Genomic DNA, 121,896 nt, shown 5'->3' on the forward strand with positions numbered 1-121,896 from the left:
AATATTTGGCCTCACGTTAAACACAAACTTGATCGGCAATGTTGTTCAGCTGTTTGAAGTTGTCAGTGGATCAATACTGACTCTTTTTTCTATAAAAGACTGTCTGCAAATTTACACACAAAACCTCAACATTTAAAGAAATCAGAGCAAAAATCTCTCCTACATTAAGTTACTATTTTTAATATTAATATTTTGCCATTCTGGGCCCATTTTTTGCCCAGAAGAGTAGACCTAATAATTCACAGTTGGTACTGAATAATTCATATTGGTTACTGAGTAACTCATAGTAGTTACTGAATAATTCATAGTAGATACTGAATTTTTTATAGTGCTTCCATAGTGGATTAAATGAGCACAGCTGTGAAGTCGACCTGTGAACAAAAGTGATTTGGAGCACAGCCAGAACGAGTTAAATCATCTCTGTCTGTAGCACAGCCACAGTGAGTTGAAGTGAAGGTTGTTCTGTGAATGTGACTGTAATGAGTTAAATTAAGGGGCCTGAGTTAAAAAAAAAATGAAGGCAGCTTTATGAACAGAAGCAATTTGGAACACAGCCATGAGCTCCTAATGAGTTTGACAAGAACACTTGAGCAATTTGAGACGCAACCATGATGATTTAAAGTGAAGGTGCTCTGAATACAAGGGATTTGGGCCACAGCCAAAATACATCTGAAAATGTAAGGTATTTGGAACACAGCCGTAATAAATTAAATGAAGCCTGCCTTCGTAGCATGAGTGATTTGGAACAGAGCCGTTATGAGTCTCTCCTCCTGCCCCTAGCAGAAGCGGTCAGAGATCACGTGGGTGGAGAAGGACTTCTCCAGCATTATCAGACAGGTAAGAGCACACCTGGAGCGCACAGCTTAGCGCTTGGACTGAACTCTGGCTCCCTTCTACTGCAAGCTGCTGTAAATGAACTGGCCTGCTTTGCTGAATTCATACCTAGGTCTAAAGTCCTGCAGTGAAGTCACATCTGTGATATTTTCTCACTTGAGGAGCATGTGGGTGCCCCCTGGTGGCCAGACTTGTGTGTGCTTGCTGTAAGACTCTGTGCTTCTGCTGCTGGTCTGTGCAGTGCATTGTGAGTGTATTTATATATATTTTTTTTTAGATATACTTGAGTGAACACTTGTACACTGGACACAGACTAAGAGGGGAAGTAGGGAAGGAGAAGGGAGCAAAGATTTATGGGAGAGGTGGTGGATTCTACAGACAAACACAATTTGGGACACAGCCATAATGAGTTTAAAATGAATGAGCCTTTATAAACAGAAGCAGTTTGGAGCAGAGGCATGATGAGTTTAATTATGAAGGCGACTATGTAAACAGAAGCTGTTCAGAACACAGCCATGATGAGTTTAATGAGGAACGTGACTTTATAAACAGAAGTGATTTGCAACATAGCCATAATGAGTTTAAAAAATGAAGGCAGCTTTAGGGTCACAAGCGATTTGGAACACAGCCATAATGAGTTTAAAAGTGAAGCCAGCTTTATTGTCATAAGTGATTTGGAACACAGCCATAATGAGTTTTTAAAAACAAAGGCGACTTTGGACACAGCCATAACGAGTTTAACGAGGAAGGTGACTTTAAAAACGGGTGATTTGGAACGCAGCCATGATGAGTTTAATGAGGAAAGTGACTTTAAAAACAGAAGTGATTTGGAACACATCCATAATGAGTTAACGAAGGCGGCTTTAGGAAAAGAAGCGGTTTGGAACACAGCCATATTGAGTTCAATGAGGAAGGTGACTAAAACAGAAGCACAGCCATCTAATGAGTTAGAAACGTAGATGTCTTAATGAACAAAAGCAATTTGGAACACAGGCTTAGTGAGTGAAACAACTGAGGTGACTTTATGAATAGCAGTGATTTGGAACACTTATACTTAAAATGATCATTCATCTTGAAATACACTAAAAGATTACATATGCATAAAAAGTAATAAGAAAATAGTTTTGAGAATGAGGAAAAAACTGTGGGACCGTATATGAGCCTGTAGAGTTTAAGGGGTTCAAAACAAAGGCGGCTTTATGAACAGAAGTGATTTGGAACACAGCCATAATGAGTTAAAAGCGAAGGCGGCTTTATGAACAGACACGATTTGGAACACAGCCATAATGAGTCAAAAACGAAGGCAGGTTTATGAACAGAAGCGATTTGGAACACAGCCATGATGAGTCAAAGGAAAAGGCACCTATATGAACAGAATCGATTTGGAACACAGCCATAATGGGTTAACCTCTTGAACCATATACCTAAAATGATAAAAGATTAGATATGAATAAAAAAGTAGTTTTAAAATTTTATCAGTCAGTGTTTTCTATACATAATTCAATAATAACTATAAAACATTATTTATGTCGTTTTGAACATGAGAGAAAAAGTGTGGGTCCATATTTGAGCCTTTAGGATTTAAGGGGTCAAAAATGAAGGTGGCTTAATGAACAGCGATTTGGAACACAGCCATAATGAGTCAAAAACGAAGGCAGGTTTATGAACAGAAGCGATTTGGAACACAGCCATGATGAGTCTAAGGAAAAGGCACCTATATGAACAGAATCGATTTGGAACACAGCCATAATGGGTTAACCTCTTGAACCATATACCTAAAATGATAAAAGATTAGATATGAATAAAAAAGTAGTTTTAAAATTTTATCAGTCAATGTTTTCTATACATAATTCAATAATAACTATAAAACATTATTTATGTCGTTTTGAGTATGAGAGAAAAAGTGTGGGTCCATATTTGAGCCTTTAGGATTTAAGGGGTCAAAAATGAAGGTGGCTTAATGAACAGCGATTTGGAACACAGCCATATAATGAGTTAAAAACAAAGGCGGCATTATGAACAGAAGCGATTTGGAACACAGCCATAATGAGTTAAAAATAAAGGCAGCTTTATGAACAGAAATTATTTGGAACACAGCCATAGTGAGTTAACCCATTGAACCATATGCTTAAAATAATCATTCATCTTAAAATATGATAAAACATTAGAATGAATAAAAAAACAGTAGTAAAAATTTATTAGCTAATATTTTCTATACATTATTCAATAACAGCTATAAAACATAATTTATGCCATTTTAAGTATGAGGGGAAATAAGTGTGGGACCATATTTGAGCCTTTAGGGTTTAAGGGGTCAAAAATGAATGTGGCTTTATGAATAGAAGCGATTTGGAACACAGCCATAATGAGTGAAACAACAAAGGTGACCTTATAAACATAAGCAATTTGGAACACAGCCATAATGAAATACGAAAGCACCGTATCAGTCCTTATGTTTCTTTATCACTCTCTCTTTCTCCTCTTTGTTTATTTTGTCTTTCTTTCTTTCTTTCTTTCTCAGTCTCTTCCTTATCTTTCACTTCGCTCATTTTCTGTCTCTCACTCTTTCTTTCTCTCTCCCTTTTCTCTTGTTTATCACTCTGTCTCTCCTTTACTATCTCTGTTCATCTCTGTTTCTCTTTCTGTTTATTTCTCTTTATTTTCTTCCTCTCTCTCTCTCTCTCTCTCTCTCTCTCTTTCTCTCTCAGCCTCTTCCTTCCTGTCTCAGTTCAGAGTAAGCACACCCTCTCTCTCTCTCTCTCTCTCTCTCTCTCTCTCTCTCTCTCTCTCTCTCTCTCTCTCTCTCCCTCTCTCTCACTCTCAGGTCTGACTCTCATTGTGGTAGTTTTGAGTTGTAAATTTAAGAAGCAGTTTCTTCTCACTCGTTCCTTTTTACGCATAACAGAACATGCAGAACTCGGTCAGTTCAGCCTCGGCTCAGGACAGATAGAGGAGGAGATGATGATGGTGGGATGCCCAGACTAGCGGAGAGATGGAGGGAGAGAAGGAGAGAAGGAAGTTTAAAGTGAGGCAGCTGTTAACTCTCTATTCTCTGTTTCGACGACCTCACAATAAAGCTTTAGCTAACAGCGCTAATGCCGCTAATGTTCATCCACGAGCGGAAACCAACAGTACTAAGAACTCTACAGCCTCCAGCACAGCTTCAGCAGCAGAACCAGAGCCGTGGACGGTCAGTACATACACACACACACACATACACACACATACACACACACAGACTCAGGCTTTGCTCTGTGGAAGAGATATATATATTTATAAATCTAAATATATAATTACATAATTTACTAAAAACTTTACTAATTAACACGCAGAGCTGCACAGCTTGAGCTTCCTGGCTAAGACGTTGCTAGATGGTTTTCAGGGTGTTGCTAGTTGAATTCTATGGATTCTTGTTGGTTGCCATGGGTGTTTTGGTGGGTGGTTGGTATGGGATCTCAGGAGTGTTGCTAGATGGTTGGTATAGTGACCCAGGTGGTTGCTAGACAGTTGCTTTAGTTTGCTATATGACCAGAAGTGTCTATATGAGTATCTGTATATCAGCTGACCATCACATCTATATGAGCTTGCTGGACATTCCAATCTAAAACTATAGGCATTAATATGGAGTTGGTCCCCATTTGCAGCTATAACAGCCTCTACTCTTCTGGGAAGCTTTCTACAAGATTTTAGAGTGTGTCTGTGGGAATTTGTGTCCATTCAGTCAAAAGCATTTGTGAGGTCAGACACTGATGTTCTGGCTCACAATCGACATTCCAGTTCATCCCAAAGGTGTTCAGTGGGGTTGAGGTCAGGGCTCTGTGCAGGCCACTGGAGCTCCTCCGCCATGGAAACCCATTTCATGAAACTTCTGATGCACCTTTCTTGTGCCGATGTTGCTTCCTGAGGCAGTTTGGAGCTCAGGAGTGAGTGATGCAGCAGAGGATAGGCGAATTTTGGAGGTTGGTTGGCTGGCAGTTGATGTAGTGTCGCAAAGTGGTGTATACAGTTTCTGTATAATAACTTAAATATGGCATGTTTGTGCAAATTTTAGTGCAATATGTGAGCACAGATTTGAGTGTGCGGATGCTTTTTCACCTTTAGATTTTATTTTTTAACTTCAGCACCTCAGCCAAGTCTGATACCGGAGGAATGATGTGTTTTTCTCCTTGATTTGTGAATTTTAGTGCACAATTTCTGTTTATCTGCTGAAAATAAGTGAAGACATTTAATGTGCTATAACTTTAGCTCAGGCCGCATTTCCGCAGTATGCTGAATTCTGCAAAAAAGTAATAACTGTATATTAAAATTGTGTTAAAATGTGCAGAAGTGTGTCTCTGTAGAAGATGTGTTCACATATTTACTCCCAGAAAATCACAACAATGTGGAATTTGACCAGTGGCGCCCAAAATTTGCATGTGACTGTACGTTATTTCCTGGTGCCGATGCAGCAGAAAAAGAAAGCGTAACTGCCACTATCCAGCCGTGGGAACCATCTGGAGGTTGATGAGGTCGACAGCATCTGTGAACTGTAGAAGATGCTTAATGTGAGCATTGGATGTGTTTTAATCTCAGAGGATTGTGTTTATTTGGCCTTTTCCTAGACCTGCTAGAAATCTGACACGTATCATTGTGAAACCCGTCATCAGATGAACTGTAATGCAACAGAGTAGTGGACTGGAGCTGGTCAGCAGTGTTGGTGGAGTTTCAGTTCTGGGTAATGAGGTTGGGGGAGAAGTGCAATCTGAAGATGTGAAGATGCTTGTGGGTGTTTACTGTCTTTAAAAGGTGTTGAACTTTGCGCTGATCTTCACTGAGTATGAAAGGTTTTCTTTGAAAAGTTGAGTAGGTTGTTATGAGTAGTGTCAGCAGTGACAGTGTGTCATTAATATTCCTGCATTATTTGTTGAGTTTTTGCTTTTAAACAAACAGGAGTGCTGTTTTTATTAATGCTTTTACTGATGGCTTTGCTTACACTTTTAATTATGGCCTTGTTAACACTATACTTTATGCTTTTAATCGCCTGGAGTTTTTATCTCTATCTTTATTTTTGTCGGTGGATATACTTTTATTTTGTAGTTTATACTTTTGTTTATAATTTATGCCTTTGTTTACAAATTTATTTATACTTTGTGTCTTTTGTGTATGCCTTGAGCTTCTATGTATGCTTGTTTATACGTTTGATAATAGTTTATGCCTTTTATATACTTTTATTCATACTTGTTTTTATACTTATACTTTATAGTTTATGCCTTTATTTCTGCTTTATGCCTTTTCTGTACCGTTATACTTTTATTCTTTATACTTTTGTTTGTGTTTTTCACTTATGCCTCTGTAATGGAGAACTTCTGAACTGGATGTGTGAAGTTGTTGGGCTTTGTTTTGACTCTTTCAGAGCGTGTGGTTTTAAAGTGATATCAGTGTCAGCGATACGAGTGAAAGAGAAACAATATGGTCAGCTTCTCAAGTCTGTCAACTTTGTGCTTTACTGACCCAAAAACACACGCTGTCCCACTGTGACGGTCACTTATGGGCTTCCACACAAAGTCCAGCTTTACAGATTTCCAGTGGGTCGCCGTTTTTAGGAGCAGTCATCGACCAGTCCACACGCTGGAGGAAGTGGGTGATGTTGGAGCTCAGATGCAGATGCTTTGTAAAGCAGCAACACTTTATCAGCTGTATGTGCTGCCCACAACCCTAAACCCTCACACTAACTCAGTACTCAGAACTCATCGAAACTCATGACTGCTGGCTGATACTGATAAATTCATTAACATTGATTTCCATATGTATGATGTATGACGTCCTGCTGCTCTCTGCTTAAAGACGCTTGATCTGATTGTACTCTTCTGTTGTCCTTCTCTTAACCCTGCTAGAAAAACAGCAAAACCAGTGTATGCTGTCTTTCAGATGCTGGTATGCTTGTCAACCAATATAGACTAGCTTAGGCCAGCAAAGACTAGCTTAGACCAGCGTAAACCAGTATAGACTAGGTTAGACTAGCATAAATCGGTATAGACTAGGTTAGACCAGCATAAACCAGTGAAGACTAGTTTAGACCTGCATAAACCAGTATAGACTAGGTTAGACCAGCATAAACCTGTGAAGACTAGCTTAGACCAGAATAAACCAGTATAGACTAGACCTGCATAAACCAGTATAGACTAGCTTAGACCAGAATAAACCAGTATAGACTAGACCTGCATAAACTGGTATAGACTAGCTTAGACCAGAATAAACCAGTAAAGACTAGACCTGCATAAACTGGTATAGACTAGGTTAGACCAGAATAACCAGTATAGACTAGCTTAGACCAGAATAAACCAGTATAGACTAGACCTGCATAAACCGGTATAGACTGGCTTAGACCAGAATAACCAGTATAGACTAGACCAGCATAAACCGGTATAGACTGGCTTAGACCAGAATAAACCAGTATAGACTAGACCAGCATAAACCGGTATAGACTGGCATAAACCAGCATAAACCAGTATTAACTATCTTAGACCAGAATAAACCAGTATAGACTAGCTTAGACCAGCAGAAACCAGTAAAGACTAGCTTAGACCAGCAAAGACTAGTTTAGGCCAGAATTAACCTTTTCTTGTAGTGAGAAGAGCTGGTAGCGTAGTAGCTAAGCTAATGCTAACCAGCTAGTCTCTTGTAGTTAGTAGCGTTGTTAAATATTTAGCCGTTGTTGCTTGGTTGGTGTGACCGCTGTGATGAGAATGGACCACCACGCACATAATATCTGGACAGCAGCAGCCCTGTGGTCAGAAACTGGTCTAAAATAGTGTGGAGCAGTAGACGCTGCTGGTGGGAATGCATATGTAAATGCCCCTCTGCAGTGTGGTGTATTTTGAGCTGCGAGTTGACGCTGTGGTTTTAAAAGCGGGTGAAGTGGGTGTGTTTCCCGTAACCGTGCTGTGAGGTGGAGTTCCTCTGCCGGTTCCTGTATGCGAGTGTGATGGTTTTACATGTTAATTCTGTATGTTTTACTGATAAACAGGCTGATAGATTAAGCATTTCTATATTGGAATCGCAGTTGTAAAGCCCACCCATGAGCTGTGTAGGGGAGTCACAATCTAACGTTTTAATGTAGTTACGCAGGCGCCAGTAGAACATGCTTTTAGTCATGTTCTCCCGTTCCCATAGCAACATCATCTGTGTATTTTGACAGCAGTCAAACAGATATTTCTCCAGATTGATTCTCAAGACTGTTTTTATACCATTAAAGTCATTTTTTCCGTCATATATGTTTATGATTAGTGAGTTAGAGGCAGTGGTGGACAGTAACTAAGTAAATGTAATTCGTTACTGTACTTCAGCAATTTTCATGTATCTGAACTGAAGTATTTCCATTTGGGGTGACATTTTACTTTGACTCCACTACATTTCAAAGTCAAATATCTCACTTTTTACTCCACTACATTATGCAAAATCTGTTGTTCCTTTTGGCTTATGTGTGTATAAAAATGAAACATGTCAAAACAAAAGAAGCGTGAAGCAAGAACACCAATCAGGGCACAGCACGCACTTTGTTTTGAGCTTGTTTTGAAGTGTTGGACATACCGACCCAGTGCAAGCATACGGTTCAACATCAGTGCAGCAGAGTAAAATTTTGGGAGTGTCTATTCCAACATAAACGATGGAACTAACCTAACTTTGTGTAAATAGATCACAATATAGAAATATGTACTCATATGCAGTTGTGACTGATGTGTCTTTTTTCTGAATTTATACAAACACATTTCATTTTATAGTAAATTTGTTTTGGCTAGTTTATGTTATGAACAGAGACCTACAGATGTAATATAGTAAAGGAAACTCATTTGTGAATCTGAGTTTAAAGTTTTTATTAAAGTTTTTATAACTAAGTTGCAAATAAATCTTAAACTGAAACGTTGCTTGTTTGCGAAAAGTTATTTCAGAGCCACTCAGTTCTACCTGATGGAAACTGTTTGCCTTCAGTGTTTTGTGCTTATGATCATTTTAATAGACATCAGTGACAGAATAATTAATGACATTCTGTTAAAAGATTGGTTTACCAAGAGTGACACTGGAGTATTTTCACCTAAAATGAGTTAATGAAGCAAGAATCTTGTTACAAAAAATATAATAGCACAATTAAGTTCATAATTAATCTGTTAGTACTTTTACTTTCAATTCTTCAGTACATTTGAAGGCAAATACTTTTGTACTTTTACTCAAGTGGAGGTCTAAAGGGAGGAACTTCTACTTTTACTGGAGTAATGTTTTACCTTGGGTATCTCTACTTTAACTCAAGTACATGATTTGCGTACTTCGTCCACCACTGGTTAGAGGTTGCCAAAATGGCAAAAATATAATATTGTGATACTTCAAGAAAGTTTCACCATACACAGTATGTCGCAGTTTTTACTTTTTCAGACATCTGATCTGAGAAAAAAGAACCAGGAGTGCTACATAAAAAAAACTGTCAAAAACTGAGAATGCAATGATCTTTATTCAGTATTGGGCACTAAATCAGTTAAATGTGACCAATTTTACTGATGATATACACAATATGTTCAGAAAAGCATACTGTACTGTATTGTGACATAATTTATCACAATAATGTTGTCATATTGTCCAGCCCTATAATGAATTGACAGATTTCGCTCTTATATTATTATTATTTTATCAATTAATATTATTATTTTATTATATAATATTATTTTAATCTCTCCTCATGTCTGTAATATTGCCGTGTTTAAAAGCAGATAAACAGCTTGCAGTGAGAACTGGTCAGGCTAAAGTACAGCCTCCACACAGGGGTTAGTTTAACACACTGTTACAACTAAGATTCCCAAAGTAAACAATCAGAGATTTCTTCATAAAATATCCCCAATGTACCTTGAAAATAGTTCATTTTTGAATGTTTTTATGCTCAGATTCATCAAAACGTACCACAGATTTACAGAGGTAATATATTTACACATATAAATATATATACTGTGTAATAGACTGTGTTTATATCACAATACCTACATTTAGTCAGTTATTCATTTGACCTAATGAGAAACTGTAGAACAGACTCAGTTTATAACACAATACGTGTATATGTTCTGGATAGCACTAAAAAGGGTTCTGGTATTGTTATGATGTCAGATTGTAACAATAGAAGAACCTTTTTTGGTGCTATGTAGAATCATATACAGCATATTTCTCATCAAACTAAAGAACCACTCACCATGCAAAGAACCATCTAAGCATTAAATGGTTCTGTATAGCTTTCATGGTTCTAAATAGAACCTAAATAGAACCATTGCCTTTACTAAAATACCCTTGAAGAACTGTCCTTTTTTTTAGTGTGTAGGTATTGTGATATAAACTTTGTCTGTTCTACAGTTTCTCAGTAGGTTTAGCATTCATCAGCTCCTCCTGCCTGCATTCTGTAGCAGCGCTACAGCGTTATCTCAAAAACCACTTAATGAAAAGGTTTTCCAGGTTGATACGATGTACAGATTTAAGGGGATTTAAGGCAGGTAACACTAATAAGTTGACGGAAAGGATATTGTGTTTCTGTGGAAATGCTGTGGGACCGTATAAATGTTTTGGTTAGCTATGAATGAGCGTGAGAATGTTATTATGCTATTAAAGCTGCAAAAGAGAGCAAAGATCTAGTGTTAGATGTGATGAAGTGTTCATAGTGGTAATGAACGGACTCTCCTTTTACAGAGAGTTTTGGCCACATGTTGAAGAGCTCACACGTGTCCTGTTTGATGGGGTGTTCTCTCTCCTTTGTGTTTCCTGATGCAGGACGATGATGTCATCAAGGAGATCAACATCACGAATGTGGTTAAGGAGGGGGCGGAGAAAGCAGACCCGTCCCAGTTCGAGCTGCTCAAGGTTCTGGGCCAGGGATCTTTCGGCAAGGTGAGCACACGCGAAGTAATCGCGATCAAAAAACAGGTATAAACAGTAAAGAGCAGCAGTGAAATCTGGACAAATTGACGCTTTATGAGGGCTATAAAAATGGTGCAAATTAATAAAGAGTGAAAACGGTACAGTGCACCAACAATGTGAGCTGTTAATTTGGAGTAATGGAACGTGTTAGATGCAGCTTTGGTCGTTTTTGAATTGCTGCGTGTAACTTAAGTCGCACAGAAATGATGTTGCAGGCAACTTGCAACATGCAACCATGCAAAGCTGGCCTTACACTGCTGCGCACTGAGCTGACGTCATTCAGTGCTTATGCAAGCATCATTCCGCAGGTCAGCTAGCAGCATTCAACTAGTTAGCTAACAACATTACACACATTAGCTACCAGCATTCCACAGGTTAGCTAACATAAAGCCGCTGGTTAGCTAGCATCCTTCGCTGTCTGTCTGTCCTCCTGCTGTGGTTTATAATTGGAGTCCATGATAGTTTAATTTTCACAGATGGATTCAGCTCATTGCACATAAACTCGCTACAGACAGACGTGCTGTCACACACTTGCATGCACAGTTAACACGTTTTGAAACATGCAGCCTGTTGCATTTGACAGTAATCATCTGTTCCAGTCAAGCACAAACTCTGATTAAACTGAATGTGGACTTAGTTAAAGTTTTCATTTTAGACATTATTGTTATTTCATTATTTTTAATTCATTGCTTTAAAAATGAAAATTTTATTGTATGTGTGTGTCGTTATGCAGGTTTTTCTGGTGAGGAAGGTCACACCCCCCGACAGTAACCAGCTCTATGCCATGAAGGTGCTCAGGAAGGCCACACTGAAAGGTACACACACACACACACACACACACACACACACACACTCTCTCTCACACACACACACTCTCACACGGAGTGTACAGTGTATCACTGCACTGATCTGTAAGTGATGATGCAGCTGCATTGATTTGGATTGTTATGATTATTTTTAATCTTTTTAGCAATATCCAATAGTCAGGGTCAAGCCGTAACAGAGAATGATAGTGGGCTCTCTGGCTGGTCTGGACAGGTGCTCCGTCCAGGTCAAGCCAGAGGGGAAAGAGCCCTAAACACCTCTCAAGATGGTGGCTCGGCGACCTCTTATACCTCAGCGCGCCCCCGTGTGGCCAATCACAGACATGCACATCATAGAAAAAAAAGGGAAAACACAGAAAATGTCCACAGAAAGACAGAGAAAAGTAACCGACCGGGGGTTGTAACAGTGTGTGCTCGTTATGTGATACATGTACACTGACACACACACACACCCCTTCACCCACATATACTGAAACAGATTTTGTCAGTTATTCCGTTCAGCATTTTCCGACATGAGTCAGACAGTAAATCCAATGTCTGCTTTACAGCCAGCCAATAAACTCACAGAACAAGACGTGATCTAAACGCAACGTAAAACTCAAACTTCATGTTGCAGCTTTTTTTAAACATTGAGTCACTTTACAGGAAAATATGAACTTACATCATCTAGAAGATGAAGAATATTTAAATTCTTTATTTCGTCAAGTATGTAGTCGGTTTCACCGTCACTCCAAATGTGCTGTGCTGCGTCTTGTGGGTGCCGCATTAAACGCTGTGTTAAACGCTGCTCACTGTTTCCAGGACAGCACTGAGCCCATTACTGAGCTCAAATCCAGCCTCTTTATCAGATTTCTTTCAGATTTCTAGACCTTAATCTGATGTATGAAATCAGAGTGTGCTGTTTACACGGCCACTTAATAGTCAGATAACGGCAGAAATATGATAATAATCAGGTTATTACCATACTGACACACACACACACACACACAGATGCAGACACACATATGTACTAAAACAGGTTTTTTCAACCTGAGGGCAACAGACCACCAGTGTGCCATGAAGCACCCACTAGTGGTCCGCAGGCCTGTACTCAGGGGGAGGCAGTAGTTCATAGTGGGCTGGTAATGGCACTTCAAGTCCTAAAACATAAATAGAAAAAAGATTACTGAGGCCTAATGATTAAAAATCCAAGAATCAAATGTTTCCAGTTATAATCAAAATAATAATTAACAGAAACGTACAAATAAAAATATCTCGGTCGCTAATGAAACATTATTAGGTTCTTTCTTCTTTCTTTAGTTTGCTCCATTTTGACATGAGTGAGCACTCCACCCGTATTTAGGTCTTCATCAAACAGCATAGCAGGCTTTTCCAGCTAATCCAGAAGTTCACTGAGTGGAGTGAGGTTTATTTCAAATGAGGGGCTAAAACCCTCAAAACTAAAGAGGCTCCAGACCAAACAGTGACTCCTGTAACACAAGAGTATTTACATCAAAGACGTGATGGACTGAAGCACCAAATCACACTCCAATTCAGGGGCTGAATCCCTCGGCTCTCTGGCGGATTTCCGATTTGCGTCACACCACTGCTGTTCCCGCCCTTACTGTTACATCACTAAACGCTGCTCCTGTCAAGTTCTTTTAAAGTTCTTTGATGGAGCCAGAAACTTTGATTTTAGTTTATTTTTTCATTTATTAGAGCTGGAGATGCTTCACAGCCGGCACCAGCACGTTGGCGTAAGTTCAGCTTCAGACCACACTGGCTTAACATTTGTATCGTTAGCTATTCGACTCGGTTTAAATCCAATGCTTACATTTTAAAGTGTCTCTTCAGCCGCCGTTCGCTCCTCTGCTGACACTGCCATGTTCTCGAATCCTCGCCGACACGCAATGAACCTCAGGATATGTTGGCTGGTGAAGGATCCACTCGTTGAATCCTTCGTTGCCATGGAAAAGAAGGACACATTTCTCTGCTGTATATGAAGGAGCCTTCGAAAGGGGACAGTCTAGTCGCCACTGTGACGCAATTGGCCTTCAAATGCAGCCTCTGAAGGATGCAGCCCCATGAATTGGGACACAGCTCACATCTACATCTACCTTCCCCCTTTTTGACATCTCTGCAAACATATGGTTTTTAACACGTTATGTTTTTAATTTTACAGATGTTCAGTGTGAGCAATTAAGAAAACTATTTTAAATAGAGTTGATGTTGTTTTTCTGTGGGCTGCTGTGCTTTACAGTTATAAACAGGTGGGCCTCAGGGTGGGAAAGGTTGAGAAACATTGTACTAAAACACACACACATACACTTTCAGTCTCTCCCGTGCTCAAACACTCAAAACCCACCCATACACACATCCTTACACACCCACACCCACCCACACACTCTCACTTGCACACTGTTTCCCACGCTCACATAAACACACACACACACACACCGTGTTTTTCTCTCTCTCTCTTTTTCTTATTTCTCTCTCTCTCTCTGTTGTTGTGGTCTGATTTATTTTTTTGGCTTCTTTTGTTTCTCTCTCTCTCTCTCTCTCTCTCTCTCTCACTCTCTATTTTTCTCTCTTTCCTTTATCTTTCTGTCTTCTCTCTCTCTCTCTCTTTCTCTGTTTTTCTGTCTTTTTCTCTCTCTCTCTCTCTCTCTCTCTCTCTCTCTCTCTCTCTCTCTCTCTCTCTGTCTCTCCCCCTCCCCCCTGCATCTCTCTACCTCTCTCTTTCTCTGTCTTTCTCTCTTGTGCTCTCTCTTTCTCTCTCCCCTGTGCACTCTCTCTCTCGCTCTCTCTCTCTCTCTCTCTCTCTCTCTCTCTCTCTCTCTCTCTCTCTCCTGCAGGTTGTTTACTCAAATGGCACTAGTGAGCGGTTACACAGCTGTGTGTCTGTGCGGTTTCAGTCTCTTCAGTTGTCGTTTAGTTTCCTTCACAGAAACTTGTTTGTGGTTTTTAGCAGCAGCTTCATCTCCTTCATCTTTGCTCTTCTATCTGTACTACTTTTGTTCTTTGCACATTTAGATGGTTTGTTTTGAGTTTCGCTCAAATCGTGGACCTCAGAATGGACTGACGTCTGTTGGCTGGACTGAAGCCAAAACGCGTGTTTGTTTTGATGAATGCTGAAACTAATTCCACATCCACCACCAAGTTTCACTGCACACAGTCGGAATTAAATGCACAAAAAATTCAGCCACTGAAACGTTTTGGCACAAAATTTTTAAAAATGCACTTCTAAGTGGAAAAGTTTAGACAAAAAAAAAAACCCAAAGGATGAAATATGACAACAATGTATTCAACAAAGTCAACATCTAACACATAATAAAGTGTCTGAAAGCTGATTTCATTTATAATACAGTATACTTTCTTTATTAACTTGTAGGTTTTTCAAGCTTAGTACATTTATTCAACATCGTAAATGAAAACATAATATAAAGGCATAAATAAAGTGGCAAATAAATAAAATAAATGCTTTCTTTTGGTTTTCGGTCAGGAGTGGCTTGAATACCAGACAGCCTGTAACACTCCATAAGATCTGAGCCAGTTCATTTTTCTGTGTTGTATGGATCTATTACAAATAAAACTGACCAATCAGAGCTACTCAAGGAATTAATTTCTTCTTCCTATGCTATCAGGATGTAAAAAAAAAAAAGATGCATTGGACACAATGTTAAGGTTCCACTGCGTTAAATATCACAGTATACAGTCACTGCTGGAGCAAAACCTCTTATCTCTTTAAAAGTAGCTTTTTAGGAGATGGTCTTTAATGTAAATTAATGTGACAAGGTTTTATTCCATGGTCATTTTAAACAATTTCTACTGGTCGATTCATCATGAAATGTTCACATAGACCAGGGATCGGCAACCCAAATGTTAAGAGGAGCCATTTTGTCCTTTCAACAAAAATCAAACCACCTTGGGAGCCACAAAATTTTATGTCCATTAACCATCTTAGCTGCAAAAATGTCTCAATATGTGCTAATGTACTAGTACAGACTAAAAAATATAACATGAACAAAAGCACTGACTCTGCTTTAAGCTTTAGCTCAGCTATAGCCGCTTTTCTCGCATCTCCAGCAGGAAACATTTCCACAAAAGTAGAACGGTTTCTTGTAAAATGTCTCTTAATGTTCATTTTTTTTGAGGCTGAAGTCGCTTCTCATTCGCCTGCTTCTCATTCAAATTTTCCTGTTTCACCGTAAATAATGCCTGAGGCGCAGAGTGTAACTGCTGCACCATTTAAGGTGGAACGGAAAAATTCGAACAAGAAGCTGGCAAATGAGAAACTGACTTCAGCTTCAGAACTTTGTAGTGTTCGACAGTTTCTCATTGCAGATTAAACGTATCAGGAAACGAGCTGAAGTGATTATAAATGCAAATAAGTCCATTTGTCTCTGAATTATTGATGTTCATCTTAAATCTCTCTCTTTGCCTTTTCGTTAGCTACTAGCTAGACGAGATTGTTGTCTGCGCTGCTATAGTGACCAGCAGTCTGCACGCCAACCTTTAGGGTTAAAGGGTGAATTAGCAGTTATACACTGACTCCAGCGTTTAAGACCATTCATTGTTAAAACTGTGTTAGAATGAGCAGCAGAGCTGTATTTTACTGCAAAGGAGGATTATTTTGTTTTTACCTACAAATCTAATTCTGCTGTGGAGCCGAAGCTGCATGTAGCCGAATCCTGACATAGAGCAAAGGGCTAACAAAATTGGTCTAAAATTACATGGGGGGAAAAAATCTTATTTCACCAAAAGTAAAGAAAGTTTTTGCCGTTTTTTTTTTTTGTTTTGTTTTCATACAGCAACAATAAAATCTCTGCTACATATGAGCACCAAAGTAATATGGATTGACAATTTAGAATCTGCACTTTCCACACAATTTCTCCGCTTGTGTGGGAAATAATTGATCATAAATTCTAAGCAAGAAGAACCGTCTGATGATGTGCACAACAGGGAATAGGAGAGTTAACCTTTTCTAGATCACTTTACTGATCTTTATGCATCAAATCTTGCAGCAATACGTTGATGCAATACACCCTTAGAAAACTTGAAATCTCAGGGTTCGACTCCCACAAACCATTTTATCATCCGTCATTAACAGCAGTTACGATCGTCTCATTTGCAACATGAGAACTGAATAAGCAAACGCTATCGAATCGTGTCCCCCAACCTTCAAAGCCAAAATAAACTCCTCCGTTCTTGACTCTGCTACTCTGTGTCACTAATTCATACAGTTATTCTGACGTTGAGAGTGTTTCCTTTCAAATGAGACCGATCATGACTGTAGCCCAAAGCATGTGTGAACAGCGCCCCCTTTTGCTTTGGTATTCTGAAGAAATGGGGCTACAGTTAAAAGGTTAACAGATTTTTGTTCATCCGCTTTTTGATTTTTTGCTTATTTTGCTGTTTCTGTCTCCCATTAGTGAGAGATCGCGTCCGAACCAAGATGGAGCGGGACATTCTGGCAGAGGTCAACCACCCGTTTGTGGTCAAACTCCACTACGGTCAGTAAGAGTGCTGCTTTCTCCTCTCTTTCCTTATCATTTTATCTTCTCAGTGGTGTTTACACACAGAACGCTTGATAAAAACAAGAGAAAAGGATGCATTAGTGCACTTAGCAGCTGATATAGTGGGAGAGAGCAGGGAGCAGTGTAATGTGTGGTCCACTGTAAAAGCTTTGTAGATGCGTTAAGTTGCTTTAAGTGCAGATCTTTATGTAAGATTCAAATAAATATCTATTAAATGCAACTGAACTTGAAGTCGAGTTAGAAGATTCTGTCAAATCTGTATCCTCAAGGCAAAACCTACACCTACTCCTAAACCTAACCCTAACCCTAATAATATTGTTGATAATCAACTGAACATCACCAGAAATTTTGTTAATGATTTAAGTATCTGTAGGTCAGGGGTCGACAACCTAAACATTAAGAAGAGCCATTTTGTCCTTTCAACAAAAAATCGAACCACCTTGGGAGACAACACAACATTTTATGTCCATTTTACAATCTTGGCTGTAAATGTGTCTCAGTATGTGCTAATGTGCTATTATAGGCTAAAGAATATAATGTAAATGAAAACACAGACTTACTTTGCTCTGCTTTAAGCTTTAGCTCAGCTGTAGCTGCTTTTCTCCCATCTCTGGCAGGAAACTTTTCCTCAAAAGTTGAACAGTTTCTCATAAAATGTCTCTCAACATTCGATTTGTTCGAGGCTGAAGTCGCTTCTCATTCCCCAGCTTCTTGTTCTGATTTTCCCGTTCCACCTTAAATGATGCCTGAGACGCCAGAATGTAACTGCTGCACTATTTAAAGTGGAACAGGAGAATTCAAACGAGAAGCTGGTGAATGAGAAAACAGCTTAGTCACTTTTTAGAGTTTGATAGTTTCTCTGTGCAAATTAAACGTATCAGGAAACCAGCTGAGAGCTTATAAACACAAACAGGTCCATTAGTTTCCAAATGATCAATGTTCGTCTTAAATCTTTCTCTTTGCCTTTTCTTTAGCTACTAGCTAGGCGAGATTGTTGTTGTTGCTATGGTGACCAGCAGTCTGCGTGCTGATCTTCAAGCTTAAAGTTTGGTAATTTAGCAGATATAGGCTTCATTAACTTAAGTGTTTAAGACCATTTATTCCTAAAACTGTGTTAGAGCGATCAGCAGAGCTTTATTTTACTACAAAAGAGGATCCTGCTGCGGAGCCGCGACAGGGAAGCAGAGGAGCCGCATGTTGCCGATCCCTGCTGTAGATCATCTATAGGGGACCATACAAATAAAGTGTGACCTCGTTTTTCTGTATGTGCAACCTACATGTCTCTGCTGTAAAATTAAAATGCAAGCTTTGTTTCCAGCATCTAAAGTTTCCAAACGATTCAGATAAAAGTAAATAAGTGCAAATGTCACATCTCCACTGTAACAGACTGAGGGGCGAGTTGAAACAGCCTCTATGATGTCTGATACAATTATATTATAGTTCTGTGTTGTTTGTACCAGATGTAGGAATACAGTCAGTGACAAGAGGCTGTAAAACACTAATTTATTTTTTAAACGACAAAGGAAAATATCAGCAATAAAACTGAAATATATCTATAGTACATTTCTGATGAATTTGTGAATAAAAAGTAGAAGTTTAAAAGTAGAAACGGAAATATCAGAGCAAAAACGTAATTTATATTTTTATACATTTTGCGTTAATAAGTTACTGACCTGTTTTGTATGCATATTAGGGGAGATAGAGTTCTCTCATTGTTTGCTTTGGGGGTCTTAAACAGGGGGTCGTAACAGTGTGTTAAACTAACCCCCCCCACCTCCGTGTGCAGGCTGTACTTGCTGACTAGCTCTCACTGCGAGCTGTTTATCTGCTTCTAAATGCGGCAATATTACAGACACCAAGAGGAAGATTAAAATAAATTGTGTGTTTGTGATCAGCCTTTCAGACGGAGGGTAAACTGTATCTGATTTTGGACTTCCTGCGTGGAGGAGATCTCTTCACTAGGCTTTCAAAAGAGGTACTGCACCAAAACAACAGAGTGAAACCAGAGATGGGAACTGAAGGCTGCCAGAATATATACTCAACAGCGATAATACTATATACTGTATTATACTTGTATCATATACTAATATACACTACGTTACATACTAATGCACAGTATATACACAGCACTTTACTAATACGTAGTATATCAGCTAAACTGTATACTAACATACAGTGCATACTCAAAATTTGGCTAATATTTACTATATAATATATTGTTGTACTGCATTATAGTATATACTAAAATATAATCAATACTGGACTATTATATACACTGTCATACACTAAGATATGATGTATGCTTCTGAAAATAACTCGCAGCTTCTGTGTGTGCGCGTGTGTGTGTGCGTGTGTGTGTGTGTGCGCGTGTGTGTGTGTGCGTGTGTGTGTGTGTGTGTGTGCGTGTGTGTTGTCAGGTGATGTTTACGGAGGAGGATGTGAAGTTTTACCTGGCTGAGTTAGCTCTGGGTCTGGATCACCTGCACAGCCTGGGCATCATCTACAGAGACCTCAAACCTGAGAAGTACTGAACTCGTTCGTTTATTCATTCATTCATTTTTTCATTCCTTCACTCACTTGTTCAGTCGCTCACTTGTTCACTCTCTTACTCACTCCCTCCCTCACTCACTCAATCGTGCACTTGCTCATTCATTTATTCACTCACTCACTCACTTTTCCACTCTCTTACTCACTCACTGAATTACACACCTATTCACTCTTTCACTCAGTCATTCTCTCTCCCTCTTTGTCTGACATTTTTGACTAAATGGGGGGAAAAATCTGTTCAGTTAAGTGAAGGTTAATTTGATGTGAGCAAATTGACTTACAGAATTACGAAAGCATCACTGAAACGATAAGAATGAGCATGCAGTGTATGTTTTGTATGTAAAAAATTGTATATATAAACAATAAAATGCAGTTGGAGTGAAACAACTGCATGAAGCTGTTTTACAAACATTGCAGTAAATTTCCTGTGGATAACAGTAGCTCACTGCTCTGTTTCAGTATACTGCTGGACGAAGAAGGACACATCAAACTCACAGGTAACCCACACACACCTGACTCTTAAAGTCAGGCCTCCAGTTCAGGCCTCTAGTGTCGAAACCTGATCAAACTAGAACAAAAAACAACTTTTTTGTTGCCCCTCTGGGAGTTTCTGATAAAGTCACTGCTAACGCTGGTTTACACTAACATTTTTTTGACCATTCTAGATTAAACACAGATATTTGAAGCTTGTATAGGACATTCAGTATGTTTTGTTTGAAGCTTGCATGTATCTGAGCTTGCATGTATCAGTTTTACAATGACTCAGTAAAGAACTGTAGTTCTGGCATAGATCTGCCGCCCCTGTTTTACATTCCTAACAACTAACCGGAACCTGCACAGACGATAGCTCATATTCACAGTCAGTGATGTGACAAGAACTTCCAGAAGGACCAGAGTGACTTTTTTTCTCTCTAAATTGGTCCCAAATCATGATTGGCTGATTCCTCTGTGAGTTCCTAATTATGTTGGTAGTTAATCTAACATGTAAGGCCTTCAGTCTAGCTCCTGAAGTTCTAACCAATGGGAGAGCTCGCTTGGCTGTATCTGCCTAGATATCACAGAGGGAACAATCCTGATTGGATAATTTTCTGTTTGGTGTTTTAAGATTTTAACCCTTTTGCTTCAGTATTACTACAATATTTACAGAGTTTAAATACTGTAAGCATGATGATTCACACACACACACACACACACACACACACACACACACACATTTTTTAAGCTGCTTATCCTTCTGGGTCATAGGGGGGAGCTGGAGCCTATCCCAGCAGTCATTGGGTGGAAGGCAGGATACACCCTGGAGAGGTCATGATGATTCAGTAAAATAAAAATGAATTAAAAAATAACAGAGGTGTCTGTGCTTTTTTTGTAGATTTCGGTCTGTGTAAGGAGGCCATAGATCACGAGAAGAAGGCATATTCGTTCTGTGGTACGGTGGAGTACATGGCCCCGGAGGTGGTCAACAGGCAGGGGCACATCCACAGCGCCGACTGGTGGTCATTCGGGGTACTGATGGTACGGAAGACTCTCTCTAGTTACACCGCTGGTCAAATTTTAGGGACACCTTTCCTGTTTTCATCTGACCTTTTCAAAATGCTGTACTTTGTGTGCTATGCACTGTTTGTGTTTGTTTTGTCAGTTTGAGATGCTGACGGGGTCTCTGCCGTTCCAAGGAAAGGACCGAAAGGAGACCATGAACCTGATCCTGAAGTAAGCACTGCACATTTGAAAGGACTGATTTTCCTGCATAAGATGTAAACAGTGTTGTTCAGAGTGGTTTGGTGTGAAACGCTCTGTTCTACAGAAACGTACGGAGTCAGAATTGTTCACAGTGGTGGTGATAGGAACCAGACGTCCACCTCTAAAAGCTCCCTCACAGAAAGTTACTACATGAAATGGTTATGAATTCACTGCTTGATGTCTGAGACACTGTTTTTCCACTATTTTCCATCATCAACATTCCATATAAAACTCAGAAGACATGTGTAGGTTCACTGGTGGTTTTGGACAGTAAATAAAATATCTATGTTTGTGTTGTAGTCATGGCGACCCCTGGTTCCTATCACCACCACTGTAAGCACTAAATTATGCAGAATTTTTTTTACCCACAAATCAAACTGAAAAATTAGGAAAAGTAATGTTGATAATTTGGAAGGTCAGATAATTACAATCCTAATGAGTGAAGAATTTATAAATCAATTAAAAATAACTAAATTATAAACATTTCAAGGACTGTAAATGAATGGGCTCTTATTATTCTATATGTTGCTTTACTTAATGTTTGTTTATCTTTTATTTGTTTATTTAGCTAATTTCTTATTTATTCTCCCTCTCTCTGTTTCTCTCTCTCTCTCTCTCTCTCTCTCTCTCTCTCTCTCTCTCTCTGGTAGAGCGAGGTTGGGTATGCCTCAGTTTCTCAGTGCTGAAGCTCAGAGTCTGCTGAGGGCACTATTTAAGAGAAATCCTATAAACAGACTCGGTAATTTAGCATCTGCACAGCACAACAGTTTGTACAGTACAAAGTTAACCTGTTACCAGAAATATGAATTTACTTTCTGAGGGTTTGTTTGTTTGTTTGTTGGTGTGCAGGTTCTGGGACAGATGGTGCTGAGGAGATCAAACGCCACGCCTTCTTCTCCACCATCGACTGGAATGTAAGATTGTACAGCTGTTCTCATCACCTCGTGATCCTGATTCAAAAATGACTAATAATAATAAATCCCTGTTTTAATCCAGTATGAATCTGGATTGTCTGTAGTTTTAACAAGTCGACTAAGTAATACTTTCAGAGTGAATAATCTCCTATAATTCATCAAACTCTGAGCACCTTCAGTAATAGTACACAGTTATGTTCAATTCTATTGTTAAAAGCTTGACGTCACCACAGTAACAGAACCCTTTTTGGTTTGCTATACAGAACCATGATGCATTCGCCACCAATCTAAAGAACGATGCATGAAGTAGTTCTATACAGAACTCATGGCTCTAAATAAAAACATTCCCTTTACTAAAGAACCCTTGAAGAACCATCTTTTTGAAGTGTGAAGTCCTGGACAAATAGACCTTACAGTAATGTAAAAACAAATCCTGGTATTCATCAGCACCAGTGTTTTTCTGATTTGGAGATGGGGCTAACCGCTAAAACGAAGCTCGACTCGACACAGTTCCTTTAGATCCTCAGATTCAACACAAGACAGCTGTAATCTACAACAGTCCTGCTGACGATCTAATTAGGAGGGACATTAATTATCTTAGAAGCTGCTCTTACAGAGCAGTGCCATTTTTGTCTAATTGGGCGACATTTGTTTGAGATTTACCCAGCTGTCGGCTTTCCCAAAATGCATTCGAGCCAGTTTAGAGTCCAATTTTTGCCTCATTTATTTTAGAACTGGAGCTGCGAGGCTAACGTTGCCAACAAACGCTAGAACGCAACAGTCACCAAAATGGCCCAAATCATTTCTGTAAAAATACATCATCAAAACTTCCCTGAACTCGCTTAAACCGCATCCTGGTCTTTATTAAAGTGTGCAGACAAGTCGATGTGGTTGGTATGACTCATTGTGAGCTACAGAGATGAATAGGTTGATGGGAGTTTTGGTGACGTGCTTTCACAGGAACGATTTGGGCTGTTTGGGTGACTATTGAGTTCTAGTGTTTGTTAGCAGGCCTCACTGTTTCAGTTCTAAACAAAGTTTGGACTTCAAACTCCAAACTTTGACTGATTGATGACGTTTAGGCGAGGCTACGTTCACACAGCAGGTAAAAGTGGCAAATGAACAATGCTTCACGTTGCTTCATGTGGCTCATCCAGAGGTAAACGATTATGACTGCCAACGAACGCCAGTCGCTCCCGGAGGGTTCAGCTTCATCTTCACAGCCTCGTTCTCCTACAGCCGCGTTTGGCCATTTCTTTTCGAAATCTCTTTGTACACAGAGCAGTTTTGGATTAGTCTCTTCTAAAGTTTTGTACAGAAACATCAGCCTAAATGTTTATGAGGTCTCAGCAGCAGGAAATTTTGATCACCGTTGAGTTGGATTGATAAGAGTCGCATGAATTCCGATCTAGCTGTTCAGACTGAGTGCCACTACTGCATATTGGATACGTATCAGATTTCAGTACCACCTATGAAAGGCTTTGTTCACACAGCAGGTAAAAGTGGCCCAAATCTTTTTCTTCATATGTGACACAGATGTGTTATCTGTGTGTCATTATGAACAGCAAAAAACACAGTGAATCTGACATTTTTAATTCAGATTTGAGACGCTTTCATATGTGATACTGAAATCCTATATGTATCTGATATGCAGCAATGCCACTCAGTTTGAACAGCCAGATTGGAATCCATACGACTTTTACGCCAGTCCAGCTCCACATTCGTCATAATTTCGTGCTGCTAAGATCTCATAAACATTTGAGCTGATGTTTCTGTATGAAAAATTGTACTGTGTTTAGCGTGAAGCAGCGTAGAGCGGTTTTTGTGCATGCAGGTCAGTTTAAGAGCTGATCTGTTCAGACTGATGTTGCATACAGATCACATTTAAAAGATATTGTGAACAGCCAAACACAAAAATCGGATTTGGGGAGAAAATCAGATTTGGGGCCTCTTTTACCTGCTGTGTAAATGCAGCCAAAGTGTCCGAAATCAGAATTAAAAATGTCAGATTTTGTGTGTTTGTTGCTGTTCATACTGATCTGTGTCACATATGAAGAGAAAGATCAGATTTGGGCCACTTTCACCTGCTGTGTGAACACAGCTTTAGTTGTCTAGAAGTTTTTCTTTTTCTCTGCTGAAGTGTAATCTTAATGGTGATGACCTGACCAATTACAGATGTTTAAAGAGCTTAAGTCATCTATTAAAAATCGGACAGGTTAAGAGGCAGCTGTAGACGTCTGAGAGAATATTCACCTCATTCTATTGTGTTTCAGAAACTGTTCCGTAGGGAGATTAAGCCTCCATTCAGGCCGGCCGTGGCTCGACCCGATGACACGTTCTACTTCGACTCTGAGTTCACCTCCCGCACGCCTAAAGGTGAGAGAACCCGACAAAACAATCATGAACAGAGGTTCTATTATAGAAACTCTCTTTTCTTCCTCACTGAAGATCTGACAGTCATGGTCAGGGCTTACGTTTAGGATAAAGTTTTTCACAAAGTTGTGTTGCAGAAGTAAAGCTTAACCACCTGGAGTCCACGAACTCACCCACATGTCAAATTCTCTGTCTCTATTTCTGTTTCTGTATCTGTGTGATGATCCAGTGCAGAAATACAGTTCAAACCCTTCCTGAATCTGTAGAGTCGCTCTTTTCATTCCATCTGATCGTGAGATCATACGTGACTCACATTCGGAGTTATGAGGCTATAAAGAGACACACGTCATCTGCCTCTCACTGTGTGGAACTGGTGGATTTGTGTGTCCGTCTACATTCTGTGTGACACTGACCGATGGACACTTAGGAAATCACTAAGGACTGACCCATCACACCGGAAACCCTTCATTCTTCATTCAGTGTGAAATGGCGTGCAGAGAGTTTACAGCTGCTGAAGTTGCTGCAGTGGTTTTGGAAAGTAGTGATGAAGATAACGGAGCATTTTGATGTGAAACATGAGTATCATGTTATACGAAGAGCCTTTAAAGGAGAGTTTAAGAAGATATGAACAAATCAGGAAAATACCCTCAGACCCCAGAGGGGTAATATAGGAATTATATCTTATCTTACTGGATCTTAGTTGTTAAAAAGTTAGGAAATCCTAAACTACTCAGTCGAGGTTGATCATCAGAACAGACTAAATAAAGCTAAAGTGCAATGAACTGGAGGTTGGAAGTCTGAAAAAGTTGAGAAGAGTGTGTGCTGTTTGAAAGGGCGGTGGTCACTGTTCCCCAGTTTCAGTTTCCATTAACTATTTAAACCCAAGACACTAATAGAGATAGTAATAAGCTAAATATAACAGAATCATCATTTATAGAGTGCTTTCTATTGGGAGGACTCTGTTTGCTTGTCATGTACCGGCTGCGTTTTTGAGCTCAAAATGAGCTAAAATTGTCACCACCGAAACAGTCACTAGTGAAACAGTTGGTAAAGTTTGGGTAGAGTTATGACAAAATGGAATTTTAGGTTTAATAAAGTTTAGTTTTAATAAAGTAAACATAATTAAGGTAGAGAGTCACTCAAAGCAAAAGGATTTTGAGTCCAAGATCAGTTGAAAGTCTCAAATGTGTTTCAGCTCTGACTTTAAACCAGTTCAGTAGAATGTATTCCATGTATGAATAAGTACTCTTATTTTTTTCTTCTTTAATTTTGATTAATGTTTGTTCTTTTAAATTGTGATATTAATTACCGTACTGTGTTGTTAGACTCCCCCGGTGTTCCCCCGAGTGCTGGCGCTCATCAGCTGTTCCGTGGCTTTAGTTTCGTCGCCCCGGCGATGCTGGAGGAGGAGGGAGCTGAGGAGACGGTCCAGGCACCCCCCCACCCTGTGGTGCAGGTCAGTGGACAGTGGCCTGTCAATCATCAACTCCGCCCCTGTACTCATTTGGCTGCTTTTTGAGTTTTAGGTTGAAGTGATAGTTCTGCGAAAAATCAAATATGCTGTACTGTACAAATACGTACAGTAATATTCCCCTCGATCCCCAAATGTAATCAATCAGCTAAGACATGTTTGGAGTTTTGAGTTGAGGATGCTTATCCAGAGCGACTTACAATTTGATCGTTTTAGGCCAAGGTAGTGTTAGGAGTCTTGCCCAAGGACTCTTATTGGTATAGCGTAGGGTGCTTACCCAGATGGAGATTGAACCCCAGTTTACAGCGTAGAAGGCAGAGGTGTTACCCACTACGCTATACCAACCAACCAAAACTTCATGCAGATTACCTGAGCGACGACCAATCAGGCTGTCGATGTGTGGCGTGGTAACTGATTGTGTCGCCTGCTATCACACAGTGAGATTTAACACCGACACACACACAGAGTGGGAGATATAACATAAGCATATTGATATAAGCTTCATTATAACATTTGATGACTCTTTTTAGGTTTTACAGTATTAAGCTGCTGGGGCTCAGAACTGACCTATAACGCTGCATAGTTTGGAAAGTTGTATTATTATTATTATTGTTGTTGTTGTTTTTAGCAGTTGCAATCCTAAAATCAGGAGGTGCTGCAGCCCCGTCAGCACCCCCACTTCTTGCGTCCCTGGTATCTAAAGTTTGCTTCTTTAGTTTTAGCACTGGAGCTATGAGGCTAATGAAGCCAACAAGTAATAGAAGTTAATACTCCACTAATTATGGTGCTAATTCCAGGCCTAAATCATACATTTGCCTCAAATCATGTGAGATGCTCAGTAAACTCTAACAGAGAAGACGTCTAGTGAATCCTGCCGTCCTGAAGCCTGAATGTTTTGGTATTATTGTTATATACTGCGTCATACAGTGTTAGAAACCACATAAACAGGTCTAATAGAGATTTACTGAACTCAGTATGAATTGATCGGCTTCAGTTGATTTTCTGAGTGAAAATAAGTTAACGCCCCCTTCACAGGGAACTTAACTATGGCATTTGTATTCAAATTTTGATGCACAATTTCTATTGATTTGCTAAATTTAACATTTGCAATAAAAATAAAACATAATTATTGCACAGGCCATATTTAATGCTTTCATTTTTCTCCCAGTGTGTTAAATTCAGCAAATAAATAAATAGATTGAAGTCTGTAGATGATGTTATTTTCACTTAGACAATCCACAAATCCACAGCTGGATACAATGATAATTGTATAAACTGTATTTTAAGGATCTTACTTGACCTGATGAGACTGTGACAGATTCTGCTGTTTCTCTGTCACTTCAGAAAGGCATGAAGGTGCAGTTACTGTCACTGACCACTAGACGGAGTGCAGGAACATGTTCTTCCATCACTGTAAATTATGCAAAAACATTTTAGAGTGGATCAGAGTGAAAGGCTGAGAGCTTAATGAGCAGAGAGTGGTGGCTGTGTTCCAGATAAGTGGTTCTAATCTGGTGTTATTTGCTGCTCTCTGCCCTGTTTATGCGTCATTAGTGATATTATTGTTCTCTTTAATCTGGACTGTTCTGTTCTGTACTGAGAACATCCCACGCTGTGTTTTTGTGTTTGGTGGACACGTGCCGGTCTATGTAAAGAGTGCAGGACTGTGGGCCTCCAGGACCAGGGTTGAGAAACGGTGCACTGGCCCTTAGAACTCTAGAATTTTGGGGAATTTTTTTGGCATTTTGGGTCAATTCAAATTACAATTGCAATTTTAAAGTATTTACATGTGACAGTCACACATGCAATATGTTGTTTTTTTCAGGGGACCCTGGGCTACTCAGATATGCCATTGTTTGACATGTAAATGCTAACAGAAATTTGATATCTTTATGAATTTGGTTAATTTTTGACGGACTTTACTGGTAATTGTGAATTGAGTTGTACATTTAATATCAGATATTTTTAATACTCAAAATCAATGTAAACTGAAAGACAGAGCTAGATATTATTAATTTTCTAATCATTTATTATAATAAGTGTATAATTAATAATAATGGGTGATTTTGGAGCTGGATTGCTGGGTGATCGATAGTCACAGGTGGATGAATTCACTCTGGATGGTGAGGCCAGAGTCTGAGGAGTGATCTGATGTATGAATCATGTCGCTGTTTTAACCCTTTATTGGAATATGAAGGCCAAAAAGCAGAGCAATAATAACAGGATTTTGGGTGAATTTCCAAGCCGATTTACTCACTGATGCTGACATCACAGCCTGATGAACGACACACTAGCTAGCTGGGGCAGGTCTGCTGATATGTGTATCATGACTGTTGCTTAAACCGTTCTGAAGTTATGAAGACTAGAAGCTACCTATGCAGACTTAGGGTCCTAGAAATGTAGCCTGAACCTATTTCATTACACTGTACATGTATATGTATAATGAAAGTGAAGTTGCATTGAACTGATTGTGCTCTGGGTCTGGATTTAGTAGAGTTTAGCAGTAATACTGCTGATTTTTGGGAAAAAATAAAAACTAAAATATGAAATGTGCCAGAACTTTTGCACAGGCCTTGTTTTATGTTTTAACTTTTTTATTTTTGCTAAATTCAGCAAATAAACAGTAATTGTGTATTAAAATGTGCAGAAGCGTGTTCTCTGTAGAGCATGTGCAACTTATTTACACTTAGGTAATCAACAACAGCATGGAATTTGAAATGTTTGTGTTTTGAAACAGTGTATTGTGAATTATTAACATATATTTTTGTTTGTTTGAGCAGCAGCTGCACGGTAAGAGCATCGTGTTTAGCGACGGTTACGTGCTGAAGGAGGATATCGGCATGGGGTCGTTTTCAGTGTGCAAGCGCTGCATCCACAAAGCCACCAACACCGAATACGCAGTGAAGGTCTGTACACACACACACACACACACACACACACACACTGATGTTCCCCTTGCTGATGTTACCCATACAGAAATCTGATATATGGCAACATATGGACTTCAAATATATGATGTATATTAACATAGATGGATGTCCTTTATATCCAACTTATACATGCCTCATATGGACACGCACTGATCAGCCACAACATTCCTTGTTTCTACACTCACTGTCCATTTTATCAGCTCTACTGACCATATAGTTTCACTTTGTGCTTCTACAGTTACAGACTGTAGTCCATCTGTTTCGCCATACTTTGTTACCCTGTTCTTCAAAGGTCAGGACCCCCACAGAGCAGGTATTATTTGGGTGGTGGTCATTCTCTGCACTGCAGTAACACTGATGTGGTGGTGGTGTGGTGGTAGTGTGTTAGTGTGTGTTGCGCTGGTGCGAGTGGATCAGACACAGCAGTGCTGCTGGAGTTGTTAAACACCTCAGTGTCGCTGCTGGACTGAGAACCAAAAACATCCAGCCAACCATGTCCTGTGGCCACTGATGATGGACTAGAGGATGACCAACACAAACTGTGCGGCAGCAGATGAGCTATCGTCTCTACAAGGTGGACTGACAAGGTAGGAGTGTCTAGTAGAGTAGACAGTGAGTGGACACAGTGTTTAAAAACTCCAGCAGCACTGCTGATCCACTCGTACCAGCACAACACACACTACATCAGTGTCACTGCAGTGCTGAGAATGACCCACCAACCCAAATAATACCTGCTCTATGAGGGTCCTGTGGGGGGGTCCACAGGGTAACAAAGTATGAAGAGAAATGGATGTATGTCGGGTCTGGTCTCAGTTCAGGTTCAGGTTTAGCAGAACCGTCCAGGTCGGGTTTCGGCTTTCATACCTGCATAACTCTTAATTTGCACACATTACACAATATAGGCAAAATAATACTATACTTACTTAAAATGATATTTCTGCATATTGCAGTTAGAATACATCCTTCAGCATATTATAAACATATTGGTGAATCAATAATATGTCATTATTTTAACCAAAATAACTGAATTGGATGACCTCAATGCCCTGATTCATCAAAACACCCACAGAGCTTTATCTGGAGCTGTGATTGGTCAGGATGCGCACAGCATACAGTAAACAACACTGTGATTTGTTAGAGAGCTCATTTAACTTCTGTGATATAAGGATTGCAATGTAGAATATCAAGATATTGATTTCATTGAATGATATCCTGAGAACGTGTTACATATAATATATACACTTAATATATTATACACGCTATATGTATATCTATTTAAAACACATATCTTTTGGTGATTTATACATTTTTTTCATTATACATATTATACATCATACAGTTTCTCTGTACATTTAGGTGATTATAAGTTGATATTTATTAATATGATTGTTAATTAATAGTTGATTGACAGTATGATTGTTGTGTGCTCATAATATTGGTCATTAATAATACATGATTTATCTTAAGATTGTTGATTATTATTTATAGATGATTGTCACTAGATATGACTTGTGTTTATAAATAATAATAGATCTAATTTGTGTTTTTGTTATTAAGATTATTGACACGATTTGTATTGGTAGGTCATTGATAAGACGAGCACTGATCCTTCTGAAGAGATTGAGATTCTGCTGCGGTACGGCCAGCATCCCAACATCATCACCCTGAAAGATGTATGTATAAACAAACAAACATCAAACAAATAAACAACACAGCCCCATCAGTATTTTAAACAAATAAACATCAAATAAACAGACACCACCAGCACTGTGTGGAAGAATAACTGGCCTTAAAGTGATAATTTGTGTGTGTGTGTGTGTGTGTGTGTGTGCGTTTGTCCAGGTGTATGATAACGGTAAGAAGGTGTATCTGGTGACGGAGCTGATGCGGGGCGGAGAGCTGCTGGACCGAATCCTCAAACAGAAGTTCTTCTCTGAGCGAGAGGCCAGCGCTGTTCTTCACACCATCACCAAAACTGTGGAGTACCTGCACTGTCAGGGGGTAAACACTTGTACTTGTACTTTTTACTCAGTTACATTTCCAAGATAAAAACATATTCATTTCCAGGATAAAATACTTTTCACTCCTTACATTTTAATTAGAGGAGAATTCCACCAATTTGTCGAAATTCCTGCGTAATTCAGTCCTTAAGATGTAAACAGAGTGGTTCAGAGGGGTTTTATATGGAATGTTGATGATGGGACAATAGTGAGTAGAAAATCTGAAATAATCAGTTTTCTTTGGGGACTATTTTGCCTCACAGCGCCCTGCATGTGTCCCTCCACCATGATTGGATTAAAATAAATAGGTTAACAAGACGTTTAAGACCAAAATCACAAAATCACTGTAAAACAATGCGTCAGACATCAGGCAGTGAATTCATAACCATTTCATGTAACTTTCTGTGAGGGAGCTGTCGTGATTCCTGCCGCCTCTAAACACCGTCTGACGTTATATTGAGTCAGTTATTCCACCGGGCAGGAAAAATTATACTGACCAATAATATAATTTCTCTCCTCTCCCCTCACCCTGACCAATCATCAGTCAGAACAGGAGTGAGAGAGTTTAGATATCTGGAAGAATCTGCGCTGTTTTCTGAAGTTTTCTGTTGTGCTGAGAGGCTGGGAGGATCAGCTGATGATGAAGCTCACAGTCCATCTCTTGCTCAAACATTAGCTGATTACACTCGTCCACAGATTCATTTACCTGAAGTTTTTTCTCTCTTGCTTTTGCTGTGTTGGATTGTGATGGAGCCTGTGTGTACGCATGTCTGATCCTCCCTTTTCTCATCTGTAGGTGGTGCACAGAGACCTGAAGCCCAGTAACATCCTATACGTGGATGAATCTGGCAACCCAGAGTCTTTGCGGATCTGTGACTTCGGTTTTGCTAAGCAGCTTCGTGCCGATAACGGTCTGCTGATGACCCCCTGCTACACCGCTAACTTCGTTGCTCCAGAGGTCCAGACACTCTTTCTTCTCTTTAACCCCTTAAACTGCAGACTTATTATTCACTTATTAATTACAAAACACCAGTGACCTTTCAACCCCCCCCCCACCTTCTCCGCTCTTCTTCAGGGTTCTGGGTTAATGTGGTGTGTAACGTAATATTAGCTAGACTAGCATTGGTGTTGGCTGAATTAATAGCTAGCTATTTAGGTGTCTAGCTTAGCTCTGTTAGTTAAGCTGGTTAGCTGCAGTCATTAGCTAGAACAAAACTGTCAGCTAACTAGCATTTGCAAGTCTATTGTTACCTATTGGAAATATGAAAGTGGCTTAAAGCCGTGGCTGCGGTTTATACTGACATCACGGCGCATAACTTTAATCTAACACTACTGATAAACAAATAAAATATCACATGATAAGTACTCATTTATTTTTCTGTAATTTGATTTGTGTTGCTCTTGAATTTTAATATGTATTATTCAGAAATTACTATGAATTACTACATATCTACTATGAATTATTTAAGAACTACTATAAATTATCCAGTGTCTACTATGAATTATTCAGTATCTACTATCAATTATTCAGTATCTACTATCAATTGTTTAGGAACTACTATAAATTTTTAAGTATCTACTATGAAATATTCAGTATCTACTATGAATTATACAGCATCTACTATGAATTATACAGTATCTGCTATGAATTATTCAGGAACTACTATAAATCATTCAGCATCTACTATAAATGAATGTTTTTACTTTAAGTTATTTAGTAACTAATGACTTATTTAGTAATGATTTTTTTTAGCATCTATGGAATATTTAGTAAGTACTATGAAACTGATATGTAAGGTACGTTATGAGAGTGAGGAACTGAAGTGTTTAAGAGATTTAGCTTTTTTTTTTTTGGATTTGGCTTTGATTTAGCAGTGACCATCTGGCTGTGTAGAAAGGCAGGAGCCTCAAATTAGGATGTGTAATGTTGCATAACGTTGCATAACGCTGTGTGTGTGTTTGTGTATTGTAGGTGCTGAAGAGGCAAGGCTATGATGAAGGCTGTGATATCTGGAGTTTGGGAGTTCTGCTGTACACGATGTTAGCGGGGTCTGTACACTCCTCACACACTGCAGAATGCACATCGCAATACAGACATGACGTGATCAATCACTGTTAATTCAGTTTATATTAGAAAAAAACTGATTCATCTTCCATGTGGTTGGTCTGAAACAAATGAGTTTTGATTTTATGAATAGTGTAGTTATTTAATTATGCTGCATGTGAACACATGGCACTCACCTCTCGCTCTCGCTCTTTTTCAGTTTCACTCCCTTTGCTAACGGTCCGGAGGACACTCCAGAGGAGATCCTGAGCCGGATAGGGAGCGGACGCTTCACTCTGACCGGGGGCAACTGGGACGCAGTGTCGGACGCAGCCAAGGTCAGACATACGCCTTAATCACTGTCTTTCACACACACACATACATTTGAATCTCTCTCTACTGTGTCTGTTTTCTGTGCGTGACTATACTCTCTCTCTCTCTCTCTCTCTCTCTCTCTCTCTCTCACTCTCACTCTCTCTCTCTCTCTCTCTCTCTCTCTCTCTCTCTCTCTCTCTCTCTCTGTAGGATCTGGTCTCGAAAATGCTCCATGTGGATCCTCATCAAAGGCTAACGGCTAAGCAGGTGCTCAAACACCCCTGGATCATGCACAGAGACCAACTGCCCAACAGCCAGCTGCAGCACCAGGATGCACAGCTGGTGAAGGTAATGCTACCCAAACCCCTGCTGAGGCCTGCACACGGCCAAATTTGGCGGCTTAATCAGTAACCAGTAACAATGCATGTCCCTATCCAGTTTATTTACCCCCAATTTAATACTGAGTATTGGCTGCTGTTGATATTTGTATTAATGTAAGTAAAATCACTTCATTTTTAGCTGCCTGACCCCTAACCCTTGCTGCCTAAGCCCTTAACCTTGTTGCCTAAGCCCTTAGCCTTGCTGTTAAACCCCATCCTTCCTACCTAACCCCTAACTCTAGCTGACTTTCCCCTAACTGCCTAACCTTAAGCACTAACTCTACCTACCTAAGCACTAATACTACATGCTTATCCCCTAACTGCCTAACAGTAAGCTCATACTCTAGCTGACTGATTTCTGGTGCCTATCTTTGAGCACATACTCTAGCTGCCTAAGCGTAATCCCTAAGTCTAACTGCCTAACCCTGAACTCTAGCTGCCTGGCCCCTAACTGCCTGGTTGGCTAAGCCCTTAACCTGGCTACTAAACCCTACCCATAGCTACCTAACCCCTAACTCTAGCTGCCTGACCCCTAACATTGTCTGCCTAACCCCTAAATCTAGCTACCTAACCCCTAACTCCAGCTGCCTAGCTGTGTAAGCCCTTAACCTAGCTGCTAAACCCTACCCATAGCAACCTGACCCCTAACACTAGCTGCCTAAGCCTGAACCCTTGCTGCCTGACCCAGAACCCTTGCTGCCTGACCCATAGCCCTAGCTGCGTAAGCCTGAACGCTTGCTGCCTGACCCATAACCCTAGCTGCCTAACCTTAACCACTAGTTCCCTAAACCCTCAACCTAGCAGCTAAACCTTACCCATGGCTACTTAACCCCTAAACCTCACAGCCTATCCCCTAAGTGCCCACCCTTTACCACTAACTCTAGCTGCCTACGCCTGAGCCGTAGCTGACTAACCGCTAAACCCATAGCTTCCTAAGCTCTAAGCCTAGCTGCTAAACCCCTAATGTTAGCTGCTAACCCTTCTTACCCTTTTTTCAGTCTCTGAATACAGATGAAGTGCTCATTCATGTTTATTTTAGTGGAACGTCTGAGAGTCAGAGTTAAAGGTAAAAGTTACATCATGTTGTCATACATTATTTACGCATATTATCAATAATATATAACCTTTCTCTTTCTCAGGGAGCGATGGCTGCCACCTACTCCGCTCTGAAGAGTTCCCAGCCCACCCCCGAACTCAAACCCATCGAGTCTTCGTTCCTCGCCCAGAGACGCGTCAAAAAACTGCCCTCCACCTCTCTGTAGAGAGAGAGTACGAGAGAGAGCGGGGTAGAGCGGGACGTAAAAGAAGAAAAGCAGTACTGTAATGGAGACACAGTGCGAAGCTGTGTGGACTGAAAACGCTCTTCACCTTCAGCGGGCTCGTGGAGGTTACACACGCTGTCAGTCAGAGCAGACGGTGGATGTGATTGGCAGATGGGGGTCGGGGGTCGAAATGCTGGAATTTAATGCGCCAGAGGAGTGTGTGTATGTGTGTGTGTGAGGCTCCTGATAGAAAGCGGACATTTGTGATCCTCGTTTTCCAGCCTTCGACGCTGCTGTATTCGAATATAGTTCAGTTCATTGTTGCGAGAAGATTATTTGTCTGCTTTTTTTTGTTTGCTTTGTTTAATAAACCTCTGAAGTTGTGCGTCGTTGTGTAGTTTGTCATCATGCCCATATCAGGAAACCCAGGCCTGAGCTGTTTTTCTCCATGAGGAAAATGGACATCAGTTTTGAAAATCACTGCTGGCATAAACTAAAATGTTGTGAAGCTGATAAGTTCTGCCGTATGTACCTTTTTCCTCCAAACATTGCTGGATCCTCTGAATAACAAGGTTATTAAGGAGCCAAAATACAAATAATGCTGCATGCTAATGCTGCTGTGCACTGAATGGACCGAATGGATCATAGGACTGACCTCACCAAAATATGTCACACAAACCAGCAGGCTTTGTCCAGTGTGGTAGTTTCGAGAGTTCGTGCAGTTTGAGTAGCTGGTTCTGATGTGTAACAGTGTTGACATTTAACAGCGGACTTACTTTCATGCATCATTTCAGTGCGCAGCTTTCTTGTAGCATGAATGTTGCATTATTTGTATATTGATTGCTAAACAACATCGCAATTCAAAGTAGCCAGAACAAAAAAAAAAGAAAGTATCGTCAACAAAAGAGCAATATTGGCAATTTTCCGAAACCGCCATTCATTTTTCCCTTAGCGGAAAACAGCTTAGACCCGAAACTCCTAATATGGGGATGACACCGACTACAGAATGATGCACGATTTCAGAGGTCTTGTTCACTCCAGGCTCCGCCCACAAATGTTTTTTCCGTACCTACTGTTGTTAGGTTGGACAAGCTTTACAGAATGCAGGTAGAAATCCCATTAAACCTAATGTGAAACTGTAGAACAGACTCAGTTTATATCACAATACCTACATTTAGAGTCAAAATACAGAAATTCGAATTTGTATGTGGGTGAAAGGTCACACTGTTAGGCCAGATTGGGTGTTGTTTATGTGTTGCTGAGTTAAGCTAACGGGGTGAACCTGCCTAGTTTTGTTCAGCAACACCAACTTCTTAAGCATCCTAAACTGGAAGCTCAGCTTCATTTATACCTGTAAAAAAGTTTTAAAAGCTTTAAAAAGCTTTGAAAGCTTGTCCAATGGCACAACGGAAGCTATAAAAGAACAACTTTGTGGGCGGAGCCTGGAGAAGAAAATTGCCAAATCAGGTCACTCACAGAGAGACTGTAATTGCTAATGTTTGGGAGCTTCCTCCTGGGCTACTTTGACCATCTGAAGGGCCCTGAACTTGAGAACTTTTTCATATGGATCTAAACGCATGTGGTCATGTGGACAGATGCATTGCGGGTGATGGGACTGTTTCTATTGCATGGATTCCGATTCGCTCAGTGCCGTGTTGTCGCTTCGCCTTGCTGCAGGTCGCCCCGAAATGTTTCCGAGCTTTTTTTGTCATCCAGACAGACAAAGAAGAAAAAGATGAAGATGGCGATGTATTAAAACCTCCAAAGCTCTGTAGTGGCATGCTTTCGGTCTTGTGTTTTGCGAAGCCGTGACTTTTTCTGGATATTGAATGCCGTCTCCTGTGTTTGTTTTTCACCGTTTGATTGTTTATAGTTCTGCTGTTTTTTTTTTCTTTGTTTCCGTTCGTTCTGTTAAAGAAAAGTAAAGTCATTTTATAAAAGGCATGCTGAACACGATTGAGATAAAGCTAAGAGCTGGAGAAATAACCGCAGGTCTTTGTGGGTATTTGTGCTTTTCTGTTGTTTTTTTTTTTACGACTTGTTCGTTCTTTTGTTCAGATGAAAGTATATTGATTGGAATGTTTCGCTGTTGCGCACTCTTTTCCCTCTGAGTCAAACAGAACTCCTTTCTATCGCTAATCAATGAACCGGACGTCTGACTGTCTGAGAGATGAGCCACAAAAATCCATCTTGATTCGCAGAGCAAGCTTATGCTCCATTCTGGAAAACATCTCACGAACATCTCCCACCCTTCCAGCACCAAAAACCTCTCCATTTGGGTGTAAACACATTTTAAGCGCTGTAATTCAGATATTTTACAATAATAAACCTAAATTAGCCAATAAATATTAGATGTTAAGATCCCCTACACTTCTAAATGTAGAAGTGTGAGTCATTTCTAAATGACTCTGTCATGATTCTTTACTGAATCACCATGAAATGGCTTATAAGTTACTTAATTACTGAATCACTCTTTAAAGACTCAATTTAATAACTAAATTGCTATGGCAAAAATGGCATATAGTTATTTTAATTACTGAATCACTCCTAAATGAATTAGTTGTATTACTGAATCACTATAAAATGTCTTAGTTTAACTATGAAATGGCTCTTTTTATATAGTGAGTTACTATCAAATGGTTCCCTGAATCACTCCTAAATTAATGATTAATTAATTATTGAATCACTGTTACATGGCTCAGTTTGATTTAAGCACTGAATCATTCCTAAATTACTCAGTCTCACTGTCTCAGTCCTAAATGAATCATGTTAATTACTGATTCACCCCTAAATGACTCTGTTTCTTTAATTACTAAATTAAATTAAATTAAATGTTACCCGGCTTGGTTTGTTTTATACACTGAATCACTCTTGAATGGCTAAGTTTATGTACTGAATCACTTCTAAATTGCCCAGTCTCATTACGGTCTCACTCACAAATTACCCATGTTAATTACTGATTCACTCCTAAATGACTCAGTTTCAGTAGTTACTAAATCACTATTACATGGCTCAGATTATTTTAAGCACTGAATCGCTCTTGAGTGACTGAGTTTATTTGCTGAATCACTATCAAAGAGTTTACAACTGATCCTGAACTGGTCCTGAATTCCTGAAATGACTCATTTTAATTACTGATTCACCCCTATTTTTCATGCTGTATTAAGTGAAATCAGAATCAGCACTTATTCGTGATGAAGACCTGATGTCCCTACGATTAAAATCGTCTTTAAATGAGAGAGTGACGTGCAGCTTCAGATTGTTTTTGGGGGCAGAAAAAGATTGTGAATCTTCTTTGTACTGTATATGTTGATAAAGTATAATATATATCTATTTTCCTGTATGTAAATGGTGAGTTTTTTCGTTTCTCAAGTTTTCTTTCCTCCTCTTTGCTTCTCAGAGACTCGACACAATGTGGCACTTCTTTTCTTCTTTGCCTCTGTGAAAAAAAAAACAAAACAAAAAGAAAATATGAAAAATTCCCTTCTGTTTTCTTTTTCTTTAAAGGAATAATCCGGAGTTTTTCTGTCTCACTTGTAATAGAAGCCAATGGGCAGTTGCTGAATTCTGTCAGTTAATATTTTAAATGTGACCATAATATGAATTTAAAACATCAATCCAAAACATCAGAGTTTAGTTCCGGTTACTTTCACTCTTCAGAAGGTTTTTTGGTATCCATGGTGAGCCTGTGAAAACTCTGCCCACAGCTGCACTGGTTTCAAGTATGTCCCTTGTCCATACAGTCCATGTGTAGAAAACAGCTTGTTTTGAATTTCCCTTCTTTGTGATGTCACAAATAACAACATATTTACATATATCCGCCTATTCCAGCCTTTCAGCCCTGCCAACTAATGCTGACATTATAAGGAGTGTTTCAGCACAGACTGCTTTCTGCATGAGGTGCAATACTGGGCAGCCAATTAGAACAGAGCTCATTTGCATATGTCAGTATTAAAGGCACAGTAACAAAAACTGCCTGTTTATTTCTAAGGGATAAAGAAAAGCTGTCCAGGCTGAAACACTCGTTATTATGTTGGCGTAACACTGCATGTGCTGCGAAAAACAGCCTGTTTTGAATTTGCCTTCTTTGTGATGTCAGAAATACCAATATGTACATATATCCGCCTATTCAACAGTTTTGCCTTGCCCACTCACTCAGACTCAGACTGCTTTTTCAATTAGGCCTGCTGCAGGGCAGCCAATCAGAACAGAGCTAATTTGCATAAATAGGTCTTAAAGGCATGGTAACAACAACGGACTCTACGAGTTAAAGAGGTTGGACAATGGTCATGTAAAATGCACATGTAAAACCACACGTAATATGTGTAATAAGAAACAATAAACAAAGAAGGAAATTGTAAAATACAGGCTCTTTAATTTACACTTACAGCGTAAAAACTCATCGCCCATTGACTTCTATTGTAATTGTGTTTCTGTAAAGAAAGCTGGAGTACCCCTTTAATGAAAAGAAGGCGGAGCTTTATTTGGTGCGGGTTTGGGCCGATGATGTGTTAATGCAAACAGATGTTCATGTTTTTCTCTCCTATTGCTGCCATGTAGCTCATGGTTTGCGTTGTGCCTGACTGATTGTTGGTTTGACGGGGCAGGGGGGTGGATTAGGGCTGAGGTGTGTGTGTGGCTGGGATGAGAGTGTGTGTTTGATTCCTGATGCCTTTATATTAAAACAAACCCAGTTTCTCTGCCCTCAGCTGCTTCTCTGTCTCTGTTTCTGCTTCTGTCCAATTTCAGCGTATTTCTGAGCCTCAGTGCTGCTCACACTGATGTTCTCCCTGATGTTCACCCTGATGTTTGCACTGAGATGTGGGTTTATTAGGCTGGTGGCTTTACACAGTGAAACTTTCATGCAACTTTAGTTGCTTGAACCCTGCATGAAACTAAATTGCACTTGAGTTGCATAAGGCAAAGCATCCTGGAAGATGGGTGGGTGGGTCATACTGAAAAGCGCCTGCAACATGCAACAGTTGCAAGCGTCTCAACTTCTTGCAACACGTTTCAGGAAACAGAAAAAAAGCATCACCTAATCACGTCAAACAATATACTTTCAAACTGTTGATCGCGCCAGATCAACGAACAGGAAAACGAAACAGAAGATGGTTTGTTGGGCGTTTGAAAATGAGATCCTCCTGACTGAATCATAGTTGGTAGTGTTTCTGAGGCAGAGCGACAAACGTGAGTTTCTTGAAGCCACTGTTTTTGTAACCACCTGCGTTAACTAGCCAACTAGCGTAAATATTTAAATCTAAACTGTAGTGTTACCACATCAGTAAATCACAGAAAGTTAATTACATGAAATGGTTATAAATTCACTGCCTGATGTCTGAGACACTGTTTTACGATAGTTTTGAGAAGATTTTGGCCTTAAAATCCTTTCATGGTGGAGGGATACATGAAGGGTGTTGTGAGGCAAAATAGTCCCCAAAGAAAACATATTATTTCAGATTTTCCACCATTTTACCATCATCAACATTCCATATAAACTCAGAAGACTCGTGTAGGTTCACTGGTGGTTTTGGATAGTAAATAAAATGTCTATATTTGTGTTGTAGTCATGGTGACCCCTGGTTCCTATCACCACCACTGTAAAGACATCTGAACCATTTCACACCAAACCACTCTGAATCCCTCTGATTACATCTCAAACACTGAATTATGCAGGAGTTTTTAAATTCCCCCTAAAATTATTAAGTTGTAGTGTTTTCAGTCAGTTGTCTAGTGCTGTGTGAGATTAGTCAGTATGTGCAGGTGCTGTTGTCTTCTGTCTGATCTGCTGGTTGGATTAACGCACTGAAACACTCTGACACACATACAGTCAGGAGGAATTGGGTCACGGTGGAAATGTGTTCACCTCAAGATTAATTTCCTACAGTGGGTCTGTGAATAAAAGAGAAATGGAGCAAAACAGAGCTGTCTGTCTGACAGCTTCACCACTCTCACTCACACCCAGGTTCGTTTTTGGGTCTGCCAGTCTGGTTCTGAAGTTCCAAAGAACCATTTAAATGGTGGAGGAATCAGTCAGGGATGCATAAAGAACCTCTTAAAGACAAATATCATTCTGTAAATATTTCTTTTTTAGAGTCATTTTATGAGCGAAAATGCTTCTTTAAAGAACCATCCATTGAAAGGTTCTTTAGAGAACCAAGAGACGTTCTTCTAAGGCATCACTCCAGAGCACCCTTTTGTATACGTGCTAATACAGATGATTTCTGTTGATTGTTTTTAAACATGAATATGCTTTTCAAGTCAAGTCAAGAGGCTTTTATTGTCATTCCATCCATGTACAAGTACACAGTGGAGTGAAATGACGTTCCTCCAGGAACAACACGGTGCAACATGGAACAGCAGAGTACAAAATGCAAACGTGCAGAAAGTGTGCAAACAAAAAATTAAACTAGAAACAATACAATAAATATGGTAACAGACATTAGACACAGTAAACAGACAGGGCAGTGCAGCACCGACACAGCACTCATTTCTGGACATGAGGTAGGATTGTGGAATAAGGTGCAGACATATTTAACATGCTGTGATCTGTGAGTTACGCAGTCAGATAACATACATAAACACAGCAGTTACTGAGGTAGTACTTGAGTAAACAGTGTAAACACAGTGTTAGCAGCAATTTTCCAGATAGTGCAAGTAGAGCATCAAAAGAGGTGAGTGTGAGTGTGTGAGTGTAGAGTGTGTGTGTGAGGGGGGGTTTTCAGATCAGTCCTTATGAGTTTAAAAACCTGATCGCTTGAGGAACAAAGCTGTTGCACAGTCTGGCAGTGATGGCACGGATGCTCCGGTACCTTCTGCCAGATGGCAGCAGTGTAAAAAGTCCGTGTGAGGGATGGATGGGGTCGTCCACAATGCTGGTGGCTTTGCAGATGCGGTGTGTGGAGCAGATGTCCATGATGGAGGGGAGAGAGACCCCGATGGTCCTCTCAGCTGTCCTCACTATGCGCTGTAGGGTCTTGCGGTTGGAGACGGTGCAATTCCCAAACCAGGCGATGATGTAGCTGCTCAGGATGTTCTCCACAGTCCCCCTGTAGAACATGGTGAGGATGGGAGGGGGGAGATGAGCTTTCTTCAATCTCTGCAGGAAATAGAGGCGCTGTTGGGCTCTCTTGGCTATGGAGTTGGTGTTGAGGGACCAGGTGAGGTTCTCTGTGATGTGGACACTGAGGAACTTGGTGCTCCTGACGATTTCCACAGCAGAGCCAGTGGGGGGTGGTCACCTTGCACTCTTCAGAAGTCAACAACCATCTCCTTAGTTTTGTCCACATTCAGAGACAGGTTGTTGGTTCTGCACCAGTCCGTTAGCCGCAGCACCTCCTCTCTGTATGCTGACTCATCATTCTTGACCCACCACAGTCGTGTCATCAGCAAACTTGATGATGTGGTTTGAGCTGTATTTTGCAGTACAGTCGTGAGTCAGCAGAGTGAACAGCAGTGGACTGAGCACACAGCCCTGAGGGGCACCGGTGCTCAGTATGGTGGTGCCGGAGATGTTATTACCTATCCTGATTAATTCCTGTCTCTCAGTCAGGAAATCCAGGACCCAGTTACAGAGGGAGGTGTTCAGGCCCAGCAGGCTCAGTTTTCCAATTAGCTGCTCAGGGATGATGGTGTTGAATGCTGAACTGAAGTCTATGAACAGCATTCTGACATAGGTGTCTCTATTGTCCAGGTGGGTGAGAGCCAGGTGGAGTGTGGTGGAGATGGCGTCATCTGTTGAGCGGTTGGGGCGGTTCATGATGATTGGAGTGAGTGCAACGGGACGGTAGTCATTGAGGCAGGACACTGGAGATTTCTTCGGCACAGGGATGATGGTGGTGGACTTGAAGCAAATTGGGCTGCAGTGCTCAGAGAGATGTTGAATATACACCTCTCCGGTCATCCATGGTTTCTGGTTGGGGTGAGTTGTGACGAGTTTAGAGACAGTAACATCATCAATACACTTGCCGATTCATCCAGTCACTGATTCTGTATACTCCTCCAGGTTGATGGAGTCACCGGAAGTTGCTGCTTCTATGAACATCTCCCAGTCAATGTGCTCAAAACAGTCCTGAAGAGCAGAGATAGCTCCTGGCAGCCAGGTTCTCACTTGCTTCTGGTCTGGTTTGGCACGTCTGATGAGCGGTCTAGTGTTTTAGAGGTGAAACACTGAGTGGAACTGGCTTGTAAATCACTCAGTCATGTTTAGCAGCATAAAAACTCTGCACGAGGGGGCGCTCTTTGCACACTAATAGCTTCGTAAGAGCAGTGCTTCACATCAGTGACACTGTCCTTGTTCATTTTTTTTCAGGTGGCTTACAATTGCAACAGTAATAATAATAATAATAATAATAATAATAACAACCAAACTTTGTCTATATTGAATTGCACTGTCACTGCTGTAAAAATAAAACAACAAATCCTGAGCGGAATCCTTAGGGCCTTCTTAAAAAAGGTGGTTCTTCAAGGGTTCTTTAGTAAAGACAATGGCTCTATTTAGAACCATGAATTCTATATAGGACAATTTGCCTGCTTAAATAGTTCTTTGCATGGTGAAACGGTTCTTCAGATTGATGGAGAATGTGCTGTATGTGGTTCTATATAGAACCTTTTTAAAAATGGTTCTATATAGAAACAAAAAGGTTCTGCTATTGTTACTATGTCAAGCTTGTAACAACAAAAGAGCCCTTTTTGGTGCTGTATAGAACCATGTACAACCATTTCACCATACAAAGAACCGTTTAAGCATGCAAATGGTTCTATATAGAACTCATGGCTGTAAATACTTCAGAGAACAATGATTTCTGGGAAATAATAAATGCAAGTATTACAGCGTGAATGGTGTTTCATTGTTAAGGTTTGGATGGACATAAAAGGGTTATTTGTTCTTTAAGGAACCAAAAGTGGTTTGTCTATGGAATCACTTCAGAGAACCCTATTCAGTTCCACTCAGTACCTTTTTTTTTCATAAGTGGGGAGGGGGAGGAGTTGTAAGCGGTCAGGACTCAGAGTAAGACCAGGTGTGTGTGTTCAGGGGGGTGGATGAGGCGGAGTGGTCAGTTACATAACAGAGCTGCAGAGGAGGAGCAGAAAGAAACAGGACGAAAGAATGAAGGTTAGATGACTGAATTCAGAGAAGAAAAGCAGAACAGAGCTGCAGCACCTCTTTCTGTCTCTCTCTTATGTGTTTATCAGTGGGGAACCGAGACCGTTAGAGGGCCTTCAGTTCGGGTCATAAATGCCAAAACTCGGCAGAAAGATGAGGAAAAAAAACTATTGCTTCTGCTAGCGTCTCTGTGGGATTCTAGTAGTTTGTTAGCGCTAAGCTAGCAGTAATTTTGTATTAACATTTTTGGCAGTTCTAGATTAAATACAGATATTTAAAATCTTGACCACTGAAATTTTGCTGAAATTTTGACAAATGGGTGGAATTCCACTTTAAGTCCTTTGTGAATCAGTGTGAGATTTTGGCAGTTTTCGCTTTCTTCCAAAATTTTATCGTGATTGTCTCACATTATCTTCTCTCATTTTATCTCTCTCTCTCTCTCTCTCTCTCTGTGTGTGTGTGTGTGTGTGTGTGTGTGTGTGTGTACACTGTACACCACCACCATCAGTGCTATCAGTGAGAATGACCCACCACCCAAATAATGCCTGCTCTGTGGGGGTCCTGTGGGGTTCCTGAGTTTTGCTTATATTTATATGTATTTACACAATATAATAACAATAATCATAATAATAATAAATATTATTAGTAGTAGAAGTGGTAATGACTGTAAAACGCTGCATCTTGTCAAAGGACAGGTACATGCAGTTCAGCTTAATTAACATTACAGTAATGGTTTGTTTGTGTTGCTCATGCTCAGATTACAGAGTTTAGGAACATTAAAGAGTATTTAAAATATGAAATTAAACATAGTATATTGAGTTGTAATATTGTAAAAATAATACAATAAAAATAATATTTAAAAAATATATATAAACAAATATATAAATATAAAATATAATATAAAAAATTCATTTAAAAAATCCTCATAATAATGAATGTACTATTATTATTAAAACGTTTTTTGTAAATGTTTTTATAATGCATATTAGTAATAATAATTACTCTTATTATTATTATTATTGCTATTATTTGTAGCACTATTATTCCATGTTGGTGTCAGATCTCCTTCTTCTCTGATGTGCAGCTCATACAGGATCCTCAGTTTGAGTGGTCACTGATATGAACGTGCTCTCGTCTCTCTGCTGTCCCGTATCCGTGCCTCTCTGTTACTTAGCAACGGACCAGCGGAGACAGATCATCAAATGTTCTGTTTGAAAGGCGTCCAGCTCACATCCAGCTATTTCTGACCAGCGCGGGGGAGGACGAGCCACAGACAGACGGCAGAAAGAGAAAGAGGAAGAGAGAAATATGAGGGCCCAACTCTCTGTGTTGCTATGGGCAACAGAGACCAAGGATGCTCAGGGAATGAGAGATGGGCAGCATCCCAGGAAAGAAAAAGTGGTAAAGTATTTTGGTTCACCTTTTTTGTCCTAGAAGCTGAGGGGGGCAGTGAAAGAAAGAGAGAGAAGAGGATGAGAGACAGAGAGAGAGAGAGGAGAGGATGGAAGGGAGAGAGAAGAAGATGAAAGGAAGAGAGAGAGAGAAGAGAGGAGGATGGAAGGGAGAGAGGGAGAGAGAGGAGGATGAAAGTGTGAAAGGGAGAGGGAGGGAGAGAAGAGAGGAGGATGAAGGGGAAAGAAAGAGGAGAGGAAGGAAGTGAGAGGAAAGAAAGTGAGAAAGAAGAGAGGAGGATGGAAGGGAGAGAGGGACAGGGAGAGAGGAGGATGAAAGTGAAAGGGAGAGAGGAGAGGAGGATATAAGGGAAACAGAGAGAAGGAGAGGAAGGAAGTGAGAGAGAAGAGGATGAAAGAGAGAAAGAGGGAAGAAAATGTAAGGGAGAGAGAAAGATAAAGAGGGGGATAAAAAGGAGAGAGATAGGAGGATGGATAAGAGAGAGAGAGGGGATGGAAGGGAGAGAGAAAGAGAGAGAAGAGGATGTAAAGGAGAGAGACAGAGAGGAAGATGGAAGGGGGATAGACAGGGGGATAAAAGGGAGAGAGAGAGAGAGGAGGATGGAAGGGAGAGTGAAAGAAAGAGAATAGGATGTAAGGGAGAGAGATAGAGAGGCGAATGTAAGGGTAAGAGAGAGAGAGAGAGGAGGATGAAATGGAGAGAGAGAGAATATGATGTAAAAGAGAGAGAGGAAGATGGGAGAGAGAGAGAGAGAGAGAGAGAGAAAGAGAGAGAGAAGAGGATGGAAGGGGGAGAGAGAGAGAGAGCAAGAGCGAGCAAGAGTATTTGTCCAATCAGCATCATTTGAGTCATAATCCTGTCCAATCACGTTGCAGCAGGCTGGTCCTGATGAGAGAAGCTGCTCTGCTGCTGTTAATGAATGGTGCTTCTCTCTGCTAGCATCACCACACTCGTTCGCTCTCTCTCCCTCTCTCTCTCCCTCCTTCTCTCTCAGCGGAGCTGAAAACAACGACGGCAGCAGCCACAAAACAGGACCCTTCTGCGGTCAGACGGGTAGAAAAAAGACGACCAAAGCAGCTTTAGCATTGGCATCACGACACTCGTTCTCTCTCTCTCTCTCTCTCTCTCTCTCTCTCTCTCTCTCTCTCTCTCTCCCTCTCTGTGTGTGTGTGTGTGTGTCTCAGCGGATCCAAAAACTAAACAGGAGCGACAGCAGCCACATATCAGGACCCAAACTACGGTGAGACGGGCAGAAAAGGACGACCAAAGCAGCATTGGCATCATTAGCATTAGAGTAATTAGCATTAGCTTCATTAGTGTCTTCAGTATCATCGGCCTCATCTCTAAGGCAAGATGCTGAAACAGCAGCAGGAGGGTGACGGCATGGACGGAACATCGGCTGGACCCTCTTCTTCTACAGCCCCACCCCCTTCCTTGACAGCCTCGCCCCCTTCTCCACCTTCATTCACCTCCTCATCCTCGCCCCCTAAGCGGCGGTCCATCTCCATGGGGGATTTCCAGCGTCTACCTGCGGCCCAGCCCGGTTCAGAGCCCCCCTCCGGACCATCCACAGCTCCCTCCTCCAAGCTGGTGACCCCCAGCTCCAGCATGGAGTTTGAGGCAGCTCGGCGGCGCCTCCTGGAGGTGGAGGAGCGTCGGCTGGTGATCCGGGAGATGGAGCAGCGGCTGGAGGAGCTTCGGGAAATGTTTGTGCGCTCTGAGCGCCAGGCGACCGAGCACGGCGAGCTGCTGAGCCGCATCACGGCCTCCGTCCAGCAGGGGGAGCTCCGTGTGTCGGAAAACGGACAGAGGCTGAAGAAGGGGCTGCGCTTCAAACGACACCGGCCCGCCATCGTCTTCACGTCCATGCTGGGGCTCAGGACCTGCCTGCCGTGGCCCGTCAAACTCAAATAGCGGTGAACGAAAAGGACGGAGCGATACGTAACGTTTCATTACGCTGGTGTCGTAAGAAACATCGTATCTCTTCACAGAAGAAGCTTAATATAAGTTAATGTCAAACATTTTGCTTTTTGAAATTTCTAAATCGCTAAAAATGGAGTTATCTGACCATTTTAATTATTTCCACTTTTTTTCTTGGACACATGAAGTCCTGGACATCGACTCCATGTGCCGGGAAATGGACACTGACTCTCTTTTGCTGCTTGAATGTGACCACAAACTATGGACAGATGAGGTCTTTTCTCTCGCTAACATGGCTTTCAGGAAAAACTGCACTGCTTAAAACTGGCCTGCTCAGTAAGGCGGGTCACTCTAAACACCAAAACTACGGCTGCAAGTGAATCTATGCGCTTCAAAACAGCAGAATCTTGTCTTTCACTATGGGTTGCGCTTGTTTTCTGTAGACCGAGGTGCTTTTTTAATTGTTTTCCACAGCAGAGACATTTTTAGCTCGCTATTTTAGCATTCCAGGTGTGCTGAGAACTCGCAGTGGTCAGCAAGCCTCATGAGCATTTTCCTTTGCTGACCGATCAAGTCAATGCAAAGGTAGGCCTTCAGTGGCGGCTAGGATGATGGACTCCTTGAAGGACCTGCTTTAGCCAGAAGGACATCAAACTGTTCAAAGTATGGGGTAGATTTTGAATCTAATGTCATCAAAACATCTAAAAGGTGTCATAAGACCAAAGTGATCTTCTGTTTTAGCTAGCAGAACCACGCTAGCCTGCTAGTCAGTAGTAGATCACTTTCTTAAAGGGCGAGTGCCAGAAATTTCTGTCTAAACATACTGAAACAACAGCTAACAGGCTACACTAGATAATATTAGCTGACTAGCTTCCTAGAAAGATGCTAAAAACACAACGCTGCTAGTCTATATCACTTTCTGCCTATACATATCGAAATGATAGCTACCTATGCTAAACAGAATTAACCGATTAGCTTTTTTGAAGTGATTTTCTGTTTTTTGCTAGCAAAACCATCCTTGCTAGTCAAATTATTTCGTTAAAGGGCAGGTAGAGCTTTCTGCCTACGCGCTTTTAGCTACGCTAGCCAACATTAACTAACTAGCTTCACAGCGTATTAACATTTACAACACTGCTGTTGCTTTGCAGCAAGGAGTTAGCAGGGAGCTAGCCTTTAGAAAAACGCTGATCTCCATATTCGTGAAGATTTGAAGTCTCCAGCAAATGGAATTCCTAGTCTAAGCTCATTCATAGTGGTTTAAGCCGGTCTGTTGATAGTCTGGTGCTGGTTTAGCTGGTCACCCAGTATGGTCGTACTGGTTGACCAGCATATCAGTATCCAAAACACAACATATCGCTGCTGTCGGAAACAAAACCTTGTATCTCTAAAAAGTAACTTTATATCACAAAAATATGGATATCACCAATTAGCATGATATTAGCAATTAGCATCATAATAACTGCAGGCCAGTTCGCTTTAGCAACATTTCGTTTTTTTTTTGGTTTGAACTATTGGGTTAAGGGGTCTCCAAATGTGGTCCTCGAATTCTGTTTCCAGTAGTGCGGTCAGTAGTAGGTATGGAAGTAGATGACCAGTCAAGAGTTATAAAATATAAGACCGGAAACCAGATTCAAAGTCTGGATTTGAAGACCATCCCTAAGGGTTGAAAAAGGAGAGAGCTGCAGTCCAAACGAGGCTAACCAGCTATTGTCATATCCACACTGGAACTCAGAAAGCCAAACAGCAACGAATGAGAAGGACAGAGGAATGGACTTCTGTGGAAAGCAAAATTTTATCGGCTCTTCCTCTTGGGCACCATGTGGACACGGACATGGACATCGTCCGTCTCCGTCTTGCTGCTAGAATGTGAGGCTTTGCTACCGTGTGAGAAGCCATGCTACTGCTCAGATCCTTGTTTTGCATGTGTGACGATGCCAGACTGTTTTTATTTGTTTTTTTTAAAGAGAGAGACGGAGAGGTGCTGTCTCACCCTCCGTGTGAAGAGTCTCAGGTGTAGCACCGCGTGTGAGACAGAAGGCGAAGGAGGACAAATGAGGTTACGTAAGAAACCCCCCCTTCTCTCTCTCTCTCTCTCTCTTCTCTCTCTATCTCTCTCGCTCTTTTCCATCGTCCTTGGAGACGCAGCTGCTGCAGTTTACACATGCTTCTCTACCTGAGGGGGGTGTGGCCTAGACCAAGGGGGGGCAGAGCCTCTTCTAGCTCAAAACATCCCACCTGTGTCCTCCTCTCTGCTGTTGCCTAGCAACCCAGGGCCTGGTCTCTCCAATTTGCTTCAGAATGTATCACCGTATCAACTCAGCATCCGGGACTGCAGGTTGGATCTGCTGTCCAGGCGTTTCTTCTGGACGTTTCTGTTTTAGGACCTGTGTATCAGCTTTTTTATGGTCTGCAGTGGCATGTTTAGAGGTTAAAGTGGCTGAAAAAGCTAAGCACTAAAAGCTAAGCTGTGTCACTTAGATCCACACCACGCATGGTTTTGATCGACGGCTTGTTTGGTGGAGTGCATTTGAGCTGTTTTTGGGGCACGGCCTGTTCAGTAGGGGTCAGTATGGGTCAGTAGGGGTCACGCTAAACACCAAAACTACAAGTACAATTATATTTATTTAATTAATTACATTATACTTTATATTTACACACGCGCATTATAAATGAAAGAATAGCTCATTTTATGCGTTTTTGCCACATAGTGTTTATATACAGTATATAAAGCAGTTTTTTTGCCTGTATTGGAGTCTTTGAAGAGCTACACATGGTTTGTCATTGTTCAGTTAAGTCCATTTCTGTTATTTTTTTTCATTTTCATTGGTTTAAACTGTCAAAACAATCTATATATTACTCAATTATAAACATAATCGATAGCGACAGCCCTACTTTCTCCATTTAGACTCCATTTCCATCTGTTCCTTAATGGCCTCCTGTCTCTCTCTTCGTAAAAAGGCTTCACCTCTGAGTGTTTGAGTGCAGGAAAAACTGTTTATGAAGCTGGGGAGATGGAGGGGTCACCAGGGACGTCTATTCTCGGCAAAGCGCGGTTACCGCAGGCTGGAGGATTCTGTACCAGAAACAGAGGGAGATACAGAAGACATGCAGGCTTACTGGCCTCTAATGAGCGGAATAACCTTTACAGGAGATGTTCAGGCAGATTTACGATGCCGTTGTGCTCCTGCTGTCTTCTAAATATGGATCTCTTTCTCTCGCTCTCCCAGAAATGCTGCATTTGTGCGTGTGAGATAGATGAAGGCCTCCTGAAACATCATTACGTCACCATCACCACATCAGACGTGTTTCGATGCACCAAACATGCACTTTGATTGGCATGGAACGGTATTCTGCATGCTTTAAAGACTAAGGCACAGTTAGGATGTTAAATATCGGATTGGAGTCTTCTTGTCTGCCCTGATGGCCGTGTTTACTGTTTTATTGAATGCATTTGTTAATGTGTGTCAGCTGGGGACGCTGAGGCTTATCTGGCTATCAAATTGATCAAAAGGCATTTTTGTGAAGAGCCATGATAAACAGACTGATCAGAAATGTGTTAGATAAGTAGTCTTTAGTCAGTCTCGTCCACCAAATCAATAGGATTAAGCATATGTTGAAGCCTGTGGTTGTGTCCCAAATAAACCCCCTGTACACTATGTAGTGAGCTTGACGTAGAACACCATTCTAAAACTGCTCATTTCTAACAGATGGCTAGTGTAGAGCTCTGGAACTCAAGATGAGTGTGGCTGTGTCTCAAATTGAGCCCTTGTTGCCTATATAGTGAACAAACTGTGGATACAGCCATGCAGTAATGGCATCTGCAATGCACTTGAAAAAGTAAGGGACAAACATGTCTTAAAAGTCTAGCGTATCCCAGAATGCAGTCCAAATCATTTTACTCACGATACTCGTAAACTAATGCTAAGTTGAAGTGGTCACTATTAAAGGTCCTTTTTTACTTGCGACAACCCTCAACCAAACTGTCCTAAAGTGCTGAGGGTCCCAATATTCCACTAAATCATCACTCACTTTTGTTTCACAGATCACTCACATTATTTCATAGATAATAATTCACTATCTAGGGAACAAGCAGTTTATTTGAGAGATTTAAGACACATCCTTGGAATTGCATTAGGCTGTTTTAGTGGATGTAATGCATATGCTCTGCTAAGAATACATTAACTCTATCCGAACAAGGGCTACGTAGATAATTGATCACATAATTGAGATGTAGAGGGCTTTAATTTAGAGTGCATGTAGGTAGAGGTGTAAAAGCTGCTTTGGGTCATTCTACATGGACATGCCTGTAATGTACAGCTGCATATCACCTACAAATCAAACTACGGTTTGTCAATATTTATTCTGTTAGCATTATAAATGCTTCACTATAGACAGCATTGAACAAACCTGAAGTGCAACGCTAACAGGTCTAGCACGTCAAGCAAATCTAGATTCTTCAAAAGCTCCAGTGGCCGCTTGCATCAAATGTAAAGGTTGAATTCTTAAGTGAAAAATGTTAGATGTCATGTAATATTTCTCATTATGGCATTATAATGTTATGCAAGAATATAGGATTACTTGTTTCTTTTTTGAAGTCATTTTATCTTCTTCCACTGGGAAATATTTTGCTTGTTTCAATAAATAATGCTTAAAAGTTAAAGGCATAACATCACGCCAGCTTAATCTAGGCCTGCACTAACCAAAACTCACATTGTAGTTTTGTCGGTTTCCTATTAAAAATACAGTAAGTGATTCTGGAGAACGATTGTTGGTATTTAAACTCAATGGCAAAATAAATACCTCCCTCCCTTCAGTGCTCCTTAAGAAGCTCTGCTCCCCCAAATTCATGGATGCACATTGACAAGGCAAACGACACTGGGCTAGCAAACTTGTTTTCTTAGATCCTCGTGGCCATAAAATCCTTCGCAAACATTACACAGACACATACCATGGCATTAGAGCAATCAATGACATAGCGATTAATTAACGTTAGCTAGGTTGTGGGTTAGCAAACTATCGCTACAAATACTGCGGCAAAGCTAACCAGCTGGGATTAGCGATCACAAACACACAAAACAGTACTGATCTATTGGTTCTCTGATACAGTAAAAATGAGTTTATGTTGCCCACCTGTCAAGCAAGAGCAACCTCATCCATTTTCACGCATTTCAACTCTCAGTGAAGCTGATGCTTCTTATTCACCAGCTTCTTGTTCGAATTTTCACATTCCTTAAAAAAAATGGTAGTCATTTTAGGTGGAACAGGAAAATGCAAATAGGAAGCGAACTTCAGCCTCGTCAACTCTCCTCGGTCTCTCTGCTGCTGAAACGCCCTCGTCTGATCTAAGAAATCCTCTCTCTGAGGATATCTGAGGACAGGGGGGGTTGTGGTGCGTTGGGGCGGGGGGGTTTGGGTGGCGGGTTTTTTTGCAGATAGCTAACATTGCTGCAAGGAAGCTGAATATATAACTATAGTCATTTAGCTTTATTACAGTGGAGAGAACTTAAATTCCCAAAAGACTCATCAGAGGAGGACAACAAGCTAAAAGCTAAAGTTAGCAGGCTGTGTAGATACTTTACCTCAGTTTGGCTCCTTTTTTCTGACTGAAAGGGTGAAAACTCATTTTATGCTGACTGAAAATCACTGTTTTCTTTGCAGTGACTGAGGTAACAGTTATGCTAGCTTGGTTGTATGGTTTATGAGCCTATAGCTCAGTGGCTAGGCTAGCAGTCAGGTTGACACCTCAGGGGTTCCTAATGGCTGTATGATGTATTTGTATTTGCATAATGCAAGAGAATTATGAATTCTGTCAAAACGGATGAGGCTGAGGGACACATTGCTGCGGTACACATGACAATAACAGTAACCTTGAAGGGGAAAGTTTCCGAACAAACTTAAGTTGGCTCGACAAAGCAATTGCTATAAAATCCCAGGTGGGTATTGCTAGGCCATTGCTGCGGTATCCAAGGAGGTTGCTAAGGTATTGCTAGGCTATTGCTGCAGTATCCTGGGTGGTTGCTAAGCTGCTGCTTGGCCATTGCTGCAGTATCCCAGCAGGTTGCTAAGGTATTGCTAGGTCATTGCTGCAGTATCCCAGGAAGTTGCTAAGGTAATGCTAGGTCATTGCTACGGTATCCTGAGTGGTTGCTAAGCTGTGGTTGATAACCATATGTGCGATCAGTTGTAAAAGCACAAGTGCACTATTTGCGTTTATGCTTGCTGATACTGCAAAGTTTTGTAGTTTTAGCTCCAAAGCTGCAGCCCATTAAAATGGTACAAAAATTAGCGTAAAATATTAAAATGATGGACAGGAAGAACAGCCAGCTTAACACGTTTTAGGCCGGAATGCCCTTTTAAATATTTCTCTGGACTGATATTACACAGCTTGCTTTCAATAAAACTGTATATATGAAACTTTGAGGCCAGAATTTACTTCAGATGTTTTATTCAAGCAGCCACTCAGTTGTTGAGTCTAGATTTGTGCTATTTAGCCATAAACCACCACTGACTACAGTTATAATGTATACTCTCTCTCTCTCTGTCTAAAGATGTATGTAATGCTGATTGTTCATCCAATGCCTTACTCACTCTGTATATTCCATATACAAATTGTGTACACGATAATTAATGTATAGACTCAGCCCTGGATTTGGCTGAGCCACCACTTTCTTGTCTTTTGCACTGCACCACGTGAGTTTTTTGCTAAGAACAGCTTTTCCAAAGACCTCAGTGACTGGGCCCACTCGCAGAATGAATGTACTGTACTGTTTGTCCTGATGTCTGAAAAAACTGGAGTTTTATTGTAGTTTTATTTCTGCGGAGAGTCTGAGACCAGACTGCTGTTCTTTTAGCCCTTAAAAGAATGTAAATCTAATTAATTAAATAACTATGTAATTCAATCATTAATGTTCTTTACATGCTATAGCAAAATATTGAGAGCTGTAGGCTTCTAAGGGTTAATAAATCTGTATCATTTATTACTCAAGTAACATTTTACAAATGATAAATCTCTCGGCCATTCTAGAACTCTCTGGAGAGGCTGCTCTAGAACTCCCTGAAAAGGCGTCTCTAGACCTCTCTTGGCCAGGTCATTCTAGAACTCTCTGGAGAGGCCGCTCTAGAACTCTCTTGACCAGGCAATTCTAGAATTCCCTGGAAAGGCCGCTCTAGAACTCTGTTTGCCAGGCCATTCTAGAATTCTCTGGAGGGGCCACTCTCTTGGCCAGGCTGAACTTAAGTTCAGTCTAGTTCTCTGTTAACTAGTTTATTCTGCAACTCTTCTTAAAGGGTGATGCTAGAATTCTCTTCTCCAGGCTTTCCTAGAACTCCCTTGGAGAGCCATTCTAGAACTTTCCTGTCCAAGGCGTTCTAGAATTCTGTTGAGAAGTTAATTCTAGAAATCTGTTGGCTAGTTTATTCAAGAACTCTTTTGAAGGGCGTCTCTAGAACTCTGTTGAAGGGTAATTCTAGACCTCTCCTGAATGGCCACTTTAGAAATCTAGAACATTGTTTATTGTTTTGCTGGATCTTGCCTGCAGGTTTGAATATGAAACCCAAACTGCTGAAAACTCCAGAACTTTGGTTTTTGGTTCCAGGCTCTCCACAGGCATCGCTGAATGTACTGCTGTTTAGTGTTACGCATTGTAAGTGTTCTGTGAGACTTTGCTTTTTATTGGTTCTTGTAAAAATACATTTATTATATGCTTTCCTAGTTATTTAGTTAGTTATGCTCTATAGTTTGTTAGCTGTTATACAGATTTTTTATTTTCTGGAACAGAAGCATCTCAGTATGAATGCTGCAACTCTGAGGTTCTGTTTATGTTCTTTAATAGACAGTGCGGATTTATTTCTACGTAAACTATGCTGACTTTGATCTGAGGATCTAAGCTGCAGAACCTGTTTGCTCATTAATAAGTGTGCTGGTTGGGGGGACAGACTGAATGTCAGTACGTCTAAGAGAGCAATAAAACAGAATGCTGATCCACTGCAGAGCAGGTCAGCAGAATTTGAGAGGCCGGTAGAAAAAGAGGAAGCACTTTGGACACATTCTGGTATTTTAACCTTCGTTCCCTGAGCTGCGCTGAAGCATCACAGAACAGTAGAAATAAAAAAGGAAATCAGCAAAAAGGAACAACGTACATAAAGCTTTAAATGAGAGGCTGCATCTCATTTCTAGAACTGAGAACCAGATATGCATTCTTGCACTCTCTTGACCACGCCATTCTAGAACCGTTTGGACCAGGCTATTGTAGTTCTCTCTTGATCTAGTCATTCTAGAATGGCTTAGAAAGATATCTAGAGAACTCTGTGGGCAAGGCCATTCTAGAACCTTTTTTAAAGGGTCGTTCTGGAACTCTGTTGACCAGGTAACTCTGTTACCTGGAAATCTGTTGGCCAGGCCATTCTAGAACTCTGTTGACTAGGTCATACTTTAAACTCTGTTGCCTTGGCCATTCTAGAACTGTTTAAAAAGAGATCTAGAGATCTGTTTATGGAACTTGTTGGCCAGGCAATTCTAGAACTCTTTTAAAGGGTCATTCTAGAAATCTGTTGACCAGGTCATACAGGTTGTACTTGGAACTCTGTTGACCAGGCAATTCTATAAGTGTTTAGAAAGAAATCTAGAGATCTGTTTCTAGAACTTTGCTGGCCAGGCCATTCTACAAGTCTTTTAAAGGGTCATTCTAGAACTTTGTTGACCAGATCATACTTGAAACTCTGTTGGTAAGGCCATTCTAGAAATCTCTTGACCAGGCTATCTTAGAACTTGCAGAGGTAGAACTATGTGGTCTGTCTGTTCTAGACCTCACACAGGTTGCACTGTTCACCAGGCCAGAGTGTTCAAAAGCTCCAGTTAAATCTAATCCCTTAAGTTCCCTAAACAGCAGTCCACTATGTGGGGAACAAGGGTTCGATTTGAGACGCACCATATTTGTAAGCAGGGCGGCAGTCACAACCTCACCAAGATCAGACAGAAGATGAGGGATTTGTAGGAAAACACTTTATGCTGCCATTAACTGACGCAAAGGCATTGCGCAATGAGTTACGGCTGCCAAATGGCAGCATCAGCAAAGCCAGAGAAAGAATCAAGCAGCGGTTTTATAAGATTCACTAAAATGCTTATGATGTCGGATTAGCAGTGTAACAGATATGCAGCTACATAATCAGATAAAATTCACTCCGGCTCCAGTTTTCTGTACAACATTAATCTCCTCTTATGTCATGCTGTGAGACTCATTATGAGCTTCCTGGCACCGAGTCTGAGAAATAATGAAGATTTAGTCTGAGCGTGGGCTCAGGGAACCAGGGTTACAGGCTGGAATGGAGGAAAGGCACACTTGATTTCTTTGATAATGTTTGTTCTGTTTCGCTGTGTTTTATACACTCTAAAACTGAATGTTTGGAAAGCTCTGACTGAATGAATGAATGACCTGAATGTGCTCTGTTTAAACACTGGCTCTGGGCAACATCCAAAAACACTAAAAATACACAATAAACACGATTTAACAGCAGGTTTGTGGAGCGCTTCCTTTCTTTGAGCAAAAGCAAACATCACACCACTGCATTTGCTGTTTTTTGAGTATTTTATAGAATCATCATATTGGTTTCATTTAAAATTTGAATGCACAGTGGTTTCATTCCTAAATTTTTCATCAGCGTAAAATTGTCCAGTCATTGTTTTCTCTGTCATACCTCTGTAGGTACAGCTGAGCTGCTCTCCCATTGGTTAGGACTTCAGGAGCTGGACAGAAGGCCTTACATGCTTAGAAACATATTTAGAAAGTGATGGAGGAATCAACCAATCACACTTTGTGTGGAGCCAATATTAACAGAAGAAAAAAAATTCACTCTAGTCATTCTGGAAGTTCTAGATACGTCATTGACTGTGAATACAAGCCGTAGTCTAAGCAGGTTCCGGATAGTTGTTAGAGCTGCCGCCACTGTTTTCCATTCCTATGTCAGAACTTTACTGAAAGTCACTGTAACACTGATACACACAGAAAATGTTCATGTGTGCTAGCATTAGCTTAGCACTAATATACTATTAGAAATCAGAAACAAGTATAACAGTAAAAGGTCCGGCAGCAGAAGTGCCAGACAAAACCCGTTAATTAACAGTAAAGTATGTTTTCTCAATGATGGTAAAAATCTGTAAAATTACAGTCATCATTTCTTAAGTTTCAGTAGTTCAACTAATAATTCTAACAGTAACAACCATTATCATAAATGCAAATGTCTGAGAAATAAAGGTGGTCGTTTGTGTGAATTCTCCTTCCTGTACAGTTAATCTCACTACTCATTTCTTTGCTTCGGAGTTACTCTCTAAAACACTGTACCACTGTACCATCTGTACCAGCTGTGCAAACCCAGCAGTCCTTTCAGAACTTTATTTACAAACAGCCAGTCAACATGTTTTGCGTAATTTGCTTGGTTAAACTTTCTTGGAGCCCACACTGAAAGATGAATCGATTTTATATCAAAACCGCAATTTAGCACAGTGCAATTTTCAAATCACAAGAGCTGTAATTATTAAAAATTGATAGCCTACATAATCAAAGACATCACATTTTCAGTCGGGAAATTTCACCTAATAACAGAGCTTGTGAACAGGCTGTAGATGAGTTAGACCAATCAGAGGCAACCAAACCTCCATGTGTTGTGACATCACAACCATAACTTACGGCAGTCTACATTCAGGGATCAAGCCTCAGGCCAGAAGAAGTGGATGTTTTGGTCTTCTTGGCCAAAAAACAGGCCTGAACTTCAATTTTTTTTAGAAAAGAATCATATTTTAAATCACAGCCGCTATTTTGGTCAGAAAAAATGCAGTTAGATATTTTCCCCAAATCGTTCAGCCCAACTTAGAGCTTATGTTACACAACCATTATCTAGTACTTTTAAGTTTGTCGCTCACACTTATCTAGTTATTATCTAGTACTTAAGGGACTGTGACAAACAGTGTTACCTAATATTCTACCTAACGTCAGCAATTAGTTAAAAAAACTTCAACCAAAAAATTTAAAAATTGAACTGTAAGCACCTTCGGAATATTCTGAAATGAATCCACTCCAACATGTTTCAGGCTGTGTTTTTATTCCCGCATGTAGCTTATAAAAGTGACATTTTTCAGACCTAAAAATTCAACACGGAATGTTTAAGATGAGAACAGAAGAAATAACGTATAAAACAGCCATAAAGACAAACATTACAACAGAACATTTCTGTAAAGCAATATCACAGATGCAAAGAAGTCAGCGTGTGTGGGACGTTTAGAGCTGCTGGTTTATAGTGTCTTTACAGAAAGTCATTAAGAGGCTCTTTCCTCATTAATAATGCAGACGGATCTGTGGGAGCAGCTCCAGAGCTCTGCAGTGTTACAGCTACAGGCCCGAAGCTTCAGAGGCAAAAATAAACATGATTTATCAGAAGATAACGGACAGTAAGATCACTAATTAACCCACAACAAACTCCCTCCTGCAAAACTCTAATGTGTAGTGAAATAATTCAGATTATATCATATGTTGCTTGTTTTGAGATGATTCAAGATGATGTTTGATTGTTTCCACAATTTGCATGTGACATTTATGTTTTAATTTTATTCCTGGGTATTAAATCCAGCAAATAAATAACTGCGTTAAAGGGTCCATATCCTACATATTGCTTGCATTTTTTTAAAACCGGAATTCCTCTTATGGTTATGGTTTTATGCACCAAAAAGAAGTAGAATATTCTGGTCTGAACCACACCTTATAACTTCAGTGTGAGTGGGTGGAGCTAAACTACTGTAAAGTCAACGTTTTGAAACTTTAACAGTGTTTAAACAGTAAAATAAACCCATATTCCAAAAGCACAAGGAAAATTTGATTTTGCATGATATGAATTTAAAATTTCCTGTAGAGAACGTAACTTCCAAAACAAGTCATTTGACCAGCGGGTCCAGAAACTTTTGCATAAGACTGTAAGTTAAATACGGTGAACAGTTCCATAATATTCTTCATAACAACTTCTTGATTCGAAATATTTAAGGACACAAATATTCCAAGACTGGAATCCCATTAAAATGGCAGTGAATCTGTTAGAGACTTCCTGGTTTAAAGCCAAAGGCAGGAGGAATCTGATGACCTCCTCCTTCATCAGGCTGCAGAAACCTGATCCTGCCTGGAGCAGACAACTCGACGCTGAGTCTGCGCCAGCTCTAATCGGCATAGAGGTTCATTTTGGGTGGACGTACAGTAAAATAATCCTGCTTTACAGTTTGAACACATTTTTAATCTCAATAACAAACAAAGTAATTGCTTTCACAAATATGGATCATGAAGCGATGATGTGAAACAAAATACTGATCACATTAAATACATACAGATCCTTTTTCAGCTGCTAGTGCACGTGTTAGGCAGGAAGGAACTCTTATTTTGCCCTCAGAAGCAGCATAGCATTTATAACTTTACACATTCACAAATGCTAAAGGCAAACGTTTGGCCAAAAAAAGTCAAATTTACTCAGTTACACCCCCTCTTACTCCAAATGTAGTCAATCAGCCAAGACATGTTTGGTGTCTGAAGTTTGCTAGCTTAGTTTCAGTTCTGGAGCTACGAGGCTAATGTAGCTAACAAGTATTAAACTCACCAGTTAGCATGGTGCTAACTGCATGCCTAAATGCCTCACACTGTGTGGAGTTGTTCAGTAATTTCTTTTACCCGATTTTCTCCCCAATCGTCTCCAATTCCACCCGCTAGTTAGGACTCCCCCAATCACACGATGCTATCAACGCTAGGAGAGTGAAGGCTAACACAGGCTTCCTCCGAGACCTGTGAAGCGCCACCGCTTCTTCTCGAACTGCCGCTCACGCAACGTCACTGGACAGCCGAACGCGCTCGGAGGAAAGCGCCAACCGCCAGATCTGTTACGTCAGCTAACAGACGCCTGCGCTGACTAGCATCGCGTTGGGTGATGGGGGGAGAGGGAGGGGCCATCCTACCCACCCAGAGAGAGCGAGGCCAATTGTGCTCTCTTGGACTCCCGGCTACGGATGGGTTCAGTAATTTCTAATAGACTTGATCATGTCATTTCTGAACCTTTTTACCCCTATTCGACATGATTTTACATGAGGAGGTGGGTTAATGTAAATCAACATGTCGGTGGTATCATATCCTGTAGAGAAGGAGTTTCTTAAGTAAGGAGGACCAAAGAAGCGTTTACTTGTGTTCTCTGTGGCTAAAATCAAGCCAATATGTAACATTACTTTCCCACCTCACGTGTAAAACTCAGAATATGTCAAATTACAGAAAAAAGGTTGATTTTATGTGGCGAAGTTGACTGTTTGCTGTGGATTCTCAAGCTAATCTCGATGCTAATGACGCACTGCATTCACTTCAGCAAGGTAAATTATTAAATTAACCAAAATAATGGCTAAATTAACTGTTTTGACATGTTTTTTTTTACCCTTTTCTGGACTAAAAATGGTGTGTAAATTGAGTAGCCGCTCCCATCTCTGTCATTTATATTCTTATTCTGTGCAAATCACTCATATCATCATACCATAAACATTATGGTAGTGCTGTGGTGAACTAGCATTATCCACCTCCTCATGGAATCCTATCCAAATAATCACAATGAACAGGGCTTTAGACTTTAGACTGTTACCTATAAGCTTGGACTAAAGTACATTAGCATGGCTAAAAACATTAGCAGCCATCCTACAGTTCTGTGCTAACTGTTAAAATTAATTACGGAGCTACGATAACAGAACGGATCAAATGACCTCACACCTCACCAAGTGACTAGATTAGTGGGAATGTTGGTGGGAAAAGTGTTTTTCCGCTGTGCCTGAACGTGTGGAAACAGGTAACTCAACCATTTGGCCACTTAATAAAATGGACACGTGCAAATCTCAAAAACTACTCCATCCTTAACTATTAGCTCAACGTTACGTTTGGTTGTCATTAATCACAATGACTACTGTCACAACAAACCTGCATCACTATGAGGAACTTTTTCAGGAATTGTATTTATATTTATTCATTTTTGGCAGCCTACATAAAAATATATACATTTATTTGTTTTGTACAGCAAAAGCTGTTCAGGAAATGCTGACTGTTAACAGAGGTACACTATTTTTTCACAGGCTGAGCTTCCATTACAGATTTACAGTGAATATACACTGTCTGCTATAAACGTTTGGGTGAACCCAGCATGTCTTAAATACAAATAATCATGATTTTCTTTTCTCAATTTTCTCAATTCTCAACTTACCATTGTAAAGACTAAGCAGCTTTATCCATTTCTTATTGTATCATTAGACCTCTTAGTCGAGTGTTGTATTTGATTTCATTTTGAATTAGACTCAGTTTTGGGTATGACATGTTTTAGTTGCTTAAACCTTGTTTTGCTCATATTTATCAATCTTTTGCATTGTTAAATATGCTCAGCATCTTTGCAAATGAAGGTCATGTACAGTTTAAAGGATTAGCATGTGGCTGGTATATTTTTTTCAAATAAATAACATAGTAAACAATAGCATTGAAACACAAACACAATCAATGAACTGAATTTTTGTATTTGCACTGTGTCTCACTGTTCGGTGTTTTTTTTTATGAGGCTTTTATTTATTTTATTATTGTTTGTGAACTAAAATGAACTGCCCTGAAATTTGGAGAAAAAGAGGGAAAGTGTGTAAACTAGACTTTTCTGCCAAACTATCGCTTTAAGCCATGCACCAAGACTCATTTAGAGACAATTATAAAAGACTGTAGCGCTCTAGCTGCATTAAATTAGACAGTACTGCTCAGAGGGAGAGAGAATGCTGGTCAGCAGAGACATGAGCAGACCGTCCGGTCAGAGATCAAGGAAATACAATCCCACACAATCTGAGTGGAGGACCTGAAACTCAGTCAATAAGCATCACCTATCGTTCTGTCGCCCCCCTCCAGGCACGAAGCAGACTGAACGTCCATTAACCAATCGACCTGAAGAGTGTCCGGTGTCTGCCTGTCTGGACGATGCTTCCATTTTCCCTTTAGTGCCTATAGTACCGCCTCCTCTCCCCTTCCCATCTAGGCTTTCAGCCACTGTTACTGATGGGCAGTATTTACACCACCTGTCAAGTTTTTCTTTGTTGTTTTTGCAATAACTGACCATAAAACTACCAAATGATTATTTAGACAGAACCTGCTCTTCATACAAGGAAGACACTTTTATAACTATGAAGCTTAGTGTCAAAGATAAATATACACAAAGAGCAGCTTTATGATGAACTAAACTTTTGCAGGGAAAAAAATGGAGGAAAAAAAAAAAAGAAAAGAAAAAATGTCCCCAAACTTTTGACAGCTTTTCTGTACGTTTTAATAAGTGCTGCTTCGTTATTACCACTCTTCATAAAGTCCACTTTATCATTCACATGTTTCTTTCCCATTGATGTTTTTTCCTAGCCATGCTGCTCCCTGATTGGTGGATTTTTAGCCATGCTGCTTTCTGATTGGTGGATTTTTAGCTGCGTTGTCCTCCTTTGGGGTGGTTTTGTAACCATCTTGTTCTCCTAATGGTAGATTTTGTAGCTGTGATGTTCACTGACTGGAAGATTTTCAGATTTTCCAATCTCCTATTGGTGGGTTTTTAGCTGTGCTGTTCTCTGATTGGTGGATGTTTAGCTGTACCCTTCTTATACTGGTGGATTTCAAGCCGTGCCGTTTTCCGTTCAGTGGAATTTGAGGCATTCCATTATCTTATTGGTGGATGTCTAGCTGTGGGTGGAGCCACTTTGTTACACCTTCGTTGTTGCAGTCTTAGGTTGCAAAAAAAAGGGTCTAAAACAGCCACTGGTGCGCAAACAGCACAATAAGCACTCTAAGACCACTGATTTCAACTCTTTCACCATTTGTGATTTGTCGGTTACCGTTGCAAAAATCACCTGCCTTTAATCAGCCAAGGTAGCTATATTAGCTTGCTAGCAAAATAAACTACAATTGCATATACATGGCAGGTAGGGGGCGCCAAACAGCGTTATAGTGATAAAAAAAACTACATGCACACCGTGGGTACCGTGAAGAGAAATCCACAAAAAACTGCGTTAGCTCCATTAAAAGATATCACAAGTGTCAGGATTAGCATGTAGCGCTGAACTCCCACAGCCCACATTACTGCTGGGTAACTCCCGGCTGAGTGTCAGGTAGCGTTTCCATATTAACAGGCAGGAGCAGGTGTTTTTCAGCTGAAAGCACTGTTGTGTTTTGGGAAGGTATGATGGAAATTTCCAGAAGAATCATTCTCCCAACTTCAGCACGTAGTTGACTGGAAAGCACCCGCTTTTGGACGGCTTCCCCTCTACGTGCCCGACCTGCAAACAGCAGTAAAACTGTAAACTACAGAACTGCACCAGTGATAAAAGATAAGTCATATCCAAATAATGATTTAAATCAATGATATATGAGATACTCACCCACCAGTGTGGATCATCAGCAGCGGTTACTATGATAATATCATCCTTACAGAAGGACAGCTGGTCAGAACTGCCCACCATACAGTCCACTAAAGCCTGAACCTTCCTGAGCCGCGGCCTCACAGAGCACTGACAAACACACAATAAAAACCCTTTAGTCCAGAAAACATTTACGTGTAATGCGTTCTAAATTAAAGCGATAGTTCAGTTAAAAATCAAATTTACCCAGTTCTCAGTTAGCCAAGACGTTTGGTGCTTTGTTAGTTTTATACTGGAGGCTAATGTAGCTAGCAAGTAATGGAAGCTAACACCCCACCAATTAGCATGGTGCTAACTGCATGCATAAATCATCATATATTGCCTCAAACTGTGTGGTGTTATTGTTAAATAAATTCTAATAGAGAAGTAGAAGAGTAGTAACGACAACTGGCATTACGCTACATGAACAGTGATAAAAGCTTATTCCAAGAGTTCCATTCCAGCTTATTCCACTCTCTATGGCCAAAAGTATGTGGACCCCTGACCATCACACCGATATGAGTTTGTAGGACACCCCCTTCCAAACAATGGCCATTAGTATTTGGACTTCCTCCACACCAAACTGGTAAAACCGTGTCTTTACGGAGCTCGTTTTGTGCACAGGCACTCAGACATGCTGGAACAGGAACGGTTCTTCCCAAACTGCTGACACAAAGCTGGAAGCATATAATTGTGTGAAAAGTCTTTTGTATCCTGTAGCATTAACATCCCCCTTCACTGGAACTAAGCGGCCTGAAAAACAGCCCAGCCCATTATCCCTCCTCCACCAAACTTTACTGCTGGCACTATGCATTCCGGTAGGTGGCGTTCTCCTGGCATCCATCAGATTCATCATCAGACTGTCAGGTAGAGAAGAATGATTCATCACTCCAGAGGACGTTTCCACTACTCCAGAGTCCAGTGGCGGCCTCCTTTACACCACTCCAGCCGACACTTGGCATTGCGCATAGTGATCTTAGGCTTGTGTGCAGCTGCTTGGCCACAAAAACCCACTTAATGAAGCTCCTGATGCACAGTTCTTGGCTGATGTTGCTTTCAGAGGCAGATTAAAAGAATTGGAGATTTCTTGCACTACGTCAGCACTCGTGGCCCCACTCTGTGAGTCATGGCTGAGCTATTGTTGCTCATAGACGCTTCCATTTCACAATAAACACACTTACAGTTGGCTGGGGCAGATCTAGCAGGGCAGAAATTTCGGTGGAAAAGGTGGCATCCTATAACAGTGCCATGTTTAAAGTCACTGGGTTCTTCAATACAACCCATTCTACTGCCAGTGTTTGTCTATAGAGATTGCATGACTAAGTGTTTGATTTTATTCCTCTGTTAGCAATGAGTGTGGCTTAAACAGCTCAACTCAAAAACTAAACACGTCTTGACTGATAGGCTGAAAATGGTGTAAACTTGATTTTCTGAACTGTTGCAGTAACAGTGGCAGAGTTTGGTTCGTTACCATGGCGTTCTTGCGTGAACGTGGTGGTGGCAGTATGAGGGGCACTGAGGCATTAGGGCTAGCATTAGCATTAGCCTGAGCATTAGCATTAGGTGTTCTGGTGGTCAAACTGCAGTAGAGTTCCTCCACGCTGCTTCCGGAACCTGGAGAACCCGAACCTGGAGAACCGGATACAGACTTTCCCTGACCTCCACTGCTTGTTCTCCGATATGATGTGGTCTTCTCTGAACTGCATACACAGAGAGAGAGAGCTGAGCAGAGTAGCACACTCAGGATTCACACAGCAGCTACAAGCTAGATACAGTCATGTGTGAAAGTCTGGGCACCCCGGTCATATTCCATGATTTGTTGATTTTTGCCTGAGACTCATATTCATGGAACAATTTGAGTGTGTTCTCTGTAGAGGATGTGTTAAAATGCAAGTCTAACTGGGGGTGTTAAAACCTTTATGATGCATGACGTGAAATTTCATCATGTAATGTGAGATTCTTTTTTAAACATTATTTGAAAACACCAGCTGTTTTTGATATTTCATGACGAGTGACCCGAAATTTTAATATTTTTACATTAACCTACTTTTTTTTTACATGAATCTATAGGTTTTTCGCCTCTTCTGAAAAGAAACCATTTTGGAGACATGAAGTTTTGTTCTAACAGCAACGCATTGTTAATCACATTTTAATATTTTCAGTTTTGCAGGTCATTCACTTCATAAAACACTTAAAAATGAACTCAAACTTGAAGATGCATTTACAAGATGTCTCCACTAGATGTCAGTGCTAAGCACCATGACAAGGATGACCAGTATTGTTTCAAAAGCAGTTTAGTTCCTATTGAAAACTTGTTCAAACTCTAAAATAACAGTTTAGATCAGGGGTGACTCAACCTCTAAAAGAGCCATATTAAAAATCTCAACAAATCTGTGGGCCAGTTGTGTTTTTATTTTATTTTCACTTAACATTTTGCCATGAGCCCAACTCAAAATATGCCAAAACTGCAACAGCAAAAAATACTCACTAAATACCTGCATGATTCAAAAGTAATTCTAAATAAAAACAAGTTGTTTCATATAAAACAACAGACTACATTAGCTGCAGATCACTGTTAAACCTCTTTAAATGTCCCCAATCTACAGAAGGTTTTTAAAAACTGCCCATTTGCTTGAAACTAGACACCTGCCATCTTTTTTTTTGTTTTTTTTTGTGGTGCTGTCCCATAGATCCTTGTTGGGGAGGGGGTGGGAGCACACATTAAGTTGCAGTGAATGCTGGGAACTGTAATGCAGCTGATGGTGACATGGGCTAATATTAATAGAAAATTTAAAATCATTTTGTGGGCTGAATAGGATTGTGCCACAGGCCTGACTTGGCCTGCGGGCCTTGTGTTTGGCACATGGAGCTTAGATGATAATTTAAATGACAGTTTTTCAACACACTACTAATACACAGTACTAACGTGCTGCCCCTAGTTGACTCCAAGGCTCGTCTTTAGGCCAAATTTGTGCTTGCAAGTGCAACTACATGAGGTTTTTTACATAATAAAGGGCTACTGCAATTTAAGACATAGGAAGTGTTTGCCTTGAAACCATAGAAACCAGTCCTACTTACGCGACAGGCCCTATGGAGCTGTGTGTTGGTAAAGGTTGTCCCTCCCAGGACACCGTCTGTCTCTTCAGCGCGGTGGCAGAGCGGGGTGAGCGAGGCAACGCTCCCGAGGCCTCAGACAGCGGGGAGGGGGGGCTGTTCCTAAAAGACCCCCCAGAGGAGCTGGAGCTGTGGCGGGAGTGAGATTCCTGCACTGAGATGCTGATCTGAGGGTCCGAACGACCTACAGCAACACGAAGTAAACAATACAAACTTCAGTATTGGAAGAAAATCAGTTTAGCGACTTCAAGTGAGGATAACATGACCAAGCAGTATTACATCAACACTCAGAGCACCACAATGGAAACTAGAATAATGTATTAATATTGCTGTTTTTAAAATGTTCACTTTATAAAGAATAGCTGGGTTGCTAATGCTGGTTATTAGCAGTTATTAACATAACTACTATGAATTATTCAAAATCTAATTTAAATCAGTGTCTACTACCAATTATTCATTAACTACAATGAATTAGTCAGTAAATTTTATTCAATAAGGACTATGAATTTCTCAGTAATGACTGTGTATTATTCAGTAACACAATTAAGGATATTTAATCAGGAATTATTCAGTTATTATTGCAAAGTGGCTTGTTGCGAGTGACTGACCTCTCTGTATGGACTTGGCAGGGAGCGGAGGGGGCGTGGAGCCGCCAGAGGGGGCGCTGTTGGCCGGCGGGTTGCGGTACAGAAAGTCCACATTCTGGTAGGTTTTATTGGTCACGCTGGTGCTGAAACTCCAGGGGCTATTCCCACCACTGACAGCAGGGGGCAGAGGAGAGCGCAGGCTTCTGGGTGGGCTGACCTGCATCAACAATACAGATATAAAACACGTGACGAGAAAAAAACAAACCAGGTTTTTGGATGTCGGATCATTTAGGGTGATTTAAGACTGTATAGTCATTCAAGCATATGTGAAAAACACTTTATTGAACATATTTCAAATTTCACACTGACAAATGAAGTAAAAGTATTTATTTTTGTTAGTTTTAACATCAAACTATTCTTCTTTGCATATTTGTGTACCCCATATTTGCTCAGCTCTAAACTCAAAACATTTCCTGGCCACTTTATCAGAAACCCCTCCACCTTGCTGGTGTACAGTTAGAGACTTTAGCTCTAATGTATCTGTTGATGCTCAGTTTGTGTTGGCTATCCTTTGGCCCACAAAGCTGCTTTTGGTTGGATATTTCTAGGTGGACGCTCCACTCTCAACCTTGCAGTGACACTGACATCCGAAAAGATGGGCTACATTGTATAACTGTACACCTGCATAGTGGCCCTATAAAGTATGTGTTTCAGCAGTGGCCAATGAGAGGCAGCACAAGGTAGGTGTTTCTAATAAAGTGGCCAGTAAGTGGAAGCACAAGGTAGATGTTTCTAATAAAAAGGGCAGTTAGTGGAAGTACTTAGTAGGTGTTTCTAATAAAGTGGCCAGTTAATGGAAATATATAGTAGGTGTTTCTAATAAAGTGGCCAGTTAGTGGAGGCACAAGGCAGATGTTTCTAATAAAGTGGCCAGTTAGTGGAAGTATACAGTAGGTGTTTCTAATAAAGTGGCCAGTTAGTGGAAGTACATGGTAGGTGTTTCTAATAAACTGGCCAGTGAGTGGAAGCACAAGGCAGATGTTTCTAATAAAGTGGCCAGTTAGTGGAAGTATATAGTAGGTGTTTCTAATAAAGTGGCCAGTTAGTGGAATCACTAGGTAAGTGTTTCTGATTAAGTGGCCAGTTAGTTAAAGTATATAGTAGACGTTTCCAATAAAGTGGCCAGTTAGTGGAAGCACAAGGTAGGTGTTTCTAATAAAGTGGCCAGTGAGTGAAAGTACAAGTTAAGGCATTTCATATTCATTGTTATTTAAGGTTCATGTAAAAAGTGTAGGATACAAACCCTCTCGTCCAGGTCATCCTCGCTGTCGTACATGTCCTGCGGAGTTTCCCACATGTACTCCACATGGATCTGGGAGTTAAACTTCCCACTGTGAGCCAGCTCCAGCTGAATACAGACACACATACAAACACAGAGACAGAGACAGTCTGTTTAGAACTGCAGCTGTGATTCTCACATTAACCCTTAGAAGGTGCAGTTATCGTCAGCAATAATGAATGTATACTGTACTTTTATATCTCAGTAGTAAAACAAGTGGAGAAATTGTGTTGTACATGCAGATTCAACTCTTTCAATGCATACCACAGTTGTGTTTGTAAGTAGAGGAGAAGGTATAAGTTTTTTGACACCTTATTGTCATTTTTTGACAAAAAAATTCAGAAGGGCTGATTCAAACCTGCCGATGTATATGTAATTCAATGTAAATGTGATTCAATATGTAACTGCCATTATTCATATTATTTGTTATTACACTTAAGTAGTATATGAAAATGACAGTAATAACTAAAAGTCAAACTACAGCTGCAGGTCAAACCCAAGCAGGTTCTGTTTCAGCTTCACAAGTCTGGCACCGTTCCTTGATCTGGTATTAGCAGCGAAGGCTTTAGCTTTAAATAAGTGCTACTCTAGAACACTAGGTGGCACTGTGCACCTTTGTTTGGTTTCAGTAAGTGCCATTACAGTTTTTTCACTTAGGTTTATGACACACTGTGTCATGTAGGTGGAGCAGATAATGTCAGGTCAAACGCACCAGCTCTACACACTGTGAGTGCTGCAGTCTCTTAGCGATGTCCAGCGCAGTCTCACCAGCTGAGTTCACTGAAGATGAGAAGGAGAGCAAGTTAACAAAAAACGAAAAGAACCTTTTACCCTTTAACCTGTGTCCATTACCTGTTTCTGCTTCATCCGAAACACCTACTATATACTTCCACTAACTGGCCACTTTATTAGAAACACCTACCTTGTACTTCCACTAACTGGCCACTTTATTAGAAACACCTACTATATATTTCCACTAACTGGCCACTTTATTAGAAACACCTACTATATATTTCCAATTAACTGGCCACTTTATTAGAAACACTAAGCTCTACTTTGTAGATGTACAGTTACAGACTGTAGCCCATCTGTTGGGCTGTTGCACAGTTTATCAGCCCTCCTCCACTCATCATTGGTCATTTTCTGACCACAAGACTGCTGTTGTCCAGATACTAAGCAGGTGGTGGTCCATTCTCAGCACAGCAGTGACATTGACATGGTAGTGTGCGTGGTGCTGGTATAAGTGTATCAGACACAGCAGTTTTTGCAGGAGTTTTTATGCATGTCAGTGTCACTGCTAGGCTGAGAGCGGACCGGCCACCCAAAAATGACCAGATAGGAGCAGCTCTGTGGTCAGAAACTGACTACTGATGAAGTGCTAGAGCAGGGGCGTCAAACACAACCACTAGAAGGGCCATATTAAAAAATCTCAACAAATCTGTGGGCCAGAGGACGTGCATGTTTTTATTTCATTTTTAATCAACATTTTTCAACATTTTCCTGTGACCCGAGCTGACCACTGTATTTAAATGTGTATATACTAATATTAATAGAAAATGTAAATAATTTTGTGGGCCGGATAGGATTTCACCACGGGCCTGATGAGGCTTGCAGGCCTTGTGTTTGACATGTATGGGCTGAATGACAGACAACACAACCTGTCCATGAACAGGTGAGTGACAGTCTAACTGTACACCAGTGAGGTGGAGTGGAATGTAAATGTGTGTGTTTGTGTGTCTGTGTGGGTGTGTTTGTGTGTGTACCTGTGTGTAAGGTAGCTTTCCCCTTCAGCAGCAGTTTTAAACACTCAGGTTTGTTGTACGTCGCACTGTAGTGTAGAGCTGTGTTCCCTTCCACTGTCTTTTTCTCTAGACAGCCACTGTGAGGAACACACAAACATAAGATTTCAGAGGGTAACGCCACAGTGCACACAAAGAACACGGCATACTTAGGCCCAATCCCATTTCACTCCTCACCCCTACCACTTAGCCCTGACCACTCCGTTTTGCACATTCACGCCTAGGGGTAAGGGTGTCCTGATTCCTGTTGAGGGGTAGTGTAGATGTCTCTGGGCGAAGTGTAAGAGCTACATGACCCTCTAGATGGAGGTTTTTCAGAGACACACTCCAAACAGAGTGTTAGGAGAAAAAAAGAAAAACCAGCACAAGCGACCAAAGAAACACACAAATGTGAGAATTTTCTCTGTTAAAAAATGACAATAACCATTATACTATCTTAGTTTAATGTCACTTCAGTGTATTATGGTCATTTTCTTCATATCAAGCATTCATACTATGCTGATGTCTTGGTAGCTAGTTAAATTTCTCGTTCCACCTTAATAATAAATAATTGTCCCTCTTTTAAAGTTATATAATGCCCTAAATGTAACTAAAGCCCAGCAGTAAGGAGCTGAACTTTACCCTCCTCTGCTATCACTGCAGACCGGCAGGGTCGCCTACAGAGCAGCACTAGAAGCTGTTAATGAACTAATGATCTTCTTTATTTGAGGGTCCCATTTCAAAGATTTCAGCCAAGGGGCGAGGTGACACTTGAAAACAAAGGGTAGGGGTAAAAGTAAGAAATGGGAGTGGGCCTTAAAGTACCCTAACTCAGCCTACTCATATATATATATATATATATATATATATATGTACACACACACATAGATTATATAACCGGTGGTGGGCTAACTTGCCCACCATAAACAGTAAAATCTCAAAAATATAGACAATAATAGAGTCTCCAGACAGACTATGAAGCATACAGTCTCTCTTTTGTGTGTTTATTTATAGTCACGTTTAAAAGGTAGCGCTTAAACTGTTGTTCAGTAGCAATATGCACTCCAAGAGGCTGAGATGCCAAACTGCATTTATGAATTAATGGATTTCATTAAAATTAGATATTAAAATGAGATTCAGTGTTTCTCAGGTGTTCCAGGTGGACACTAAGGTAAAAAGCAAAGGTAAGACTAAACTACAACCACACTTAAAACTCACCAGTTCTGTGTGAGGAAATCAACCAGAGCCAGAGAACTTTTCTCTGCCAAACGCACTGCCAGATGGAGAGGAGTCTCCTTCAGATCCTAGAGAGAGAGAGAGAGAGAGAGAGGGAGAGAGAGAGAGAGAGAGAGAAGGAAAAGAGGGCAAGTCAAAGAGAGAAAAAAAGAGGAAATGAGAGAAAGGTAAATAGAGGAACAAAAGAAAGAAAAAAGGAAAAAGAGGGCAAGTCAAAAAGTGCAAGTGAGAGAAACATAAATAGAGCGAAAGAAAAGAGGGAAAGAAAGAGAAAAAACAGAGAGGGAGAGAGTAAAACAGAGAGGAAAGAAAGAAAGAAGCAAAGAGGGCAAGTCAAAGTGAGAAAGAGTGAGCAAAAGATAAATAGAGCCAAAGAAAAGAGAAATAGAAAAAACAAAGGGAGCGAATAAAAGAGGAAAGAAAGAAAGGAGAAGGAAAAGAAAGCAAGTCAAAGAGAGAGAGTAAGAGAGAGAAAGGAAAGAAAAGAGGGAAAGAAAAAGAAAAAAACAGGGAAAGTGTAAAATAAAGAGGAAAGAAAGAAAGAAAAGAAAGGAAGAAGAAGAGAAAGAGGGCAAAGTCAGAGAGCGAAATTGAGAGAAAAAAAAAAAGAAAATGAGAAAAGAAAAGCAAGAACAACAGAGTGAGACAGAGCATGAATAAGAATGAGAGGGTGAATGAGGGGACGAAAGAAAAAAAACAAAAAAGTCATTTTTTGACCCAGTCTGAGCTCTTTAGATCGCCACAGCCTCAAAACTCAGTCTTACAATAATAAACACGCACGCGCTGCGGTGGGATTCCGCGGCCCTCGAGTGGAGGAGGCCAAAACAGATCTGATTAGAGACGAAGGAAGGAGAGGAAACGCGGGATTAAAGGACTGAGAGAGAGAGAGAGGGAGAGAGAGAGAGAGAGTGTAACAGTAAGGGAAGTGATGTCATTACCATGTCTGGCGTTAATGAATGACTGCACTGAAAAGCATCTACTAGAAGCAGTTGAGCCGTAAATCACACCCTCCTACGCCAAGCACACACTGATTTAAGACGAAATTTGGTGCACAGCAGCCCCCCTCCCCTAAACCTCAACCCTCCCCAACAACCATGATGAAGGTTTTATCTCCAGAACACCCGAGTGACTAACCCGACGGGAGCCCACTCCACACGCTGACCGTAAGAGACGGATCACACCGAAAGCTTTTCCTAAAGCTAAAAAAGAAGAAAGCATTTCTTTCAAGTTTTCCTATTTTTGAAGGTTGTTTCTTTATTGTCTTCACTTCTTCTCGCTGACACAAGCATCATAACTGCCAGTCAGCTGTATTTTTAGCATTTATTTATTCCAAGTCAGTTTGGAGTGTTTCTATTGGTGCATTTATCATGGAATTTTGACACAATGTAAAGGTTTCGTATCATGTCAAAAAGTGAAAAATTACAAAAAAAGGTACAAGGGACAGCGACGATAAACATAGCTAGCTATTTCTTCCACAGGTATACTCAGAAAGTTCTGACTACACATTTGAAAGTGTCCTTTTTCGTACACATATTAAAATGATAGCTAGCTGACTTTGGAGAGGAGCTACTAACTAGCTAGTCAGTGAATCTGCTGTTATTGTTTGCTATCCGGTGTGGACCAGAGGAGGCTGGGTTCCCCTTTTGAGTCTTGGTTCCTCTCAAGGTTTCTTCCTCTTGCTCTTAGGGAGTTTGTCCTTGCCACTGTCACCATTGGCGACACTCATGGGGGCTCGAACCTGGATTTTTCTGTAAAGTTGCTTTGTGACAACACCTGTTGTAAAAAGTGCTATATAAATAAACTTTGACTTGACTTGAATCTACTGTTATTTACCCACTTTGCCTTTTTAAAATTGATCTACTGACTAGCAGACATGGTTCTGCTACCGAAAACAGGAGATCACTGGTTGCTAGAAAGCTAGCTGGTCAGTGATGTGTAGTCTAATGAAGGACAACCCTCAACATGGTGGTGGTAGTATGAGGGAACACTGATTGAGGGAGGGGGAGAACAATGAGAACTTGGGATGAAGTTCTGGGCGGCTTCTGTCTGTGAGCCTTCTGTATGAGATCCCCCCTCATAGCTGTAGTAGGACTGATGCAGGACTGAGGAACAGGGAGGAGATGGGGTGGTGATGGGCATTGCAAACCCTTCGTCATGAGAACGGAAAGTGAGGATGTGAATTTATAGGGCGTTAGATTGGAAGAGGGAGGGGTTTTGGCTATGCACCTCCCCCCCAAACTTCAGCTGTAACATAACTACATTCAGAACACCTCATTAACCTTAATGATGATATGGAGGTGATGCACATTACAGGCTGTACAACATAACATGACACTCCTGTATTGTGCTATATTTGAATTTCAGAACAGAACCAGCTGTCACTGAATTTTAAACGATGAATATATTGTTTTCTTTTCCAAAATACTGTTAAAAGCACATACTGAAACTTTTTTGGCTCAAAGGTGGTTTAAACACTTGAAGGGTTGAAGTGCTGATGAGTGACATCACAACAACAGGGTAAAGTTTGGCTTTATTCCACTGTCACAAACATAATTCAGCCTGTGAGATGATTCTGAGTGGTTTGGTGTGAAATGGTTCAGATTTCTTTACAGTGGTGGTGAAAGGAACCAGGGGTCGCCATGACTACAACACAAATAGAGACATTTTATTTACTATCCAAAACAACCAGTGAACCTACACGTGTCTTCTGATTTTTACGTGGAATGCTAATGATGGGAAAATAGTGGAAAATCTGAAATAATAAGTTTTCTTTGGGGACTATTTTGCCTCACAGTGCCCTTCATATTATGTATCTCTCCACCATGAATGGATTTTAAGGCCAAAATCTTCTCAAACCTACCATAAAACAGTGACTCAGATATCAGGCAGTGTATTTATAACCATTTCATGTAATAACTTTCTGTGAGGGAGCTTTTAGAGGTGGACGTCTGGTTCCTATCAGAAAAACTCAAAGTTGACTTGTGTGTGTTACCTGATCAGGTATGTGGGCAGGTTTGGAGAGGTCCTGCCCCTCAGCGTAAAGCTGCAGTAAAGCTGTGATGTCTCTGGACTTTATAGTGTCGTACACACGCAGAGGCTCCGACTGTTCTTTAGGCAGCACGTAGCGTCTCTCCACGTACTTGGCCATGATGTACTCCTTACGTGCATTCCTGACATGCGCATATACACACAAACACACAGATGTTTACCCAACCACGCTGAGGGAGGAAGATTATCCTCTCAGATTATTCAGATATTGAGCCCAACATATTTTATATATATATATATATATATATATATATATATATATATATATATATATATATATATATATATATATATATATAAATGGAATTGTTACTCAGTGAATTCAAATAATAAAAAAAAACAGCTGAATCATTTGAATGATCAATACTTTTACTAATACTTTAATCAAATCAGAAAGATATCTGTTATCTCTTGTAATGAAGTGTGTGTGGTCATATTTGGTTCTGTATAGAACCCCTTTGAACACCGTTCTATATAGCACCAAAAAGGGTTCTTTTATAGTATACAAGCTCGACACAAGCAGAACTGTTTTTGTTGCTATATAGAACCATATACAACACATTCTCCACCAGTCTCAAGAACCATTTCACCATGCAAACAATCCTTTAGGCACAAAACCATTAAAGGAACATCTTTTTAAGAGTGTTTACATTGTTTTTGGCTCTGATTTGAGGTGACAGTATTAGTCTTAACCCTAATTTGCTGTCCAAATAATTTTCCCGCTTTTTAATTATGTTGATATTTTTATATTAAAAGCCTTACAAACTTTGATTGCAGAATCTGAAATTCTTACTGACAAGAACTGAGATTATAGGGAAGTAAACTCTTAAAAAGAGGGTGCTTAAAGGGTTCTTTAGTAAAGAAAATTGTTCTATATAGAACCATGAACACTCAAAGGACCCTTCGCGTGATTAAAGGGTTCTTTGCGTCATGGAAAAAGTTCTTCAGACTGATGGATGGTTCTATATAGAACCTTTCTGAAAATGGCTTTTTATAGTACCCAAGAAGGTTCCTCTATTGTTACGATGTCAAGCTTGCAGCAACAGAAGAACCCTTTTGGGTGCTATATAGAACCATGTTCAAAAAGGTTCTATTTAGAACCATCTATAGCACATTCATGTACATTCTCCATAAATCTGAAGAACCCTTTCATGATGCGAAGAACGCTTTAATCACGCAAAGCGTTCTTTGAGTGTTCAAGATTCTATATAGAACAATTTTCCATCTTTTTTAAGTGTCTAGTTTTCTAGCAACTTCTAGTCATACTGACCCATCCACCCCCCCAAACACCTGTGTTCTGAAACTCACATGTTACTGGTTGGTAAAGGTTTTATTGAGTCGTCTCGAAGGTTGGCCTCCAGAACGTCATTAAACCTGCTGTTACCGATACTGACCGCCAGCTGTGAAGACACAACATCAGAACACAAATCGGTGAACCATTAATTCTCAATCTTATACAACACAAAACAGACAGACAGGTTTCTTCCTGCTTTTCTTCCTTTCTGCTGTTACATATTGGCAGCAGATGAACAACAACAAACTGGAAATTCCATTTTTCTGTATGGCAAAATTCTGCCACCAACGTTCTATCTTGAGTTGGCTCTGTCATCAGGAGATCGCAAGCTCGATCCCTGGTGATGCTACAGCCATCCGTGGCCAGGAGTCCAAGAGAGCAACTGGCCTCGCTCTCTCTGAGTGGGCACTTCTCCCCCATCACTCAGCGCGATGCTAGCCAGCGCAGGCGTCTGTTAGCTGACATAACTGTTGATTAGTGTTCTCCTCCAAGTGTGTTCAGCTGTCCAGTGATGTTGCATGAGCAGCAGTTTGAAAAAATGCTGATGTGCTTCACAGGTCTTGGAGGAAGCCTGTGCTAGCCCTCGCCCTCCTAGCACTGGTGGTATCGTGTGATTGGGGGAGTCCTAACTAGTGGGTGGAAATGGATACAACAAATAAATTGGGGGAAAAATAATAACAAAAAAAAAACAAGTGGGATAAACCAGATGTTGACTTTGTCAGAAATACAGGTGCAGATGTTCTTGTTTCTTGTGCCTTTGTTTAGCAATGCATGTTATCTTAGCAATTCAGCATTTTCATTTCTTCAGCATTTTTATCTCTGCAAAGCACTTAAATTTGATCTTTTTTTTCCCCCCAATTTTCTCACCAATTTAGTTGTATCCAGTTCCACCCACTAGTTAAGACTTCCCCAATCACATGATACCACCAGTGCTAGAAGAGTGAAGGCAAATGCAGGCTTGGCATTTCAATGCCAACATGTAAACACAACATAAGACTCTTTTACACAGCAGTCCACCTCCTTGTATCTACACTCACTGTCCAGCTTATCAGCTCCACTGACCACAGAAGAGCACTTTGTAGTTCTACTGTTACAGACTGTAGTCCATCTGTTTCTCTGAATACTTTTTTACCCTGCTCTTCAATGGTCAGGACCCCCACAGAGCAGGTATTACTTGAGTGGTGGGTCATTCTCAGCACTGCAGCAACACTGACGTGGTGGTGGTGCGTTAGTGTGTGTTGTACTGGTACGAGCGGATCAGACACAGCAATGCTGCTGGATTTTTTTAAACACTGTGTCCACTCACTGTCCACTCTATTAAACACTCCTACCTTGTTTGTCCACCTTGTAGATGTAAAGTCAGAGACAGTAGCTCATCTGCTGCTGCACTGTGTGTGTTGGTAATCTTCTAGTCCTTTATCAGTGGTCACAGGACACTGTTGGCTGGATGTTTTTGGTTCTCAGTCCAGCAGCGACACTGAGGTGTTTAAAAACTCCAGCAGCACTGCTGTGTCTGATCCACTCGCACCAGCACAACACACACTAACATACCAACACCACGTCAATGTCACTGTAGTGCTGAGAATGACCACCACCCAAATAATACCTGCTCTGTGAGGGTCCTGACCATTGAAGAACAGGGTAACAAAGTATCGAGAAACAGATGGACTACTGTCTGTAACTGCAGAACTACAAAGTGCTCCTATATGGTCAGTGGAACTGATAAAATGGACAATGAGTGTTGATGCAAGTAGGTGGTTTTAGTGTTATGGCTGATGGGAGTATTTATGCACTGTATGTGTATGTAAGTCCATGTCATATACAACTCTAGTGCACATGTCTGTGGTGTTTACCAGCAGCTCTGATGTGCTCAGCATGTCGAGTGTGAGTGACTGTATCCGTGAGTAATGCACTCCGAGCTCTCGGTGGATTCCAGAACATTCGATACAGGTCAGGATGCCCAGATTAGTGGACAACCAGCTGGGCTCTAAAGAGGAAATGAGAAAGATCCACAGATAAACAACAACACTACACAGTCTGAAACAATAATAATACATAAAAATGAGAAGGATTGGTGCTTAGAGATCAGTGGGCTATTTCACAAATTTCTGAATTAACCAATAGCCTAACCCTCAACTCAAGCCTGTCTAAAGAGAAGAGTTTCTACTGGACATACCCTCCAGCTTCCATTTAACAGAGAAAATGAAGACCAGCTGAGAAAACACAGAGACTAAAGGCATATTTGGCATTAACAAACAAGAAAAGCTCTAAAGGTCAAACATCACCCTGGACAGAGCCAAGATGTGTGTTTACTAACAAGAAAAACAGTAAACAAACTGGAGACACAATACTGTTTTATTGGGCTCTTAAACTCCATCATGAATGAATCACTATGGTATGTGAATGCTGTCCTGTCCAAAGGTCACTACAATTGCACTGCTGTAAAATTGTTTTCAGTAACAGTGTCTGCTGATTGGTGTCTTTAACCAAACAAGCCACTATTGCTTCACTGCCTGCCATTATGTTTAAATGACCACTGCCCCTCGCTGGCCACATTATTAGAAACACCTATACTTCCACTCGCTGACCACGTTATTAGAAACACCTACCTTATAGTTCCAGTCACTGGCCACTTTATTAGAAACACATACCTTGAGATTCCATTAACTGGCCACTTTATTAGAAACACCTACCTTGAACTTCCACTCACTGGCCACTTTAATAGAAACACATACCTTGAGGTTACACTAACTGGCCACTTTATTAGAGACACCTACCTTGTACTTTTTACCCAATTTGCTTTTACAACTTAGAAAGGATAGTTATTCAGAGCAATGTGTTGGTAAAGTGTATGAATGTGTGTGTGTGGTGTGTGTGTGTGGTGTGTGTGTGTGTGTGTGTGTACCTGGAGCTCCACAGTCGCAGCAGACCTCGTTCCCTGGCAGGTTTCGGAGTCCGGCGATGACGGAGCGAGACAGGTCCTGCAGGCCACTCCCCCACTGCAGCTCATCACCACCCAGAGCCGTGTTTAACGCAGCATCCTTACTGTTTTGCAGCACCGACACCCAGCTACAGAGCCAGAGAGAGAGAGAGAGAAACAAAACTGCACCTTATTATTCCCAAAATAAAAGTTAAAAAAAGCCATTTCAAGCCTGAACTGTGTCTGCAATCTATCCCATGTTTACAGTGTATCGCACAGTGTCAGAAACCTCATAATAAACTTCATTAGAGATAATGAACACCTCCACACGCTTTGAGGAGAGTGTGTGCTGTTAGCACCAGGCTAATTGGTGGGGTACACACTCCCATTACTTTTTATCTATACTAGCTTTAGCAGACGTCATATGCACAGTGTACACTGGGGGTGATAGAAATAAAATCATAACATGGGCTGACTGATTAAAATCCATCTGAATTACAACTACACCACTCACATTAATACAAACATTGATCAATAGGCTACACTTGTTTCTGTGGTTTCTCTAGACCTATTTCCATGGTTATTGCTGCACTCATTTTCAGTGGTTACTCTATATGAACTTGCATGGTTACCCCACACCAATTTCCATGGTTACCTCCTCTACATCATTCATTTCCATGGTCATGGTCATACACTCATTTCCACCGTAACAATACACTTTTTTCCATAGGTCTGTCCTCCAATAAGTTCCACGGTTACTCTATGTCAGAGGTTCTAAACCTTTTCCACCTCAAGGCCCACCTGTTTATTACTAGAAAGCATGAAGGCCCACAAGAAAACAAAACAACATTTTTGCTTAGAAATGTAATTTTTGGAAAATTACATTTCTTCACAGTTATTTGTGGAGGCCTACTCTTGCAATATGTGATGTGTATCAGTGAACAGGAAATATCAGCAGAATATTGGTGTGAGTGGATAGCTGAAAGGTCACGTGTTTCTCGAGGCAAAGGTCAAAAAACTGACTAAGCTGCCTTTGTGCACTGTTATTGTGGGGCTTGTATTAATGTTGTTAACTGTCATACATTTTATATTTCTTTTTAATTGTTAAGTCCATTTGTTTTCACTGATTTTCATGACAAAGTGCCATCACAGGCCCACTACGGACCACTGGCCCCCAGTACAGGTCCAAAAGACCACCGGCCCTCCTAGTACAGGTCCAAGGACCACCAAGGGGTGCTTTGCGGCCCACTTGCGGTCCTCAGCCCAGTGGCTGAGAAATCCTGATCTACATCACACATTTTCATGGTGATGCCACACCATGTCTACACAAACTACACTTATTTCCATGGTTATGACATACTCATTTCCATGGTTACACAGTGACTGTTCATTTCCATAGTTACACAGTGATCATCTCCATGGTTCCTCTACACCCATTTTCTTGGTTTCATTGTTCGTTGCATGGTAAAGGGGCAAGAACTTGGTAAATTTGACTTTTTCGCTTAAACTTATTTTTCAAATTATCTTGCATGTCTTAATTCATTGTGTGTGTGTGTGTGAGAGAGAGAGAGAGAGAGAGAGAGAGAGGGAGAGTTTGAGTGTGTAAGTTTTTGAGTGCATGGTCTTTTGGAGGGAAATGAATCCTTACATCATGCATTCCTGCTCATCCTCTGCCTGGAAATGATACGTACGATTATCTGTGAGAGAGAGAGAGAGAGAGAAAGAGAGAGAGAGGGAGAGAAAGGGAGAGAGATAGAGAGAGAAAGAGAGAGAGAGAGAGAGAGGGAGAGAGAGGGAGAGGGAGAGAGAGGGAGAGAGATAGAGAGAGAAAGAGAGAGAGATGGGTGTGAATGGAATTAGCATTTGAGGAGGAAATGTGGGAAAAACAACAAATGAAGTGAATGTAGGCAGAAACGACAGGCCAAGACAAGCCCTCATCACACACGCTTCTCATTATAACACACACACACACACACACACACACACACACACTCAGTCCAGCCCGTCACAGCACCTGCTTCTCATTATAACACACACACACACACACACATAAACACACACACACACACATTTCCTGAACGTTCAACCCAGACCACATTTGTGTGCGTCCATGGAAGAGGAGACGTTTTATTATGATTTGAATTTGATGAGTACGTGTTGTTTGTTCAGTTTTGTTTTGCGCAAAGAATCCTTAACACTTTTGCCACAAACCAAAACAAAGGGTGTTTAAACTGAATGTAAATCAAACGATAATGTGATTCATTGTGTAACTGTGTCAGTAACTGTCTACTTATGCAGTGGTATTTAAATAATTGTGTGTGTGTGTGTGTGTGTGTGTAAATGCAATGTATAGTAAACATGTCGGAGGGTTAATCTTGTGCTGTGCGGTATTCCTGTGATGGTGGGCTGCTCAGTTGCCCTTTGCTCGTCCCTCTGCTAAAGCCACAGAGGTCAGGCAAGGCAGGAGGTAAAAGGTCAAAAGATCAACCTACGGGTCACCAGGTCAAAGCTCCTCTTCTCCTCGGGGTTGGGCCGCACCTGACAGGTGAGCAGGTTGAGTTTGGCGGGAGGCCTGTTAATCTGAGAGAGACATGTTTAGTTTAATTAGTTTAGTTTAATTATTATAATACATTATAACCAACAGTCAGCGCAATGCTAGCTATTATGAGCGTCTGTTAGCTGCACTCTTAGAAAAATGGTTCTATATAGTACCAAAAAAGGGTTCTTTGGCTTGTAACAACAGTAGAACACTTGTTGGTGCTATATAGAGCCCTTTTTCAAATAGGGTTCTTTATAGAACCATCTATAGCATGTTCTTCGTCAAACTGGAGAACGCTTTCACGATGTAAAGAACCCTTTAATCATGCATAGGGTTCTTTGAGTGCTCATGGTTCTATATAGAACCATTTTCTTTTCTAAAGAACCCTTGAAGAGCCATCTGTTTTAAAAGTGCATGGTATTTCAGGTGGTTACTAAAGCATTGCTAGGGGATTACTATGGTGTTGCTAGGTGGTTGCTAAGGCGTTGCCAGGTGGTTGCTAAGGCATTGCCAGGTGGTTGCTATGGTGTTGCTAGGTGGTTGCTATGGTGTTGCCAGGTGGTTGCTATGGTGTTGCTAGGTGGTTGCTAAGGCATTGCCAGCTGGTTGCTATGGTGTTGCCAGGGGGTTGCTAGGGTGCTGCTTTTGTTATAACTATCATTTCCATGGGGAAAAAAATGGATCATTGTGCCAAAACTGAATAAAAAAGAAGAATGATATACGGTCAGTTAACAAGCACATTTCAAAATAGCTACTAAACTTACATGACGGTGAAATTTGAAATTTTGTGATGTACCGAATCGTTTCCTAAAGAAACGTATGAGGTCACTGTGTGTGTGTGTGTGTGTGTGTGTGTGTTTGTGTGTGGTCACCGTGCTGTGTGAGATGGTCAGGCAGCCATATTTGACCCCGCACTTCCTCTTCTGCCACACCTTCCTGATCCTGCAAAACAAAAGAAAATCACTATGGAAACGTTGCCTCCCAAACACATCACCACGACGACCAACATCTTAACAGCCTCAAATCCCCAGTCAAGCAGGAAGATGACTTTTATTACAACAACATAACGAGCGCCTTCTTCAGTCGTCAACGGCAGAAATTACACAGCACTGATGAAGAACTAAAACAAACTCATCTGCCCTGATGAGTCATCGTTTGTTCTTTCTTGGTGGGACTTTCTTTTGAGGGAGTGAAAAGGAAGCATGGAGCCCACATTTCCGACCACCCAAGAGTTCAGTTCAGCACGAAAGTCTATCTGTATGAGGCTGTGTCTCAAACCGAGCCCTAGTTCCCTATGGTGTGAGTTTGCTCACCCTAGTCTTTATGTTTGTCTACTTTAACTGGTTAAAATCTGCAGCTAGAGTAGCCAGTGAGCGTGCATGTCCATGTTGGTCAGTAAAATAGATCAGCATGTGGAACTGGAGATAAAAAATATTAAAATCTATGAACTGTCAGCTTTGTTAGATATTCTTTCCATATAAAAATAAACACAGTATTGAGAAATCAGGTTATGAATGAAAGAATAATGGAAATAGAGATATTAGAAATAGAGACTTTATGGCTCAGGATTGAGGGTTAATATCTAGGGAACTACCACTATTGACAATAGACTTTGATGACATCATAGCAAGCTGACTGCTGAGTGGCAATCTTAAACAAAAAGCATCTAGTGTCTACAAGCATACAGCTGTCTGCAAAAATCTGAACACTCCTGGTCAATTTACACATTTTGTTGCTTTTCTGAGTGAAAATAACACTTAAATACAACATTTTCTGCAATGTTTAGTGCAAATCAACAGAAATTGTGCACTAAAATTGCAGAAAATAGAAAAAAAAACTTACATTTTATTTTGCACAGGCCATTTTTTATGTTTTATTTTTTCCAGTAAGTAAAACTTGGCAAACAAAAGTAATTGTGTATTAAAATGTGCAGAAGTGTGTTCTCTGTAGAGGATGTCAACGACAACATGGAATTGGATCGGGGAGCCCAAACTTTGGGTAAGACTGTATTACACCCTTCAGCATTTAAAAACACCACTTACAGCAGAATCTAAACTGAATGTGCTCCCAAAAATAACTGAATCCCGAGATAGAAAAAGAGGACGATCTGACATCTCTGCTAGCTGATCTGACCACAAAAGCCAGTGCAACTGCTTATTACTGAAAAACTTAACTCTGTCATCCAAAAACTGAAAAAACAACACATTATAATCAGACCATGCTAATTGCGCATAATCTTCCCTTTCAGTGAGGCAGCAGATTCAAAAAGAGGTGAAGACAGCAGTGTTAGAGCACAAAGTGGTGTTTGTGGGCCATATAGTTTATGAGTCAGCAAAAGTTTGAATGATCAGGTCTCAGTACGTTCCCATCCTTCCACTGAGAGATCAGAGAGACTCGAGTGCTGTTTGTGTGCTGTAGTGGGTTTGGCTTTGAGAGTGTACGAGTCTAGAACTCAGCCAGAGTTCAAACCAGACTTAATGAAGAACAGCTGAGTCTGACACGCACAAAAAGCTGCACTTCCAGCGGTACAACCCTGACTCCCCCCGTCCCCCCACTGCTCAAGGCCAAACCTCCCTGACTCAACAAACAAGAACATGAACATTTGGCTTCAAGAGATTCGGAAAAGAAGCAAATAAGCCAAGTCATCTCCTCACCCGTCACTCTTTTTCAGCAAGAACCCGGATTTTTCTGTGCCGTACTTCTTATTGCCCTGTGGCTGGTGGATACTGTAGCCATGGCCCGAATTCTTCCTGTTCAAGTATTCCTGAAAAGAGGAAGAACATCATCATCACCCCATCATTACCATTATCATTATCATGACTATCATCATTTATATCACCACCACCATCATCATCATCCTTCTTCTCATCACAATCATGACTACTATCATCATTGCCACCAATATCACCATCATCACATCCTCCTCCTCATTATCATCATGACTACAATCATTACCATCATTACCGCCACTATCACCGCCATCATTACCATTACCATCGTCAACATCACTATTGGCATCATTATTGCCATCATCATCCTCCCTTTCACCATAATCATGACTACTATCATCGTTACCATCATCACCACCATCACTACCATCACCATCATCAACATCATCACTATCAGCATCATCAATACCATCATCCTCCTTATCACCATCATGATGAGCACCATGACACCATGGTGTCATCATCACCCCATCATTACATCACTATTATCACGTCTACTATCATCACATCATTACCACCAATATCACCATCACCATTATCCTCTTCCTTCTTATCATCAGCATTATCATGAATACCACCAATATCATCATCACTACTGCCCTCATCATCACGATCATATCACCATGACTACTATCACATCATCACCACCATTACCACCAATATCACCACCATCACTACCATCACCATCATCAACATTGATGTCAGCATCAGTACCATCATCATCTTCTCATCACCATCATTATGACTACTATCATCACCATTACCACCAATATCACCATCATCACTACCAACACCATCATCATCGCTGTCAGCATCATCATTACCATCATCATCTTCCCATTTACCATAATTTTGACTATCATCACCATTACCACCAATATCACCATCATTACATCCTCCTCCTCATCATCATGATGACAACCATCATCGCCATCATTACCACCAATATCACCATCATCACTACCATCACCATCATCAACACCACTATTGGCATCATCATTACCATAATCATTCTCCCATTCACCATTATCATGACTACTATCATCACCATTACCACCAATATCACCATCATCACGACCATCACCATCAACATCATCACTATCAGCATCATCATCATTACCATCATCCTCCTTATCACCATCATGATCCTGACCATGACCATCATAACCCCATTATTACATCACTATTGATTATCATGACTACTATCATCACCGTCATTACCACCAATATCACCATCACCATCATCCTCCTCCTCATCACCATCATTACCACCAATATCATTATCACTATCACCCTCATCATCACCATTGTGACATCACCATGATTACAATCACATCATAACCATCACTATTATCATCACCACCATCATTACTGTTGAAATCATCAATCTCTCCATCATGATTTTCCTCCATCTCCCCATCACCATCATCCTCATGATTACTATCATCACCGTTTTCCTTATCATCACTATCACCATCACCATCATGACTACCACAATCCTCATTACTATCTAAATCATCATTAAAATCACCATAATCATCACCACCCCATCATCTTCCTCTTCAACATCATTACCATGACTAATACCACAACCATCATCCTATTAAAATCATCATTAACATCACCATCATTATGATCATCACTCCATTATCATCATCATTACCACCATCACTACGATCACGACCACCACACCAACACCACCACGTCATCATCACAACTTCTAGGGTTAACAGCCCTACACCTGTGGCAAAGAGTAAAGTAATGCATGCTGGGAGCTGTAGTCCTGGTTGAACTTGCCTCTTTGCCATCCACCTGTAGCTGACTCCTGAGAGAGTCGCGGAGCTGAGAGAGCTTCTTCGCTTCTTCATCCTGGTCCTGACGAACCTACAAGGGAAACAAAAGGTGGTAACTCTTCTAATTGGCTGTGTTCATAACAGCAGTGCTGTGAATTTATAAACCCCAGCGGTAACTGGAAAAGCCATGAGGAATCCTGACAGAATCTCCACCTTAGTCACGTACAGTTAGAGACTCTAGCTAAATTTACAATTATGTAGCCTTTTTTTCTGACCACTTACTCATTCCATGTTTCTCAGTTTGCACACGGGTTTGCTGAAATCCTATATAAAAGAACAAGAAAACATCTCACTTCCAAAACTACAGCAGTCGGTCTCCTCAGTTCCCAAACTCTTATATAGTGTTGTTAAAAATAGATGATGAAACACAGTGGTAAACATGCTCCCGTCTTAACTTTTTGGAACGTGTTATTGGCATCAAATTCAAAGTGGGCATATATTTTAAAAAACAATAAATGTTCTCAGCTTCAACATCTGATATGTTGTCTTTGTAGTTTTTTCCTTTAAAATAGTTTTTATGATTTGTATATCATTGCATTCTATTTTTATTTACATTCTGCACAGCGTCCCAACTTTTTTGGAAATGGGGTTGTACTATCTGAGGCCTTGATGTCAAAAGTTCATCCACATTTCTTCATATCTCGTCTTCCTCGTGCATTATTATTATGATTCGAATAAAAAGAGGGCATGTCTCCACAGGAGAAGTGTGCTTTCAGAAGCATCGCCCAAACCAGTTCCTCAGTGAAACACCTCCCTCTGTTAGATCAGTCCTAACACGCCTCAGCACACAAACCCCACCAGCGCACTGACAATAACAGCCTTACAGAGGAACTCTGACATTACGGAGCAAAATGAGTTCATCCACAATTGTGTAACACTGAAAAACACAGAATTCCCCTGTATTAAATAGGCACACTGGTTCCACATTAATGAAATATAGCATATTAACATAGTTATTGTTGTTTTCATAGCAGAGAGCTATTGTTTTGCCCCATCATTGCTCACTAGCAGCTCAACAACATTACACACAGAGACAACAGTGTCCTAAAGTTAATCTGATAAAATTACAGGGAAAAATGTTATATTTGAGTATATTATCTAAAAACATTTAAGATGATCTGCCACTAGGGGCCCTGCAAGAGGTTAAAAATGTATTAAAAATTCTGAATGAGTTTGTTGTAACAATATAACAAAAAAGATCTATTCTCAAAATCAGACATAAGAGAGACTCATATATATCTCTCAGTACAAATATCAAATCAAATTAATAAACAAATACGGTACTAAGCAAAATCAGACACTAACTTTAGCTACTGAACTTCTACTCAAAACAGCCACTAAGGACCAGTTGTTCATTTTTCAGGACACATTTCTGAAAAGATTAGATATAAGACAATCCACTTGCATAAGAAATGAAAACAAAACAAGAGTTTCCAAAACTGGAGTTCAAAGAAATATCACCAAAACTGGCCCCATCAGATAAACAGCACCTCAAGCTTTCATCTTTAAGAGAGAGGAGATAGTCAAGCTGCTTCAGATCTGAAAACATCCACAGGTGTTTCTCTCCATCCTTCCACTGTAAGAAGAGTCAAGTCAAGTCAAGTCAAATTTATTTATATAGCGCCTTTTACAACAGATGTTGTCACAAAGCAGCTTTACAAAGAATCCGGGTCCAAGCCCCCAGTGAGCAAGCCTTATGGACAGTGGCAAGGAAAAACTCCCTCAAAAGGAGGAAGAAACCTTGAGAGGAACCAGACTCAAAAGGGGAACCCATCCTCCTCTGGTCGACACCGGATAAGAGGACAGACACAAAACAGAAGAGCTGTTAAGAAGCTCTCACTGAGAAAAGGAGACGGACACATCAAACAAAGAAGCTGAACAATGGACTGACCACCCCAGAGTCCAGACCTCAACATCACTGAATGGGTTTGATTACTTCAGAAATTCACCAACCAACTTCTAAGACTGAACTTTGGAGGTGTGTCTGCAGATTTCTTTGAGAAACTGAAAGTGAGTCTCCTGAAAAGAATGGAAGCTGGAATAAAGGTAAAGAGTGACTCACTGAACACTCAAACAGCTGATATTAGATTTAGCTGCTGAGGCTTCTGGGTAATTTTCCACTGAATATGTGTTTTCTACGCTGAAAAATGAACACCTTCAAAGTGGCTGGAAATTAAGGGAATCAGGGTCTCTGACTTGGACAGTACAGTACAGTCAGTGTGAGTTTCCTTATGGTTAAAATGGTCTCTTTACATGAAGGTGCAGTTCAAAAAAGGAAAAAAAAAGGAACAAAAAAAGGAGGAGCCGCCTGACACACAAACACACGTGTGTATCTTTCTCTTAAAGTCTTCTTTAATCAAACAGCACAGGATCAGTAACTCAGACTACTTCCTTAAACTCAAATACCAACACAGTCCCATATACAAACACAGCTATTATCAACGCTGGGGGGAAGCCAGCAGCCCGTATACAGTGGAATTACAGCACAATTCCTTATTATCCTCCTTCCGTGTATGTGTGTGGAGGGAAAACAGGCCTATAGCTCGGCCTACAGCAGGTGTTGTTTAAACTCTGAGTCATTGAGTCAGAAAAACTGCAGAAATCTCACACACTGCAGCTCACACACAATCACAATATCACCGCACATCAGCTCAGACCACCCTCAGGGTTTATATCGCGATGGAATATCTTTCCATCATGGAAAACTAAAGGAAAGGGACAGCCGAGTTCACATTCAGAGGCAAAAAATGCCTAAAGCATTTGCCAACTTCCGTTTACATCATACGTGAGCGCCCTGGACCTGTCCTGACTTCAAAGCACTCAGTAACGTTAGCTGATATTTCATGGTGCGTGACACAGTGAGGTATGTTGCTCTTCTACATTACGCGGTGTTGAACCTTAACTGATAGAGCTAGAGCCTTCATTTTGGGATATAAGCGCCAAAATTGTCGTACGAAACACAGAGAAAACCCACCTCTACATTAATGCTAACTTCTGCAAGCAGCCCTATGGGATTCTAGTACTTTGTTAGCGCTAAGCTAAGGGCGATTTGGATAAATGTGGTTTGCCTGCAGACATATGAAGCTTCTAAAAGACAATGAAGCTTGTGGCAGATATATTAGCATATCAGGAGAGAGCTGCTGCCACTGTTTTCCATTTCTAATCACCCACTGATTAGGCTGCCCCTCATATACACAGTCAATTAATTATCTAGAACTTCCTGAAGGATTAGGCCTAATCCCAATTCTTATTTTTTTCGAGTGTACCTTACACTTTGGAACTGAGTTACATAGGGTAGTGGTTGAAATCTTACTTCCCTGTGAAATGGGACCCTCAAATAAAAAGAACATTACTTCACTAACTGTCTACTAGTGGTGCTCTGTAGGCAATCCTGCCAGTCAGGAGGGTTCAGCAACTTCGCTGCTGGGCTTTAGTTGAATTTAGGGCATCATATGCCTTCAAAGAGGGGGGTGCAATTATTTATTATCGCCCACCCCTTATTCTTCGGTGATATGAAGATGAAGTCAGCTATCTGCCAGCTTCTTGATCGAATTTTCCCGTTCCACCTTAATTGGTGTAGCAGTTCTGACGCCTGAGGCACCAGAATGTAACTATTTAAGGTGGAACGGGAAATTCAGCTGGCTAGGTACCGAGACATCAGCTACTACCAGTGATTTTTATGCTTGTTATGAATAAAAAGGCCATAATACATTGAAAAGACATTAAACTAAGATAATACAATGGTTACTGTAAATTTTTACACAGAAAATTCTCACATTTCTGGGTTTCTTCAGTCGATTGTGCAGCCACCTCACTGTTTTTTCTTTTTTTCTCATAACACTCTGTTTGAAGTTTGAAAAACCTCTGTTTGGAGGGCCATGTAGCCCTAACACTTCACCCTACCCCTCTATTTCAACAAGAATCAGGACACCCTACCTCTAGACGTGAACACGCAAAAGGGCAAGGGACGAACTGGGATTGGGCCTTAGAGTGATATTTTTGCTCTTGAAAATGGTCCCATTGTAAATCTAAACATGACTCATTGACTGATTCCTCTAAGATGTTTGACCTTCTCTTAAACTTCTGAAGTCCTAACCAATGGGAGAGCTCGCTTAACTATATCTATTTAGACACCACAGAAAAAAACTAATATTGACTGGCCACTTTTCTACTGGACTTTAGAATTGAACCCTTTTGTTTCCATCCAAAACCCTTAACAAAGAAATAAGTATACTACTGTAATGCAGAGATTAAATACAAACATAATTCTATTTTAATAAAAATATATTTTTTAGTTCCCAGAAATTGTTAGACCTCCTCTGAAGGCCTAGAAGGCCCTGATGGTTCCCAACTTACATTATGTATGCAATACATATATATCACAACTAAATGTCTGTATTATAAAAGCAGTATAGTTTGTTGCTAATTTCAAGACGATATGCTTTTGAGAGTTTACATTTATTGAGAATTGACGATGGCATTTTCAGTTAGTGTATTGTCCCAGTTTGGCCAAAGCTTTTCTGGTGAGCTAACTGCTATCGGCTCGGCTTTTGAAGTATGTCACCATACACTGTACATGTTTTCACAGCATGCAAAGAAAGTAGAGACACATGAAGAAGCTGACTTCAGCTTTGTTACTCCCGGTTAAATGAAATACCCCTGCAATCCGATATCGCAGACTGATTCAGACTCCTGCCAGAAAATAAAAGCTTAAAAAAGAAAAAAAAAAGTCTGCTGCCATGGGGTTGTTTACCTGCCTTGATTACAATCACTGTGCGGTCTGAAGGGGCTACATAGTCCTGATCAGTCAGAGAAGAGTTTTTATAGCTTTTAGCTCCATTTGAATATTTTTCCTAATCTGAATTTGGTTAATAGTTATCCAGTCACAATCTGTAGGATTATTGAGATTTTCGATATTTACAGTCGAGTTGCCTATTTGAAAAGCTGGCTGCAAAAACCAGAAGCAATAGATGAAGGTAAAAAGCATAGTTTTCTGTTTCAGGTGCTATGATAAAGCATTTAAATACTGTAATTTAATAGGATGTTAGGTCTGTTATTGTTTCTTGATAAAAAAATGGAATGAATGTATATTTCGTTTGTATAATTAACATCAGATCTGCTCATACTGTCAGGTTCAGGCTCCTATTTCACACCAATGCTGACCTCTATCTCAAACACAAGCACACATACAGAGTATTACATATATTACCGTGTGGACTGAGGCTGCCAGCTTCTGCACAAACGGACTGAGATTTTCAGCAGCTTTTAGTCCATCCTGGAAAAAACTGAGAAAAAAAAGTCACACTTATCACCATATTCATCACACACACATACAAATACTGATACACACAGACAGATGCAAAAATCGAGTGGTGAACTATGTGTATCAGAGCCGCGCCTTCAGTTTAGGCCATAAATGAAAAACCTCACATTTACAATAAGGCTAATTTCTGCTAGCGCCCCCTACAGGGTTTCTAATAGTATGTTAGCACTAAGGTAAAGCTGATGCATTTGAACATTTGTTGACTGTTCTAGATTGAATTTATAAAGAACATTCAGTATGTTTTATTTGAAGCCTGCATATTTCTGAGCTTGTCTGTATCAGTTTCCCAGTTGATTCTTTCAGTAAAGAGTCCTGCCATAGAGCTGCCGCCGCTGTTTTCCATTCCTAACAACTAACCGGAACCTGCTTAGACTACAGCTCGTATTCACAGTCAGTGACGTAACTAGAACATCAAGAAAACCACCCATTGTAACCACAGTGTGATGGGTTGATTCCTCTTTCAGTTTCTAATTATGTTCGAAGTTAATCTAACATAAAAGGCCTTCAGTGCAGCTCCTGAAGTCCTAACCAATAGGAGAGCTTGCTCGGCTGTATCTACCTAGATACCACAGAAAGAACAAGCTTGATTGGATAATTTTCTTTTGGATTGTTAAAGATTTTAACTCTTTTGCTCAATGCATACAGAGTTTAAATACAACAAGCATGCTGATTTTATTACATAAAATGTATTAAAAATTATAGACACTCCTTTTTTAGTTCTCAGGAACTTAAGGCCTTCTCTGAAAAGGCCCAGAAGGTTCCTCCCTGCAAATACAAACACACACACTCCCGTATGTAGGGCACGAAGACACAATTTCGTATTGAATCCTAAAAACAGCTGCTATTGTTGAGCTGAAACTGAGGCGTCTGCCGTGGCTGAATGTTTGGGTGATAGAGAAACAATAGAAATGTGTTCAGTGTTCAGATAAACGAGTGAAACAGGAATTCTTCATAATCTCACACAGACAGAGTCGGGGAGGAGCTGAAAAAGCGTTCGGTTCCTGCTGGAGACTAAAGCAGTCTGAATGCGCATTGTTCAAAGAAAAGCTCTATTTTCTGACACTGTTTTGTCTCTGAGAGTTTTACAACTAACATTTTGCTGCTCATTGAATTTAAAATAATGAAAAGCATGTTTCTCACGTTTCCTTTGACAAATAAAGTAGTTCAGGTTAACAGCTAACAACCTCAGCATAAAACACATCTAGTGTGACTTGTCCTGTAGCAGAGCACTGCAATGTCATACAACTAACATGAGCATTTCACCGTGGGAAGTTCTGGTGATGAAGGAGAAAAGCATGAGTTCTCCTTTTGCACTGACAGATGATGATGAAACCGTGCTCTTTTCTTATGGAGATATTATTCACTGGGCTGAGACGAGTCAGACACTGAAGAGAAAAGCTGCATATGTGACAACATTTTGATCAAAGTGAGAAAATCTGAGTGTTATTTCTCAGGAGCCAAATTTTAGAAACAGGAGAAAATGGCTTAAGTCTTACTCTGATTTCAAACTGGACTTAACTGTGTCTAGGAGAAGAACCTGAGATCAAGAGGAGGTCTCATTTAGAGTATTTCTTTCCTCTGGGTCAGTCTTTCCTCATTACAACATCCAGAATACAGTGAACACATTTAGGAAGCAACTACCAAACATTTTTATTTTCACATATTCTAACAAATATTCTCTCAAATGTTCTCTCGCATATTCAAATGTTCTACAAGGAGAGAAAAAGATATATTAATACATATTTAATAACTCGATGAAACAGAAATCAGATTTTTATTATCTTTAATTTTCTTTTTCTACAATATTTAAAAATAGAAAGTGCTATTTCTCTATTTAAATTAAGTTAAAGCTTAAAAAGTCCTCTTTTTCAATTAATTCTCTTTTTGTTTTTTTTTTTTAATTATTTTTACCTGATTTTTCTCCCCAATTTAGTCGTCTCCAATTCCACCCGCTAGTTAGGAGTCCCCCAATCACACGATGCTATCAACGCTAGGAGAGTGAAGGCTAACACAGGCTTCCTCCGAGACCTGTGAAGCCAACCACTGCTTCTTTTCGAACTGCCGCTCACGCAACGTCACTGGACAGCCGAACGCGCTCGGAGGAAAGCGCCAACCGCCAGATCTGTTACGTCAGCTAACAGGCGCCTGCGCTGACTAGCATCACGCGGGGTGATGGGGGGAGAAGGAGGGGCCATCCTACCCACCCAGAGAGAGCAAGGCCAATTGTGCTCTCTCGGACTCCCGGCTAATGAGTGTTTTTTAGTTCATTTTTAAATTTTTGCTAGCATGTGATACTAGCCTGTGGGAGCTTTACGTGTGTGTGTGTGTGTGTGTGTGTGTGAATACAGGTGTAAACTGAACAGACAGCGTGTGTGGTTAGACATACTTCAGCTGGGCCTGGAAGTATTTGATGAGGCTCTGGAGCAGATCCGGACCCTGACGCATCTTCATCTCCTGAACTTTGAGCAAATACTGCAAAAATAATAAAATAATAAATAATAATTCATGATTAATAATAAAAACTCCTTACAAAGTTCATGGCTAGCTTAACAGAAGCCAATTCAGCAGAGGACTGAGAGGACGTGTGGTGTATGTGCGTGCATTAGCGTGGTGTTAGCATTGAGGAGTGTGTTAGCATGGTGTATTTTGTTAGCAGTGTGTGTCGTCAGTGTTCAGGTCAGTGTAGTACATTACTAATGTGGTGCACATTAGCGTTGTGTATGTTAGCAGTGTGTTAGTGAGGTGTGTCTTAGCATGGTTTGTGTTAGTGTGCACAACTGTAAAGACCAGCTAGAATTCCATACTGGTCTAAGCTGGTTTATGCTGGTCTAGTGCTGGTTTAGCAGGTGCTGGTGAACAGCCGTGCTGGTCTATGCTGTTTTTTCTGGATAGTGTAAGTTTGCGTAGTATAGACTAGTGGTGTGTATGTTAGGGTGCTGTATGTTAGTTGTGTTGGCTATGTTAGCATGGTGTATGTTAGATGTGTTAATTATTTCAGCAAGGTGTCTGTTAGTTGTGTTAGTTAGCGTGGTGTATGTTAGCTGTGTTGGCTATGTTAGCAGGGTGTCTGTTAGTTGCGTTAGTTAGCGTGGTGTATGTTAGCTGTGTTGGCTATGTTAGCAGGGTGTCTGTTAGTTGCGTTAGTTAGCGTGGTGTATGTTAGCTGTGTTGGCTAGGTTAGCAGGGTGTATGTTAGCTGTATTTGTTTGCATGGTGTATTTTAAATGTGTTAGCTATGTTAGCAAGGTGTGCGTTAGCCGTGTTAAGAGTGGTGTGTGTCAGCGGTGTTAGCTATGTTAGCAGGGTGTATGTTGACTGTGTTAGCTATGTTAGCAGGGTGTATGTTGACTGTGTTAGCTATGTTAGCAGGGTGTTTGTTGGCTGCGTTAGTTAGCATGGAGGAGGGTAGCTGTGTTGGCTATGGTAGCAGGGTGTATGTTAGCTATGTTATTTAGCGTGGTGTATGTTAGTTGTGTTGGCTATGGTAGCAGGGTGTATGTTAGCTATGTTAGTTAGCGTGGTGTATGTTAGCTGTGTTGGCTATGGTAGCAGGGTGTATGTTAGCTGTATTTGTTTGAGTGGTGTATGTTAGTTGTGTTAGTGTGATGTTTGTTAGTATGGTGTATGTTAACTTTAATAGCTATGTCACCAGCTAAACCAGCACATTGTGTTGTGTTTTGGATGCTGGTATGCTGGTAAACAAGCACGACCATACTGGGTGAGCAGCTAAACCAGCACTAGACCAGCTTAGAATTCATACAGGTCTTTGCTTTTTTTTTTTAGTAGATAGCATAATGTATGTTAGCCAAGTTAGTGGTGTATGTTAGCTCTGTGCTCAGATTGTGACTCATAATTTACTGTAGTAAAACAGACAGAAGGACATCCAGACGAGGTGCTACAGTAGAACAAAATTCCCCCACAAACTCTCTAATCTTTATTTCCAGTCTTCACCACAGCTGGGTTCAGCAGTGCAGCTAAAGCAGAAAATTTTTCCCTGTTCTGCACACGCACCTCACACATCTGCAGCTGAAAGGTCCTCCTCTCTCTCTCCATGTCCTCCACCACATCCACAGTGTCCAGCCGGATCAACCCGGCCTGTTTCTGCCTCTCCCTCTCCAACTTCATCCTAAGAAAGAGACAGCAGAAGAAAACATCAAGGTCCAGGTTTCATTAACATGCTGACAGTGTAATATCAAAAGCAAGCTAGATTAGCATCAATGGTATAGATATATATATATATATATAAAGTGTGTAACATTTCAATTTGAGATTGTCTTTGGTGAACGCTAACATCTGCACAGTCGGCCAACAGAACAACTGCTCGGCCCTCACTGACCTCTGAAAGGCCCAGATATTTTAGGGATGTGGTGGTAAAAAAGGTGGCTAAACACTAAACTGCAGTGGTCATTCAATCGCATAACTGTGGAACAACGGACAACATGAACAACGGATGCATAAACAAACTTGTCACTCATTTAATCACTACAGTGTAATTATTGTAAAAAGTAAGTGGTATAAAGCCATAATATCTTTGTAATGTTTTGTTTTTTAACTGATGATTAATTTTCATATTAGTGTTAATGTTTACTTAGTAGCTAACACTGGTTGTACTGTTGAATCAATACTGTGCGCACACAGACAAATGTCTACAGTTACATAGCATTATGTGGAGTTAAGCAAAGCTACATGTTGTATAATAAAATAAGAAAAAAAAACACTCATTCTGTTAGCATGCATGCTAAACTAAATATAAAAATAGCTACATTGCTAACAAATAAGCATTTCTCATGCTGCCCTCCAAACATGTTATAGCACCAAACTAGAAGCTATAACTTTTTTGTTTACAGGTTCCATGATGCCTCAGTAAATGCATTTACTTTCTTTTATTTACATTTATTTGTAGCCAAAAACCTCAATTCATATTTTGTTTGTTGCAGCATAATTAGAATGTGAAATCCAGCAACTGTGGGAAATAACTGCTTCAATGAAACTATAATCATCTCAAATAACTAATAATTGTGACAGGCCTAGTGAGGAAATTCCAATTTATATTATTTTAGTAAAAAAAAATCACATCTGAAAACAATTTTGTAATTACTGTTAACAACGTTGTGACCGATGGTAGCCGATATTGGGGGTATTAGAGTCAAAGTAAAGGAAAATTGCTCCTCTGTTCTCAGCACATTATTAGCCACAGTTCAAATGTTATTCACTGCTGAACCCCAAGCTGCACTGAAATGGAGGAAGTTTTGTTTTAATCATTCGTTTTTCACTGCTCTTCTACATCCGTCCAGTGCTTCTCAAAATTAAGCGTTAATTCATTCTACCTCTTCTATCTGTACTCCCATCTTTGTGTGGCTAACTTGTAGAGAAACTCACATTTTAACATCGTAATCCTTCCAGCTTCTCTCCATCTGCTTCCTTAGGTCCTGAGAGAGAAACAGAGACAGATTTACAGACGAGCAGTCATCCCTCAGTAACTAACAGTAGTCCTTTTTGGAGACATCTGCATTAAATCAATGTCTTCTAGCTAAAAACAGCAGCAGCAATCTTTAAGCCTGAACTCAGACCACATTTAGACCATATTCAGAGATAACAGTTTACATGCACGTAATAATCCGATCATTAATGGATTCCTGCAGTTATCTGATTATAAAGTGATTATTAGGTTAGAAATCTGATTAAGAGGCTGGATTTGAGTCAGTAATGGGGTTTTCAGTGCATGTAAACTCCTTACTCTGATTTCTTTTGTTTCTCTCATTCTGCTCATGTGTGAAAACAGAGCGCTGTCCCAGAAACAGTGAGCAGCGCTTAACACAGTGTTTAACACGGCAACCGTGAGACGCAGCACAGCACTTTTGGAGCGACGCTGAAATCGGCTACATGCTCGATGAAACGAAGGACCTAAATATTCTTCATCTTCTAGATGATGTATGTTCATATTTTCTGACTCAGTGATTTAAAGAAAAGCCGCTGCATGACGTTTAAGTTATACGTTACGTTCACATCACGTCTTATTCTGTGAGTTACTGGCTGGTTGTAAAGCAGAAATCCAAATACTGCCTGCCTCATGTAAACACAACAACATGCTGTTTTTTTTTAGTAGCGAATTATGTAGACTTCCACTGTATGTTAGCTACATTAGCCTCTTAGCTCTACTACTAAAACTACATGTCTCAGCTGATGTAAAACACTGTTCTATTGCTATTCTTGCTTTTCACATGACAAACACAAAAGCAATGCAATCCTAAAAGATCCCGCACCTCGCCCTCCCTATGCGCAACACCTCAACTATCTGTCCTCATGCTATAACACACCCATGCTTACTGTAATAACTGTATCTCTGCAATACTGCTGTGTTTATCAGAACATTAGCATTACTGCACTGAGGCAATGGAAACTCACCAGTCTGGTGTCTCTGAGTTCACTCTTCAGGATGCTCTCCAGAGGGAAGGACAGAATACTGTTCAGATTCTGCACCTGCAGACAGACAGACAAATTTTCATGATACACAACATGTCATGATATTTACTTTCTCAGACATTTAATCAATTGGATAGAGAAAATAGGGCCAGCAGTGCTACATTTAAAAAAATACTATCAAAAACTGTCAACACAGTGATTTTTATTCAATATTTGGCACTAAATCCAGTTAAACTAGACTAATTTTGCTCTCTTTATAATGAAACATGAGGTGGTCATTGTCTACAAGTACTGACAATATACACAATATGTTCAGAAAAGCATATTGTAGTTTATTGTGACACAATTTATAACAATAACAATGTATCGCTGCTGTCTGGGCAAAACTTTGTATCTACATTTTTGACATTTTTCTGTTTTTGACATCATTTGAAAACGCCTGTTGCCCTTTACATTGCGTGTAAATTTCATTCATTACTTGGAAAAAAGTCTGGCTCCATTGACTTACATTAAAAGTAAAGTATGTTTTTACCTTCTCCTGTAAAGTTCTCATTTTTGAGATACAAGGTTTTGTTCCGACAACAGCGATATATTGTCATATTGCCCATATTGCAATTTTCGAATATAGAAAAAAATTCCCCTGATGTCGACTTATAACATTTGTGTGTTCTTATGTACCAAAAAACGCTCAGAATTCATTTCTACATGACCATTTTTGAGCCTCTCTTTAACCTTCAGAATTAAACAGACTGTTTTTGCTGCTGTGCTTTTAAGACAGAATATTTAAATGAGCTCTGTTCTGACTGGTTGCCCTGTACTGTGCCTTACTAAACAACAAAAAAGAAAGCAGTCCAGGTTGAAACCCTCTTTATAACTTTAGGGTGAGTGGGCAGGGCTGCACTGCTGTAGGCTGAATAGCTGGATACATGTAAATGAGTAGGGTTTTGTGACATCACAACACTACTTAATTCTAAATGGGCTGTTTTTGCATTATGGACTGAGGAGTAGATGGTATATTTTGAAAATGTAACAATGTTTATATACTAAAATAACATGTTTTATGGACAAAAGTGAGGGAAATTAGATTTTCCATGATATGTTCCCTTTAACCGGGGAACACTGACCTAATAATGTTGTATCTTAATTCATGGAAAATAATGTAATTTAAACCGCACTCCCATTATTGGTCAAGAAATCCACAAATTAGGCATTTCCCCCCAAAGTGCTCAGCCCACTGAAGTTAGCACCATGCTAATCGGTGGGCTATAAGCTTACATTACTTGTTAGCTACATTAGCCTCATAGCTCCAGTGCTAAAAAAGCAAACTTCAGATACCCAACATGTCTTGGCTGATGGACTGTGTTTGGGGTAAGAGGGGAGAAATTTAGTACATTTTTCCAAACTGTCACTTTAATGTAAACTCTGCCTCAAGCTGTCTGACAAAAAATTATGACGTTAGTCCATTTTCTGGCCAGAGCAACGACGTCCTGTCCATTTTCTCCTGGTTTCCAGTCAACTTTCCTGTAGAGATGAATGGGGCACTGCAGCGTGGGGCGCTTGCTGAAGCCAAGCCGCTTACGGCACAGCAGGACCTTGTGTAAATCTTCCTCTGGAAAGAATGTGTGAGAAAATCCACTCCAGGAAAAATACACCTCAGTGCATTCAGAGCTAAAAGAGGAACATTACTGAACGAACCTGCGGATTTACCATGACCAGAGAGCAGAATATAAACTCAAACGAAGGAGATAAATGGTCAGGAGATCTTTCAAACTAGAAAGGAAGGGGGGGTTTGGTTGTGGGGATGTTAAAAAGAAAATCTAAATGAAATCTTATCTTAATTATTATCTTAAAAGACATAAATCGTGGAAAAACCTCATTCGTCACTTTTCTTTTCTAACAGTTTGATGTAGTAAAAACACAGACCGTCCATACAGCCCATGTATGGAGACTGAACTGCAAAGAACAGCCTGTTTGAATTCATCATGGATGTGATGTCATTACATATGGCCACCCACTCAGCATACAGCAGTTTAGCCCCACCCATTTAGCCTACAGCAATTTAGCCCCACCCATTCAGCCTACAGTGGTTTATCCCCACCATTCAGCCTATAGCAGTTTAGCCCGACCCAATCATCTCACAGCAGTTTTCCCCGACCATTCGGCCTCCAGCAGATTAACCCCGTCCATTTAGACTACAGCATCTTAGCCCCACCCATTTAGCCTACAGCAGTTTAGCCCCACCCATTCAGCCTATAGCAGTTTAGCCCCGCCCTTGATAGCAGTTTAATCCCACCCTTTCAGTATACAGTAGATTAACCCCACCCATTCTCCCTAGAGTTGTTAAGTCCTGCCCATTCTTAGTGAAGTAATATAGATCGTTGTTCCTGAAGACAGAGCTCATTTACATACATCAGTCTTAAAGGCCAAGCAACAAAAACAGCCATATAGGCCCTTTAAAAGAATCGACACTGTGGAGAAATTGCCCCTTTTTAGAGAGAGAACACACACACACACACACACACACACACACACACACACACAGACACAGACACATACTAAAGAGCAGCATTCTGATGACTCTGTGCCAACAGCAGCCCTGACCCCAAGTTACCCTCTGTCCCTCATGTGACGATGAGGGTTACATTACTACACCATACTATACATGACTATGTTTATAGAAACCATCCCAGTATCTGGCCAAAAACAACATCCCCGTTGGCCTCTTATACAAAGGACACAGCTCATTAAAGGGACAATCTGTTTGATATGCTATTTGTATTGTAATATCCTGTAGTGCAGGGGCTCTCTAACTACAATACCCATCATGCATTCCACAATCATTTTCCAACCTTTCCTTATCTCAGAATTGATTAGGCTTCTTCTGTTACTGTGCCTTTAAGACTGTTATATGTAAATGAGCTGCCCTGTGATGTGCCTCATTCATAAAAAAACTGTTGTAGGTGGAATGAGCGGTCATATTGGAATGTGTCTGTAGTTGTGACATCACAACCATGATGAACGCACAACAGGCTGTTTTTCCCGCTGAGATTCCGCAGCTGGACTGGAACAGAGCTTTAACTGCATTTTCGCACTATACAAACTATTTTATTTCACAAAAGCGAGGAAAATCCCATTTTCCACAATATGGGCCCTTTAAGGGTGATTTATTCAGTTCATATCCTCAGCTGACCCCACATTGTTGGAAGTCCTGAGGTACCAGTCACAGATCCCAAACCTCAAATTGTTCAGCAGAAACCTACAGCTCTGCTGAAGTGGAAAAGCGACAAAGAGAGAGAGAGAGAGAGAGAGAGAGAGAGAGAGAGAGAGAGAGAGAGAGAGCAGAGTCAGCGAAGGACGAATACTAAATCATATTGAGTTGTTTGTTTTTCTAGCCTGGTTTCTCCTGTGCGGCCGCTAGCTGAGCTCCAGATCCCTGGTGACCTTTTTTGATTGACAGGTTGGGGGGCCAGGTGCTGTCCAATCATGCGCTCGTGTCTGGAATAAATTAAGACTGCCGTGGAGACCGCCGGTGGGAGGGATCCGGACCGCACTGGTTTGAAAGCCTGCAGCTGCCGCACACAGCTCCGCTCCCCTCCCTGTCCCCGGCGCGCTCTCACCGTCCAGCAGGAGCCAGAGCGCCGCTCAGCCATAAATAAACCGCCACACATGCTCATAGATCTGTCAGGACGTGAGGTCATACAAACGCTCCATATGTACTATATATTGTGCTAAACACCCTTCAGTTATTTTATCTCCAGTCAAAAATGGCCAAATTATTCACATATTTAACATAAAATTACTCAGAAGCCTCAACAACTAAATCTATTTTCAGCTGTTTTGAGTGCTGAATGTGTCACTCTTTACCTTTATTCCAGCTTCCATTCTTTTCAGGAGACTCACTTTCAGTTTCTCAAAGAAATCTGCAGACACACCTCCAAAGTTCAGTCTTAGAAGCTGGTTGATGATTTTCTGCTTCTCATGTGTATTAAAGTGTGTACTTATCAGCATTCATTAGCCTGTAGACAAGGGAAGCTTTCTACAAGATTTTAAAGTGTGTCTGTGTGAATTTGTGGCCATTCGGTCAAAGGAGCATTTGTGAGGTCAGACACTGATGTTCTGGCTCACAATCGACGTTCCAATTCATCCAAAAGGTGTTCAGGTCAGGGCTCTGTGCAGGTCACTGGAGTTCCCCCACACCAGACTGGTCAAACCATGTCTTTATGGAGCTCGCTCTGTGCACAGGGGCTCAGTCATGCTGAAACAAGAAAGGCTCTTCTCCAAACTAATGTCCCATATGCATTATATGTAAGTACCTATATGTAGTAATAACAACCTGCATGTATTGTATGTATGAATGTAAGTACCTATATGTAACAGAAACATGTTCGGTATGTATTATATGTATAAGTATCTATATGTAATAATAGCATGGCCCGTATGTGTTATATGTATGTAAGTACCTATATGTAATAAAAACCTGCCCTGTATGTATTTTATGTATAAGTACCTATATATAATAATAACATGTCTTGTATATATTGCATATGTGTAAGTATCTATATGTAATAATAACATGCCCTGTAGTTAGGGCTGGGCGATATGGGCCAAAAGTCGAATCACGATAAAACATTTCATATCGTTCGATATCGATACACACAGTGATAAATGTCAAATCATTATTTCTTCCAAGTTTGAAGGCTGATTTTTGCTCCTGAGTGTTTAACTGCTGTTTTAAACTATCCTTTATGGTCAGAACATGACAAACACTCGCCAAACAGTGGAACAATTCAAAAACCTGTCATGGGACAGTGGGAGAAAGTGTCTGGTTAGTTGTTTTTACCAGCTGGAAAAGCACAGTCGCATTTTTTGTAACAGTCATAATTTAAGAAAGTAGATAGAAAATAGATTATTTTATATTTATATTATTCTATATTTTAGCTGTCTGGTGATGAGTGCTAGGCACTCTGGTTGAAGGTGCTAAACTGTTTAGTCTCTCAACAACTTCAGCTTAATACGAACAGCAAACATTAGCTGGCTCGGTAGGTCAGTGATGGATCACACCGCCTTACTGCAATCACACCTACCACATCCATGTCATGAGCATATCACAGTATTCCAACAGCAGCTAGCAGACGACTGGGTTTGTCTGTTCTTTCATAGTAGTTTGAGGGATGAACAGTATTACATCATACACTCGCTGTGTAAAAGCATTGACTGCAGTTTGCTTCTCTTGCATCAGACAAACAGAATCCTCCTTTTAAGCACATTTAAACTGAAATCAGTGCTTTTTTTGTGTTGTTTGATCTACAGTAACATCAATTCGACGTGCTGTGTGAGTGAGAAAGCGCTGCTTTAAGTTGGCCAGCTGCTAAAATCAGCTAGCCTGGGAAGATAGCATTCTCTCGCTCTCCAATGCCTCACAGCTTCCTCAGTTTGCTTTCGTTTAAATCAGGGCTGTAACTTGCATGAACCCACTTCTTTCTTTCTTTCACTTTCATTGCTTGGGAATGCACTAATACTTAAATATGACTGTTTGGTGCTGTAACAGTGCTGTAGTTGTGAAGAGCAGACGTGATTTAACGCTGCTAAAGCTTGTTAGGCTGTAAGCAAAGAGGTGAGTTCACTTTAGGACAGTACAGTTACGCCACTTATCTCGTTACTTGGTCACAGGAGAACAGATCGCCGATCGCTCCACTCAAACAGGCAATATCTAACTCCACGTTTCAGACATTGCTAAAGTATATTTGGCGACTCAAAGTATATTTGGCAGCCCCCAAACCCCAGTCATGTCGAAAAACTCAGAAGTGTGCCCTCTAATGGTGACAGCGGAGTAGTGTCGCTTTCCTTGCAGGGCTGACGCTAGAACGTGTGAGAATGGTGCATTATATCGAAAATTTATCTAACATTCTTATAATTCTATAAAAATTATATTGCGATAATAATCATTATCGTTTTTTTGCCCAGCCATACCTGTAAGTATTACACCTGTAAGTGCCAACATGTAATAATAACAACAACATGTCCTGTATGTATTGTATGCATATGTAATAAAAGCATGCACACTATATGTATTATTTGTATAAGCACCTATATGTAATAATAACGACAACAACAACAGCATGTATGTAGCCTATAATTTTCTGAGCCTAACATTAAGCCCGACTCTAATCTTAAGCTCTTTGACTTTCACAAAGTGAAACACAGAGCTTTAGCGTTGATTCAGTAGGTGCTGCAGGTCAGTGCTGTTATTTTCTGGTTTATATTGAAAATAAATGAGAACAGACATGTTTGAGTTGAGTAACTCTTCAGACTGAGTGTTTGAATCTCACCGCAGCTCCGTGTCACAGGACTGAAGGGTGTGTCACTGTGTTTACATTAACACGACGGTCCTGCAGTTACAGCTACTCTACACGTTCAGACTGCAGGACTTACACAGACGGCTCACAGCACAGACGCTCAGACTGACTCGGTCTAATGGCAGACTCCACCAAACGGAGAAACAAAACCCACCTGTGATATTATACACAAATTTAACACTGTTGTACACATTTCAACAATATTTCTAACACAACCCCATTTCCAAAAAAGTTGGGACGCTGTGCAAAATATAAATAAAAACAAAATGCAATGATGTGCAAATCATTTAAACCCTATATTTAAGTGAAAACAGTACAAAGACAATATATCAAAATGTTAAAACCGAGAAATTTTACTGTTTTTGAAAAAGTATATGCCCATTCTGAATTTGATTCCAACAACACGTTCCAAAAAAGTTGGGACAAGGCAACAAAAGGCTGGTAAAGGTTGTGCAATGCTAAAACACCTGGTGGTTGATTGACAAGTCAGTAACATGACTGGGTGTAAAAAAGCTTTTCAGTCTTTCAGAAGTAAAGATGATGAGGGGTTCACCGCTCTGTGAAAGACTGCACAATCAAATGGTGCAACAATTCAAGAATAACGTTTCTCAACATAAAATAGCAAAGAACTTTTGCTTTTCATCATCTACGGTGCGAAATATCATTAGAAGATTCAGAGAATCTGGAGAAATCTCTGTATGCAAGAGACAAGGCCAAAAAAACATTATTTGCTGGCTGTGATCTTTGGGCCCTCGAGTAGCACTGCATTAAAAACAGACATGATTCTCTAGTGGAAATCACTGCATGGGCTCAGAAACACTTCTGAAAACCACTGTCTGTGAAAACAGTTTGTCACTGCATTCACAAATGCAAGTTAAAACACTAAAAAGCAAAGAAGAAACCATTTATAAGCAGGATCCAGAAACGCTGCTGCCTTCTCTGGGCCAGAGCTCATTCAAATGGACTGAGGGGAAGTGGAGAAGTGTCCTGTGGTCTGACTGATCAACATTTGAAATTATTTTTGGAAATCATGGACACTGTGTCCTCCAGGCTAAAGACAGCTCAGCTTGTTATCAGAACACAGTTCAAAAGCCAGTATTCATGATGGTATAGGGGTACATTAGTGCACATGGCAGAGGTGCCATGCACATCTGTGAAGGCACCATTAATGCTGAAAGATATATACATGTTTTGGCAGCATATGCTGCCATCCAGACGACGTCTTTTTCAGGGAAGGCCTTGTTTATTTCAGCAAGACAATGTAACACCACATTCTGCATGTATTACAACAGCATGGCTTCATATTAAAAGAATCCAGGTCTGCCTGCAGTCCAGAACTGTCACCCACTGAAAACATTTGGCGCTTTACAGAATGGGAAAATATTTCCCTTTTAAAACTACAGCAGTTGGCCTCCTCAGTTCCCAAGCACTCAGAGTAATGTTAAAAGAAGAGGTGATGAAGCGCTGTGGTAAACACGCCCCCATCCCAACTTCTTTGGAACATGTTGTTGGCATCAAATTCAAAATTCATTTAAAAATATAGTTTACATGATTTGCATATCATTGCATTCTATTTTTATTTATATTCTGCATGGTGTCCCAACTTTTTTGGAAATGGGGTTGTATGAACAAAAGTACATTAGCATAATAAAAACATCAGCAGCCATCCTGGAGCCTGAATTCTGTCTGTACCTCTGCCCACTTTTATAGATAACAGAGTGTCATATAGCGTCAGGCACCACATAATCAAGACTCACCAGAGTTTTGAAGAGCGTTGTGACCTCTCGAGTGAACACGGCCAGGTTCAGGAAGCCGGTGGAGATCTCATTATTGTCCTGAGAGAGGTGACTGTTCCCTAGGTTCTCCAGAACCTCTGTGTAATGTTCCTTACACTCCACATGACCTGGAACACAGAGGAACAAAACAAGCTGAAAACACAAACTGTGCAATGCAGAAATTCTCTAATACACACAATGATAAACATAACAAGAACAGTATGATATGCACATATGTCTCTAGAATGCAAGATTCGCATAATGTGTAATATATAATGCATTAATGCATAAGTTGTACAGTTCGCAGTTTGAATGAATTTAGATACATGGAACAATATGCATAATAAATAATAATAATAATAATAATAATGATAATAATAATAATGCATTTCTTGAAGAACATGCAGAGTAACTGCTTAAGCACTTCCTAGGTGGTTGCTAGGGTGTTGCCAAAGGGTTAGCAGTTGCTAGGGTGTTGCCCAACGATTACTATGATATTTCAGGAGATTGAAAGGTGTTGATCAGTGGTTGCAATGGTATCCCAGGTGGTTGCTAGGGAGTTGCTAGGTGGTTGCCAGGGAGTTGCTAGGTGGTTGCTATGGTATCCTGGGTTGTTAGAAAAACGCTGGTGAGGAGAACTACCTTGTTGTAAAAATGTTGTAAAAGCACTATATATATATATATAAAATATGCATAAGTGAGGGAATGTGCTTGTCTCTGCCTCCTTTCCTCTGGTATGTTCTGCTGTGGTTTAGTAGGGCGGCGGAAGACTGGCAAAGCAGGACGTCTTGCCTTTGTAACGACTGAAACTGCCTGTTGCCTTGAAACCATTTTTTTCTTATCTTGTAAGGAACGCTGTGTGATGAAGCACTTATGTAACACTGCCTGTAAATGCTCTGTTTGTTGTGCAACAAACTGAACGCTTTGCTCATGAGAGATCGACTCCTTTTTTCTTTCTGAGCGAGACATTCCCAGAGCTCTGTGGAGGGGAGAGTGTGGACAAGTGCACCGGCCAAGGTGAGAGAATGAGACAAGTCTAATTTCTTTCACTGGTGGTTGCTAGGGTGTTGCTGGGTGGTTGCTAAGGTAGCCCAGGTAATTGCTAGGGTGTTGCTGGGTGGTTGCTATGGTCTCCTATGTGGTTGCTAGGGTGTTGCCAGGTGGTTGCTAGGGTGTTGCTAGGTGGTTGCTATGGTATCCCAGCTGGCAGCTAGGTGGTTGCTATGGTATCATAGGTGGCTGCTAGGGTATTGCTAGGTAGTTGCTATGGTTCCTCACATGGTTAACAGGGTGTTGCTAATGGACTTGTATCAACACAACATAAGCTGGGTGCACAAATGTTTGCATCCCCTTCGTTCCTATGGGGAAAAATTAGTCAATGACTCCATGCAAACCAAACATCTGACCAAAAAGCTGTATATAGCATACATTTTGGAACGGTGTAGATATTTTGTAAACTGCAGGACGAGTTACTGGACAAAAATATGAACCAAGAAGAAGAAGAAGGACACGAAGAAGAAGAAGAAGAAGAAAAAGAAGAAGAACAAGAAGAAGAAGAAGAATACACTGTCAGATTACATTAGTGTTGCGCATTGCTTTGCACTGCACAATCACTACTAATAAGTTATGTATAATACCAAAAACAGTTTGTTCCCGCCACACAAGCTGATTGGTTGAGAAACGTTCTACCTGTGCTGCTATTTCACCATAACATTTATAATGTTATAATAATATTATAATCCATTATAATGAATTATAATATTCGCACAGTTTGCATGTATCTACATACACACATGGTAAAAAACTGCTTTATCTGCTCTTTGGCACAAACATGCAGTAAGAACTCTATAGTCTGTTCTGTATTTCATCACTTTCACTGACTCAGCTGAGAGTCAACAGAGCTGATTCAGCACAAACAACACAGCAGCTTCAACACAGCTGCATACACGTCACCATCACTCAGAGGTCACGACCTCTTAACACAGGCCTGAAATGTTAGAGCAGTGACAGAGAGAGAGGTCAGAGACCGAGCCCTCAGATATTACAGTGGACGGTCCAGCAGGTCAGAGACTGAGCATTGATATGATCTATTATAAGATATTATCATCTTATCGGATATTGTCCATTATGTAAATAAATGAAAAGAGCTAAAGTGTCAGCGCTGGGCTGAGAGTGGACAGAGTGCTGTATATGTTTCATCACTCAACGTGGTCAAAGACAGCTTCATGGACAATCAAAACTGACGAATCACAGGCCTGTTTTTCCACGACATGTATCATCTCAGACACGTCTTCTACTGTGTAAATGGGACTACTTGAATGAATGAATGAATGAATGAATGAACGAACGAATGAATGAATGTTTTGCTCCTCCTCACTCTCTGTGTGCTAGAACATACAGAGCAGTGAGTGATGACTTACAGACAGAGAGAGAGAGAGAGAGAGAGAGAGAGAGAAAGAGAGAGAGAGTGAGAGAGAGAGTGAGAGAGAGAGAGAGAGAGAGAGAGAGACTTCATCAGACAGAGGGAAAGACGGGGATAGAGTGAGAGAGAAAGAAAGAGAAGGGAGAGAAAGATAGAAATTGAGAAAAGAAAGAGAGAGGGAGAGAGACAGACAGAAAGAGAGAGAGAGAGAGACAAAAAAAAGCAGGAGCTGGAAAATGGGGCCTCACTGTGGATTTACTGGAATAAAGCATCTGATACTCATTAGAGAGAGAAAGAGAGAGAGAGAGAGAGAGAGAGAGAGAGAGGGAAGAAATTGAGGGAGAGAGTGACTGAGACAGACGGGGGGGGGGTGATGTGGGTTGTGTTGTTTAACTCTATGTTTCTGACTCAGATGAATCTGAACAGCAAGAATCAGCTCTGTCCTCCACAATAACACAGCACTGTGTAAACAGGACATTCTGAAACATTTTTACTGGCAAATAAATGCATAGATAAAATTATGAAATATATTTATTATAAAAAATGTTTGCCAGTAAAACACACACACACACACACACACATATATATATATATATATATATATATATATATATTCTTTTTTTAGTAAATATAAATAAACGTAACTACAGAAAAAAGTAAGCCGATTTTTGTGAGTTAGTTTAAAGAGCACGTTTACCTAAAACTTTTGCACAGTACTGTGTAAATCACTCATTCATTCATATGATGGTTTACAGTGGGATCTAAAAGTCCACACTGAAAATCTGAGATTTCTCATTTAAACTTGGAAACAACAGATATTTTTTGGAAAATGTAAACAAAGGAAAGTTATGACAGTTTAAATGCAAAAGAAATATCAAACATCCTGCACTATTCCTCAGTCACTATTCAGATCTGTGATACTGACCGTGTTAAGTCTTTTTCTTTTATTGTTAGGTAAGTGTTTCTAATAAAGTGGCCAGTGAGTGGAAGCACAAGACTGGTGTTTCTAATAAACTGGCCAGTTAGTGTAAGCACAAGGTAGGTGTTTCTAATAAAGTGGCCAGTGAGTGGAAGCACAAGGTAGGTGTTTCTAATAAACTGGCCAGTTAAAGGAGGCACAAGGTAGGTGTTTCTAATAAACTTGCCAATGAGTGGAAGCACAAGGTAGATGTTTCTAATAAAGTGGCCAGTGAGTGGAAGCACAAGGTAGGTGTTTCTAACAAAGTGGCCAGTTAATGAAAGCACAAGGTTGGTGTTTCTAATAAAGTGGCCAGTTAATGAAAGCACAAGGTTGGTGTTTCTAATAAAGTGGCCAGTTAATGAAAGCACAAGGTTGGTGTTTCTAATAAAGTGGCCAGTTAATGAAAGCACAAGGTTGGTGTTTCTAATAAAGTGGTCAGTTAGTAGAAGCACAAGGTAGGTATATCTAATAAAGTGGTCAGTTAGTGGAAGCACAAGGTAGGTGTTTCTAATAAAGTGGCCAGTTAGTGAAAGCACAAGGTAGGTGTTTCTGATAAAGCGGCCATAGAATTTGCATGACAGTGTGTTAACGTGTAACACTTACTGAGTCCGGTGCTGTGGATGCTCTTCACCATCTTCCTCATCCTCTGCAGACAACTCAGATCCTGCTCCAGAGACTACGCGCACACACACACACACACACACGCACGCACGCACACACGCACACACGCACGCACACACACACGCGTTATTACAGGCTGTGCAGTGTAACACTGAAAGGTTTCACTTTTAATTCCACATTTTTTTCTTCTTCTACAAACACACCGACTGCTGACAGGTGACTCTGATGACTCAACAGTAATGTCAGTCAGGTAAACAAACACCCTCAGACACCCAAACACACACACACACACACCCAAACACATACTGAGGTTATAGACATGGGTGTAGTGAATTCCACCATCTTGAAGGGAAGGTCTGACACAAATAGAGCTTAACATTCAACAAACTACCGAACATCAGAAAACTACAGTAAAAAATCTTTAACAATATATATTTGGTCTATAAACAGACCATTCAGTCGAATTAGTTTGCACTGTGGACCCACACTTAAAAAAATATTAAAACAAACAAAGTACTCAGATTGTGGCAGTTGTGGGGGGAAGGGGGGTGGGGGTCTGGCATGCCACTGCTGCTGAAAATATCCTAGTGGAAACAATGATCTATCCAACGGCTCTAATTTGTGCTTCTAGATGTTTTCAACATTTTCAGCACTGTAAGCTTGCATGTAACAAAAGACTGCGACTCCATAATGACCTTGTAATTCAGAGTGACATTTGGGGGAAAATGTAAACAAACCAAAACATATCAGGTTCGCAACTTTTTTGTTCACACAATAGCGGCTAATTCTGAAAAATTCATTCATTTTTCCCTTAGACAAAACCTGCTCAGGCCTGGATTTCCTAATATGGGCATGATGCAGACTACAGAATGACAACACGGCTTCAGAGACCCACTGGGCTGTCGAGCAGTGGAGCTGCGTTCTCTGGAGTGATGGAGCTCCATCCAATACCTTTGGGATCCAACATCAGTACCTGACCTCACTAATGCTCAATCAAATCCTCACAGCAATGTTCAACATCTAGTGTAAAGCCTTCCCAGAAGAGTAGAGGCGGTTACTGCAGCAAAGGAGGACAACCTCACTATTAATACCCTTCATTTCAGAAAAATCACTGTGTTAAGAATATATACATTTTCCTACACGCATAAATGTGTGTGAGAGGAAAGTGAGAGAGTGTGTGAGTGTGTGTGTGTGTGTGTGTGTGTGTGTGTGTGTGTGTGTGTGTATGTGTAAACAGAACAGTCTGACGCAGATTCACTTCCAGAGAATCGAAGCCAAACACGTGTCTGCTTATCATCTATGAGCAGTCAACTCAAGTCAAGGTCAACTCATCTTAAAGATCTTACAAATTAAACACAGTTCCAGTTTGAGGTACACACCATTAAAAAAAGGTTCTTCAAGGGTTCTTTAGTAAATGGAGTGGTTCTATTTAGAACCATGAGCTCTATATAGAACCATTTCATGCTTAAATTGTTCCCTGCATGGTGAAACAGTTCTTCAGATTAATGGAGAATGTGTTGTATATGGTTCTTTTGGGAAATGGTTCCATACAGCACCAAAAATGGTTCTGCTATTATAACAAGCTTGACACTGTAACAATAGCAGAACCCTTTTTGGAGCTATACAGAACCCTATGCAACACATTCACCATCAATCTGAGGAACACTTTTATGATGCAAAGAACCCTTTAATCAAGCAAAGGGTTCTTTGAGTGTTCACAGTTCTATATAGAACCATTTTCTTTATTAAAAAAACCCCTGAAGAACCATCTTTTTAAGAGTGTTGTAACAATAAATCAAGCCTTTTTAGTGCTATATAGCCCCCATTTCAAAAAGGTTCCATATAGAACCATATACAGCACATTTTCCATAAATCTGAAGAATGATTTCACCAGCAAATAACCATTTAAGAACAAAATGGTTCTATATAGAACTCACAGGTTTAAACAGAACAATTCCCTCTACTAAAAACCTGAACTGAACCTTAACCTCAAACCCAAAAAGGCCAATTCTAGAGAAACCTACAGAGTCAGAATTGTTCACAGTGGTGGTGATAGGAACCAGACGTCCACCTCTAAAAGCTCCCTCACAGAAAGTTATGAATACATTGCCTGATGTCTGAGATACTGTTTTATGATAGTTTTGAGAAGATTTTGGCTTTAAAGTCCATTCATGGTGGAGGGATACACAACATGCAGGGTGATGTGAGGCAAAATAGTCCCCAAAGAAAACATATTATTCCAGATTCATGAATATTTTCCATCATCAACTTTCCATATAAAACTCAGAAGACACGTGTAGGTTCACTGGTGGTTCTGGATAGTAAATAAAATGTCTATATTTGTGTTGTAGTCATGGTGACCCCTGGTTCCTATCACCACCACTGTAAAGAAATCTGAACCATTTCACACCAAACCACTCTGAATCACTCTTGACCACTGAATTAGGCAGAAATTTTGAAATATCAGTGGAATTCCCCTTTACTGGCACAAAGACTCAAGGTTAAGAGAGTTAAGCTGAACTGGAAAGTGAACAGATCAGGACAGTTGGCGCTGAGCTACAGACAGACGGCTGTTCAAGACTCTCTCCATTAATCAGGCTGTAATTTCAGTCTGCACACATGCTCTGTTTACAGCCCGCAGCGCTAACCTTGGAGCGTCTCTCTCTCTTTCTCTCTTGCTTTCTCTCTCTTCTTCTAAACAGCCTTATCTGCCTTTATCACAGCCGTCACTAATCAGTAAAAGGGTCAGAGTTACTGCGGTGCATTTAAATAAGACACAATTCGGCCTTCAAGATGGCTGCTAGTGTTTTTAGCTACGCTAGCATACTTTAGTCCAGGGGTTCTCAACATTTTCAACCCCAAGGCTCACCTGTTTATAAATACAGAGCCCAGATTTTTACTGAAAATACACTGCCTTTGGTCTCGATTTCTCTTTTTGAGGGTATTTGTGATTAATCTGAAACAGCCAAACCTCAGTCAACTCACCGGGCTTTCGGATTAGTGCCGTCATAATCAACAAAAATAATAAACCTTTCTTTATATCTAGGGTAGGGTGAAGTGTTGGGCTACATGGCCCTCCAAACAGAGGTTTTTCAGAGACACGATAATAAATAATTGCCCCTCTTTGAAGGCATGTGATGCTCTAAATGTAACTAAAGCCCAGCAGTGAGGTTGCTGAACTTTACCCTCGTCTGCTATCACTGCAGACTGGCAGGGTCACCTACAGAGCAGCGCTAGTAGCCTGATAATGAAGTACTGATGTTCTTTTTATTTGAGGGTCCCATTTCGTAGAGGATGATTTCAACCACTACCCCTTGCAACTCAGTTCCAAGAGGCAAAGAGACACTGGAAAACAAGGGGTAGGGGTAAAAATAAGAAAATGGGATTGGGCCCATGTTTATAGATAACAGTGAGTCAGAAACTACATAATCATGGCTTTTCGAGATACTGAACACCTCCACACAGCCTCAAGGACCAGCCACACTAGTGTTTGTTAGCGGAATTTCATAAGCGAACACATTATTTTCAATAGAAAAGAGTGATTTTGTGTAGAGTTAAATCTTGGTGAGCTTTGACACATGAATTAGCATCTTCGGCCAATAGTGTTACTGGCTCCGCTGAGCGCTAAGTCTCATCACATAGCATGAAAAGCTAATTTTAGCAGCGTTTAAGCACAAATTTTTATATATTTCTTCTGGCTATGAATAAATACAAAAAGAGAGTCTTTACTTTTGTGGTGTCACTGTTTGTTTCTGAAAAGTTAGCCAGCTTACTAGCTGCAAATGAGCGCTTGAGCCTGACGTTTAGTGGCTGTGCTTTGCTATTTAACCGCTCACTCATGCTGAAGTTATAAGGCGTGTTTCAGCCTGGACTGCTTTTTGAAGCAGGCAGCCAATCAAAACAGAGCTTAATTACATATTTCGCTCTTAAAGGCACATGGGCTTAAATTTGTGCTAAAAGTAAAATAAATAAAAGTTCACAAGCAAAATATTAAGTATGAAAATGTAATGTTGCTGCTGGAACAAAACTTTGCATCTCCAAAATTGTAACTTTACAGGACAAGGGAAAACATTCTTAACCTGTAAAGGAAATAAATGTGACCAGACTTTTTTCCCCAAATAATTTTGGACGATTTCTGTCACTCCATTGATCATGAAATTCTAACACAAAATAAAGGCAACTGGAGTTTTTAAATAATGCAAATATTAAAAAATAACAAAAATTAAAACATGAGGATTTGCTTCAACAGCACTGACATATAATTTTATAAATATGCTATAAATACAAATAATGAGAATTAAATAAAACCAATTTGGTCACAATCATCTTGCTAGTTGTTGCTATTTATTTTTTCCAATTTACAGATTTTGCGCAGCAGTGTTTCTTTTACTTCTGATTTTGGCACAAGTAGACTTTCAGTGTCTACTGGTCAACTGATTTGGAGCGATGGGCCCTCAGACTCAGCACTGCACTTTCAATATATTATAAATCCACACAAACATCGAGGAAAAATATCAAAAGAAAATAAGGGATATGGGCCCTTTAAACAAAAAACAAACTCTGGCTCTTTAACCCAAACACACCTTCAGGCTACACACTGACCTTCACACACACGTACACAGTCTATAATCATCAGGTGTAAACACAGATCTCCTTAAAAGCCCAGCCAGGTTTCTTCTCTTTCTCTTTTTTAAACAAACACGCAGGTTTGTTTTTATACTGTGTCCGGACAGAAAGTCATACATACAGCCAAAAAGTGTTATTTACATACATACGAGAACCTACATAACTGTTTAGAAGTCAGCAAAAAGTTAGAGAGAAAATGAGACTCCTAACAACCACCTGGAAGACCTGGTAGACACCAACACTGCCCCCATCAGATAAACAGCACTTAAAGCTTTCATCTTTGAGAGAGAGGAGAAAATCAAGCTGCTCCAGATCTGAAAACATCCACAGGTGTTTCTGTCCATCCTTCCACTGTGAGAAGACGACTCAGCGCTATGGGTCTGAAAGGATGTGTAGCTGTTTAAGAAGAACCTCACTGAGAAAAGGAGACACATCAAACAACGAAGCTGAACAATGGACTGACCACCCCCGAGTCCAGACCTCAACACCACTGAATGTGTTCGATTACTGCAGAAAATCATCAACCAACTTCTAAGAATGAATTTTGGAGGCATGTCTGCAGATTTCTTTGAGAAAGTGAAAGTGAGTCTATTTCTGTTAAATATGATTTTGATGCTGAAAAATGAAGTAAAGTATGTAATGGCTGTTTTGACTATAAATGGTTTGGATCTTTCAGCTTTAGAAATGGAACATGGAACTCTACAAAGTCAGCAGTGTTTTTGTCCAGAAAATGTACACACACATACACACACACACACACATACACACACACACACACACACACACACACACACACTCACAGGAGGCCCTTCAGGATTCTTGGCTCGTGCTGCCAGAGATCAGATGTACAAACAGAGGATCAGTTCAGCTTAAGAATACAGTTACACACACACACACACACACACACACACAAGGACCAACCTGTGTGTATCTGTGTGTATCGCGTGTGTGTGTGTGTGCTTTTTTGGTCTTCTGTATGAGTGTATTTAATTGCTGCTGTGCTTCACCTCACCCAACCCTAACTCTGTAATCCAGGTGAGTCTCTGTACAGGTGAGCCTCTGTACACCTGAAACCCTATACAGGTGAGACTCTGTACAGGTGAGTCTGTGTACAGGTAAAACTCTGTACAGGTAGGACACTGTACAGGTGAGGTTCTGAACAGGTGAGTCTGTGTACAGGTAAAACTCTGTACAGGTAGGACACTGTACAGGTGAGGTTCTGTACAGATGAGTCTGTGTACAGGTAAAACTGTGTACAGGTGAAACTCTTTACAGGTCAGTCTGTGTACAGGTGAGACTCTGTTCAAGTGAGTCTTTGTACAAGTGAGACTCGCTACAGGTGAATCTGTGTAGGTGAGGTTCTGTACAGGTGAGTCTGCATACAGGTAAGACTATAATTTAGTCAGTGTACAGGTGAGACTCTGTACACGTGAGTCTGTGTACAAGTGAGGTTTTATACAGGTGAGTCTGTGTACAGGTAAGACTCTACACAGGTGAGCCTGAGAACAGGTAAGACTATGTATAATTTAGTCTGTGTACAGGTGAGTCTCTGTACAGGTGAGTCTGGTTACCGATGAGACTCTGTACAGGTGAGTGTGTGTACACCAGTGGTCACTAAACCTGGTCCTGGAGATCTACCTTCCTGCAGAGGGTATTTTCAACTGTACACCTGGACCAGCTTATTAACTCTTTCAGAAGCCCCTGATTGGCTGGATCAGATGCATTACTGTAGGTAAGGTTGGGGCAGCATGTTAGACGCAGTTTGGAACTGAACTGTGCAGGACGGTTGGAGGACACTGCTGTACAGGTGAGTCTGTGTGCAGGTAAACTCCAGTTCTCACCTACATCTCCAGGCTTCATTTGAATACTGAACTCACTGTCTTTAAATCATTAACTTCAAAATGACCAACAAAATCCCCAGAAGAAACAACTTCCTGCTGTAAGAGTAACAAAACACCTTCCCGCTTCCTCAGGTGAGTCTCCACACAGGTAACCTCCTCACCACAGTTCACACAGACATTTACACCAGTATACAGTACACACACCACATTCTCTCTCTCTCTCATTCTTCACTCTCTCACTTTTTCTTTTCTCTCTCTCCCTCTTCTCTTCCCCTCTCTTAATTTTTTTTAATTTTTAAAACGTTCTTTCTCTCTTTCTGTCACTCTCTCGCTGGCTCTCTCTATATTCTCTTTCTTTTTCTATCTCTCTTTCTCTTTATTTCTTTCTGTTCTGTCTCTCCTTTTCTAGGTTATCTTGTTCTCTCTCACTGTTCTTTCTGTCTCTCTCTCTCTCTCTGTACTCTTTCTCTTTCTTTTTTCTCTCTCTTCCTTTCTCTCTACTTTCTATTTCTCCTTTTCTGTCTCACTGTCTCTCTCTATACTCTTTCTCTTTCTTTGTTTATAACTCTTTCTCTTTCCCTCTCTCTCCTTTTCCTTCTCCCTCTTTCTGACATTCTCTCGCTTTCTCTCTCAATACTCTATCTTTCCCTTTCTTTTTTCTATCTTTATTTCTTTATGCTCTCTCTCTCTCTCTCCCTCTCACCTCCTCCAGAGCGCTCACGGTGCTCCTGCAGTCTCCGACTCTGCTCTGGAAGTCTGAATTGTTCGGGTTCTGCAGATCTTCGCTGGTCAAACACACGAAGTCACAGACGCTCAGTTTCTCCGGCATGGCCGCGCGAGACACAGCGACAAACACACACAACACAAAAACCGAAACGGAGCGGGTCCCACGCGCGGCTGAGTCCTCAGTTAGTCCGTCAGTCGGAAAAAAAACTCCTTCAGGTCCGCGAAAGAGCGACGACCAGGCGGCTGCAGCGAGAACGAAGCCATATCCGCCAGCACGCGCCTCGGTCCGCGAGCACACACCGACTGAGCGAGAGAGAGTTAGTGAGAGTGTGTGGGGAGAGAAAGCAGTGCGCGCGCTGCTCAGCTCACTTTACCGTTCTGACTGGGTGTGCGCGCGCGTGTGTGCTTTTCTCCTCCTGTGCGAAGGGGGGCAGCAGCGAGCCTGATCAGCTAAATAATAAACAATAAAAAAACACCATTATTATTATTATTATTATTATTATTATTGTTGTTGTTGTTGTTTTGTTATGCTAATAATATTTTTGAATATATTCGCTATGTATGCTGTATTTTATGCTGTTTTTGAGCTTGTTCATTCAAAATAAATTGATATTAAAATAATGTAATAATATAAATGATTACTTTTAATGGAACTTTTAATTAAATAACGAGTAACAAAAACAATACAAAAGCTCCCCAATTTTTATTACAGTTATTATTACTACAGTTATTAACCAAGGCAACTTTATATATGTAGCTAATTTTCAAGATAAAGTAATGACCATAGAGTGAAAGGAACAGAGATGTATAGATATACTTACTATTACTCTTATTATTTACCTTAACAGCATTTAGCACGTTAGTGTTATCATCTCTGTTAGCGTCTCTCAAGCTGCTAATTGGCTATTTTTTCTGGAGCCTGTAAATTTAGATATTAATCCTGCTTCTCTATGTTTTGCCAATCTTTCTGAATTGAATTGAACTTGTGCTTTTTCAGTGATCAGTGTGGCTGTGTCCCCTTTATTGACCCTCTTTATCGACCCTCTTTATTGACCCCCCTCATTTGATTGACATCATATTGTAGCATGTTCAATAAATGTTTTGGCACGTTAGTTTATGTTATGTGTTCTCCAGCATGTATTGTACTGGGTAAAGAATGGGCTGCTAGAGAGAGTGAAGTTTCGCTTATGCACGGCGTGGCTGCGGCCGAAAACAGGTGGACAAACACGGCACCACGCCTGTCCCCCTTCATAGCGGTGAGCGTAATATATATAAATTAGAGCTCACCTGACTGAGAGGTGTGAGTGGAGCTGAAATTCGTTGGTTTCTGTTTGCCGCCCAGTTCTAATCTCCTATCATGGCGCTGGCGGTGAAGACCTGGTTGTGCAGGTTAGTTCTACAAGATCCAACAGGCCAAATCTCCACCACGGCCAGAAACAACAGCCACGATTTAACAATATAAAACCTGTTTACTCAACTTTATGCTTTATTCAGCCTCTTACTCTGAAGTCCAGTTCAAGTTGGAGATTTTCCTGCTTACTAAACCTGATCATTAACTACTGGTGACTGGGGATCAGTTGTAATTTGCAGGTGACTGAGATTGTGTGGAAAGTGCAGATCGTAATCTCTCGATCCAGATCACATCATTGTCTCTCAGTAGAGGAGACATTTTATCATGATGAGAATTTGCTGAAAGAAGCAAACAGATAGACATCTGCAATTGCTAATTATGTAAATAATTCTATCAAAACACAAAGAGCTCCAGACTTATAAGACTTAAAGGAGATTCTCCACCTATTTTTCAAAATTTTAAGCATAATTCAATGGTTGAGACAAAAACAAAGATCATTTGGTCTTGAGATTTAAGGATAAACCTGCAACCTTTGAGAAGTCTCAATGCATTATCTACATCAGAAATAAGATTAAATAAAATAATATACATAACATAACTATGTGTATTTGTCAAATTATGGTTTAAAGGCCTGTGTTGCACTGAGCTGTACTCATGACGTTTGTGTGGCTGTTTTTGTTACTGTGCCTTTAAGACTGAGATATGTAAATGAGCTCTGTTCTTATTTGCTGTCCTTCACAGAGTCTCATTCAACTCAAACTGGAATTTCCCAAAGTGGAGTTCAAAAAATGAGAGAGTTCAGAGAAAATGGGACTCTTAACAACCTGGAAAACATGGTAGACACCAAAACTGCCTCCTGAAAGACCAAACCTTTCATCTTTGCTCTATTTTTTTGCCTTAAAACAAATAAAAAACAAATTATGTACCAAAGTAAATATTTACATATTTACAAATTATAAATTAAATGTCAATGCAATTCATTGTATAGCTAATTATGTACATTATTCTATTAAAACATGAATAACTCCAGACTTTTAAGGGTTAAAGGTGATTTTTCACCAATTGTTTAAAAGTTTATGCATATGTATTAAGAATAATTAAGGGGTTAATATGTAAACAAAGAAAATTCAGAGTGGTTTGGTGTGAAATGCCCTGTTCTAGAGAAACTTACAGAGTCAGAATTGTTCACAGTGGTGGTGATAGGAACCAGACGTCCACCTCTAAAAGCTCCCTCACAGAAAGTTATTACATGAAATGGTTATGAATTCACTCCCTGATGTCTGAGACATTGTTTTATGAAGGTTTTGAGAACATTGTGGCCTTAAAATCAATTCATGATGGAGGGATACATGACATGCAGGTTGTTATGAGGCAAAAAAATAAAAAAATATTATTTCAGATTTTCTACTATTTTCCCATCATCAATATTCCATATAAAACTCAGAAGACGTGTAGGTTCACTGGTGGTTTTGGTGAACCTTTTCATACCAAAACACTCTGAATCAACTTTGGCCTGTATAATAACTTATACATCACCCCCACATGCTGCCTTCAAGCGGTGAAGCTTGACAAGTAGCATTTTTTTATCACTGTTATTGTTTTGTGCTGCGAGAGTTCAGTCAGAGAGACTGACACACCTGTCCTGCCCACCTGTCCCCTCAGGTAAATCAGCCGTACCGGTTACCTGGGCTTAGCTGTGCACCTCAGCAGTGTAGCATTACAGCTCAGAGCATCAGCAGCTCTGCCAAAATCTTTTGCCTGCACAGGTGTTACATCACCTGTCACCTGCAGGGGCTCTCAGGGGCTCTCAGGGCCATTTCTGCTAGATGACAGTTTCATTCTCAGTCCTGCCGCTTATTTATACCATATTTCACAGGATATTTCATTACATAAAGGAATAGTTGGGTGAAAAACATTTTTCCCCTCTTACCTCATCTGCGGGCGATCAGCCAAGACATGGTCGGTGTCTGAAGTTTGCTTCTTTGGAACTACCAGGCTAATTTCACTAACAAGTAATGGAACCCAAAGCAAGCATATATCAGTCTGTTGGCTCGATAAGGTCAGCACACCACTGACTGCTGACCCAGATTACTGTCCTGCACATAGACGTATACGCGTACGCTGCATTGGCCTCCGGATCAATATTATAACATAATCTGTGGCCCTGACAACATCCTTAAAACATTGTGTGAATGTTGCAGTTAAGATGCTAAAATGTCTTAGTTAACATGTAACCTTATAGGAACATTATTTGAAATGCTAAACATCCTTAAAATGTTTTTTTGAACATTAGATTAAAAGGTTTTCTTTAAACATTATTAGAACTTGTAGGTAACAATAGCCAAAGTTGTGGGAACGTCCCCTGCTAGCTGGGGAGCTAACTAGCCAACAGAGTCAGACTATTAATAGCTAATGTTAGCAATAATGCTAACTAGCTATGAAAACTGAGACTTTATAATTCAGCAACTCCATTGATATTAGTGTTTTTCTCCAAACTGATTTCTATGACAAGCTACTCATGTCAGCTGAGTGACTGATATATTGTGAAAATTGACAGAAAAGTCATTTACACAATATAAAACACTTTCTATACATTTCATATCGCTGCTGTCAGAAAACAACCTCTTATCTCCAAATTGGTAACTTTACAGGAGAAGGAAAAAAACATACTTTACTTTTAATGTAAGTCAATGGAACCAGATGTTTTCCAAGTAATTTTAGGCTGTTTCTTTTGGTCCATTCATCATGAAATGTACACACAATGTAAAGGGCAACAGACATTTTCAAATGATGTCAAAAACTGAAGAGCAACAAAAATGGAGATACAAGGTTTTGTTTCAACAGCAGCGATATACATTCAATTATATAGAGAGTCTCCACAAGTGTTAACCAAGGAAAATAAGCTAAATTCATGCTCGACAATAGTGAATTTGATGATGAGTTCTTTTCCACTTCGTTAGTAATTCAGTTCACGTGAGCCTGATACTGATACACACTCCTCTCTTCAGCGTCTAGCAGCGACTAGAACTATCGAGATATAAGTAACTGGAGACAAAACTTTGCAAATC

At 40.5% G+C, this 121,896-nt stretch overlaps 3 protein-coding genes across 9 annotated transcripts in view; 2 read left to right on the forward strand and 1 right to left on the reverse strand.

The window, feature by feature from the left end:
- rps6ka1 (ribosomal protein S6 kinase a, polypeptide 1) overlaps positions 1-39,782 on the forward strand; it is a 105,975-nt gene extending 66,193 nt beyond the window's left edge. For 3 of the 7 annotated variants that reach the window (XM_036592582.1, XM_036592584.1, XM_036592583.1), the window contains 20 exons: positions 10,612-10,728; positions 11,492-11,573; positions 16,994-17,074; positions 18,994-19,073; positions 19,516-19,622; positions 20,105-20,142; positions 21,018-21,160; positions 21,285-21,355; positions 22,036-22,124; positions 22,235-22,299; positions 24,573-24,675; positions 25,998-26,128; positions 28,924-29,049; positions 30,657-30,746; positions 30,916-31,074; positions 31,870-32,031; positions 33,046-33,122; positions 33,338-33,455; positions 33,643-33,780; positions 34,952-39,782. In XM_036592582.1, coding sequence (XP_036448475.1) covers positions 10,612-10,728; positions 11,492-11,573; positions 16,994-17,074; positions 18,994-19,073; positions 19,516-19,622; positions 20,105-20,142; positions 21,018-21,160; positions 21,285-21,355; positions 22,036-22,124; positions 22,235-22,299; positions 24,573-24,675; positions 25,998-26,128; positions 28,924-29,049; positions 30,657-30,746; positions 30,916-31,074; positions 31,870-32,031; positions 33,046-33,122; positions 33,338-33,455; positions 33,643-33,780; positions 34,952-35,074 — 2,100 coding nt within the window. In that variant the 3' untranslated portion in view covers positions 35,075-39,782. Of the gene's footprint in view, positions 1-780; positions 838-3,642; positions 4,025-10,611; positions 10,729-11,491; positions 11,574-16,993; positions 17,075-18,993; positions 19,074-19,515; positions 19,623-20,104; positions 20,143-21,017; positions 21,161-21,284; positions 21,356-22,035; positions 22,125-22,234; positions 22,300-24,572; positions 24,676-25,997; positions 26,129-28,923; positions 29,050-30,656; positions 30,747-30,915; positions 31,075-31,869; positions 32,032-33,045; positions 33,123-33,337; positions 33,456-33,642; positions 33,781-34,951 lie in introns of those variants that run through there. The other 4 variants (XM_036592580.1, XM_036592581.1, XM_036592579.1 and 1 more) reach the window with 3 other exon arrangements.
- Positions 39,783-45,477: 5,695 nt separating this feature from the next.
- On the forward strand, positions 45,478-47,670 carry LOC118823922 (syntaxin-31-like). Its single transcript, XM_036593785.1, has 2 exons — positions 45,478-45,581; positions 46,778-47,670. Exon 2 carries the CDS (start codon positions 46,947-46,949, stop codon positions 47,505-47,507), a length of 561 nt encoding a protein of 186 aa, XP_036449678.1. The 5' UTR covers positions 45,478-45,581; positions 46,778-46,946; the 3' UTR covers positions 47,508-47,670.
- A 13,275-nt stretch (positions 47,671-60,945) lies between these two features.
- asap3 (ArfGAP with SH3 domain, ankyrin repeat and PH domain 3) lies at positions 60,946-117,840 on the reverse strand. Its single transcript, XM_036593334.1, has 26 exons — positions 117,455-117,840; positions 110,267-110,339; positions 106,263-106,408; positions 98,132-98,206; positions 97,106-97,155; positions 95,738-95,852; positions 94,113-94,198; positions 91,613-91,688; positions 86,348-86,434; positions 84,476-84,585; positions 82,694-82,763; positions 81,775-81,862; positions 80,931-80,979; positions 79,268-79,431; positions 78,216-78,349; positions 76,377-76,468; positions 75,013-75,190; positions 72,003-72,088; positions 70,770-70,885; positions 69,719-69,786; positions 68,971-69,075; positions 67,689-67,884; positions 67,045-67,264; positions 65,438-65,666; positions 63,949-64,077; positions 60,946-63,846 (listed from the first exon to the last, which is right to left on the reverse strand). The coding sequence occupies exons 1-26, from the start codon at positions 117,578-117,580 to the stop codon at positions 63,772-63,774; spliced, it is 2,943 nt and encodes a 980-aa protein (XP_036449227.1). The 5' UTR covers positions 117,581-117,840; the 3' UTR covers positions 60,946-63,771.
- Between the last annotated feature and the right edge of the window lie 4,056 nt (positions 117,841-121,896).

The sequence above is a fragment of the Colossoma macropomum genome, unplaced genomic scaffold, assembly GCF_904425465.1.
Source record: "Colossoma macropomum unplaced genomic scaffold, Colossoma_macropomum, whole genome shotgun sequence".
NCBI classification, from domain to species: domain Eukaryota; kingdom Metazoa; phylum Chordata; class Actinopteri; order Characiformes; family Serrasalmidae; genus Colossoma; species Colossoma macropomum.

Coding starts and splice junctions, on each gene's coding strand:
- LOC118823922 (XM_036593785.1), top strand. CDS start 46,947: ATGCTGAAACAGCAGCAGGAGGGTGACGGCATGGACGGAACATCGGCT.
- asap3 (XM_036593334.1), bottom strand. CDS start 117,580: ATGCCGGAGAAACTGAGCGTCTGTGACTTCGTGTGTTTGACCAGCGAA. Junction 70,886..72,002: donor GATTTCCTCACACAGAACTG/GTGAGTTTTAAG, acceptor TGTTCCTCACAG/TGGCTGTCTAGAGAAAAAGA. Junction 69,076..69,718: donor ACTCACAGTGTGTAGAGCTG/GTGCGTTTGACC, acceptor GTCTGTATTCAG/CTGGAGCTGGCTCACAGTGG.